Source organism: Pristiophorus japonicus, chromosome 17 (assembly GCF_044704955.1).
Source record: "Pristiophorus japonicus isolate sPriJap1 chromosome 17, sPriJap1.hap1, whole genome shotgun sequence".
NCBI classification, from domain to species: Eukaryota; Metazoa; Chordata; class Chondrichthyes; family Pristiophoridae; genus Pristiophorus; species Pristiophorus japonicus.
The window spans coordinates 122,947,195-123,090,434 of record NC_091993.1 but is presented as its reverse complement, the minus strand read 5'-3'; the positions used below and the strand labels follow the sequence as shown (position 1 = coordinate 123,090,434).

Sequence of the window (143,240 nt, the reverse complement as noted above, 5' to 3'; positions counted from 1 at the left end):
TGTTTGCGCCAGTGAGCAGTGAGCAAGTCTGAAGTCATGTTTTGCACCAAGAAGGTTGGCAAATGAGCAAGCACTCTTTGAAATTCAGCATCAGTTCCTGTTGCTATATTTGACACTAGGTGGGTAAAATCTCCTCTTGCATCTTACTAACAGGACGTGGGACGATTTATTAAGTGGCATGAACACTGATTATGAGCACACAGTACAAATCCAGGTAGATGATAAAACCAAACTATCTCCATGCTGAGGTGATGGTCTTCCTACTAGAGTGGACCTTCCTTGGGTCATGTCTGCATGTTGTATACATGGTTGGTGCTTTAAAAGGTAGAAAAGAGGGAAATGTTTATTTTTCATTGTAAATTTATTAATGGTATGTTATCGACTTAGGTACAGTGTTGGTTTTTGAATCCTAGCCTCATTACAATCCAAGTGATACTGACAGAAGGAATACTTTCCACCTTCAGTAGACAATATCCCAGCATCTCACCAGCCTCAACTCCAAGTGGCTCAACTAATCCGACTAGGTCTTGTGCCCATCAATCCAAATCTTTGAACAATCCTTTGAAGGGCGTTGCTCACTCTTGTTTACAGGGATATTGTCAACGTGCTTTGGAATGAGACGTTAAACATGGGTCCTGTCTGCTTGTTTGGGTTCAAGTGGACATTAAGGATCCCGCTGGTACGACGTGAAGTTGAGCAGAGGAGTTGGTCCGGTCTCCTGGCAAACATTCCTCCCTCAAGGAACAGCAGCTTTTAAAAAAAAAAGCAGATGAACTGGTCGTTCAGCACATTGCCGTTTGTGAGATGTTACTGGTGCAGAATGGATGCCTCATCTGCCTCCAGAACCATTGTGGCTGGATTTCACCAAGGAATTAATCGTGCAAAAAGCACTTTTCAGATGTCTCAAACTATATCCAAAGCGAGGATCGTCAATATTGAAGTCGTTGCCTCGGTCCCAATTCTCAATCAAATCGCCAAAGGTTCCGAGATCAAAGTCGGGCCAGAGGGCAGCTGGGACCTGATGATGTCAGCACAATGGCGATGGCGGCAGTTTGTAACCATTTCCAACTGGGAAAGCTTTCAAACACGAGGAGCACCTTCTGACTGTGTAATGAAGCGGGTCCTAAAAGGGGTGATCGGTTCTTTTCGATCTGAGCTATCCTTCCATCCGTTTATCACTCGCGAATGACGGAATGGGAAGGGGCTGGCCAACTATGAAGCTGCATGGAGTGATGCCATCTGGGCACCCAAGCTGGCCAAGCATAAACCAGCGCCGAGTGAATTCAAGAGCGGCTCGAGCTGGCGGAATACAAATGCACCTGGGAACTTGAAGCGCTTACTCTGAATGCCTGTGAGTTGGGATGGCCGGACACGAGTCCCTCCTCTTTAAAAGAAATGATGCAATGTGCTTTAAACTGACTTCGCTGCTGGCTTGTGGGCCCGCTGTTTCACAGTTCATGGAAGTTGTACAGCAATCAGCCAATCGAGACACTCCCTTCCCAATCCCGTAGACAAGGGACTCAGGTCTTCCCTGATGCTCAAAAAAAAGACAGCAGAAGCAGAGAGAACATTGGAAAGAGCTGTGAAATTGGCCCCGAGGGTTGCTATCTGTACAGGGGTGTAACAGCGGTGAGGTGAACAGGGTGATTACAACACAATTACTTGTCTTACGGTGAAAATTCATCGGCATCCTGGAGAACAAACCCCTCCGCAGCAGATTCAGAAGTAAATGGAATCAAAAAATAGCTTCGCTTTCTAAAAACAAATCAGGCTTCTTTCGTGGATGGATACTTTTCCAAAAATTTCTTAAAAGTAAAAAAAAAATCTCTCTCTCTCACTCACAAACCAGATGTGGAAAACTGGGCCAATGGGGAAAGAAAGAAAATATTGGTGAAGCCAATGTCTGTAATGGAGAGAGAGTTGTGAAATTGGTCACCATCTATTGCCAGGAGCTTTGCGAAGTTCATTTTTTGGATGCGGGGCAAGGTGGGGGAGGTGTGGGAATAACGCCGTGAAACCAATTTATTTTAACCATGGCGCCTATGAGGGGGAGCCCCAACATGTAGGAGAAAGCAATCCACTTGATCGGCACCCCATCCACCACCTTCAACATTCACTCCCTCCACCACCAGCGCACCGTGGCTGCAGTGTGCACCATCTACAAGATGCACTGCAGCAACTCGCCAAGGTTTCTTCAGCAGCACCTCCCAAACCCGTGACCTCTACCACCTAGAAGGACAAGGGCAGCAGGGACATGGGAACACCACCGCCTCCACGTTCCCCTCCCAGTCACACACCATCCTGACTGGGAAATATATCGGCCGTTCCTTCATCGTCGCTGGGTCACAATCCTGGAACTCCCTCCCTAACAGCACTGTGGGAGCACCTTCACCACACGGACTGCAGCGGTTCAAGAAGGCGGCTCACCACCACCTTCTCAAGGGGCAATTAGGGATGGGCAATAAATGCTCACATTCCAGGAACGAATAAAAAAATAGTTCCAGCTTGAGTCGCCATCACTCTGGAATCGACTTGGAGTCTCCAGGAATTAATCTCCTGCATCCTGCTGTCAGCTGCCCAAGAAAAGAAAAAAAATAAGAACGATTTTATTTAAAAATAAATGGTGTCTTACCATTTCATTTTCTTTGAACACTTGAGTTACAAAATTATTGGAGACAGCTTTGAAAAAAAAAGGAATGTTTGACCGGGTGGGGCGATCGGAGGAGGGACTTAAACCTCCAGGAATATGTCCAATCAGAGTTGGTAACTCTACATCCGGGAAGGGTTGCTCTTAAACAACAAAGGACCAATCGACTGCAAGCACTGATGCCACCCCCCTTCCAACAGTCAGTAAGCCTGTGCCGTTGGCAAGATCGGGCATCAGGTATCTTGGGCATCTTCTCGGCCAAAGGCGGGTGGCCGTCAATAGCCTTAAACCGGGGAGGAAAGTATTTTGGATATTTTTGCTTTTGACGTAATTGAGGGGACTGAAGATCGGCTGAAAAGGCTGTGGCATCTACAGCGACATTCTTTAGCGCATTAATGGCGCTTGGGTTTCAAAAGGGAAAAGTCTTAAAAAGTTCATGTTTATCGATATATTTTTAATATGAAAAGTGTAAAGAGCCATGCATTATTACGTCTATGTTACTGAACAGTCAGTTGACAAAAACAGGGCTTACTCATTATGGATTAACCTCGATTTATCGAGAACCTATCTGTGGGCTTTAAGTGATCAGAGCATGTTGGCACTACAGTTATTGATACTTTATACGTTTGGATTTAGTGTTGGCCGCGGCTCAGTGGATAGCACCCTTGCTTCTGAGCCAGATGACTGTGCATTCCAGTCTCACTCCAGGGACTTGAGCACAAAAATCTAGGCTGACACTCCCAATGCGGCACTGGGGGTGTGCTGCACTGTCTGCGGTGCCGTCTTTCAGATGAGACATTAAACCGAGGCCCTGTCTGCTCTCTCAGGTGGATGTAAAAGATCCCACGCATTATTTTGAAGAAGAGCAGGGGAATTATCCCCGGTGTCCTAGGGCCAATATTTATCCCTCAATCAACATCACGAAAACAGATTATCTGGTCAGTTTCACATTGCTGTTTGTGGGAGCTTGCTGTGCACAAATTGGCTGCCGCGTTTCCCACATTACAACAGTGACTACACTTCGAAAAATACTTTATTGGCTGTAAAGTGCTTTGAGATGTCCGGTGGTCGTGAAAGGTGCTATATAAATGCAAGTCTTTCTTTCTTTGGTGATTAGTGGAATTGTGTATATAGGGTGTTGTTTAACTGTAATGTAAAAGGTGTAACGCGTTTGATCTTAAATTTCATTCACATCTCTGCCAGACACAGAACTTAAGGGTTGAAATTATACTGTGTGATATTAGTATTGGATGCATAATTCATTCACATGAAACTCCTTTGTCCTTTTGAAAGGCAGTAGCATATTTGTTTAAGCACATTCGTTGGTTCGAATCATAGACTCATATAGCACAGAAGGAGGCCATTCAGCCCATCGTGCCTGTGCCAGCTCTTTGAAAGAGCTATCCAATTAGTCCCATTCTCCTGCTCGTTCCCCATAGCCCTCCTTTTCAAGTATATATCAATTCCCTTTTGAAAGATAACATTAAATCTGCGTCCAACACCCTTTCAAGCAGTACTTTCCAGATCGTAACAACTCTGCTCAAAAAAAAAAATCTCTTCATCTCTCCCCTGTGTTTTTTGGCCAGTTATCTTAAATCTGTGTCCTCTGATTACCGACCCTCCTGCCACTGCAAACAATTTCTCCCGATCTACTCTCTCAGAACCCCTCGTAATTTTGAACACCCCATAAATCTTCCCTTAACCGTCTCTGCTCCAAGGAGAACAATCCCAGCCTCTATAGTCTCTCCACATAATTGAAGTCCTTGGGGCGGTGGGGAGGGGGGGGCAGATTGCGATCGGAGGCTTCCTCCAGGCAAACCCCTCCGACCTGAATATTTTTTAACGAAAATACCTGATGGTCCGGGAGGAACGTAGACTTGCGGTCGGAGGCCAAGTTCCACAGTCCAGTGTACGGGATCATGTCTCCAGATACAGATGCATATGCTGGGATCACGTGGACCTGGACGTCGAATATTCTCATTGATAGTAATGGGAACTCCGTTTGTAAGAACATAAGAATTAGGAACAGGAGTAGGCCATCTAGCCCCTCGAGCCTGCTCCGCCATTCAAAAAGATCATGGCTGAAAATGATCATAACTTGTAAAAGCTCCCATTACTTTCAATGAGATAAACCCCCAAAAACAAGAAACGCAACACAATAAATTTAAAAAAAAAACACCTCCCATATTTTAAATTAATTGAATTAAATGTTTTAGAAAGAAAATTATTTTTTTGCATTTTTTTTTTAACATGCTTTATTTAATAGGGTTAAAAATAAACTTAACTTAATGGACAGGGTTATTAATATAAAAATGAGTAATTTAAATTAAAATTTTCTATGTTTTAAAATTCTAACGTTGGTAAAAGTAGGCTATGCGCCTGCATTTACCAGGCGTAAGAGTTTGAAGGCCATTCGCTGGGCAAGAGTTGGGCAAATAGACCCGATCTCCGCCCGCAGATGTTCTTCCTGCGCGGATGCGTGGGATCTGTCACAGATCGCAAAAGCCGATTGTCTGTGAATGCGTATTGCGTGCCAAGACCCGGCATTTCCGAGGCCTCTTTGGGTACGTACTCACATCCTAAGCGAGGACCCAATTTTCGGACCCCTGTGTTTTCGTTTGTTACTAATGTCACGTAGAGTTCAACCCCTTTGGTTTAATTGTTTCTGGACTAATTTTTCTGGTTAATGTTTGAGGCAGGGAGAAATCTAAGTGCAACAGAATCAATGGAACTACACTTAACGGAGATTTGGGCTGTGTGATTAACTTCACTTATCTATGATCTGGATGGTATAGTTCGGTGGAACACTAGCTTGGGGCCCAAGGTGTCAGCTGTGGCTCAGTGAGTAGCACCCTCATCCCTGAGTCAGAGGGTTGTGGGTTCAAGTCCCACTCCAGGGACTTGAGTACAAAAATCTAGGCTGTGCTGAGGGAGTGCTGCACTGTTGGAGGTGCCGTCTTTTGGATGCGACATTAAACCCAGGCCCCGTCTTCCCTCTCAGGTGGACGTAAAAGATCCCGTGGCAACTATTTTGAGAAGTGCAGGGGAGTTATCCTCGCTGTTATGGCCAATTTGTATCCCTCAATCAACATCACTAAGAAAAAACAGATGTTCTGGTCATTATCACAGTGCTGTTTGTGGGAGCTTGCTGTGCGCAACTTGGCTGCCATGTTTCGCACATTACAACAATGACTACACTTCAAAAGGTACTTCATTGGCTTTAAGCGCTTTGGGACATCTGGTGGTCATGAAAGGCGCTATATAAATGCAAGTCTTTTGAAGGTATGGATCCAACCTCGACTGATGCAAGGATAGTCAATTCTCCCTGCTGTCTGCCCTGACTAAAATGGATTTGGGACAGTAGAAACCCATTTTCTATTCAGTGAATGCCCACAGAGCACACATGGGCAATCACATACATGGTAATCTCAAGGACTTCTGGTGTGGGGTACATGTCTGGTGTACAGTTGATTACGGAGATGAGGGGGTTGACTTATGAAGATAGGTTGGTCATATACACATAGGAGTTCAGAAGAATGAGGGGTGATCTTATCGAAACATATAAGATAATGAGGGGGCTCGACAAGGTGGATGCAGAGAGGATATTTCCCCTCATAGGGGAAACTAAAACTAGGGGACATAGTCTCAGAATAAGGGGCCGCCCATTTAAAACTGATGAGGAGGAATTTCTTCTCTCAGAGGGTTGTAAATCTGTGGAATTCTCTGCCCCAGAGAGCTGTGGAGGCTGGGTCATTGAATATATTGAAGGCGGAGATAGACAGATTTTTGAGCGATAAGGGAGTAAAGGGTTATGGGGAGCGGGCGGGGAAGTGGAGCTGAGTCCATGATCAGATCAGCCATGATCTTATTAAATGGCGGAGCAGGCTCGAGGGGCCAAATGGCCTACTCCTGCTCCTATTTCTTATCTTATCTTATGTAGAAGAAATGCCGCACTAATTTATTAAGGGTGCTCTGGGGGGGTTAGGTCAAAATGTTAGGGTAGAGCTGTACTCTGCGTCTAACCTGCTTTATACCTGACTCGGGAATGACTGATGCTGCCACAAGTTTGAAAGGGGAACCTCTCCATGACCTGCCTTGATGTATCTGATTGTTGGGGAACACTTTAACAGCAGCAAAGTTTGGTTATGTGAAGTGTAACCTGACCTAATTGGCCAAGAAAGCATGTCGGGTCATGCGACAGATTAGAAAGAAGCAAAACGTTAAAGCCTCCATGTTGCCCTTCCACCGATAACACATACCAAATTGTTGAAGATATTTGTTCCAAAAAAAAATCTGTGTCCTCTTATTTTTCCGTAAGACATCAAAAATATGAATATGATGATGTATAAATGTCCTGTCCCAACTTAACATTGACCATGCATTGACTGCAAAGAATTGACTTTAAAGAAACTCTAGTTCCTAACAATTGCCAATACACATGGCACTATATTAAGTGGCACTAAGTTGGTTATCTGACCCAGGAGTCGAGGATACTAGGCGGTGTGAAGTCCTGTCTGCTCTCTCACGTGGACGTAAAAGATTCCATGACGCCTCTTCGACGAAGAGCAGGGTGGTTCTCCCCAGTGTCCCGGCCAATATTTATCCCTCAATCAACATCACCTAAAAATAAATCCCGAGATAATCTGATCATCTCCTCTAAACCTTCCCCCAATTACTTTAAGTCTACTCCCCCTGGTGCCTTTCTAAATGTTTCCTGCAATTAACACCCTTTCACTGCCATGAACAATTTGCCGAGACATGCATTGTCCATTTCCCTTCATAATCCAGGAATTCTCACTGAGATTGCCTCCGTGGACTCCCCTATTGCACAGAAAACATCCTCATAATTTATATTCCTGACAGCTGTCAGAGCCTTTGTTACTCTGTGACCTCCCCGAGGCATTAATGTCCTTCCTGTGTTTCGGTGCGTTGTCTTACCTGGCTCATCACCCCCAAAATAATTGGGTGTTATTAAAAAAAAATTCACGTGGGCGTCACTGGCAAGGCCAGCATTTATTGGCCCATCCCTAAGTGTCCTGTGTCAGCCGTGGCTCAGTGGGCAGCACCCTCGCCTCTGAGTTAGAAGGTTGTGGGTTCAAGTCCCACTCCAGGAACTTCAGCACAAATAAATTTAGGCTGACACCCCTAGTGCAGTGCTGAGGGAGTGCCGCACTGTCGGAGGTGCCGTCTTTTGGATGAGACGTTAAACCGAGGCCCAGTCTGCCCTCTCGGGTGGACGTAAAATATCCCATGGCACTATTTCGAAGAAGAGCAGGGCCGTTCTCCCCGGTGTCCTGGGGCCAATATTTATCCCTCAATCAACATCACTAAAACAGATTATCCGGTCATTATCACAATGCTGTTTGTGGGAGCTTGCTGTGCTTAGGTTGGCTGCCGCGTTTCCCATATTCCAACAGTGACTACACTCCAAAAGTACTTCATTGGCTGTAAAGCACTTTGAGGTGTCCGGTGGTTGTGAAAGGCGCTATAGAAATGCTGTCTTTTTTCTCTTCCTGTATCTAGGTGCGTTGTCTTATTGGGGGATGAGATGTGTTTCTTTTTAAGTCACGTGCGCTTCGCTGGCAAGGCCGGCATTTATTGCCCATCCCTAATTGCCCCGGAGAAGGTGGTGGTGAGCCGCCGCCTTGAACCGCTGCAGTCCGTGCGGGGAAGGTGCTGCTAGGGAGGGAGTTCCTGGCTGAGCAAGCCACTCCGTGGTGTATCAATGGACGGGCAATAAATGCCAGCCTTGCCAGCGATGCCCACATCCCGAGAATGATGATTAAAATCCGGCAGCAGGCGGAGGCGTTCCCGTCAGCGCAGCGCCAATTCTGGTGGCACCGAGTCGGGAGTCTGGTGAAAATGGTACGGCTGACTCTCTCAGATGAAAATAGCGTGGGAGGATTGTGATTCCTTGCTGGTTCGTCACCCCACTTGTACTAAACGAGCTCAATCCTTGCAAGGTGATTAGTCACTGTTCTCAAATGTCTGAAGGGCACTTCAGCGAAACCAGAGTGTTGCCTTGCGCATCTATTTATTCTCTTTCTCCCCACTCGGTTATTTTTCCCAAGTTATTACTTTTCATTTTCTGGCTCACAGCTTTGCAAATGTTATCACACTGGCTCTGGGACCCCCCCATCCCCACCTCCCCCCGGCCTCCAATCACTCTTGCATAAAGAGACCCTTGCATTCCCCCCACCCCACCATGATGTAGTTTTGGCTCCCTGTCCGGCAACGCCACCATTTAAACATTCTCATCCTTGTTTTCAAACCTCTCCATGATCTCGACCCCCCCCTTTCTCTGTAGCCTCCTCCAGCCCCCACAACACCCCGAGATCTCTGCGCTCCATTAAGTCTGCTTCTTGAGCATCCCTGATTATAATCGCTCTACCATTGGTGGCCGTGCCTTCTGTTGCCAAGGCCCCAAGCTCTGGAACTCCCTCCCTAAACCTCTCCGCCTCTCTACTTTTCTCTCCTCCTTTAAGACTCTCCTTAAAGCCTAACTCTTTGACCAAGCTTTTGGTTGCCTTATGTGGCGCGGTGTCCATTTTTGCCTGCTAACGCTTCTGTGAAGCACCTTGGGACGTTTTACTACATTAAAGGCGCTATAACAATGTAAGTTATTGTTACCATGGAAGCGATTTGGGTCTCGCGCTGCATCTCCCGGTCGGTCAGCGGGCTGTCCGCACCAATTGATGAATTAGCCGTGATCACGTTCGGCCAGAAGTCATGATCTGTGCTGTGTACAAACACTGTACGCAATTGTACCAGATTCTGTGCCGCTTTCACAAGCGCTAACCCGAATGGAGGAGACTCTGAGCTCATTAACCTCTCTGAGGAATTGGTCCGAATGAATTTAGGAACAGGAGGAGGCCACTCAGCCTCCTCGGGCCTGTTCTGCCATTCACTGAGATCGTGGCTGATCAAAGACCTAACTCCTTTTACAAAAGCAAAATACTGCAGATGCTAGAATCTGAAATAAAACAGAAAATTCTGGAAATACTCAGCAGGTCAGGCAGCATCTGTGGAGGGAGACAGAGTTAACGTTTCAGGTCTGTGACCCAGTTCTGACGAAGGGTCATCGACCCAAAACATTAACCCTGTTTCTCACTCCACAGATGCTGCCTGACCCGCTGAGTATTAACAGCATTTTCTGTTTTTATTCCAATCTCCATTTGCGGGCCTTGGCTCCTTTTCACTTGATACTTGAAATCTAACGCTCTCAAATTTAGAATTATTAATTGGGCTAGCATCTACTGCTTTTTGTGGGAGCGATTTCAACACTTTGCGTGAAGAGGTATTCCCTAACTTCTCGCCTGAAGGGCCTGGCACTGATTTTCAGGTAGCTTCCCCCAATCCCAGACTCCCCCGCAACCTGATATGTGGCATCTGCATCTTCCATCTCTGTCTCAATAAGAGAGACTTAGCTGGTGCACATGAGGGAGGGGCCATAACTAACATTAGTAAGAGTAATATTTCTCCAGTTACATCCCAGGTATGTCTATCAGCCCCGAGCCAGTGACACTCAGCATGTTCTCTCTGAGCTGTGTGTTTCTCCAGGCCAATGTGTCAGTCTGTGGCTAGCAAACTTTCTCAACTCTAAAATCATAGAATCAAAGAAATTTACAGCACAGAAGGAGACCATTCGGCCCATCGTGTCCGTGCCGGCCGACAAAGAGCTACCCAGCCTAATCCCACTTTCCAGCTCTCGGTCCGTAGCCCTGTAGGTTACGGCACTTCAAGTGCACATCCAAGTACGTTTTTAAATGTGTTGAGGATTTCTGCCTCTACCAGCCTTTCAGGCAGTGAGTTCCAGACCCCCACCATCCTCTGGGTGACAATATTTTCCTTCAAATCCCCTCTAAACATCTATGCCCCCTGGTTGTTGACCCCTCTGCTAAGAGAAATATGTCCTTCCTATCCACCATATCTGGGCCCATCATAATTTTATACACCTCAATCAGGTCTCCCCTCAGCCTCCTCTGTTCCAAAGAAGACGAACCCAGCCTATCCAATCTTTCCTCAAAGCTAAAGTTCTCCAGTCCTGGCAACATCCTCGGAAATCTCCTCTGTACCCGCTCTGGTGCAAAAGAAAGACTTGCATTTGTATAGCACCTTGCCATGAGCTCAGAAAGTCCCAAAGCGCTTTACAGCCATTGAAGTACTTTTTGAAGTGTAGTCACTGTGGTAATGTGGGAAACACGGCAGCCAATTTGCGCACAGCAAGCTCCCATAAGCAGTAATGTGATAATGACCAGTTAATCTGTTTTTGGTGATGTTGATTGAGGGATAAATATTGGCCTGAACACCGAGGATAACTCCCCTGCTATTCTTCGAAATAGTGCTGCGGGATCTTTTACGTCCACCTGAGCGGGTGGACATGGTCTCGGTTTAGCAGCACTGCACTGGAGTGCTAGCCTGGATTCTGTGCTCAGCTTTCTGGAGTGGGGCTTCAACCCCCCCACCTTCTGACTCTGAGATGACAGTGCTACCCACTGACACCATACCCTGAGTCTGCCCCAGTCCAGGCCTCCCCGTGACAGTCGACAGCCAAGGGCTTGTTATTATTCTGTGTTGAGTATTCACATAAATATGGGCCCGGTTAGTGTCTTTAAAATCAGCCTCGATTGGAAAATCTGGAGACGGGATGGGGGGGAAAGGCACCCTGTGTCCCCCGGGGTAATGGTGTTCCTGAAAGGAGAGAAGTCCCTGTGATTCCTGCTCACATCCCCTGCCCCATCTGTACTGCAGGGCCGAGTTCAGTAAGGGTGGTACAATTGTTGACGCTCTGCATTTGCCCCGTTTACCCCCCACGGAGCATTTGGAGCCAAGTTGAGACAACTAGAACCGTTGTCCAAAGCTCCCGCCTGCAACTCTCGTTGGATTGTGGCGTCAGTATTTCCCAGGCTTCAGGTCAGCAATGAGGCAGCTGGGCTGTAATGGGCAGGGTAAAATGGCGGCCCGCCCGATCCTTGGCAGCAACCATTTAATTCTACCAATGGCTAGCTTTGACCCTCCCACCCTCCCCACAAAGGCAGGAAAATGGAAGCATCTCATAGGTGTCCCATAAGAATTAGGAGCAGGAGTAGGCCCCTCCAGCCTGCTCCGCCATTGAATAAGATCATGGCTGACCTTCGAACTCACCTCCACTTTCCCGCCCTGTCCCCATATCTCTTGATTCCCCTAGAGTCCAAAAATCTATCGATCTCAGCCTTGAATATACTCAACGACCCAGCATCCACAGCCCTCTGGGGCAGAGAATTCCAAAGATTCACCACCTTCTGGGTGAAGAAATTGCTCCTCATTTCAGTCCTAAATGGCCAACCCCTGATCCTGAGACTGTGACCCCTGGTTCTAGACTGTCCAGCCAGAGGAAACAGCCTCTCAGCATCTGTCCCAAAGCAAGTGCACTCCAAGATCGGTGTCGCGGCACTGCCTTTGAGGGCACTGCGGGATAACCAACGTGGACAGGAGGTCACGAGCTGTGCATTGCGCTTACCCCGGGGAGAGCCCTCTTCATCCCCCGCCCTTAAAGCTCACTCGGACCATTCACATTTTCCTCCGAAATCCAGAGTATCAGGGCCATCATTTAAAAACATGTCAAATATTTTTAACGCCTTAGAATTTATTATCAAAAGAATAAAGATGAGTTGCTTCGGTTCGGTGATTTTCTACGCTATTCTGGAATATTCCGCAGGATCATTGGGAAAAAAAAAGGTACCATTTGGCAAAAAACGAAATGTGATAGATTTAATTTTTTCAAATCTTTTGGTTCTATGCTTAACGTCAGTTGATTGAGGATCTGCAGAAGCTGCCTACTGATTGTAAAATGAATATTTTGTACTTTTTCTGGTGAAAAGGTGAAAGTTAACTTCAGCTCAAGTCCAAAAGACACAACTGGGGTGAAGCTCTTCTCTCCCGGTGCCTTGGGCAAGGCCAGGCCTTCAGTGGAGGCTTGTTGGAGAAGCGTGGCTATGTAGCCCATTGATTTGGGTCGATGGGAAATCACGGCCCCTTGTCCTGCCACTTTCTGATGAGCTGTTGAGACCCTGCAGGTAATGTGGGGGTCTCGGGAAATCTCGTCCCAAAGCAGCTCTAATGAAGGGAGTTGAAGAAGGTTGAGATCATAAAGTGACCAATAATAACACATTGCAACCTAAAACTGCAGTTCCCCTCCATGGCTTAGAGGCAGCTACCTAACTTAAGCCTCACTGAGCAGCAGCATCCCACTCAAGATCCTTGGTGCGTGCTGAGCACATAGAAACTGGAGGCGGCCATTCAGCCCCTCGAGTCCGCTCCGCCATTCAATGGGATCCTGGCTGATCTGCGACCCAACTGCACATTCCCGCCTTTGGCCCATATCCCTTAATACCTTTGGTTAACAGACAGCTATCAATCTCCGATTTAAAATTAACAATTGATCTAGCATCAATTGCTGTTTGCGGAAGAGAGTTCCAAACTTCTACCACCCTTTGTGTGTAGAAGTGTTTCCTAATTTCACTCTTGAAAGGTCTGACTCTAATTTTTAGACTATACCCCCTAGTCCCAGACTCCCCAACCAGTGGAAATAATTTCTCTCTATCTACTCTATCCATTGTCCTTAATATCTTGAAAACTTCGATCTGATCACCCCATAACTGTCTAAATTCCAGGGAGTTCAACTCTAGTTTGTGTAATTTGGTCCCAGCTTAGTTGGGTACTACAATTGACCATGGTGCTTGTTTGACCCACGTGTGTGCGACCCTGCTTAGCACATTGACTATAACTGAGGATATATTTAGCAATCTCCTTCGATCTTCTGTGTCCACATCCATTGGTGACATTTAAGTCTCTGGAAGAATCTCAATCTATTGATGAGCCTTTCTCCATTGAACTGGATACCATATCTTGTCTGTGCTCCGTATATTGACAGATGTGGAATCGATGGAACGTGGATATAGTTGCAGGCCTCCACGCACTGGGGGAAAAGGCTGCGGAGGTTCAGTGGGGGAGACGACTGATGGCCGTGTAGGACACGGTCGAGCAGCTCTGGACCTAGAAGGCTGTAGAGACCGCACCACTTAGGCGTAGGCGGCCTGAGCTAGCCGGAGGATGGGCAGCAGCAAGGGCACTGGCAGAATGGCAGTGGTGGGAGTATAAATGCCATCCCCCACCGAGAGGACAGCAGGTTCTTGCTCCACAGAGCCACTGCCACTCCCCCAGGGCGACACCTCCCCATTCCTAGCAACCTAGGAATGGCTGTGACCCCCTGCAAGCCCCCTTCGACACTCGTTGACCCATCCCTGACACCGTATCAATGGATTTGGGACACAGTGTGGGCTGGGAATTCGGTTGGAGGTTTTTAAGACACCAATGTCGGGCGGGGCGCTAAATTTAGCACCGGGGAATGGTTTGCAACGACAGCCAAAAAATTCCGTGGTTGCGCCCTGAGAGTGGAGCAGAGCGCTAAGGGAAGCGTTGCACACCTCTCTCGGGGGCGCTAGGCCGGGTGAGCAACCGAATATCCCGTGCTAAAGAGCCGGCTTCGTAGCGCCCCGAGAGAGGCCTCCCTGCAAAAAAAAAGAATCGGAACAAAAAACACAAAAAACATTCCCGATACATTACTCGCCCCAAATAACGATAAAACGCAAAACAAAATATCAATCACACTTACCTCGTGCAGTCGTTCCTTCGCTTAGCGCCCCAGGACGGCTCTGCACGCCAGCTTTCTATGGCGGGGTCACTAGGGGGCGCTACAGGTGCAGTGCAAACCAAATGTTGCTTCCGTGTCGACACCGGGGACGTTACACACCAGCACGGCGCTCCCAGGGGATACCCCTCAGCGCCGCCGGTACCGGCACAGTCAATTTGCCGAGCAGCGCCAATGCCAGCGCTCGTGGCTGCAAACCCTTTAGCGCCTCTGTTCCGACACGTGTGAGGACCGCTATCCCAGAGAATTTCTCCTCCAGCATGTTTCCAACATGAGGTACCATTGTTGCCAACCTGAGCAGGGAGACAATGTCCGCTCCTGGGGCCAGACTGGGTAGCTCACCGTGGTAGCTCGCAGTTCCAGTCTCATCGCTGACTATCACCCTTCTTCTATTTATATGAAATGATTATTTCCCCCCTTTCCCCATGCAGACGCAACTACTTTTGAAAATCGTGAAATGATCAAATTAATTCTTTATGATGAATACGTTGGATTTGTAGAAATTATAAAAGTGCGGCTGAATAAATCAATATATATATATACAAAACAATATATATATTTTCTGAATTAAAATTGAGCCCAAACGAAAGGGAAACTGATACTATTTGGTTTGGCAAAATATGTATAGACAATCAAAGAAAGTGGCTATTTTTGTTGTATATTTGAATTAAAATATATATATATATGTAAACTACAGGTTCCGCATATTTTATTTCTATATGGATAAGAAATTTCAGACATGAATTTTGCTTTTGGAATTGAAGCAAGTCCCAGCGTTTGCTGTGGCTCAGTGGGCAGCACTCTCGCCTCTAGCGCTGTGGGTTCAAGTCCCACTCCAGGGACTTGAGCACAAAAATCTAGGCTGACACTCCAGTGCAGTGCTGAGGGAGTGCTGCACTGTCGGAGGTGCCGTCTTTCGGATGAGACATTAAACCGAGACCCTGTCTGCTCTCTCAGGTGGACAGAAAAGATCCCACGGCGTTATTTCGAAGAAGAGCAGGAGAGTTATCCCTGGTGTCCTGGGGCCAATAATTATCCCTCAATCAATATAAGAAAAACAGATTATCTGGTCATTATCACATTGTTGTTTGTGGGAGCTTGCTGTGCGCAAATTGGCTGCCGTGTTTCCCACATTACAACAGTGACTACACTTCAAAAGTACTTCATTGGCTGTAAAGCACTTTGGGATGTCAGGTGATGATGAAACATAGAAAATAGATGTAGGCCATTCGGCCCTTCGAGCCTGCACCACCATTCAATAAGATCATGGCTGATCATTCCCTCAGTACCCCTTTCCTGCTTTCTCTCCATACCCCTTGATCCCTTTAGCCGTAAGGGCCATATCTAACTCCCTCTTGAATATATCCAATGAACTGGCATCAACAACTCTCTGCGGTAGGGAATTTCACAGGTTAACAACTCTGAGTGAAGAAGTTTCTCCTCAGCTCGGTCCTAAATGGCCTACCCCTTATCCTAAGACTGTGTTCTGGACTTCCCCATCATTGGGAACATTCTTCCCACATCTAACCTGTCCAGTCCCATCAGAATCTTGTAAGTTTCTATGAGATCCCCTCTCATCCTTCTAAAGGCCCAGTTGATCCATCTCTTCTCATATGTCAGTCCCGCCATCCCGGGAATCAATCTGGTGAATCTTCGCTGCACTCCCTCAATAGCAAGAACATCCTTCCTCAAATTAGGAGACCAAAACTGAGCACAATATTCCAGGTGAGGCCTCACCAAGGCCCTGTACAACTGCAGTAAGACCTCCCTGCTCCTATACTTAAATCATTTGCCTTCTTCACTGCCTGTTATACCTGTATGCCAACTTTCAATTACTGATGAACCATGACACCCAGGTCTCGTTGCACCTCCCCCTTTCCTAATCTGCCGCCATTCAGATAATATTCTGCCTTCGTGTTTTTGCCCCCAAAGTAGATAACCTCACATTTATCCACATTATACTGCATCTGCCATGCATTTTCCCACTCACCTAACCTGTCCAAGTCACTCTGCAGCCTTTTAGCGTCCCCCTCACAGCTCACACCGCCACCCAGTTTAATGTCATCTGCAAACTTGGAGATATTACACTCAATTCCTTCACCTAAATCATTAATGTATATTGTAAATATCTGGGGTCCCAGCACTGAGCCCTGAGGCACCCCACTAGTCACTGCCTGCAATTCTGAAAAGGACCCGTTTATCCCGACTCTCTGCTTCCTGTCTGCCAACCAGTTCTCTATCCACGTCAGTACATTACCCCCAATACCATGTGCTTTGATTTTGCACACCAATCTCTTGTGTGGGACTTTTTCAAAAGCCTTTTGAAAGTCCAAATACACCACATCCACTGGTTCTCCCTTGTCCACTATATTAGTTACATCCTCAAAAAATTCCAGAAGATTTGTCAAGCATGATTTCCCTTTTATAAATCCATGCTGACGTGGACCGATCCTGTCACTACTTTCCAAATGCGCTGCTATTTCATCTTTAATAATTGATTCCAACATTTTCCCCATTACTGATGTCAGGCTAACCGGTCTATAATTACCCGTTTTCTCTCTCCCTCCTTTTTTAAACAGCGGTATTACATTAGCTACCCTCCAGTTCATATGAATTGATCCAGAGTCGACAGACTGTTGGGAAATGATCACCAATGCATCCACTATTTCTATGGCCACTTCCTTAAGTACTCTGGGATGCAGACTATCAGGACCCAGGGATTTATCGACCTTCAATCCCATCAATTTCCCTAACACAATTTCCCGCTTTATAAGGATATCCTTCAGTTCCTCCTTCTCACTAGACCCTCGGTCCCATAGTATTTCTGGAAGGTTATTTATGTCTTCCTTCGTGAAAACAGAACCAAAATATTTGTTTAACAAGTCCGCCATTTCTTTGTTCCCCATTATAAATTCACCTGAATCTAACTGCAAGGGACCTATGTTCGTTTTCACTAATCTTTTTCTCTTCACATATCTATAGAAGCTTTTGCAGTCAGTTTTTATGTTCCCAGCAAGCTGCTTCTCATACTCTTATTTTCCCCCTCCTAATTAAACCCTTTGTCCTCCTCTGCTGTATTACACATTTCTCCCTGTCCTCAGGTTTGCTGCTTTTTCTGGCCAATTTATATGACTCTTCCTTGGATTTAACACTATCCTTAATTTCTCTTGTTAGCCACGGTTGAGCCACCTTCCCCGTTTTATTTTTACTCCAGACTGGGATGTACAATTGTTGAAGTTCATCCATGTGATCTTTAAATGTTTGCCATTGTCTATCCACTGTCAACCCTTTAAGTACCACTTGCCAGTCTATTCTAGCCAATTCACGTCTCATACCATCGAAATTACCTTTCCCCAAGTTCAGGACCCTAGTTTCTGAATTAACTGTGTCACTCTCCATCTTAATAAATAATTCTACCATATTATGTTCACTCTTCCCCAATGGGCCTCGCACAACAAGATTGTTAATTAGTCCTTTCTCATTACACATCACCCACGAAAGGTGCTATATAAATGCAAATCTTTTTATTTAAATCGAAAACTCTTCCGATTTACAGATTTCCTGGTTCCAGCAAGGGAGGTTCAATGTTTGTAACAATTGCGGCTTCTCAGGGAGTTATGTGGAATAATGATCCATCACAACTGACAGTGCAGGCACTTAATAGATTGCACAGGGAGTATAGCAGAATAGCAGCACGCAAGGTCAGACCCACTGACAGGCATGTCCCAAATGGCAGCAGACGCAGGTAGAACAGCAACACTGGGAGCTACAGTAAGGGCTCATCGTCACTCATTACTGACCAAACTGCTTTTGAGCAAAACTGGATGATGGCAGTATATCAATTCAAATATGCAAGTATAATATATATATTGATTTCAAGTGTCAGCTGTGGCTCAGTGAGTAGCACACTTGCCTCTTGAGTCAGAAGGTTGTGGGTTCAAGTCCCACTCCCGGGACTTGAGCCGTAAATCTAGACTGACACTCCCAGTGCAGTGCTGCACTCTCAGAGATGCCGTCTTTCAGATGAGATGTTAAACTGAGGCCCTGTCTTCCCTCAGAGTTGGATGTAAAAATTCCCATGGCACTATTTCAAAGAAGGGCAGGGGAGTTATCCTTGGTGTCCTGACCATTATTTATCCCTCAATCAATGTAACAAAAACAGGTTATCCGGTCATTATTGTTATGTCTTGGATAAAGAGTCAGACTAGATGCTGCAAGCTCAACATAAGTGTGACCATCGTCCTTTGTTGCAGATCTCAGAGTGCCTCTCCAGCCTGTGAGACCTCCTTATGTGCAGGTGCTCCCAAGGAATTGTGGGATCCCTTGGGATGCCAGGGGATAAGCCCTCTGGTGCTTAGACATGGTAATTACAGGTTTACATACATAATTATCACATTGCTGTTTGTGAGAGCTTGCTGTGTGCAATTTGTCTGCCGCGTTTCCCACATTACGACTACTCTCCAAAAAGTATTTTATTGGCTGTAAAGCCCTTTGGGACGTCCGGTGGTCATGAAAGGCGCGACAAAAATGCAAGTCTTTTTTTATTTATTTAAGAGCCTAATCTCTGTGTGCAGTTCAACTGCGGAACACTGCACATACACAAGAGGAGCTGAGGAGCAGAATGTTTACGCGAGAACTCACTCGACCTCATAGCTACGCGCACGGAGGGAGTGGGGTAACAGATGGAAAGGGACAGAGAAGCCTCGGCTTAGCGGTGGGGCAACCAATCTCGGCTTCAGTCGGGACTTCACCCGCGAGCATGAATGGGAAATGTGAGTTCTTTGACTGGATATTCTGGAGAGGAGGATTCCCCTGTTTGCAAATTATCCAAGAAGATCCCGACCAGTTTTGGTCCCCGTATCTAAGGAAGGATATACTTGCCTTGGAGGCGGTGCAAGGAAGGTTCACCAGACTGATTCCTGGGATGAGAGGGTTGTCCTATGAGGAAAGATTGAGTAGATTGGGCCTATTCTCTCTGGAGTTTAGAAAAATGAGAGGTGATCTCTTTGAAACATGGGCAAGTGGCAAGATCATCCAAGGCGGCCAGGTAGTGGAGTTGAGGTCAAAGATCAGCCATGACCTTATTAAATGGCGGAGCAGGCTCGAGGGGCCGAATGGCCTACTCCAACTCCTAATTATTTTGTTCAATGTACTTCTGTGTATCACAGTAACTGCCGATGAAGCAACAACAACAGTTTAAGAGAAGGTTCACTTGGTTGATTCTGGGGATGAGGGGGTTGACTTATGAGGAAAGGTTGAGCCTATACACATTGGAGTACAGAAGAATGAGAGGTGATATTATCAAAACATAAAATAATGAGGGGGCTGCACGAGGTGGATACAGAGAGGATATTTCCACTCATAGGGGAAACTAAAACTAGGGGACATAGTCTCAGAATAAGGGGCCGCCCAATCAAAACTGAGATGAGGAGGAATTTCTTCTCTCAGAAGTTTGTAAATCTGTGGAATTCTCTTCCCCAGAGAGCTGTGGAGGCTGGGTCATTGAATATATTTAAGACAGATTTTTGAGCGATAAGGGAGCGAAAGCTTATGAGGAGCGGGCAGGGAAGTGGAGCTGAGCCCAAGATCAGATCAGCCATGATCTTATTAAATGGCGGAGCAGGCTCGAGGGGCCAAATGGCCTACTCCTGCTCCTATTTCTTATGTAACAGTTTAACCAACGCACTCACTGCACTGTGTGTTTGCCAAACACAATCTACAACCACAGTGGCCCTATGTGGCAACTTGCTGCTCCTATTTCTTATGTTCTTATGAACTCCTTGTGCTGCTGTGCCCCAATGGACCTCCTGACTGTCGCAGACGGAACTGTGGAACTATGATCCTGCCTGCAACCCCAGGAGGCAGGTTGCTCTCGGATAGATTGGGGGCTTTGCAAAGTATACTTTCCATGTGTGACCACGCATAAGGTCACTGATAATGGAAACACTGGTTGGATAGATATATGAACATATGCACACATATGTGCAGGGCGAGAGAGTGAAGTTGGAAGTCACCAATTATCTTATTGAATGGTGGAGCAGGCTCGAATGGCCTACACCTGCACCTATTTCTTATGTTTTTACTTACACATACATGTGCATACAGTATGTATACTCTGCACGCGAGTTGTGAACTGATGATCGTAACAGCTGATGTATGTAAAATGGTGTACAAAAATATCCCTTATTAGCATAATCTGAGAAGATATCGCAGACACGGGCTACTTATTGGGATAGTGAAAGTAAACCCTGGACAGTACTTTGTTAATTCCAGAACAGTAGGACAAATGGCCACAGGCTCAGGGTTGTGAAAGCCAACTGTAGGAAACAGTTGGAAAACATCCAGAAACATTTCAGCTGTGGCTCAGTGGGGTAGCAGACTCAACCTCCGAGTCAGAAGGTTGTGGGTTCAAGTCCTACTCCCGAGACCCGAGCACATAATTCCAGCCCGACACTCCCAGTGGCGTGCTGCGCTGTCGGAGGTGCCGTCTTTCGGATGAGATGTTAAACAGAGGCCCCGTCTGCCCACTTAGGTGACACTATTTTGATAAGGGGAGTTCCCCTCGGTGTCCTGTCCAGGATTTAACCCTCAACCAGCATCACTAAAGCAGATTATCTGGTCGCTATTACATTGCTGTTTGTGGGAGCTTGCTGTGTACAGATTGTCTACTGCATTGCCCATGTTACAACATTGACTACACTCCAAAAGTACTTCATTGGCCGTAAAGCACTTTGAGCCATCCAGTGGGTGTGAAAGGCGCTATATAAATGCAAGTCTTCCTTTCTTTACAGACGGTTGTTAGGGAGGGTAGTTGAGTCTGGGGCAATGGCTGCATTTACAGGACAACTGCATGGTATAATGAGAAGTTGGTTGTGGGAGGGATGGTATGAAGAGAGAGGGGATGAAGCAGTTGGGATTGTGGGAGGATAAGATCAAATAGACCAAGAGGTCTTCTGCACCTAAAACTACACTGTCGGAGGTGCCATCTTTTGGATGAGATGTTAGAGCAGACAGGGCCTCAGTTTCAGGTGGACGTAAAAGGTCCCATGGCATTATTTCAAAGAAGAGAAAGGGAGTTTTCCCCGGTGCTCTGGCCAATATACATACCAAATCAACATACCAAAAAACAGATTATATGGCCATTTATCACACTGCTGTGTGTGGGAGCTTGCTGTGTGCAAGTTCACTGCCATGTTTCTCACATTACAACAGTGACTACACTCCAAAAGTACTTCATTGGCTGTAAAGCTCTTTGAGGCATCCAGTGGTCGTGAAAGGCGCTATATAAATATATTAAACTGATCTTGTGATTAAAGGTCGAGTGCATAAATGTATAACAAAACACCAAAATTAAATGGATTTTCCATAGTATCTTTAATATATATTATCTAACATTTCTTTGGTTGTCAGAACACTGACACATCCTGGTTAATCAGCTGATTGAAGCCTAACCTTCGAAATACATTCGATCAAAACAGGCTTTCATAGAGGACACTTTTAAATAACAAAACACAGAAAGCATCTCGTTTTCAGTCTACAAGGGAACAAAAAAAAACATTGAAATCGCAACTTTCTGCAACACTGCACGGGTTAAAGAATGAAAAGGAAAGAGACATTATTTAGGGCCGCAGTGTCCTGGAAAGTGTTTTTTCGCTGGTCCTTGCACATTACCGAGGACGTAATGAGGTCATCACCAGAGAAAGTGTCAAGCGTCCTCAAGCGTCTAACGGAGCATAGGCTGCGCCCATGCCCAGCTAGAAATCATTACAGCCAGGTGGTAATTCTTCAAGCTAGCTCATTGTGCAGTGAGCGAGGCAGACTACATTTGTGCCGAATACATTCATTGTGGAACCCATCCGTTAGAATTCACATAGCAGCTTCTATATTGATCCAAAAATAAAATAAAACGGCCCTTGACGCCTCTATAAACCAACGTGCACGTGCACCTTTTGGAGCTACTTGGCTGAGAGTGCTCGGGCCAGGAACTGTAGGTAGGATCCCTTTCTCCCTTGGGCACATTTGCACAGGACAAGAGCGGGATTATTGCACAGGGCTGCCATAAAAACCAAAGGCAGCTAGGTCCTCTGGAACTGTGAAGACACAGCCTGCAAAAACACTTTCTCAGACACTGGAGTTTAGAAGAATGAGAGGTGATCTTATTGAAATGTATAAGATTCTGAGGGGCTTGACAGGGTGGATGCAGAGAGGATACTTCCCCTCATGGGGGAATCTAGAACTAGAGGGCATAGTTTCAGAATAAGGGGTCGCCCATTTAAAACGGGATGAGGAAGAATTTTTTCTCTCAGAGGGTCGTGAATCTTTGGAATTCACTGTCCCAGAGGGCTGTGGAGGCTGGGTCATTGAATATATTTAAGGCGGAGATAGACAGACTTTTGAACGATAAGGGAGTCTAAGGTTATGGGGAGCAGGCAGGGAAGTGGAGTTGAGGCCAAGATCAGATCAGCCATGATCTTATTGAAGGGTGGAGCAGGCTTGAGGGGCCAAGTGGCCTACTCCTGCTCCTATTTATGTTCTTATAGCAGCCGGCTCATATCGATGATTGAATCCCATGTTCAATGTTGTATCCTGTCCTCGCCCTTTAGTACGCTACGACGTCAATATGTTGTCTACTGGATTATTTGGTGTTTCCATTCAGAGTTCATTCCTGACATGAGGGAGGTGACAGACCCTGGTTGTTCCGTGAGAGCAACATTCTAAACAAAGCATGGGGACTTCCTCTGACCCCGATTGCCAGCGAGTTGCTTAAAGGATTCTAAAAGAACAGGGTTTGTGATCTCCGTCTATAGGGGGTGAGTAATACAATGGAGGGCCCAGCACATGAGGAGCCTCCTGCCCCATGAACAGCAACCTTGAGTGCATCTCCTGCACTCCCAACACTTCATGCCACAGCTGGAGTACTGCGTGCAGCTCTGGTCACCACATTACAGGAAAGATGTGATTGCACTGGAGAGGGCACAGAGGAAATTTACGAGGATGTTGCCTGGACTGGAGAATTTTAGCTGTGAGGAGAGATTGGATAGGCTGGGGTTGTTCTCTCTGGAACAGAGGAGGCTGAGGGGAGATTTAATTGAGGTGTATAAAATTATGAGGGGCCTAGTTAGAGTGAATAGGAAGGACCTATTTCCCTGAGCAGAGGGGTCAACAACCGGGGGTATAGATTTAAAATAATTGGTAGGAGGTTTAGAGGGGATTTGAGGGGAAATGTCTTCACCAGAGGGTGGTGGGGGTCTGGAACTCACTGCCTGAAAGGGTGGTAGAGACAGAAACCCTCACCACAATTAAAAAATACTTGGATGTGCACGTGAAGTGCCCTAACCTACAGGGCTACGGACCAAGAGCTGGAAAGTGGGATTAGGCTGGATAGCTCTTTGTCGGCCAGCGTGGACATGATGGGCCGAATGGCCTCCTTCCGTGCCGTAAATGTCTGATTCTCTGATGAGGGATGTGACCAGAACATTGCTATGTTTTGCAAATGAGATGACCTCACCCAACCAGCACACAGCAATGTCGGTAACCCATAGCATCTCGAGGAAACCTACTCACCCCCCCCCCCCCTCCCTATCACCGTTGATATTGGTGCCAATGACATTTGGTGGCAGAATGCTCTCCTCTGATCTGCATGTCCCTGAAGGAGATGAGTTTGGGTCGTCCCAACCCAGTCCCTGGTGGACACTGAGCCACAGAGTAGGTAAGCTCAGGGTTGGCTGGTATGGGAAATGGACATGAGACACTAGGATGATCGAGAGTAAGTTTAGAGACAGGGTCCATCAGCATTTGGACAAAATGGAGGAGGGGGGGGGGGGCTTTTACACTGCGGTTAACTGTGCCGTACCTGAACTGGGAGCGCGTGATTCTCCAAACAGGGGCATCTTCAGGAGACAAAATAGTGGGGTAGTTGGGAGAGGGAGGGGGGGGGGGGGGGGGAGGTTAAAAATGATTAATTCTTTATTACCATTTAAATTTAATAATGGATTTTTAAAAATCTTTTGCGTATCAAGTGAAGGGATTCAGTGTCAGAGAAATGACTTTTCAGTTCATCTCCAATCTCAGCATCAAGCTCGCTCACATTTGGTAGAACATTAGTTAAATGTAGAGTTAAGCTCCTTCTAGTCTACCTTAACCCCGAAACACAGTCGAGCCTCTCCTAATGTGCCCATGTGCCTTCTCCATTTTCTTGAGTGAGATTAACTGATTCCTCTGAAGCTGACTATGACTCGATAACATGGATTTGATATGAAATGAATTTGACCAATTTGGAAACTGAATGCTAATATTTGACCCTCAAAAAGAATCCAATCCAATCCTTCAGAAATTGACAAAATATATCTTTGGGAAGAAGGGATGTGGCTGTTCAATTCACCCATAACTAATAATGCTCTGATATTAGGACATATAAAGACTATCGGGATTGACAGGGACTTGTAATGTTCCATTCGCAGGGTGGTGCTCATAAAAAGGCCCGGAAGTCTCCTGTTGTCCAACTCCCCTTAGTCTCTGGTCCTGCCTGACATCGAGCCTCCATTCTCAAACTACTGGTTGTGGGGATGTTGCAAGGCCATTAAATTTAGCACCTTGCACTCTTGCTGTGTCAGCCATGGCTCAGTGGGCAGCACTCTCGCCTCTGAGTCAGGAGGTTGTCCCACTCCAAAATCTAGCACAGAAATCTAGGCTGACACTCCCAGTGCAGTGCTGAGGGAGCGCCGCACTGTTGGAGGTGCTGTGTTTCAAATGAGATGTTAAACCGAGGCCCTATCTACTCTCTCAGGTGGATGTAAAAGATCCCATAGCACTATTTCAAAGAAAAGCAGGGGAGTTATCCCCGGTGTCCTGGGGCCAATATTTATCTCTCAATCACAAAAAAAACCCAGATTATCGGGTCATTATCACATTGTTGTTTGTGGAAGCTTTGTGCACAAATTGGCAGCTGCATTTCCCACATTTGAATAGTGACTGCACTCTGTGGCTGTAAAGTGCTTTAAGATGTCTGGTGGTCGTGAAAGGTGCTATATAAATGTACGTCTTTCAAGACCAGGGCAACCACTCCAGTACGGTACTGAGGGAGTGCTACTCTGTCAGAGATAGAAACATAGAAAATAGGTGCGGGAGTAGGACATTCGGCCCGTCGAGCCTGCACCACCATTCAATGAGTTCATGGCTGAACATGCAACTTCAGTACCCCATTCCTGCTTTCTCGCCATACCCCTTGATCCCCCTAGTAGTAAGGACTACATCTAACTCCTTTTTGAATATATTTAGTGAATTGGCCTCAACAACTTTCTGTGGTAGAGAATTCCACAGGTTCACCACTCTCTGGGTGAAGAAGTTTCTCCTCATCTCGGTCCTAAATGGTTTACCCCTTATCCTTAGACTGTGATGCCATCCTTTGAACAGTCGAAGCAAGTAAAAGATCCTTGGCCACCACTGGATGAAGAGCAAAGAGTTTTCCCAGTGTCTTCTCCAATATTCCTCCCTCAACCAATCCCAGTAAAAAATATAATTCACAAAGTCATTGTCTGCCGCACCTAAAATGTCCGCTGCATTGACTACACAACAACAGTGACGGCACTTCATTGCACATGAAGCACTTTGAGATTGTTCGGAGAAATGTGAGGAGACCCAACGTGCAAGTCCTTCCCTTTACTTTCTTATCTCCAGTGAGAGAATGGAAGGAAACCAACGCACAAATAGTTGATGCACTTGCCAGAAATGTCTCTCTCCGCTGTGGTGTGAGCCCAGAGATTGCAAGTTCAAATCCCAATCAGGGCAAGTTGCGAAACTGAATTTAGTAAATGTTTGGGCTGGCACCAACGAAACAATCAAAGTTGATGCAAAAAAGCCAAATTGGTTCCTTAAGGAGGAAGGGAACTTGCCACTGCTGCCCGGTTAATTCATTCTTGGGATGTGGGCATTTATTGCCCATCCCTAATTGCCCCTTGAGAAGGAGGTGGTGGTGAGCCGCCTTCATCTTGAATGGCGGCAGTCCGTGTGGTGAAGGAACTCCTCCAACGTGGTTGGGTAGAGGAATCTTCTTCTTTGGCAGTGCCTCGGAGTCGAGGATGACTTGCTTCCACACTAATACGAGTTCCCAGGTGACTGATGAGATCAATGCGGGACCTACAGTCTCTGTCACAGGTGGGGAAGGTGGTGTTGGAGAGCCGGGTAGATGGGTTCCGTGGTATTGACCCAACGTCTCAAGTCCCACCTGTAATCTATGCATCCGTGAGTATGCTCACAGGTTTGCAGAGCTGTTGAGTTGGGTGTGGTTTAGCCAGTCACGTGATGTTCACAAGACTCAATAAAACCCCAGCCAGTTGGGTTCGGGGGATCCACGATGAGGCAGGTGGTTGTGAGCCTGGTGGATGAACCGATAATGTGTAGTGTGATTGTTAAACCTTTTGCTAATAAACCAACTAGTTCTTAATAACAATGTGTTGCTATGAATTCTTAAGCAAAGAACCCATGAAGCAAATACATTACCCAGCCTGCCTTGGTCGATTCAGTAAAACTGGGAGGGGCGCTAAGGGCTGTCTTGCCAGTGACATCCACCTGGCATCCCTCCCACTACCAAAAAAACAAAAAGTACAAGTAAACTTTAGTGGAGGTGAAGACCCATTTACTTTCAACGGGTTAAAGTCTGCACTAAAGTAGCACAAGAAGAAATTTCAGGCCAATGCCTTGAATGTTTGTACGCTGGTGTCTCACGGTTAGAACCTTCATTTTTACCACAAGCGAAATTGGAACAAAATGCGCGAATTCTCACGTGGGTCACATTTGTCATTTTTGTTTAAAAAAAAAACAGATTTCAGCGGAAAGAATCATTTACCTGGACGAATCAAACAAAATACAGTTCTACTTAAAAAAAAATACGTGAAGCAAGTTAACTCAGGTCCTACGTGATGGCGATTATTAAGACGATCACTGGTGCATTATACCTTCAAAGTCCATTCTCGGAGGATTATTGCGGCCGCACAAATCAGAGCGACTCCTTGGATCCGCCGGAAATCAAAGCGACCTCACCACTTCTCAAACAGTGCAGGGCAGCTGCGTGCGGATTGAACACAGCAAAGTCCATTGTTAATGCTGCTGCAGGCAATCAGTCTGTTCCGATGTTGCATTCGGAACTAGTGGTGTTTGCAGTGGCCGGCCGCCCCGCCAGACCTCAGCTCTGGTACTGAAACTGTGACTCCTCTATCGTGCCTGTTTTCGTTGGTTCTGCGGGGGGAAAAAAACAACGCAAAGACGTTTGGATTTGAAAACCAGTGGCGTTATTTTCCCCGGGCCGGGCCGCAGACTGAGACGGCAACCAAACAAGTAACGGTCGACGGGATTAAATGGCATCGTTAAGCAGGTGTCAGCCGTGGCTCAGTGAGCAGCGCTCTCTCTCTCGCCTCTGGAATTGGGAAGCCGACGGTATTAAGTCCCACTCCAGGGGCTTGAGCACAAAAATCTAGGCTGGCTCTCAGTGCAGTGCTGAGGGAGCACTGCAATATCAGAGGTGCCGTCTTTCGGATGAGATGTTTAAACCGAACTCTGCTCTCAGGCGGACATAAAAGATCTATTTCGAAGACAAGCAGGGGGGTTATCCCCGGTGACCTTGCAAATATTTATCCCTCGAACAACATCACCAGATTATCTGACCATTATAACATTGCAGTTTGTGGGAGCTTGCTGTGCGGAATTTGGCTGTCGCGTTTCCCACATTACAACAGTGACTGCACTTCAAAAAGTACTTCCTTGGCTGTATAGACGTTTGGTGGTCATGAAAGGCGCTATAGAAATGCAAGTCTTTCTTTTTATGTGTCTCAATGTGACTTCCACGAGGAAGCATTTCTTCACGCAAAGGGTAGTATAAAACTGGACCCCCACCCCCAGGAGGCTGTGACATCAATGTTTGGTCTTCACTGGCAGAGGTCCTCAATTCTGGGAGGGGGCAGGGGAGGATTGGAGTGGGTTATGGAGGGTGGGGGTTGGGGGGGAAAGTGGGAGAACTGACACTACTACTGTGACTTGAGCTCATCCAAAACTTTGCTGCCCGTATCCAGCTCGCACCAAGTCCCGCTCACCCATCACCCCCTGTCCTCGCTGACCTACATTTGCTCATCCTTGTGTTCACATCCCTCCATGGCCTCATCCCTTCCCTGTAATCGCCTCCAGCTCTACAACCTGCAGAGATCTCTGCGCTCCTCCAATTCTGGCCTCTTGCGCATCCCTGATTATAATCGCTCCACCATCGGCGGCCGTGCCTTCAACTACCTGGGCCCCAAGCTCTGGAACTCCCTTCCTAGACCTCTCCACCTCTCTAACTCTCTCTCTTCCTTTAAGATGCTCCTTAAAACCTACCGTTTTGACCTGTCCAGATATCTCATGTGGCTCGGTGTCAAATGTCATTTGATAACCGCTCCTGTGAAGTACCTTGGGATGTGTTTCTATTTTAAAAGGCACTATGTAAATGCAGGTTGTTGTTGAGGAATCATGGGGGATAGGACACTCCTGCTTCTCTGGCTCCAGAAGAACATTTTTGTTTAACTTTTAAAAAGAATCATCTACCTTCCATTGGTGGTCAGGGGCCTCACTGAAAAAGCCTAAAGGAGGTAGGCCTGAAACCCTCCCCGCTCATCAGCAACAACTTTCTTGACAGGGGTCCTGCAACAGGCATTAGCCCCCTCATTTGCATATTTGAGGGGACCAGTAGCATTTTTAGGCACCCACCCAGGGCACTTACAAAATCACAATTTGCGGATGATACCAAATTGGCGGGGCGATAGTCAATACTGAGGAGGACTGCAACAAATTACAGGGGGACATTAATAAACTTGCAGAATGGGCATATAATTGGCAAATGAAGTTCAACACAGATAAATGTGAGGTCTTGTATGTTGGTAGGAAGAATAGGGAGGTCACTTATTATTTGGCGGGTGAGAGTCTGGCTGGGGTAGAGGAACGGAGGGATCTCGGAGTACAAATACACACATCACGAAAAGTTGCGACACAGGCTAACAAGGCCATAAAAAAGCAAACCAAGAACTAAGGTTTATTTCTATAGGTATACAATTGAAAAGTAGGGAAGTTATGCTAAACCTGTATTGAAACTTGGTTAGACCACACTTAGAGTACTGCATACAGTTCTGGTTGCCGTATTATAGAAAGGATATGGAGGTACTGGAGAGGGTGCAGAGAAGATTTACAAGGATGATACCAGAAATGCGAGGGTATATATATATATATATATATCAGGAAAGGATGAACAAGGCTGGGTCTCCTTTCGCTTGAAAAAATAAGGCTGAGGAGTGACCTAATAGAGGTCTTTAAAATGATGAAAGGCTTTGATAGAGTGGATACAGAGAGAATGTTTCCATTTGTGGGGAAGAGCAAAACTAGAGGCCATCAATATAAGATCGTCACCAAGAAATCCAATGGGGAATTCAGAAGAAACTTCTTTACCCAGAGAGTGGTGAGAATGTGGAACTCGCTGCCACAGGGAGTGGCTGAAGTGAATAGTATCGATGCATTTAAAGGGAGGCTAGACAGGCATATGGGGGAGAAGGGAATAGAGGGTTATGCTGATAGAGTTAGATGAGGAAAAACAGAAGGAGGCTCGAGTGGAGCATAAACAGCGGCATGACCTGGTTGGGCCGATTGGCCTGTTTCTGTGCCGTATATCCCGCGTAATCCTAAAATAAAAAGGCGCACGAATTTAGCCATGAGGACCAGACAGAATGCAGGCTGAAATTGGTGTGCGTGCAATGGGCCCATTGCAGCCCAATTTCTACCCCAGCATTGATTATTCCTGAACAAGCCCGGGCCTTTACTCGCACCAAGTCCCGCTCACCCATCACCCCCTGTGTTCGCTGACCTACACTGGCTCCTGGTTAAGCAGCGCCATGATTTCAAAATTCTCATCCTCGTTTTCAAATCCCTCCATGGCCCTCGCCCCTCCCTATCTCTGTAATCTCCTCCAGCCCCACAACCCTCCAGAGATGTCTGCGCTCCTCAAATTCTGCCCTTCTGAGCATCTCTGATTATAACAGCTACCTGGGCCCCAAGCTCTGGAACTCCCTCCCTAAACCTCTCCGCCTCTCTCCCTCTCTTTCCTCCTTATCAGGCGCTCCTCTTTGACCAAGCTTTTGGTCGCCTGCCATAATTTCTTCTTATGTGGGTTGGCATCAAATTTATTGTTTTGTCTTATAACACGGCCGTGAAGCACCTTGGGATGTTTTACTGTGCTAAAGGCACTCTATAAATACAAGTTGTTGTTGTTGTTATTGAAGCAGGCTCTCCCCTCCCCCATTCCGCAGTGACCGACTGCTTACCTGTCGTGGTCAGGTGACTGTGTAATCTGTGGACCAACAAAAGGACCAGGTAGAACAGGAGAGCAAGGCAGCTGAAGGTCAGCCCGCACACAAGGAATAAATCGGTTTCGGACAACTGAATAACCTGCAAGGAGTCACAAGGTGAATTAGTCAAGGCATCGCAGAGATGGTGGTCGCGGATCCGGGAATGGGACCAGAGGGCAACCGTTTTCAAGCTCCGGCGGTTGTGAATCGGCCCCCCATTCTCCTCTCCGTTCACTTGATGGCGGGGTATATAATGGGTCGTCGATCCCCCACCACCAGTTCCCTTCCTCTCTCCCCCCCCCCCCCCCCCCCCCCTCCCCGTGAAGTCGAACATTACCCCCACACAAATTTGACAGCACAGAAGGAGGTCTTTCAGCCCATCACCCCAGCAGCACCCGTCATCGCATTTCCCTGTCCCCTTTTAAATGTTTCTTCTTGTCAGCCATGGCTCAGTGGGCAGCACACTCGCCTCGGAGTCAGAAAGTTGTGGGTTTAAGACCTACTCCCGGCACTGGAGCACAAAATTCTAGACTGTCGCTTCCAGTGCAGTGCTGAGGGAGTGCTGCACTGTTGGAGGTGCTGTCTTTTGGATGAGACGTTAAACCGAGGACCCGTCTGCTCTCTCACGTGGACGTAAAAGATCCTATGGCACTATTTTGAAGAAGAGCAGGGGAGTTATCCCCGGTGTCCCGGCCAATATTTATCCCAAATCAACATAACATAAAAAACAGATTATCTGGGTCATTATCACATTGATGTTTGTGGGAGCTTGCTGTGCGCAAATTGGCTGCCACGTTTCCCACATTACAACAGTGACTTCTAAAGTACTTCATTGGCTGTAAAGTGCTTTGAAACATCCAGTGGTTGTGAAAGGCGCTATATAAATGCAAGTCTATCTTTCTTCAAATATTTATCCACATCCCTTTTACAAGCGATCGCGAATTCTGGTCGGGCTTTCCACGTCCTATAACCTTCTGGGTTAAATACATTTATGCTAACCTCTCCCTTTGGTTTTGGTGATTCTCTTAAGTTCATGAATTACTTCAGTTATGTGCAAGTTCTGCTTTCTTGCACATCCCTGATTTTAACTGGTCCATCATTGGTGGCCGTGCCTTCAACTGCCTGGGCCCTCAACTGTGGAATTCCCTCCCTAAACCTCTCTACTTCTCTTTCGTGCTCTAAGACACTCCTTAAAACCCAGCCCTTATCTGCCCTCATAATTCCTTGTGTGGCTCGGTGTCAAAAATGTTTTCAAATGCTATGGTTAAGCACCTGGGGACGTTGTGCTATATAAATGTATGTTGTTGTTGTTCAGAGACTACAGATGCAGAGCTTGTTCTCTTGAGGGTTAAGGGGAGATTTAATAGAGGAGTTCAAAATAAGAGAGAGAGAAAAACCGTTTCCACTGGTAGGAGGCTCGGTAACCAGAGGACGCAGATTTACGATAATTGGGAAAAGAACCAGAGAGCAGATCAGGAGAATTACTTTTAGGCCGTGACTGGTTATGATTTGGAATGCTATAAGTCGTGGCTCAGTGGGCAGCACTCTCGCCTCTGCCTCAGACGGTGTGGGTTCAAGTCCCACTCCAGAGACTTTGATAAATGTGAAGTTCTCCACTTTGGTAGGAAAAACATAAAGACGAAGTATTATTTAAATAGTGATAGCTTGGGAAATGTCGATGTACAGAGGGACCTGGATGTCCTTGTATACCAGTCATTGAAAGCAAACATGCCGGTGCAGCAAGCAGTTCGGAAGGCAAATGGTATGTTGGCCTTCATTGCAAGAGGATTTGAGTACAGGAGCAAGGATGTCTTACTACAATTATACAGGGCCTTGGTGAGACCACACCTGGAGTATTGTGTGTAGTTTTGGTCTCCTTACCTAAGAAAGGATATACTTTCCATAGAGGGAGTGCAGCGAAGGTTCACCAGACTGATTCCTGGGATGACAGGACTATCGTATGAGGAGAGATTGGGTCGACTAGGCCTGTATTCACCAGAGTTTAGAAGAATGAGAGGGGATCTCATTGAAATGTATAAAATTCTGACGGGGTTGGACAGACTGGATGCGGGGAGGATGTTTCCCCCCCGGGGCTGGGAAGTCTAGAACAAGGGGTCACAGTCTCAGGATACGGGGTAGGAAATTTAGCATTGAGATGGAGAAATTTCTTCACTCAGAGGGCGGTGAACCTGTGGAATTCTCGACCACAGAAGGCTGTGGAGGCCAAGTCACTGAATATATTTAAGAGGGAGATAGTTAGATTTCTAGACACAAAAGGCATCAAGGGGTATGGGGAAAAAGCGTGAATATGGTGTTGAGATAGAGGATCAGCCATGATCATATTGAAGGGCCAGACTCGAAGGGCCGAATGGCCTACTACTGCTCCTATTTTCTATGTTTCTTTCAAACACATGATCTGGAAGGCACTGCCTCAAAGGGCGGTGGTAGCAGATTCAATAGTAACTTTCAAACTTGAAAAAGAAACATTTGCAGTGCTAAGGGGAAAGAGCAGGGGAGTGGGACTCTTTAGATAGCTCATTTAATAAACTGGCACAGGCACGATGGGCTGAATGGCCTCCTTCTGTGCTGTAGGATTTTATGCCCCCTCTAGTTACTGACTGACCAACCTGTGTAAATAATCTTTCCTAATTTGCCTTGTCACAACTCCTCATCATATTGTACACCTTTGCCAGATCTCCTTTTAACCTTCTCTGTTGTGGTGACAACCTTGTCCACCACCAACGATGACCTGTGAAGGTTTAGCATGGTCTCTTTGCTTTCATACTCCACACCCCAATTTATAAAATCAAGGCTTCTATACTTTTCCAAAACACCTTTAGCAACTTGTCCTCCCACTTTAAAGATTTGTGTAAAAGAAAGACTTGCATTTATATAGTGCCTTTCACGACCACCGAAAGTCTCAAAGTGCATTACAGCCAATGAAGTACATTTTGGAGTGTAGTCACTGTTGTAATGTGGGAAACGCAGCAGCCAATTTGCGCACAGCAAGCTCCCACAAACAGCAACGTGACAATGACCAGATAATCTGTTTTTTTTGTTATGTTGATTGAGGGATAAATATTGGCCAGGACACCGGGGATAACTCCCCTGCTCTTCTTCGAAATAGTGCCATGGGATCTTGCTGAGCTCAAATTGGCAGCAGTGTCCGAGATACTAATCTTTCATTGCTGAAGACGCCATGATGAGAGTTGGCACGGCAACCCTATCCCTGGGAACAACATTCCTCGAGTTGAAAAAAATTTCCATTCGCTTCCAACAACTCTTGAATTCAATTTTAACCAAAGTCCCGTCCGTGTTGTTGCATTTCCTTCAATACCAAGTGCCTTAAGGTTCAAGAAGCCTCCTACATGGCACCTTATCAAATCCCTTCTGAAAATCGATGTACAATATCTACTACGTTTCCTTCATCAGCCCGCTCAAAAGAACTCTGCTGAGTTTGTCAGAGGTGATTCTATTTAAAAGGATAAAAGATTTTTGGAAAAGATATACTCACTGATCCAACAAGCATCTGGAGGGCAAACTCCCCGACCCCTGCCCCAGTCACCAGCACAGTTGTTGCACACCCTACCAGAAAAAAAACCACAGCGTTAATTGAAGATCGAGACGATGCGATAGACTGAAATCATGCCGTGTGCAAAATGCTAGGTACCAACGAACACAAGCCATGGTCAAGGTGGTCCCCTGGACTATTTTTGATCGTCCAGAATTTTATTCTACCCTGCAGCCCCCCCGCCCCTACCCCCCCCCCCCAGCCTCACCCCCTCCCATCCCCCTCGCCCCTCAATTTACCTTTTTTTTTCACCTTGCCCAGGAAATTACGTGGCACCTTTAGGGGGTGAGGGGGTAAGAAGTCTCTTGAGGGGAAGGTACCCAGAGTTTATCTCAGCCCGCCCAGTGGTGGGGGGGGGGGGGGAGGGGGGGGCGGTGGAGGGGTTAAAATGGTCGTCGGGCAGAAGTCGCTTCCATTCAAAAGCTATGTTATAACTGTAGAGGACCCGAGTCAGGTTGCTTCAATACCAAGGGGGAGAAATTCGGTCGCGGCTCAGCTGGGGCGGTAACCCAGGCACAGCGGTATTATTAGCGCCTTGAAAATGTTTCCGCCTCCCGCCCAGAAATTTGTTGGAATCGGGCCAAGAGCTGAAGGTGGCGCAAAATCAGCCGTTACACACGTGACCTGTTGGGGGCGCTAATGAAAATGCCGGCGCTAAATTTAACCCACCCATTGCGCATGCGCAGATCTCCGATATAGGGCCCGGGAAAATCCGAGTCTTAAAGGCGCTGCACAGTAATGCACCAGTTAATGTTTTCAAAATCACTTGTTTTCAAGCCGTACGGTTAGGTCTGTCTGCGGCTGCAAACTCGGAGGCTCACGCACCGCGCTCTGTGTGTAAACGTTGCACTGACTGTGACCTTCGAGGGAAGCGCCTCATCGCTTTAAGTAGCTGCCAGTTAACGACTCTGCACGCCTGGACCCACTGTTTTTCCAGACGTTCTTCTTGGCAGGCGCTCAATGAGGCGGCCGCACCGAATTTAGCGACCGGGGCGCAAACGTGGCTGTTCCAGCCGGACTGAGGTCATGATCGGCGTGATCGTCAGCCGCCGGGCGCTAACGGTTTGCACCCCCGCTAAACCCCTAATGAATTTTCCAGCTGGGCGCTAAAAGCTGCACGCCTGGTCGCTAAGCACCAACACTCACATTAACGCCCCCTCTGGGCACTAACTGAGGCGTTAGACAACCGAAAATCTAGTCCTAATTGCCTTAAGTTATCAAAAGGCCTCCTGTATGGCAATTGACAAATGCCATTTGAAAATCGATGTACAACATCTACTGCATTTCCTTTATCAGCGCACTCACTGAACTCTGTTAAAGTTGACAGACATGATTCTATTTAAAAGGATAAAGATTTATGGAAAGCATACTGTACTATGCACAGTGCTGGTCTCCAGACTATAAAAAAAGACATAGAAGCACTGGAGAAAGTGCAGGAAAAGATTTACAAGGATGGTTTCAGAACGGCGAGATCACAGCAATCGGGTAAGATTGAACAGGTTGGAGCTTTTATTCTTCAGGACAGAGAAGACTTCAAGGTGACCCGATAGAGGTCTTTAACATTATGAATGGGTTGGGCAGGGTAGCTGTGGAGAGAATGTTTCCACTTGTGGGAGTACTTAAAACTAGGGGCCATAAATATAAGATAGTCACTGATAAATCCAATAGGGACATAAGGAGAAATTTCTTTACTCAGAGAGTGGTCAGAATGTGGAACTCGCTACCACAGGAACATAACATAAGAATTAGAAGCAAGAGTCGGCCATTCGGCCCCTCAAGCCTGCTCCGCCATTCAATGAGATCATGGCTGATCTTCTAACTCAACTCCACTTTCATGCACTATCCCCATAACCCTCGATTCCCTTAATATCCAAAAATCTATCGATCTCGGTCTTGAATATAGAAACATAGAAAATAGGTGCAGGAGCAGGCCATTCGGCCCTTCGAGCCTGCACCGCCATTCAATGAGTTCATGGCTGAACATGCAACTTCAGTACCCCATTCCTGCTTTCTCGCCATACCCCTTGATCCCCCTAGTAGTAAGGACTACATCTAACTCCTTTTTGAATATATTTAGTGAATTGGCCTCAACAACTTCCTGTGGTAGAGCATTCCACAAGTTCACCACTCTCTGGGTGAAGAAGTTTCTCCTCATCTCGCTCTTAAATGGCTTACCCCTTATCCTTATACTCAACGACTGAGCCTCCACAGCCCTCTAGGGTAGAGAATTCCAAAGATTCACCATTCTCAGAGTGAAACAATTTCTCCTCATCGCAGTCCCAAATCGCTGACCTCTTATTCTGAGACTGTGACTTCTGGTTCTAGACTCCCCAGCCAGGGGAAAACATCCTCCCTGCATCTACCCTGTCAAGCCCTGTAAGAATTTTGTAAGTTTCAATGAGATCACCTCCAATTCTTCTGGACTCGAGAGAAAATAGGCCTAATCTGCTCAATCTCTCCTCACAGGACAATCACCCCTCCCATCCTAGGAAGTGGTTGAGGCAAATAGTTTAGATGCTTTCAAACGGAAAGTAGATGAGTACATGAGAGAAAAGGGAATAGAAAGACTGAGATGAGGCAGATGGAATGGAAGCAGATTTGTGAGGAGCATATTCACCAGCACAGACTAGTTGGGCCGAATGGCCAGGTTATGTGCTGTATATTCTACGTAATTCTATTCAACACTTAACTTATATGATTCACAGGAGGATGTACATTCTATAGCAGAGCTACAGGAATTAATTGCATGACATCTGGCAGAAAGTGCAACAAACCTTGGTAATTTAAGATGTCCTCGGTATAAGCCAACATACTGGGGAAGGTACTGCTCAGGAAAAAGCCCAAAAGTCCTGTTCCCACATAGAGGCAAATAATACTGGCTGGGAAACACAGCATCAGGACGAATGTGCCAATCATACCGCCCTGCAACAAAACACAATACACAAAGGGCAATGGTCAGAACAGTCTCCTGCTGAATACACCTCGTAAAACGACATACAAACCTGGTTTCTTGCTGAAATGATCGAGAGAATTGGATGGTATCGACAACCGAGAGAAAGGGAAAGACTGAGCGGACAAAAGCAAAATACTACGAATACCAGGGGCAGCACGGGCCAGCCCACACTGCGATATGTGTGCACTGGGTCCGTGCAGCAGAGCTGGTCTCCAGTCGTCCTGGTTAACCCTTGCCACTGGACCAAGACCTAGCTCTGTCAAGCCCGTGTGGTGGCAGATGTGCAATGGCCACCCCATGTTAAAAAAATCCACACACAGGCATCTTCCACCCTTTAGGATGTAGTTCAGGACCTAGAATTTTAGGTCCTTCATTGAAACACCTGTGAACTCATCCCTTTTTGGCCTGGAAGCAAGTCATCCTCGTTTCGAGGGACTGCCCTATGATGGTGATAATGACTATGGATGCTGGAATCTGGAGTAAAAACAGAAAATGCTGGGAATCTCAGCGGGTCAGGCAGCGTCTGTGGAGAGGAAGCAGTGTTAACGTTTCGGGTCGATGACCCTTCGTCAGAACTGGAGATCGAAAAGAATATATTCTTAACAAGCACTGAAAGGGGGAGGGGAGGAAAGAACAAAAGGGCCAGGGCGGTCCAAAAACATAAGAACATAAGAATTAGGAACAGGAGTAGGCCATCTAGCCCCTTGAGCCTGCTCCGCCATTCAACAAGATCATGGCTGATCTGGCCGTGGACTCAGTTCCACTTACCCATCCCATCCCTGTAACCCTTAATTCCCTTATTGGTTAAAAATCTATCTATCTGTGATTTGAATACATTCAATGAGCTAGCCTCAACTGCTTCCTTGGGCAGAGAATTCCACAGATTCACAACCCTCTGGGAGAAGAAATTCCTTCTCAACTCGGTTTTAAATTGGCTCCCCCGTATTTTAGTGCCCCCTAGTTCTAGTCTCCCCGACCAGTGGAAACAACCTCTCTGGCTCTATCTTGTCTATCCATTTCATTATTTTAAATGTTTCTATAAGATCACCCCTCATCCTTCTGAACTCCAACGAGTAAAGACCCAGTCTACTCAATCTATCATCATAAGGTAACCCCCTCATCTCCGGAATCAGCCTAGTGAATCGTCTCTGTACCTAGTCCAAGGCTAGTATATCCTTCCTTAAGTAAGATGACCAAAACTGCACGCAGTACACCAGGTGCGGCCTTACCAATACCCTGTACAGTTGCAGCAGGACCTCCCTGCTTTTGTACTCCATCCCTCTCGCAATGAAGGCCAACATTCCATTCGCCTTCCTGATTACCTGCTGCACCTGCAAACTAACTTTTTGGGATTCATGCACAAGGTCCCCCAGGTCCCTCTGCACCGCAGCATGTTGTAATTTCTCCTCATTCAAATAATATTCCCTTTTACTGTTTTCCCCCCCCCCCCCCCCCAAGGTGGATGACCTCACATTTTCCGACATTGTATTCCATCTGCCAAACCTTAGTCCATTCGCTTAACCTATCTAAATCTCTTTGCAGCCTCTGTGTCCTCTACACAACCCGCTTTCCCACTAATCTTTGTGTCATCTGCAAATTTTGTTACACTACACTCTGTCCCCTCTTCCAGGTCATCTATGTATATTGTAAACAGTTGTGGTCCCAGTACCGATCCCTGTGGCACACCACTAACCACCAATTTCCAACCCGAAAAGGACCCATTTATCCCGACTCTCTGCTTTCTGTTAGCGAGCCAATTCTCGATCCATGCTAATACATTTCCTCTGACTCCACGTACCTTTATCTTCTGCAGTAACCTTTTGTGTGGCACCTTATCGAATGCTTTTTGGAAATCTAAATACACCTCATCCATCGGTACACCTCTATCCACCATGCTAGTTATATCCTCAAAGAATTCCAGTAAATTAATTAAACATAATTTCCCCTTCATGAATCCATGTTGCTTCTGCTTGATTGCACTATTCCTATCTAGATATCCCGCTATTTCTTCCTTAATGATAGCTTCAAGCATTTTCCCCACTACAGATGTTAAACTAACCGGCCTATAGTTACCTGCCTTTTGTAAACAGAGGCGTTACATTAGCTGCTTTCCAATCTGTTGGTATCTCCCCAGAGTCCAGAAAATTTTGATAGATTATAACAAATGCATCTGCTATAACTTCCGCCATCTCTTAATACCCTGGGATGCATTTCATCAGGACCAGGGGACTTGTCTACCTCGAGTCCCATTAGCATGTCCAGCACTACCCCCCTAGTAATAGTGATTATCTCAAGATCCTCCCTTCCCACATTCCCGTGACCAGCAATTTTTGACATGGTTTTTGTGTCTTCCACTGTGAAGACCGAAGCAAAATAATTGTTTAAAGTCTCAGCCATTTCCACATTTCCCATTATTAAATCCCCCTTTTCATCTTCTAAGGGAGCAACATTTACTTTAGTCACTCTTTTCCGTTTTATATATCGGTAAAAGCTTTTACTATCTGTTTTATGTTTTGCGCAAGTTTACTTTTGTAATCTATCTTTCCTTTCTTTATTGCTTTCTTCGTCATTCTTTGCTGTCGTTTAAAATTTTTCCAATCTTCTAGTTTCCCACTAACATTGGCCACCTTATACGCATTGGTTTTTAATTTGATATTCTCCTTTATTTCCTTGGTTATCCACGGCTGGTTATCCCTTCTCTTGTTGCTCTTTTTCACTGGAATATATTTTTGTTGAGCACTATGAAAGAGCTCCTTAAAGTCCTCCACTGTTCCTCAATTGTGCCACCGTTTAGTCTGTGTTTCCAGTCTACTTTAGCTAACTCTGCCCTCATCCCACTGTAGTCCCCTTTGTTTAAGCATACTACGCTCGTTTGAGACACTACTTCCTCACCCTCAATCTGTATTACAAATTCAACCATACTGTGATCACTCATTCCGAGAGGATCTTTTACTAGGAGATTGTTTATTATTCCTGTCTCATTACACAGGACCAGATCTAAGATAGCTTGCTCCCTTGTAGGTTCTGTAACATACTGTTCTAAGAAACAATCCCGTATGCATTCTATGAATTCCTCCTCAAGGCTATCCTGTACGATTTGATTTGACCAATCGATATGTAGGTTAAAATCCCCCATGATTACTGCCATTCCTTTTTCACATGCCTCCATTATTCCCTTGATTATTGTCCGCCCCACCGTAAAGTTATTACTTGGGGGCCTATAAACTACGCCCACCAGTGACTTTTTCCCCTTACTATCTCTAATCTCCACCCACAATGATTCAACATTTTGTTCATTAGAGCCAATATCGTCTCTCACAACTGCCTTGATATCATTCTTTATTAACAGAGCTACCCCACCTCCTTTCCCTTCTTGTCTATCCTTCTGAATAATCAGATACCCCTGTATGTTTAATTCCCAGTCTTGGCCACCCTGCAACCACGTTTCTGTAATGGCCACCCATTTGTAATGATTTGTGCCGTCAACTCATTTACTTTATTTCGAATGCTGTGTGCATTTAGATAGAGTGTTTTAATACTGGTTTTTAAACCATGATTTTTAGCTTTGACCCCTCCTGCAGCCCCTTTATATTCATACATATTGTCCCTTCCTATCACCTTGTGGTTTACACTTACCCCAGTGCTACTCTGCTCTGTTGCCTCCTGCCTTTTGCATTCTTTCTTGGGTCCTGTTCATCTGAGTTCTCACCCACTGTAACTAGCTCAGAGCCCTCTCCTGGGTTCCGAATACTCCTTGCATTGAGGCACCGAGCTTTCATGCTTGCCTTTTTATTACACTTTGACCCTTTAGAATTTTGCTGTACAATGGTCCTTTTTGATTTTTGCCTTGGGTTTCTCTGCCCTCCACTTTTACTCATCTCCTTTCTGCCTTTTGCTTCGGTCTCCATTTTGTTTCCCTCTGTTTCCTTGCATTGGTTCCCATCCCCCTGCCATATTAGTTTAACTCCTCCCCAACAGCACAAGCAAACATTCCCCCTCGGACATTGGCTCCGGTCTTGCCCAGGTGCAGACCGTCTGGTTTGTACTGGTCCCACCTCCCCCAGAACCGGTTCCAATGCCCCAGGAATTTGAATCCTCCCTGCTGTACCACTGCTCAAGCCACGTATTCATCTGAGCTATCCTGCGATTCCTACTCTGACTAGCACGTGGAACCAGTAGCAATCCCGAGATTACTACTTTTGAGGTACTACGTTTTAATTTAGCTCCTAGCTCCTTAAATTTGTCTGAGGACCTCATCCCTTTTTTTACCTATATCGTTTTACCTATAATGTGCACCACGACAACTGGCTGTTCACCCTCCCTTTTCAGAATGTCCTGCACCCGCTCCAAGACACCCTTGACCCTTGCACCAGGGAGGCAACATACCATCCTGGAGTCTCGGTTGCGGCCGCAGAAACGTCTATCTATTCCCCTTACAATTGAATCCCCCATCACTATCGCTCTCCCAATCTTTTTCCTGCCCTCCTGTGCAGCAGAGCCAGCCATGGTGCCGTGAACTTGGCTGCTGCTGCCCTCCTCTGATGAGTCATCCCCCTCAACAGTACTCAAAGCGGTGTATCTGTTTTGCAGGGGGATGACCGCAGGGGACCTCTACACTACTTCCTTGCACTGCTCTTCCTGCTGGTCTTCCATTCCCTAGCTGGCTGTGGACCCTTCACCTGCAGTAAGACCAACTCGCTACACGTGCTACTCACATCATTCTCCACATCGTGAATGCTCCAGAGTGAATCCACCCTCAGCTCCAATTCCGCAACGCGGACCGTCAGGAGCTGGAGGCAGATACACTTTCCGCACACTTTCCGGAAGTGTCCCTGAGTTCCCACATGGGGCAGGAGGGATGCGGGATGCACAGATAATGCATGCTCAGCATCCACCTGAGAGGGCAGACAGGGGCCTTGGTTTAACGTCTCATCCGAAGACAGCACCTCCAACAGTGCAGCACTCCCTCAGCACTGCTCTAGTGTCGGCTTGGCATACTTGTGCTGACATCCATGGAGTGGGATGTGAACCCATCACCTTCTGGCTCAGAGGGAAGAGTGCTACCCACTGAGCCACAGCTGACTGAGGGCTATCAGCCCAGAATGACCAAGTTAAATCATTAGTCGGTGTTCGAGTAATAGACGCTCTAATGAGCTTCCTCTCCTGATCACCACCCTTCTGGAGGCTACTGCTTGTGCATAGTCCTCAAGTGAGTCAGGGTTTACGGAGAGCGGGCGGGGAAGTGGAGTTGAGGCCATGATCAGATCAGCGATGATCTTATTGAATGGCGGAGCAGGCTCAAGGGGCTAAATGGCCGACTCCTGCTCCTATTTCTTATGTTCTTAGGTCAACATCAGGCATAGCCTTCATGGTGGAAAATAAAGAGGAAGATAGAAGTCAAGATGAATCAAACAAAATCGACGGCACCTCCCAAACCCGCGACCTAGAAGGACAAGGGCAGCAGGTGCGTGGGAACACCACCACCTCCAGGTTCCCCCTCCAAGTCGCATACCATCCTGACTTGGAAATATATCGGCTGTTCCTTCATCGTCGCTGGGTCACAATCCTGGAACCCCCTCCCTAACAGCACTGTGGGAGCACCTTCACCACACGGACTGCAGCGGTTCAAGAAGGCGGCTCACCACCACCTTCTCAAGGGGCAATTAGGGATGGGCAATAAATGCCAGCCTCGCCAGTGACACCCACATCCCGTGAATGAATTTCAAAAAAAGGAATGATTGAAATACTCACCAAGTTTATAAACACCATAGTTGCAGGTTTTAACTTTCCAGACACGGGTATGGATGCCAGTCTCCCCAAAGTAATGGAAGCCCAGAAGAGACTATTGAGGTAGCCAGCGACCCTGGGCTCCATGGCGAGTGGGTTCTCGACAGCGTAGGTATATACAAATCCAGAGTACTCTCCCTGTCAGAGATCAAACACAGGACAAGTGTGTCAGCAGGAACCTTTTCACTTTTATTTCTTTATGCTATCAGCAACTACTAAAGGCAGACATCAAAGATCTGGCTCTGCAATGGTAACTCATCCCTCCCCGGCCACTCGTGCAGGCACCCCCCTCCAGTCCATTTCAGCCCCTCCCCAGTCCGTACAGGCACCGCCCACCCCCACCCCCTTCCTCCTTGCCCACCCCCAACCCCCGCCACGAGTCCATGCTCTCACCAGTCCCCTCCCCACACACCCCTCCCCCTCCAGTCCATCTCCCCCTCCCTTCAGTCCATGCAGGAAATCTCTTCTACCCCCCACCCCCTCTCCCCCCCCAGTCCACTCAGCCCTTTCAATCCATTGCCAACCACCCCAGTCCATGTTGGTAATCTCCTTCCCTTCTCCCCACTTGGTGATGGCTTCCACCTCAGGTGGTTATTAAAGATCCCATGGTACTATTTCGAAGAAGAGCAGGGGAGTAATCCCCGGTGATCTGGCCAATATTTATCCCTTAATCAACATAACAAAAGGAGATGACCTGGTCATTATCACATTGCTGTTTGTGGGAGCTTGCTATGTTTCCCACATGTGACTGCACTCCAAAAATACTTAATTGGCTGCAAAGCACTTTGAGATATTTGGTGGTTATGAAGGACATGATAAATCCAAGTCTTTCTTTCTAAATTAGATATTGCAGTAAAATTCTTCAGGTTATGGCACCCGCACCGTCAACCCCCTGACCCCCGGTCATAGAAACATAGAAAATAGGTGCAGGAGTAGGCTATTTGGCCCTTCGAGCCTGCACCATCATTCAATATGATCATGGCTGATCATGCATTTCCATACCCCATTCTGCTTTCTCTCCATACCCCTTGATCCCTTTAGCCGTAAGGGCCACATCTAACTCCCTTTTGAATATATCTAACAAACTGGCCTCAACAACTTTCTGTGTTAGAGAATGCCACATACCCACAACTCTGAGTGAAGAAGTTTCTCCTCATCTCAGTCCTAAATGGCTTACCACTTATCCTTAGACTGTGACCCCTGGTTCTGGACTTCAACATCGGGAACATTCTTCCTGCATCTAATCTGTCCAATAATGTCATAATTTTATATGTTTCTATGAGATGCCCTCTCATTCTTCTAAATTCTATTGAATACAAGCCTAGTCGATCCAGTCTTTCTTCATATGTCAGTACTGTCATCCCGGGAATCAGTCTGATGAACCTTCGCTGCACTCGCTCAATAGCAAGAACGTCCTTCCTCAGATTAGGAGACCAAAACTGTACACAATTTTCAAGGTGTGGCCTTACCAAGGCCCTGTACAACTGCTCCTATACTCGAATCCTCTCGCTATGAAGGCCAACATGCCATTTGCCTTCTTCACCGCCTGCTGTACCTATATGCCAACCTTCAATGACGGATGTCCCATGATACCCAGGTCGCGTTGCACCTCTCCCTTTATCAATGTCACCATTCAGATAATAATCAGCCCTCCTGTTTTTACCACCAAAGTGGATAACCTCACATTTATCTACATTATACCGCATCTGCCATGTATTTACCCATTCACCTAACGTGTCCAAGTCACCATGCAGCCTCTTAGCATCCTCCTCACAGCTCACACTGCCACCCAGCTTATTGTCATCTGCAAACTTGGAGATATTACATTCAATTCCTTCGTCTAAATCATTCATGTATATTGTAATAGCTGGGGTCCCAGCACTGAGCCCTGCGGCACCCCACTAGTCACTACCTGCCATTCTGAAAAGGACGTTTATTCCTACTCTCTGCTTCCTGTCTGCCAACCAGTTCTCTATCCATGTCAGTACATTACCCCCAATACCATGTGCTTTAATTTTGCACACTAATCTCTTATATGGGACCTTGTCAAAAGCCTTTTGAAAGTCTAAATATACCACATCCACTGGCACCCCCTTGTCCACTCTATTAGCTGCATCCTCAAAAAATGCTAGAAGATTTGTCAAGCATGATTTCCCTTTCATAAATCCATGCTGACTTGGACCGATCTTGTCACTGCTTTCCAAATGCGCAGCTATTATATCTTTAATAATTGATTCCAACATTTGCCCCACCACCGATGTCAGGCTGACCGGTCTATAATTCCCTGTTTACTCTCTCCCTCTCCTTCCTCTCAAATATTGGGGCCTAAGTGTCGATATTAATAGCAGTTAGCTGCCGCTTGCCAACTGCATGGTGCTTGCTAGCAACTGGCCCAGCTCAGGACAATGCCTTTGACTGGTGCCAAATGCCACGTTTATAAAGAAAATCAATTTACAGGCATGAAACAAAATCTGGCTAAATGTCGCGTGTGTGACTTGGAGACCTGAAATGCTTTCTACTGATTCCAACTCTTAACTCCATTTTCCAGAAAGCTCTCATGCACTCATGTTTGCCCTCGGTTCGACCATGACACTGCAATGGTTCGTCAGTGAAAGAGAATGAGAGGGACCACTCTCGAACCATCGCAGAAGCTGAACCGTAACCTAACGCAAGATCTCAGGGGCAGATTTTCCTCCAACTGCACTTGGCCATGGAGGGAGCCAAGGGATGTGGGAGATAGTGGGGGAATCACTAGCTACACAGAATTGTGCGTTATGTTTTTAACCTGCGTAATTGCGGTGCAACATCATTAAATACTAATCATTGTACTAGTGCAAATTGCACAGTTAATAGTTATGTGGGTGATGGTGCTCCTGGTATCTTCACTCAGAGGGTGGTGAATCTTTGGAATTTTCTATCCCAGAGGGCTGTGGCAGCTCAGTCCTTGAGCGTATTCAAGACAGATCAATAGATTTTTGGATACTAAGGGACTCTGTGGATATGGGGATCGGGCAGGAAAGTGGAGTTGAGGTTGAAGATCAACTATGTTCTTATTGAATGGTGGAGCAGGCTCGAGGGGCCAAATGGCCTACTCCTGCTCCTATTTCTTATGTTCTTATCTTCTGGAGAGCAGGGCAGAGAGGAAAACCAGGCAAGTGTGATAAGCCTCCTTGCCCAATTTCTCTGTGCCCATCCCCAATGACAGAACAATCTACCCACTCATTTTCAATATTGCAATCCAATTGTTTGGCAATTTTTTGGGGGCAGCTGTGAATTGACTTTAACCTTCAGACTATTAAAGGACACTCAACTTACCAAAATCCCATCAGTCATAAAAAGCACGACAGCGCCTATAACATGGACAACAAAGAAGGTACAAGGAGCTTCTTGAAGATGCAGTCCCTTGAGGCAATCAATCAGACCATCGGGCTCTAAATTGTGGGAAAGAAATGAACAGTTGGGTTATTGCACAGAAACCGGCCATGCGGCCTGACAAGTGGGGTTTATGCTCCACACCAGCCTCCTCCGACCCTGCTTCATCTCACCCTATCAGCATATCTAGCCGATGACTCCATCACTCTCCCTGGCAATGGTCTGAGGCTGAACCAGACCCTTCACAACCTTGGTCTCGTGCTTGGCCCCCCCGAGATGAGCTTCCACTCCATTACCCACATCGCCCGTCTCCGCCCCTGCCTCAGCTCATCCGCTGCTGAAACTCTCAACCATGCCTTTGTTACCTCTAGACTTGACTATTCCAAGGCTCCTCTGGTCCGGCCGCCCATCTTCCACCCCCAATAAACTTCAGCTCATCCAAAACTCTGCTGCCCGTATCGTAACTCGCACCAAGTCCCGTTCACCCATCACCTACGTGCTCGCTGACCTTCATTGGCTCCTGGTCCGACAACGCCTCGATTTTAAAATTATTTTCAAATCCCTCCATGGCCTCGCCCCTCTCTATCTTTGTAACCTCCTCCAGCCCTACAAACCCCCGAAATCTCCAATTCTGCCCTCTTGAGCACCCCCAATTTTAATCACTCTCAAGTTCATGTCTCACCCGAAAGACAGCACCTCTAACACTGCAGCACTCCCTCAGTAGTGCATTGACATATCATCCCTGATTTTCATTAGCCCACCATTGGTGGCCGTGCCTTCAATTGCCCAGGCCCTAATCTCTGGAACTCCTTCCCTAAACCTCTCCACCTCTCTACCTCTCTTCCCCCTAACTCTTTAACCAAGCTTTTGGTCATCTGTCCTAATATCTCCTTATGTAGCTCGGTGTCCTATTTTCTTTCACAACGTCCGGTGAAGCACTTTGGGACATTTTACGAGTGAAATGTACGTTGTTGCTGTTATCCTCTACTCCTTTCTCCCACATGTGTTTACCGAACTTCTTCTTCATTGTGCCAGCCGTGGCTCAGTGGGCAGCACACTTGCCTTTGAGTCATGAAGGTTGTAGGTTCAAACCCAACTCCAGGGACTTGAGCACATAAATCTAGGCTGACACTCCCAGTGCAGTGCTGAGGCAGCACTGCATTGTTGGAGGTGCTGTCTTTGTTAATTAGAAGCTCTCATTAAGGAAGAAATAGCAGGACATCTAGATAGGAATAGTGCACTCAAGCAGACGCAACATGGATTCATGAAGGGGAAATCATGTTTAACTAATTTACTGGAATTCTTTGAGGATATAATGATCATGGTGGATAGAGGTGTACCGATGGATGTGGTGTATTTAGATTTCCAAAAGGCATTCGATAAGGTGCCACACAAAAGGTTACTGCAGAAGATAAAGGTACGCAGAGTCAGAGGAAATGTATTAGCATGGATAGAGAATTGGCTGGCTAATAGAAAGCAGAGAGTCGGGATAAATGTGTCCTTTTCGAGTTGGAAATCGGTGGTTAGTGGTGTGCCACAGGGATTGGTGCTGGGACCACAACGGTTTACAATATACATAGATGACCTGGAAGAGGGGACAGAGTGTAATGTAACAAAATTTGCAGATGACACAAAGATTAGTGGGAAAGCGGGTTGTGCAGAGGACACAGAGATTTAGATAGGTTAAGCGAATGGGCTAAGGTTTGGCAGATGGAATACAATGTCGGAAAATGTGAGGTCATCCACCTTGGGGGGAAAAAAAAAAAACAGTAAAAGGGAATATTATTTGAATGGGGAGAAATTACAGCATGCTGCGGTGCAGAGGGACCTGGGGGTCCTTGTGCATGAATCCCAAAAAGTTAGTTTGCAGGTGCAGCAGGTAATCAGGAAGGCGAATGGAATGTTGGCCTTCATTGCGAGAGGGATGGAGTACAAAAGCAGGGAGGTCCTGCTGCAACTGTACAGGGTATTGGTAAGGCCGCACCTGGTGTACTGCGTGCAGTTTTGGTCACCTTACTTAAGGAAGGATATACTAGCCTTGGAGGGGGTAGAGACGATTCACTAGGCTGATTCCAGAGATGAGGGGGTTACCTTATGATGATAGATTGAGTAGACTGGGTCTTTACTCATTGGAGTTCAGAAGGATGAGGGGAGATCTTATAGAAACATTTAAAATAATGAAAGGGATAGACAAGATAGGGGCAGAGAGGTTGTTTCCACTGGTCGGAGAGACTAGAACTAGGGGGCACTAAAATACAGGGGAGCCAATTTAAAACCGAGTTGAGAGGGAATTTCTTCTCCCAGAGGGTTGTGAATCTGTGGAATTCTTGCCCAAGGAAGCAGTTGAGGCTAGCTCATTGAATGTATTCAAATCACAGATAGATAGATTTTTAACCAATAAGGGAATTAAGGGTTACAGGGAGCGGGCGGGTAAGTGGAGCTGAGTCCACGGCCAGATCAGCCATGATCTTATTGAATGGCAGAGCAGGCTCAAGGGGCTAGATGGCCTACTCCTGTTCCATGTCCTTATGTCCTTATGTTCTAAACCGAGGCCCTGTCTGCCCCCTCAGGTGGACGTGAAAAATCCCATGGTACTATTTCAAAGAAGAGCAGGGAAGTTATCCACGGTGTCCTGGCCAATATTTATCGCTCAATCAACATCATAAAAACCATCTGGTCATCAGATTGCTGTTTGTGTGGGCTTGCTGTGTACAAATACAAAAGCAAAATACTGCAGTAGCTGGAATCTGAAATAAAAACAGAGCATGATGGAAATCTCAGCTGGTCAGGTAACATTTGTGGAGAGACAAACAAAGTTAACATTTCGGGTCTGTGACCCTTTGTCAGAACTGGAGTGTTCAGAAAAAACACATCCCTTTCCCTCCCCCCCCCCCCCCCCCCCCCCATCTTATGTTTTTATTTCTTTCTTCTCTTTTTCCATTTTTTCCCCTTCTTTGTCTCGAATAGAATTACTACGCCATTCACACCCCATCCAGATCTAACCTCTATCGTTACCATTTCTATTTGGCCCGTCATCCCTTTTGTCTCTCTAATCTCTCCTGTCTTCCACCCTATCACAGACCTTCCTTTTTGTTCTTTTTTCCCCCTCTTTCAGTGCTGGTTAAGAATCTGTTCTTTACGGACACTCCAGTTCTGACGAAGGGTCACAGACCCAAAACGTTAACTCTGTTTCTCTCTCCCCAGATGCTGCCTGACCCACTGAGATGTCTAGCATTCTCTGTTTTTATTGCTTGCTGTGCACAAATTAGCTGCCGCGTTTCCCACATTACAACAGTGACTAAACTCCAAAAGTACTTCATTGGCTGTAAAGCACCTTGTCAAGTGGTCGTAAAACGTGCTATAGTCGCCCCTTAAATACCTCTATGGATACGGCTTGACTACTCCTTATAGTGAGTTCTACATTCGAACCACTCTGTTACACTCAACAGGTTAAATGAATCCCACAAGGTACCAGTCAGGTAGAAAGTGTTCCGGTATTACAGGACTGTGAAGTATCAAGGAAGAACATTCATTATTGTCAGGGTTTCAGTGAAGCGAATTAAATGTTCATATTGTCTCCATGTCAACTGTGAACAACACCCAGTGCTACAATGATAGATTCTCTTGTTTCAAACTCTGGAACATGAAAGCTAGAGTTTGCATTTATATCGCACCTTTCACACCTTGAATCAATCAAGTACTTCTGACTGGCAGTCGCTATGTAGGCATGCACAGCCATCAATCTTTCATGTCCTCAGGATTTCCCAAAATGCTTCACAGCCAACAAAGTACTTTTTAAGTATTGTCACTGTTGTAATGTAGGAAAACGTGGCAGTCAATTAGCGCACAGCAAGCTCCCACAGACAGCAAGGAGATGAATGACCAGCTAATGTGCTCTTGGTGATGTTGGTGGTTGAGAGAGGAATTTCATCCAGGGAAACTGTCTACTCCTTTTTCGGAAAAGTAGTACGGGATCTTTTCTGCCCATCAAGTTTAATGTCTCACCCGAAAGACAGCACCTCTGACAGTGCAGCACTCCCTCAGTAGTGCACTGACATATCAGCCCTGGATTATGCGCTCAAGTGCTGAAGTGGGGCTTAGGTTTACAACCTTATAACTTAGAGAGGAGCGCGCCACCAACTAAGTCAAAGCTGATACCGCAGCGAGGGGCTTGAACTATACCACAATAAAGACTTGCATTTATATAGCACCTTTCACGACCTCAGGACGTCGCAATGCGCTTCACAGCCAATGAAGTACTTTTGAAGTGTAGTCACTGTTGTAATGTAGTAAACGTGGCATTGTTTTCTTGGATACATTGCTGATAGAGGGAGCTTTTTGATGAGCAAACTCTAGACAGTATGGTGATTTCAGAGTATCGAGCCATCACAAGTTAATGATTGATGAAATGTGATCCGACTAATAAAGACCTTTTGTAAACTGCTTTTAACATTTGATGAATTGGGCGTTTCTCTGGCTGTGATCAGGGCAAGAAAATGTTGACATGTTTGCAGTCGATGTTTTGCAAACACAAGATGAACCGGTTTCAAACAGCTCGGCTAGAAGCCACGTCGACAGATTCGGGGTCCAGCTGCCCATTCATGGACTCGATGGCCAACCAGCCCTTGGTGCTGTGACGGCTCATTGAAAGAGCTGTCCAATTGGTTCCACACTCCACCTGCTCTCTCCCCAGTCCCCAGAGCCCCGTGTCAGCTGTGACTCAGTGGGTAGCACGCTTGCCTTGGAGTCAGAAGGGTGTGGGTTCAAGTCCCACTGCAGGAACTTAAGCACATAAATCTAGGTTGACACCTGCAATGCTGAGGGAGTGCTGCACTGCTGGAGGTGCTGATTTTAGGATGAGACATTAAGCTGAGCTCCTGTGGCACTATTCCAAAGAAGTGCAAGTGGAGCTTTCCCTGGTGTCCTGGAGCCAGTATTTATCTCTCAATCAGCATAACAAAATCCAGATTATCTGCTTATTATCACATTGCTGTTTGTGGGAGCTTGCTGTGCACAAATTGGCTGCCGCGTTTCCCACATTACAACAGTGACTACACTCAAAAAGTATTTCATTGGCTGCAAAGCGCTTTGAGACGTCCGGTGGTCGTGAAAGGCGCTATATAAATACAAGTCTTTTTTTTCTTTAAATGTTTCCCGTCTGATCTGTCTGTCACGTCATTGCTCTCTGGGAGGGGGGGGGGGGCTACATAATTCTAGAGTGAGATATAAATTTTTCCTAGAAGTGGGGGAGTCACATCGGCGTGGTCTGGCATGTTGTTTGTTGCAAAATATTCATGAACCAGAGACAGTAGCACATTATTCCAGACGCTATCACAACTTGTTTACTGTAATCAGGTGTCACTATCTCCACCCTGTCCACTTAATCTCTCTCTCTCTCCCTTAATATTCTCCCCTTCTCCCTCCTCTCCTGAAGGTCACGACCTATTCTGGGGGCAAAAGTTTGGGATATATTTGACAGTACAACTTTGACCACGCTTTGGGTCCCTTCAGGCTAGATCTCATCTGTTGCTGAAACCCTCATCCATGCGTTTGTTACTTCGAGACTTGACTATTGCAACGCCTCCCACATTATACCCATGTAAACTTGAGGTCATCCAAAACTTGGCTGCCCATGTCCTAACTCACACCAAGTCCCGCTCACCCATCACCCCCTGTGCTCGCTGCCCCGTGTCCTAACTCACACCAAGTCCCGCTCACCCATCACCCCCTGTGCTCGCTGACCTGCATCGAAGCAACGCCTCGATTTCAAAATTCTCATCCTTGTTTACAAGTCCCTCGCCCCTCCCTATCTCTGTAATCTCCTTCAGCCTCACAGCTGGCGATACAAAGATGGGTGGGAAAGCAAATTGTGAGGAGGACACAAAAAATCTGCAAAGGAATGTATAGACAGGCTAAGTGAGTGGGCAAACATTTGGTAGATGGAGTATAATGTGGGAAAATGTGAGGTTACCCACTTTGGCAGAAAAAATAGAAAAGCAAAATTATAATTTAAATGGAGAGAAATTGCGAGGTGCTGCAGTACAGAGGGACCTGGGGGTCCTTGTGCATGAAACACAAAAAGTGAGTATGCAGGTACAGCAAGTAATCAGGAAGGCAAATGGAATGTTGGCCTTTACTGCAAGGGGGATAGAGTATAAAAGCAGAGAAGTCCTGCTACAACTATGCAGGGTATTGGTGAGGCTCCACCTGGAGTACTGCATACAGTTTTGGTCTCCGTATTTAAGGAAGGATATACTTGCATTGGAGGCTGTTCAGAGAAGATTCACTAAATTGATTCCAGAGAGGAGGGGGTTGAGTAGGTTGGGCCTCTACTCATTGGAGTTCAGAAGAATGAGAGGTGTTTCTTATCGAAATTTATAAGATAATGAGGGGGCTCGACAAGGTGGATGCAGAGAGGATATTTCCACTCATAGGGGAAACTAAAACTAGGGGACATAGTCTTAGAATAAGGGGCTGCCCATTTAGAACTGAGATGAGGAGGAATTTCTTCTCAGAGGGTTGTAAATCTGTGGAATTCTGTGGAGGCTGGGTAATTGAATATATTTAAGGTGGAGATAGACAGATTTTTGAGCGGTAAGGGAATAAAGGGTTATGGGGAGTGGGCAGGGAAGTGGAGCCGAGTCCATGATCAGATCAGCCATGATCTTATTAAATGGCGGAGCAGGCTCGAGGGGCCAGCTGGCCTAATCCTGCTCCTATTTCCTGTGTTCTAATAACCCCTCCTCAAATTCTGCCCTCTTGAGCATCCCTGATTATAATCGCTCAACCATCGGTGGCCGTGCCTTCAGCTGCCTAGGCCCCAAGCTCTGGAACTCCCTCCCTAAACCTCTCCGCCTCTCTCCTCCTTTAAGACGCTCCTTAAAATCTACCTCTTTGACCAAGCTTTTGGTCTTCTGACGTAATTTGTTATGTGGCTCGGTGCCAAATGTATTTTTTTTTGTCTTAAAACACTCCCGTGAAGCGCCTTGGGATGTTTTGCTACGTTAAAGGCGCTATATAAATACAAGCTGTTGTTGTAGATCCACCCTGACAGCCCCCTGATATCTCATCCGAGTAGCCATTTGTTTTTCACGTGAGCCGCGACTATGTCAGCACACCAGTTAGCACCAAGAAAGAAAGAACTTGCATTTGTACGGCGTCTGTAACTTAGGACATCCCAAAACTCATCACAGTCAACGGCATAATCTCGAGGTGCAGTCACTGTTATAATGTGCAGCCGATTCACGCACAGCAAGCTCCCACAAACAGCGATCTGATACCCGAGCAGATAATCTGCTTTGATGATGTTGGTTGAGCCAGGACGACATTCTCGTTCTTTGTAAAGTAGTGTCACGCTGGATCTTAGCGGGCAGTTAAGGCTTCGGTTTAATGTCTGAGGCAGATGACGGCGCAGTGACCCCCGGCCCAGTACTGCACTGAACTGGATGATGTGCTCAAGACCCTGGAGTTGATCCTCCACCCACAACCTTCTGACCCAGAGCCGAGTGATCTGTCGACTGGCATAGAATATAATGGCAGGGAGGGTGATGCTTGAACTGTATAAAACACAAGTTAGGCCACAGCTGGAGTACTGCGTGCAGTTCTGGTCACTGCCTTACAGGAAGGGTATTATTGCACCATTTCTAGTACAGAGGAGATTTACGAGGATGTTGCCTGGACTGGAGAATTTTAGCTTTCGGGATAGATTGGAAAGAATGGTGTTGTTTACTTTGGAACAGAGGAGGCTGAGGGGAGACCTTATTGAGGTGTATAAAATTATGAGGGGCCTCGTTAGAGTGGATAGGAAGGACCTATTTCCGTTAGCAGAGGGGTCAACTACCAGGGGGCATTTGAGTTAAATTGAGAGTTTAGAGGAGATATTTTTTCACCCAGAGGGTGGTGGGGGTCTGGAACTCACGGCCTGAAAGGGTGGTAGAGGCAGAAACCCTCACCACATATAAAAAGTACCAGGAAGTGCAGTTGAAGTGCCGTAACCTACAGGGCTACAGACCAAGAGCTGGAAAGTGGGATTAGGCTGGGTAGCTCTTTGTCGGCCGGCGCGGACACGATGGGCCGAATGGTCCCCTTTCGCGCTGTCAATTTCTATGATTCTATGAGCCAAGATTGTTACTCCAAAAAGTCGCATCATGCTGCTGCACATTTATACATTTAGACCAGATCTTTTATGCAGTTACAGTTTCGACATTCCCGCAGGTGTCAGAGCAGTTGAAATAAAAGTTTGTATTTAGCTGCCGGGGAAATTTACTCACCTGGTGCTATGGGCAACGCCCACTCTTTAAATTAAAAGTTGGGCCAAAAAGTTGCAAGTCTACACAGGTTCACCTGGCCACTTAAACCTCACACCTGTCGGCACCGAACAGCATGGACGGCATTGCACAATGGCCCTTCGGTCTTTCTTATACCTGATACATGACCAAAATGACTTTTACATTGTTATAGAGCCCTATATGCCTCTTCCCTTCATTTTAAAGAAAGAATGAGCTTGCATTTATATAGCACCTTTCCAGACCGGAGGATGTTTCACAGCCAATGAAGTACTTTTGAAGTGGAGTCAATGTTGTAATGTAAAATCAACTGTGGGATTGTACACCCATTAGCTGTGTCTCTGCGAATGTATGCAGAATATCCAGTCCATCATCTACTCTCTACCCACCTTTCCCTTTCCCACCCCTTCATTTTAGGACATTGGCCCGAAAATTGCGGACGGAGGTTTCCTGCGGGCAGACGCTTCCGACCAAAATTTTTTTCCCCCCCAAAAGTACCTGGTGGTCTCGGAGGAAGGTATATCTACTGTCCGGGGCCTAGCTGCGCAGCCCAGCGTATGGGCTCACACATCGCAGGAATGTAAGCGCAACCTGGGATCACGTGGGCCTGGACCACCAATGAAGTGCCGTAACCTGCAGAGTTACGGACCTAGAGCTGGTAAGTGGGATTAGACTGGATAACCTCTTGTTGGCCGGTGAAGATACGATGGTAAGTACTGCAGGGAATTGAATATGGCCCGGGTGATCTCCTGGACTAGTTTCAATCGCCTGGATGGGTCAGAGAGGAATTTTCCTAGATTTTCTTTTCCTCAATTGGCCTGGGTTTTTATGTTTTTTTGACTCTCCCAGGAGATCGCATGGCTCTGGTTGGGATGGAGTGTAGAATGTTTCGGCGTAAGGGGTGTCACAGTTGTGTGGGACGGACTGGTTGGGCTGGGTGCTCTTTACTTTCCGCCATTGTTCATAGTTCACAGGTTTATATGTAACCTCCAGGGCTGCTGACCGAGGGCCGTGGGGCTGTTTGTCGGCCGGCTTGGACACGATGGGCCGAAATGGCCTCCTTCTGCGCTGTAAATTTCTATGTTTCTCTGAACCTGGAGTATTCTCATTGATAATAATGCGAGCTCCGTTTGTACGAGCTCCCATTACAATCAATGAGAATACGCCCCAAAACACAGAAACACTACACAATAAATTTAAAAAAAAAACACCTCACATATTTAAAATTAATTGAAATTGAATGTAATTAAATGTCTTAGAAAAAAAAAATGTGTTCAAATTTTTACAAAATGTTTTAATAGGGTTAAAAATAATCTTACCTTAATGGACAGGATTTTTAATATAAAAATTAGTGATAACATTTACATTTTTCTATGTTTTAAAACTCTTATGCTGGTTAAAAGTAAGCTATACACCAGCTTTTACCAGCCGTAGGAGTTTGAATGACATTCGCTGGGCAAGAGTTGGCCAAATAGCCCAAATCTCCGCCCGCGAAGGCCCTCCTGATCACAAATGCAGGTTCTCTGTGCATGCGCATTGCATGCCGAGAACCGGCTTTTCCGAGGCCTCTCTGGGTGCGTGTGCACACTGTACAGACCCGGCGAGGCCACAATTCTCGGGTCACTACTTCAGATTCCAGGAGAGTGTCATCTGTGAGCTGCCTCCCGAGTTCAGGCTATTCATATCAGGATTTTTGCTCGACGATGGTATGAAGCGAGCCAAGGTGGGTGGATTGGCTACAGATCGACCAGAATCTCACTGAATGGCGGAACAAGCTCAACATAAGAAATAGGAGCAGCAGTTGGCCATTTAGCCCCTCGAGCCTGCTCCGCCATTCAACAGATCATGGTTGATCTGATCATGGACTCAGCTCCACTTCCCTGCCCACTCCCCATAACCCTTTATCGCTCAAAAATCTGTCTATCACCGTCATAAATATATTCAATGACCCAGCCTCCACAGTTCTTTGGGGCAGAGAATTCCACAGAATTACAACCCTCTGAAAGAAGAAATGTCTCCTCATCTCAGTTTTAAATGGGTGCCCCTTATTCTAAGACTATATCCCCTAGTTTTAGTTTCCCCTATGAGTGGGGATATCTTCTCTGCATCCACCTTGTCAAGCCCCTTCATTATCTTATATGTTTCGATAAGATCACCTCTCATTCTTCTGAAATCCAATGTGTATAGGCCCAACCTACTCAACCTATCCTCATAAGTCAACCCCCTCATCTCCGGAATCAACCTAGTGAACCTTCTTTGAACAGCCTCCAATGCAAGTATATCCTTCCTTAAATACGGTAACCAAAACTGTACGCAGTACTCCAGGTGTGGCCTCACCAATACCTTGTACAGTTGTAACAAGACTTCTCTGCTTTTATACTCTATCCCCCTTGTAATAAAGGCCAACATTTCATTTGCCTTCCTGATCACTTGCTGTACCTGCATACTCACTTTTTGTGTTTCATGCACAAGGCCCCCAGGTCCCGCTGTACTGCAGCACTTTGCAATTTTTTTTCCATTTAAATTATAATTTTGCTTTTCTATTATTTCTGCCAAGGGGCTGAATGGCCTGCTCCTCATCCTGAGGGGCAACAGCGAGCCCTACTGCAGGGAAGAAGCAAGGGCAGCAGAATTCATTCCTTCTCACGCGTCTGGTTACGAATTCCCCTCTTCTTTCCTGACCAGTTTCCTCACCGCCCCCCCCCCCCCCCTTCACCCTCCTGAATGTGTTGACCTCTTGCTGAGGCACGGGTTGCAGGAGACACAGCTGTCCACAGGCACCTTGCCCCAGTCCCCATTGTCCACGCTGCCGACCAGCGCACAGCCAGGACCCCGAGCCCGTCCTCGGAGCGAGGAGGAAGGGAGGAATATCCCCGGGAGTAACTCTGTCGGTCTAGCTCTCTACTTTGTGATGCCGACAGGAATGAGCCTCCGGGCTGCTCAATGCACGAACAAGGTCAGCCGCTGACTGTTTGAGGAGGATCTTGGCCACAAATCACGGTTGCAAACTCAGCCTCCTGTACCGCATTTACTAGTGCTGCTATTTAAACATAGCAGGCTCTCGGTGGCTATTTACGCAACACAGCTGTGGTGTTTTGCAAACAAATTTCAAGATCATCAACCTCCTTCACCCTCCCTGATGTATCGAAGAGGTGCATTCACTGTCTGACTCCAGCCTCGCCAGTTTTCACTTGCTGCAACGCTGGAGTTGGGGCAGAAATCCCGATACAGATCGGCGGGGGCGGGTGGGGGCAGATGGAGGAAGCTGGTGCAGTGCTGAACAGGACTGCCATACAAGTGTTAGCTGTGGCTCAGCAGGCAGCACTCCTGTCTCTGGGTCGTGGGTTCCAATCTCACTCCACAGCTTTGAGCATGTAATCCGGGCTGACTACTGAAAGAGTGCTGCACTGTCAGAGGGGTTATCTTTCTGGATGAGACGTTAACCTGAGGTCCCCATCTGCTCTCAGGTGGGCGTGAAAGATCTTGTGTCCACTATTTCAAAGAAGAGCAGAGGCCTTGCCCATTATTTATCCCTCAATCATCACTAAAAAGATTATCTGGTTGTTATTATAATTTAAATGGAGAAAACATTGCTGTCTGTGGGAGCTTGCTGTACGCAAATTACCTGCCGTGTTTCCTACATTACAACAGTGACTGCGCTCCAAATAATATTTCATTGGCTGCAGAGCGCTTTGGAACATCCTGAGGTGGTGAAAGGCGCTATAGAAATGCAAGTCTTTCTTTGTGAGGAATGAATTCAGCAAGGGTCCCAGCTCCTGATCGCTACTTTGATGTTTGGTGCTGTACGGTGAAAATGTGCAGGCACTGACTGAGAGCAGGGCCGGGTTTGGCAGCAATAGAGGCTCACGGTTGAATGGCCTGCTGACAAGACACTGTGCAGGCACTGCAGGTGAAGAGAAGGCACTTGTGCAAGGTACTGAAGGGTGCCCCAGTCTCACGATCCCACATTCCAGCAATCCCCAGTGCGTTAAGAAAAAAAACATGAGTGTGGGAGGGGATGAGATTTTTTTAAAGTTCAATACCTTGGGAACAGTTAACATCTAGTACTTTACTCGCAGACATTTCATAGATTATAGGGTTAAAATTTATCTAAAACTGCATTGTACTTTGGGCTGGTAATAGGCCAATAATTGTAGCATTGAACAAGATGACAGCCTAATAGAAACTTGCAGTTCAGCCCGTTCACTTAACCGGCAATATTAGTGTGTTATAGATAACTGGTTCACAGCGTTTGTTGACACAGATGGTCGATTCTAACTGCAAAGAGCATTATCTAACCTCTCATCTTAAAGCGTCAGCCACAGCTCAAAGGGGAGCACTCTCTCGCCTGTGAGTCAGAAGGTTTTCGTTTCAAGCCCCACTCCAGGGACTTGAGCACAAAATCTAGGCTGACACTCCAGTGCAGTGCTGAGGGAGTGCTGCACTGTTGGGCGGGGGGAGGGGGCAGTTTTATGGATGAGACGTTAAACCGAGGTCCCGTCTGCCCTCAGGTGGATGTAAAAGATCCCATGGCACTACTTGTCCTGGGCCAATATTTATCCCCCAACCAACATAACAAACAGATGATCCGGTCATTATCACATTGCTGTTTGTGGGAGCTTGCTGTGCGCAAATTGGCTGCCATGTTTCCTACATTGCAACAGTGACTGCACTCCAAAAGTACTTCATTGGCTGTAAAGCGCTTTGGGACATCCGGTGGTTGTGAAAGGTGCTATATAAATGCAAGTCTGTGTATATTGAAGAAGAGCCAAGGGAGTTATCCCTGGTGTTCTGGCCAATATTTATCCCTCAATCAACATCACTAAAGAAACAGATTATCTGGTCGTTAGTACATTGCTGTTTTTGGGTGCTTGCTGTGTGCAAATTGGCTGGTGGAGGGAGTGGTCAGGACACTGGGGAAAACTCTCCTGCTCTTTTGAAATAGTGCCAGGGGCACGTTAGAGAGCAGACGAGCAGACCGGAGCCCTTGGCTTAAAATCTCATCCGAAGGACGGCACCTCCGACAGCACATACGCACGTGTTGACATTGTTTCACATCGCAATGTATTTGCTCCATAGGTTCTTTGCTTAAGAATTCATAGCAACACGTTGCTATGAAGAACTAGTTGGTTTGTTAGCAATAGGTTTAACAATCAGGTGACACATTACCGGTTCATCCACCAGGCTCACAACCACCTGCCTCATCATGGATTCCCCGAATCCAACTGGCTGGGGTTTTATTGAGTCTTGTGAATATCATGTGACTGGCTAAGCCACTCCCAACTGAACAGCTCTACAACTATTTTGAGTAGAACTTTAAAACAAGTGCCCCCTTATTAAAGGGGCACTAGAACCGATAAATTAACAAATAAAACTTTTAAAGCAATAAATGGTCAAATTAAAATTTGGTTGCCGGGGGTGACCCTCCAGTGCCCACCTCTTGCGGAAGGCCGTGAGTGTACCGGTGGACACCGCATGCGCCGTCTCCAGGGACATCCTGGTGCGAAGAGAGGCAGGCAGTCGGGCTGAATGACCCCCTCAACCACCCGCTGCCTTGACTGGTTAATGGCCACTTTGGCCAGGCCCAGGAGCAGCCCAACGAGGAGGCCCTCCGACCTCCCGGCTCCCCTCCGTAAAGATCAGCAGCGTGGGACTGAAGCGCAGCCAGAAATGGAGGAGCCGCCCCTTCAAACAACAGCTCTACAAACCTGTGAGCATACTCACCGGTGCATACATTACACACTTGTGCACTTCGCCTACCTTTAGCACGCAGCGCCTTCTCCTGCCCTGGCGATAATCTGTCCATCTGCACATCCCGGGGAAGCTCCTCGGCCGGGAGGAGCGGTGTGCTCTTCTTACCACAGCAGCCCCCGAATCCCTGCTTACACATCAGGAAAAGTACGGCCACGGGCACCGGCAACTACCGAGAAAGAACAGCATGGGTTAACGGCTGCAGCGGAATAGTGATTATGTTACTGGGCAGGCCACGTCGTTCGCATGCCAGACACAAGACTCCCAAAGCAAGCGCTCGACTCGGAACTCCTTCATGGCAAACGAGCCCAAGGTGGGCAGAGGAAACGCTACAAGGACACCCTCGGAGCCCCCCCTGATAAAGTGCAACATCCCCACCGACACCAGGGAGAACCTGGCCAAAGACCGCCCTAAGTGGAGGAAGTGCATCCGGGAGGGCGCTGAGCACCTCGAGTCTCATCGCCGAGAGCGTGCAGAAAACAAGCGCAGGCAGCGGAAAGAGCGTGCGTCAAACCTGTCCCACCCACCCTTTCCCTCAACGACTATCTGTCCCACCTGTGACAGGGACTGTGGTTCTCATAATGAACTGTGCAGCCACCGAAGGACTCATTCTTAGAGTGGAAGCAAGTCTTCCTCGATTCCGAGGGACTGCCGATGATGATGATGTTATCCAGAAGCCTGGATTTGTGACACCAGTTCACAAGCACACCATGGCAGCTGGGCAATTTAGAGTCAGTTAATTAAATAAACCTGCAATAAAAGAACTAGCGCCATGAAACTACCGGATCGTCGGAAAAACCCAACTGGTTCACTAATGGGCTTTAGGGAAGGAAATCTGCTGCTCTTACCCAGTCTGGCCTATGTGACTCCAGACCCGCAGAGATGTGATTGACTCTTAACTGCCCTCCAAAATGGCCTAGCAAACCATTCATTCAAGGCGGCAGCTCACCATCGCCTTCAAGGGCAATTAGTGAAAGGCGCTATAGAAATGCAAGTCTTTCTTTTTTTTTTAGCAGCAACTAGTAATGATTCTGCCGTTCCCATTTACACCTCCTCGAGTTCCGTCTTTTGTTTCTTTACATGTCCTGTTACCACCCTCTTTCGTCTCACACCATCGTCCCTTTTGTCGTTTAATCTCTCCTGCCTTCCACCCGATCACAGACCTTCCCTTTTGTTCTTTCCTACCCCCTCTCCTTCACTTTCCCTGCTTAAAACCTGTTACATCTCCAACTTTTTCCAGTTCTGACGAAAGGCCGTCGACCTGAAACGTCAACTCTGTTTCTCTCTCCCCACAGACGCTGCCTGACCTGCTTTCTCTGTTTCACATTACCAGCGTCCGCAGTACTTTGCTTTTGAGAAAGTTGTTATCAGTAAACAAAGCGAAGCCAGGTCGGACTCAAGTGAGGCAGCACGGAACAGAAGGAGCTGCACTGAGAAAACGCAAATTAACTCCAGGTACAGTTCTGACAGGCAGGAGAGAGTGGATAATTGACAGTGAAATAAATAAACTCCTTTCAGTTGGGAGATTAAGGTGTACCTTGGTGAACAGTCCAGGAATGTCCCAATCCTTTTTTGTAAACAAAGACATCCGGGACAGTTCTTAGCTTTTATTTTTTGTTATAGCTTCGCACCGACAGGATTAAAGTATTTAATAAAAAGAAGTTGGATGCTCCGATCCCTCTTGCTGTACAGAGAAGAGGAGGCCATTCAGCCCCTCGAGCCTGTTCCGCCATTCAAACTGGACCCTGGCTGATCTGTACCTCTGTAAATGATTGCACCATCATTTCTGCACCTGTAAGTAAGAAGAAGTGACCATTTCCACTGATGGGAGGGGCGGTAACCAGAGGACACAGATTTATGATGTTTTTTTTATTTGTTCACGGGATTGCCCATCCCTTGAGAAGGTGGTGGTGAGCCGCCTTCTTGAACCGCTGCAGTCCGTGTGGTGAAGGTGCTCCCACAGTGCTGTTAGGGAGGGAGTTCCAGGATTGTGACCCAGCGACGATGAAGGAACAGCCGATATATTTCCGAGTCAGGATGGTGTGAGACTCGGAGGGGAACGTGGAGGTGGTGGTGTTCCCATGCGCCTGCTGCCCTTGTCCTTCTACGGTAATTGGCAAAAGAACCAGAGGTGGGGGGAAACATAGAAAATAGGTGCAGGAGTAGGCCATTCGGCCCTTCAAGCCTGCACCACCATTCAATATGATCATGGCTGATCATGCAACTTCAGTACCCCACTCTTGCCTTCTCTCCATACCCACTCTTCCCTTTAGCCGTAAGAGCCACATCTAACTCCCTTTTGAATATATCTAACGAATTGACCTCAACAACTTTCTGTGGTAGAGAATGCCTCAGGTTCACAATTCTGAGTGAAGAAGTTTCTCCTCATCTCGGTCCTACATGGCTTACCCCTTATCCCTAGACTGTGACCCCTGGTTCCGGACTTCCCCAACATCAGGAACATTCTTCCTGCATCTAACCTGTGCAATCCCGCCAGAATTTTATATGCTTCTATGAGATCCCCTCTCATTCTTCTAAATTCCAATGAATATAAGCCTAGTCGATCCAGTCTTTCTTCATATGTCAGTCCTACTATCCCGGGAATCAGTCTGGTGAACCTTCGCTGCACTCCATAAATAGCAAGAAAGTCCTTCCTCAGATTAGGAGACCAAAACTGCACACAATACTCAAGGTGTCGTCTCACCAGGTACAACTGTAGTAACACCTCCCTGCTTCTATACTCAAATCCTCTCGCTATGAAGGCCAACATGCCATTTGCTTTCTTTACTGTCTGCTGTACCTGCATGCCTACTTTCAATGACTGATGTACCATGATACCCAGGTCTCGTTGCACCTCCCCTTTTACTAATGTCAGAATTCAGAAAATAATATGCCGTCCTGTTTTTGCCACCAAAGTGGATAACCTCACATTTATCTACATTATACTGCACCTGCCATGCATTTGTCCACGCACTTAACCTGTCCAAGTCACCCTGTAGCCTCTTAGCATCCTCCTCACAGCTCACACTGCCACTCAGCTTAGTGTCATCTGCAAACTTGGAGATATTACATTCAATTCCTTCGTCTAAATCATTGATCTTTATTGTAAATAGCTGGGGTCCCAGCACTGAGCCCTGCGGCATCCCACTAGTCACTGCCTGCCATTCTGAAAAGGACCCGTTTATTCCCACTCTTTGCTTCCTGTCTGCCAACCAATTCTCTATCCACGTCATGAGAAGAATTAAAAAAAAATGTTATGCTATTATCTGGAGCAGACTGCCTGTAAGGAAGCTGGAAGTAGATTCAATAAAGAAAGGCTTACATTTATTCTGGGCATATGTTCTTTTCTTTGCTAGTCAGTTTCAAATCAGACTTACTGCAAATCAAAATCCACAATCCTCCCGTGCGGTTGCAAAAACCACAAAGGGTCCAGTTATGCCTTTTTTTCGGGTGGGTGGGCTGTTAAAATCACGGTGGCGATTCACGCCCTCCGATCCCGCTGCCTTCCTGCGCAATGTCGTTTATACCCCCGGATGCAATAATACGGGGTGCAGTTTTAAATAGGCAGTTCGGGCTCCGATGATGTCACTGGGGCCCGACTGCAATTTTAACCCAGGCCGATGCTGCACAAACTGGGGCCCCGATTTGCCATTTTGGATTGGAGCCAATGATCCCGCCAACTTTGATTCTAGGCGTGGGCCCCTTTAAATTTGCCGTACGGTCGTTTTTCCAGCGTTGCAGCCGGTGAGCAGGCATGCGCGGGACCTCCTGGTCGCTGTACTGCCGCATAGCTTATGGGGAACGGTGGTTGGAGCGAGCTGGGACGGTCTCAGACCCGTTCCACAGGCCAATAACTCTCCGGAAAGGGCGAGTTGGAAACTATTGTTGCGGGGGCTTGGAAGTGCAGGAGTGTTTCTCCGAACACCCCACTGTAATGTATTTGCTTCGTGGGTTCTGTGCTTAAGAATTCACAGCAACACATTGCTATTAAGAACTCGTTGGTTTATTAGCAAAAGCTTAACAAACACACTACACATTACCAGTTCATCCACTAGGTTCACAACTGCATACCTCATCGTGGATGACCTGGACCCAACTGACAGGGGTTTTATTGAGTCTTGTGAACATCACATGACTGGCTAAGCCACTCACAATGCAACAGCTCTACAAACCTGTGAGCATACTCACTGGTGCATACATTATAGTATGGAGCATTGTACTTGAAGGGGACAAAATTGCAGTGGATCCCACGAACCAAACTGGCTGGGGTTTTATTGAGTCTTGTGAACATCATCAAATAATGAAAGGGCTGCATAGAGCATTGCAGCAGATAGATTAACCTATTTTAACAGATTGGGAAGGACCAGGGGCATGAGTTTAAACTGTGCAAGAGCAGGAATACACAGGGTATTGGGCTGTTCCTCTTTAAGCAAGGAGGTGTTCACAGATGGAATGTGTTGCCAGCTGTTGCATCACCTTCAAGTTCCTGACTGGGGCAGAGCTGGTATCACATAAAAAGGTCTTTATAGAGAACACTCGGGCTGTGAGATCTCCCACACTGGTTTCGATCACCTGAAGGAGTCGGAGAGGAATTTTTCAGAATACCTTTCTCCTTATTGGAGTGGTTTGTTTTTTCCTTCCCCCAGGAGATTGTATGGGCTGCAAGGTTGGTTGCTGTAATGTATTTGCTTCATGGGTTCTTTGCTTAAGAATTTATAGCAACACATTGCTATTAAGAACTAGTTGGTTTATCAACAAAGGTTTAACAATCATACTACACATTACCAGTTCATCCACTAGGTTCACAACTGCGTACCTCATCGTGGATGACCTAGACCCAACTGACTGGGGTTTTATTGAGTCTTGTGAACATCACGTGACTGGCTATGCCACTCACAGTGCAGCAGCTCCACAAACCTTGAGCATACTCGCAAGTACATACATTACAGCTATCGTGCCATGCCAAGAGCTCCCATCAATCAATTAACAACAATGCAACAACTCTACAAACGTGCGAGCATACTCATGGGTGCATACATTTTAGGTGATGTATGCCAGGGGCCCAGGGGCGGCATGGGCCAGGCCACACTGCAATATGTGTGCGCACTAGGTCCGTGCAGCAGAGCTGGTCTCCAGTCGTCTTGGTTAACCCTTGCCACAGGACCAAGACCTAGCTCTGTCAAGCCCGTGTGGTGGCTGGTGTGCAATGGCCATCACACGTTAAAAAAATCCACGCACAGGCATCTTCCACCCCTCAGGATGTAGTTCAGAACCTTGAATATTAGGTCCTTCATTGAAACACCTGAGAACTCATCCTTTTTTGGCTTGCAAGCAAATCATCCTCGTTTCGAGGGACTGCCTATGATGATGATGGCATTATAGATGTGAGTGGGGGGAGGGGTTGAGAATTGTTTAGCCAATATTGTGTTGAGTTTTGGTCTCCTAATCTGAGGAAGGACATTCTTGCTATTGGGAGTGCAGGGAAGGTTCACCAGACTGATTCCAGGGATGGCTGGACTGACATATGAGGAGAGACTGGATCAACTGGGCCTTTATACACTGGAGTTTAGAAGGATGAGAGGGGATCTCATAGAAATGTATAAGATTCTGATGGGACTGGACAGGTTAGATGCAGGAAGAATGTTCCCGATGCTGGGGAAGTCCAGAACCAGGGGACATAGTCTTAGGATAAGGGGTAGGCCATTTAGGACTGAGATGGAGAAACTTTTTCACTCAGAGTTGTTAACCTGTGGAATTCCCTGCCGCAGAGAGTTGATACCAGTTCATTGGATATATTCAAGAGGGAGTTAGATATGGCCCTTACGGCTAAAGAGATCAAGGGGTATGGAGAGAAAGCAGGAAAGGGGTACTGAGGGAATGATCAGGCATGATCTTATTGAATGGCGGTGCAGGCTCGAAGGGCTGAATGGCCTACTCCTGCACCTATTTTCTATGTTTCTATGTTTCATTGATGCTCCAGCGTCTCAGTGTGGGACGGGCTTGATGGACTTCGCCTACCCATCATTTCCGCCTTTCGGTGAAACCTTACTTCATGCTATTGTACTTACATTGATCAGGGCCATGATCCAGAAGGCGTAGGACACTTGTGAGATGACGAGCCCATCGGTCGGCAAATCAAACTGAGTCTCGTTCACCATGTGGTGGGGCACCAAGGAATTCCGGATGTGTGTCAAGTCAGAAGCCGTCCCGTTGGCAGTCAGGTTGTTCTTTATACAGTTCGTTTCTGAAAGGAAGGGATCTGCGATCATGGGGCTGAGGAATGCTCCAAAACCGACAGAGAAATGGAGGACCTGTTGGCGAAAAGAGACCACTGTAATATATTTGCTTCATGGGTTCTTTACTTAAGAATTCATAGCAACACATTACTATGAAGAACTAGTTGGTTGATTAACAAAGGTTTAACAATCACACTACACACTACACATTACCAGTTCATCCACCAGGCTCACAACTGCACACCTCATCGTGGATGACCTAGACTCAACTGGCACGGGTTTTAAGGAGTCTTTTTGAATGTCACATGACTGGCTAAGCCATTCACAATGCAACAGCTCTACAAACCCGTGAGCATACTCATGGCTACATACATTACAGCCATCACACCACGCTTAGAGCGCCCATCAATCAATTAACAATAACAACACAAAGATTAGTGGGAAAGACACAAAGATCAGTGGGAAAGCGGGTTGTGTAGAGGACACAGAGAGGCTGCAAAGAGATTTAGATAGGTTAAGCGAATGGACTAAGGTTTGGCAGATGGAATACAATGTCGGAAAATGTGAGGTCATCCACCTTGGGGGGGAAAAAAAACAGTAAAAGGGAATATTATTTGAATGAGGAGAAATTACAACATGCTGCGGTGCAGAGGGACCTGGGGGTCCTTGTGCATGAATCCCAAAAAGTTAGTTTGCAGGTGCAGCAGGTAATCAGGAAGGCGAATGGAATGTTGGCCTTCATTGCGAGAGGGATGGAGTACAAAAGCAGGGAGGTCCTGCTGCAACTGTACAGGGTATTGGTGAGGCCGCACCTGTGTACTGCGTGCAGTTTTGGTCATCTTACTTAAGGAAGGATATACTAGCCTTGGACTAGGTACAGAGACGATTCACTAGGCTGATTCCAGAGATGAGGGGGTTACCTTATGGTGATAGATTGAGTAGACTGGGTCTTTACTCGTTGGAGTTCAGAAGGATGAGAGGTGATCTTATAGAAACATTTAAAATAATGAAAGGGATAGACAAGATAGAGGCAGAGAGGTTGTTTCCACTGGTCAGGGAGACTAGAACTAGGGGGCACAGCCTCAAAATACGGGGGAGCCAATTTAAAACAGAGTTGAGAAGGAATTTCTTCTCCCAGAGGGTTGTGAATCTGTGGAATTCTCTGCCCAAGGAAGCAGTTGAGGCTAGCTCATTGAATGTATTCAAGTCACAGATAGATAGATTTTTAACCAATAAGGGAATTAAGGGTTATGGGGAGCAGGCGGGTAAGTGGAGCTGAGTCCACGGCCAGATCAGCCATGATCTTGTTGAATGGCGGAGCAGGCTCGAGGGGCTAGATGGCCTATTCCTGTTCCTAATTCTTATGTTCTTACTCGTATTTATGTAGCGCCTTTAATGTAGTGAAACGTACCAACGCTTAACAGGAGTATTATGCGCTAAAAATTTGACACCGAGCCGCATAAGTAGAAATTAGCGCAAGTGACCAAAAGCTTGGTCAAAGAGGTAGGTTTTGAGGAGCGTCTTGAAGCAGGAAAAAGAGGTGGAGAGATGGAGGGGTTTAGGCAGGGAGCTTGGGGCTTAGGCAACAGAAGGCACGGCCAGCAATGGTTGAGCGATTATAATTAAGAAAGAAAGAAAGCATTTTTAGATCACCAGGACATCGCAAAGCTTCAATCAATACATCCCAATTGTGCCTTGGTCCAGACAGTAACTCTGTGGCAATGATTTGTTAAAGACCAGGAACTCAAGAGAATGGATATAAATTGAGTAGATTGAGCCTATACTCTCTGGAGTTAAGAAGAATGAGAGGCGATCTCATTGAAACAGGTAAGATTCTGAAGTGGATTGACAGGGTAGATGCTGAGAGGTTGTTTCCCCCGGGCTGGAGAGTCTAGAACCAGGGGACACAGTCTCAGGATAAGGGGCCGGCCATTTAGGACTGAGATGGGGAGGAATTTCTTCACTCAGAGGGTTGTGAATCTTTGGAATTCTCTGCCCCAGAGGGCTGTGAATGCTTAGTCGTTGAGTATATTCAAAGCTGAGATCGATAGATCTTTGGAGTCTCAGGGAATCAAGGGATATGGGGATCGGGTGGGAAAGTGGAGTTGAGTTTGAAGATCAGCCATGATCTTATTGAATATCGAGCAGGCTCGAGGGGCCATATGGTCTACTCCAGCTCCTAATTTTTATGTTCTTAAACTATATATAAATCCATCTACCAGCACTCTGCAGCTCAGCTTGCTTAAATTCCCAGTAGAGGGTTAACTTTAAAAAAAGATCTGATTAGAAAATCGGATGCACATGTTAGCCATTGAGAACTTTTCTACAAGGTGTGGTGTTATGTATCTGCTTACTATACACAAATAGAGAGGGTTGGTTGGGCAGTTTGATTTTTATTCAAAATGTCAAGACCTTTGAATTGAGATCTGCTTTGCTTGGAGTCAAGCATACCAATCATTGGCCTTCAGCAGAATGGATTCCTGATGGAAGAGCCCCACAGTACAACCTGAAGGATCAAACCTTCCTCACAAACAGTGGACAACCATCAAACGCCTCAGAACCGGTCCCGGTCGATGCTGCCACCTTCTCTATGGGTGGAAGATTAAAGCCTCCCCATCATGTGACTGTGGAGCTCCTAATCAGACCCTGGAGCACATCTTCGAGCACTGCCCTCAGAGGGAATTCGCAGGCAGCCTACAGGATATCCACGCTGTTACACCGGGAGCTTTGGCCCTGGATGTCTGACTTAGATAAAGAAGCAGAGAGGATGTTTCCCCTTGTGGGGGAATCTAGAACAAGAGGGCATCATTTCAGAATAAGGGGAGGTCACCCATTTAAAATGGAGATGGAGGAATTTCTTCTCTGAGGGTCATGAATCTTTGGAATTCTCTGCCCCAGAGAGCTGTGGAGGCTGGGTCATTGAATATATTTAAGGTGGAGATATACAGATTATTGAACGATAAGGGAGTCAAGGGTTATGGGGAGCGGGTGGGAAGTGGCGTTCAGGCCAAGATCAGATCAGCCATGATGTTATTGAATGGCGGAGCAGGCTCGAGGGGCCGAATGGCTGACTCCTGCTCCTATTTCTTATGTTCTTATTTGATTTGCTTTGCGAAAGAGGAAGAAGCAGAATTTCAAAAGCACAGAGCAAGGGAGAGAGCAGCACAAGTTCAGGTCTGTGCACTTGGGTTTTTTTCCATTGTAGCTTAAATCAGCTACAGAGTTTGTCCTTGGCTGGGGGTGGTCAAAGTGAAATTCAGATTCATTACTTTCCCCAGGCTATTTCTTTCAAAATAGCCCATTCACAATTACTATTATTAGCTCCGAGTAAACGACCAGCTCAGAAGGATTTGACGTGGAAGAGAAGGCAGGTTTGAGTTAATTTGTGTGTCCTCTGGAACATGTAACCTCCACAGCAAAAGTCAAATGCATCTGCTCTCCCTAAACCTCTCCGCCTCTCTTTGCTCCTTTAAGATGCTCCTTAAAACCTACCTCTTTCATCTGCCCCTATATCTCCTTATGTGGCTCGGTGTCAAATTCTGTTTGATAACGCTCCTGTGGAGAGCCTCAAGTCGCTGGAGAAATACCACCAACGATGCCTCCGCAAGATCCTACAAATCCCCTGGGAGGACAGACGCACAAACATTAACGTCCTCGACCAGGCCAACATCCCCAGCATTGAAGCACTGATCACACTTGATCAGCTCCGCTGGGCAGGCCACATCGTCCGCATGCCAGACACGAGACTCCAAAAGTAAGCGCTCTACTCGGAACTCCTTCATGGCAAACGAGCCAAAGGTGGGCAGAGGAAACGTTACAAAGGACACCCTCAAAGCCCTCCCTGCTAAAGTGCAACATCCCCACTGACACTTGGGAGTCCCTGGCCAAGGACCGCCATAAATAGAGGAAGTGCATCTGGGAGGGCGCTGAGCACCTCGAGTCTCGTCGCCGAGAGCATGCAGAAAGCAAGCGCAGGCAGCGGAAAGAGCGTGCGGCAAACCAGTCCCACCCTCCCTTTCCCTCAACGACTATCTGTCCCACCTGTGACAGGGACTGCGGTTCTCGTATTGGACTGTTCAGCCACCTTAGGACTCATTTTACGAGTGGAAGCAAGTCTTCCCCGACTCCGAGGGACTGTCTATGATGAAAACCTACCTCTTTCACCTGCCCCTATATCTCCTTATCCGGCTCGGTGTCAAAGTCTGTTTGATAATCGCTCCTGTGAAGTACCTTGGGATCTTTTGCTACGTTAAAGGCGCTATATGAATGATAGTTGCTGTTGTTGTTGCTCCACTTCTATCCTGAGTGCCCCGGGCTTGTGCACAAACTATAATTTACTGCCGTTCTTTCTCGGCTGAGGGCAATGCCCAGAGAGGTTCAGCTCGCTCGCCATCATTCAAAAGAGCTGAGGAAACTGTGATGGGCTTTATTGTTCAACCTGAGCAGTCGCGACTTTCACAAGATTGGAAAGCACTCAACGGGGACGGAGCTAATGCTTGAAGAGCACCCGCTCAGATCCTGGCTGGCCACCCACCCTCTGGCAACTTGAGCTGATCCAAAAGTCATCAGAGGCAGGCCCTCGTATCAAGGATGAATTGCTTCCACGCCAAAAAGGGATGAGTTCACAGGTGTTTCAATGAAGGACCTGATATTCCAGGTCCCGAACTACATCCCGAAGGGTGGAAGATGCCTGTGTGTGGATTTTTTTTTTTTAACGTGGGGTGGCCGTTGCACACCAGCCACCACACGGGCTTGACGGAGCGAGGTTTTGGTCCAGTGGCAAGGATTAACCAGGACGACTGGAGACCAGCTCTGCTGCACGGACCTAGTGTGCACACATATCGCAGTGCTGCCCCATAAACCCCTGTGCTCGCTGACCTACATTGGCTCCCGCTCCGGCACCACCTCGATTTTATAATTCTCATCCTTCTTTTCAAATCCATCCACGGCCTCGCCCCTCCCTATCAACATAATATCTTCCAGCCCCACAACACTCCGAGATCAGCCATGGCCTTATTGAATGGCGGAGCAGGCTCGAGGGGCCAAATGGCCTACTCCTGCTCCTATTTCTTATGTTCTTATGTCTGCGCTCCTCCAATTTTGGCCTCTTGCACATCCCCTAGTTTCATCGCCCCCACCATCGGTGGCCGTACCTTCAGCTGCCTGGGCCCCAACCTCTGGAAATCCCTCCCTAAACCTCCCCACCTCTCTACCTCTTTCTGCTCCTTTAAGATGTTCCTATAAACCTACATGCCCCATTCCAGGGACTTGAGCACACAAATCTAGGCTGACACTCCCAGTGCAGTGCTGAGGGAGCGCTGCACTGTCGGTGTCATGTATCTTACATTATTATATATAACTGTATCCTAACATGCTATACATGACTATAATAAGATATGACCTGTAACCACCAGCATACCTTACCACCAAGGGTGCACTTGCAAGAGACAGGTATATAAGGACAGGTCTCAGGCAAGTGCAGCATTCCAGAGCTGTGAAATAAAGGTGCAAGTCCAGAGTGACCTTGACTTCACTACATGCCTCGTGTGAATCTGTACTGAGGGGACAGGACTTTACAGTCTTTTGGATGAAACATTAAACTGAGGCCCCGTCTGCTCTCTCAGGTTGACATTAAAGATCCCATGGCACTATTTTGAAGAAGAGCAAGGGAGTTCTCCCTGGTGTCCTGGCCAATATTTATCCCTCGATCAAAATAACAAAAAAAAACAGATTACCCGATCATTATCACAGTGCTGTTTGTGGGAGCTTGCTGTGCGCAAATTAGCTGCCGCATTTCCCACATTACAACAGTGACTACATTCCAAAACTATTTCATTGGCTGTAAAGCGCTTTGAGACGTCCAGTGGTCGTGAAGGCGCTATGTAAATGCAAGTCTTTCTCTCTAGTCAATGAAAACAGCTCAAGATTGGCACTGCCCAACTAGCGTTTGCCCACCTGCAGGAAGATGGGCGAGTCCTTCTGGTAGATGCGGACCAGCTGAAGGTTGGCGATGGTGTCTATACAGCCCATGGCCAGCCCGGCCACAGCCAGCACGAAGGCGAGGATGACCACGTTGTTGCAGAAGGGGATGATGGAGAACACGGCTGATATCAGCAGGGTGGAGACGAACAGAGCACTCAGGGAGCAGGAGAACCTGGTGTCGAGAATAAAGAGGAAAATCATTATTAAAGCACATGGGGCCACTGGGCGAGAGGAGAGTAATGGTGTGGTGCTCTGGGTGTTACTGGAGCGATACACAAACACCCCTCTCCTTTCCCTTCCTGCCTGAAAACTCCCAATCTCATGTAGGAGTTCAGATGAACCTATACTCTCTGAAGTTTGGAAGAATGAGACGCGATCTCATTGAAACATACAAGATTCTAAAGGAGATTGACAAGGTAGATGCTGAGAGGCTGTATCCCCTGGCTGGAACTAGGGGGTACAGTCTCAGGATAAGGGGTCGGCCATTTAGGACTGATGAGGAGAGGATTGTGAATCTTTGGAATTCTCTGCCCCAGAGAGCTGTGGATGCTGAGTCTCTGGGGCTCGCCTGCCGTGTTGAAGCTCTGAGTAGAGCGCTTGCTTTGGGAGTCTTGTGTCTGGCATGCGAACAATGTGGCCAGCCCATATCAAACATCTGAATAAGTATAGTAGATAAAGGGTGATCTAAAAGGACTGGAGCTGCCTCCTCCACCTTTCAGGCAGTACATTCCATAATCGTAATAAATCGCTGCATCGAAAATTCTCCTCATCTCCCTTCTGGTTCTTTTGCCGATTACCTCAAGTCTGTGTCCGCCGGTTACTGACCTGCCAGTGGAAACAGTTTCTTCCTAGCTACTCCATCAAACCCCTCAGAACTTTAAATGCCTCTATTAAATGGAATGTGTGCAACCAAGGTTCACCAGACTGATTCCTGGGACGGGGGGGATTGTCCTATGAGGAGAGATTGAGTAGACTAGGCCTATATTCTCTCGAGTTTAGAAGAATGAGAGGTGATCTCATTAAAACATACAAATTTCTGACAGGGCTTGACAGGGTAGATGCCAGGAGGCTGTTCCCCCCAGGCTGGGGATTCTAGAACCAGGGGTCACAGTCTCAGAATAAGGGGTCGGCCATTTAGAACTAGATGAGGAGAAACTTCTTCACTCAGAGGGTGGTGAATCTTTGGAATTTTCTACCCCAGAGGGCTGTGGAGGCTCAGTCGTTGAGTACGGGCAACTCTCAATTATCCGCACACGGATGCAACGGGAAACCGTTGTCACGGCATTTAAAACTCCGTGTGTGTGCGCGCTGCTGCAGCCGCTGTCTCTCGCGGCCGCCGCTGACGGAGGAGTCCTTTCGGCCCGGGAAGGCAGCGCGCTCCGGAAACCCGGAGCTAGACAATCTCCTCCGCGAGGCCACCTGCATACATGCTGGTAATGTCCATACTTAACTGCCTTGCACAGTATTTATTCATTGAAGTTTTAACTTTATAATGTCAACTCGCTCTAGAAACATAGACATAGAAACATAGAAAATAGGTGCAGGAGTAGGCCATTCAGCCCTTCTAGCCTGCACCGCCATTCAATGAGTTCATGGCTGAACATGAAACTTCAGTACCCCCTTCCTGCTTTCTCGCCATAACCCTTGATCCCCCGAGTAGTAAGGACTTCATCTAACTCCCTTTTGAATATATTTAGTGAATTGGCCTCAACTACTTTGTGGTAGAGAATTCCACAGGTTCACCACTCTCTGGGTGAAGAAGTTTCTCCTCATCTCGGTCCTAAATGGCTTACCCCTTATCCTCAGACTGTGACCCCTGGTTCTGGACTTCCCCAACATTGGGAACATTCTTCCTGCATCTAACCTGTCTAAACCCGTCAGAATTTTAAACGTTTCTATGAGGTCTCCTCTCATTCTTCTGAACTCCAGTGAATACAAGCCCAGTTGATCCAGTCTTTCTTGATAGGTCAGTGCTGCCATCCCAGGAATCAGTCTGGTGAATCTTCGCTGCACTCCCTCAATAGCAAGAATGTCCTTCCTCAAGTTAGGAGACCAAAACTGTACACAATACTCCAGGTGTGGCCTCACCAAGGCCCTGTACAACTGTAGCAACACCTCCCTGCCCCTGTACTTAAATCCCCTCGCTATGAAGGCCAACATGCCATTTGCTTTCTTAACCGCCTGCTGTACCTGCATGCTAACCTTCAATGACTGATGTACCATGACACCCAGGTCTCGTTGCACCTTCCCTTTTCCTAATCTGTCACCATTCAGATAATAGTCTGTCTCTCTGTTTTTATCACCAAAGTGGATAACCTCACATTTATCCACATTATACTTCATCTGCCATGCATTTGCCCACTCACCTAACCTATCCAAGTCACTCTGCAGCCTAATAGCATCCTCCTCGCAGCTCACACTGCCACCCAACTTAGTGTCATCCGCAAATTTGGAGATACTGCATTTAATCCCCTCGTCTAAATCATTAATGTACAATGTAAACAGCTGGGGCCCCAGCACAGAACCTTGCGGCACCCCACTAGTCACTGCCTGCCATTCTGAAAAGTACCCGTTTACTCCTACTCTTTGCTTCCTGTCTGACAACCAGTTCTCAATCCACGTCAGCACACTACCCCCAATCCCATGTGCTTTAACTTTGCATATTAATCTCTTGTGTGGGACCTTGTCGAAAGCCTTCTGAAAGTCCAAATATACCACATCAACTGGTTCTCCTTTGTCCACTTTACTGGAAACATCCTCAAAAAATTCCAGAAGATTTGTCAAGCATGATTTCCCTTTCACAAATCCATGCTGACTTGGACCTATCATGTCACCATGTTCCAGATGCACTGCTATGACATCCTTAATAATTGATTCCATAATTTTACCCACTACTGAGGTCAGACTGACCGGTCTATAATTCCCTGTTTTCTCTCCCTCCTTTTTTAAAAAGTGGGGTTACATTGGCTACCCTCCACTCCATAGGAACTGATCCAGAGTCAATGGAATGTTGGAAAATGACTGTCAATGCATCCGCTATTTAAGTACTCTGGGATGCAGTCCATAAGGCCCTGGGGATTTATCGGCCTTCAATCCCATCAATTTCCCCAACACAATTTCCCGATTAATAAAGATTTCCCTCAGTTCCCCCTCCTTACTAGACCCTCTGACCCCTTTTATATCCGGAAGGTTGTTTGTATCCTCCTTAGTGAATACCGAACCAAAGTACTTGTTCAATTGGTCCGCCATTTCTTTGTTCCCCGTTATGACTTCCCCTGATTCTGACTGCAGGGGACCTACGTTTGTCTTTACTAACCTTTTTCTCTTTACATACCTATAGAAACTTTTTCAATCCACCTTAATGTTCCCTGCAAGCTTCTTCTCGTACTCCATTTTCCCTGCCCTAATCAAACCCTTTGTCCTCGTCTGCTGAGTTCTAAATTTCTCCCAGTCCCCAGGTTCGCTGCTATTTCTGGCCAATTTGTATGCCACTTCCTTGGCTTTAATACTATCCCTGATTTCCCTAGATAGCCACGGTTGAGCCACCTTCCCTTTTTTATTTTTACGCCAGACAGGAGAAATCGTTTACCCGGCATAGCCCAATCCCCGAGGGAGCCGGATAATCGAGATTTGCCTGTATATTCAAGACAGAGATCGATTGATTTTTGAATATTAAGGGAATCGAGGGATATGGGGAGAGTACAGGAAAGTGGAGTGGAGGTAGAAGATCAGCCAGGATCTCATTGAATGGCAGAGCAGGCTCGAGGGGCCACATGATCTACTCCTGCCCCGAATTCTTATGTTCGTATGTTAAATCACTCCTTAACCATCTCTTCTCTAAGAAGGACAATCCCAGCTTCTCTAGTCCCTCTTCACAATCTTGAATTTTTTGCGAGCAGCAGGTGAATCCGTCCCCTTTTGTACCTCTCCCAGGTGCCATCACCCAACAGCCTGTTTCGTTTGAGGCCTGGGACTAGTGATTCAACACCATAGGTTGGGATGGCATGCAGTACAGGAGGACAATGAAATAAATATTTCACCCACTTCTGTCCCCTCTGATATAATTACTCTTCAGTCAATCAGATACAGACAGCTCAAGGAGTAGGAATGTAATTATGACTCCCTGTCTGGCTCCCGGTTAAGCAATGCCTCGATTTGACAATTCTCATCCTTGTTTTGCCCCTCCCTATCTCTGTAGCCTCCTCCAGCCTCACAACCCCTCGAGATATCTGTGCTCCGTTAATTCTGCTTCTTGAGCATCCCTGATTTTAATCGCTCCACCATTTCTGGTCGTGCCTTCAGTTGCATAGACCCTAAGCTCTGGAATTCCCTCCCTAAACCTCTCCACCTCTCCTCCTTTAAGACGCAATTAAAACCTACATCTTTGACCTAGCTTTTGGTCACCTGCCCTAATATCTCCTTATGTGTCTCGGTGCCATATTTTATCTGATTACGCTCCTGTAAAGCGCCTTGGGACGTTTTACCATGTTAAAGGCGCCATATATAAGCAACCTAGTGTTGTTGTGGTATTGCATACTATGAGAGATCGAGTTGCAACAGCTCAGAAGATAACTTTTTTTCCCCCTTGTGCTATTGAAGCACAAACCAGTTTGAAACCTGTGCATGCTTCAGGCTGTGCATTTAGATGAAACATCCAGCAGTACAACGCTGCAGCAGTAAAGGTTCCTTTCCCTATCGAGGCGAAGAGACAAACCTTTTTTGCAGGCTGCAACCTAGAGCTAAGTGGGCAAAACAACAGCCAGTTTTAGACACTTTCGACAGGGTTGATTCTCTTCCTTGACCGCACCACTTGCACAGGGAGGCTGGGGGAGGGAAGAATCCCGGCGGGGTTCTCCTGATCTGCTGCCGTAACTTAGGCGGGAAATTGATGGAATCGCTGGAGAAACGGCAGTAGGTTGTGACACACACCCATGGAATTTCCAGACAACAGAATTTGTTAAAATTGGGCGATCGGATCATAGGCATGCTTGAACAGAAAGAACTTGCATTTCTATCGCGCTGTTCACAACCTCACGACATCCCAAAGTGCTTTACCGCCAATGAAGTACTTTTGGAGTGTAGTCACTGTTGTAATGTTGGAAACGCAGCAGCCAATATGTGCACAGCAAGCTCCCACAAACAGCAATGCAATAATGACCAGATCATTATCTGACATAAGAACATAAGAAATAGGAGCAGGAGTAGGCCATACGGCCCCTCGAGCCTGCTCCGCCATTTAATACGATCATGGCTGATCTGATCATGGACTCGAGTCCACTTCTCTGCCTGCTCCCCATAACCCATAATTGTCAGTTAAGAAACTGTCTATCTCTGTCTTAAATTTATTCAATGTCCCGAAACATTAACCCTGCTTCCCCTCCACAGATGCTGTCTGACCTGCTGAGATTTCCAGCATTGTCTGTTTTTTATTCCAGATTCCAGCATTTGCAGAATTTTGCTTTTGTACCAGATTATCTGTTTCAGTGATGTTCGTTGGGGGATAAATATTGGGCCACGAAACTGGGGATAACTCCCCTGCTCTTCTTCGAAAAAGTGCCGTGGGATCTTTTACATCCACCTGAGGGCAGACGGAGCCTCGGTTTAACGTCTCATCCGAAAGATGCTACCTCCGACAGTGCGGCACTCTCTCAGTACTGCCCCTCCGACAATGCGGCGCTCCCTCAGCACTGTCCCTCCGACAATGCGGCGCTCCCTCAGCACTGCCCCTCCGACAATGCGGCGCTCCCTCAGCACTGTCCCTCCGACAATGCGGCGCTCCCTCAGCACTGCCCCTCCGACAATGCGGCGCTCCCTCAGCACTGCCCCTCCGACAATGCGGCGCTCCCTCAGCACTGCCCCTCCGACAGTGCAGCGCTCCCTCAGTACTGGCACAAGGGAGTGTCGGCTTGGATTATGTGCTCAAGTCTCTGCAGTGGGACCTGAACCCACGACCTTCTGACTCTATTGTCTGTTCGCCCACTGTTCCCCTTCTCCCACGAAAGCCCAGCTGTACTAAATCGTAATTTCACAAGGGATTCCCGAGTTGGAAGAATTCGCAAAGTACAGAAATACTTTAAAACCTGCTATTGTTAAAAACCTTCATTGAAATTCCACAACAGTGAGTCAATACAGTGAACAATGACTTCATTCAACATGATTTATCCAGATTTTAAAAAATAAATCTGGATTCACGGTTTGAAGTGACATTTGTACGTCAAGAACCTTTAACAGCAACACTAGTTATGAGCAATACAATAGAAAGCCCATTATTACTTGATTTGTTAAGTCATGTGTAGTTAAGTCAACAAATGAAAACAAGCAATTATCAGCTGGGAACTACGCAAACAGCACCTAAAGCACAATTGAAGGATATGTTATATTTAGTCGGGTTTTTATGATGGGGCGGGGGTAGTGGGGAGGCGAGATACAGTCTGACTATGGATAAGACAAACAAATATAATTTAGAATCTGCATCTATTCTGTTCCCTGAACAGATTGAATAGCTCTTGCTTTTGCACAGAATTGGGCCAGTTTTGGACATCGTGACATTAGCATTGTTTGGAAGAGAGGAACTTGGCGCAGGGCAGCACGAGGACTTGTTACAGGATGCACCTGGCAACGGGAGACATTCTACAGCAATCCCCATCAGGCCAGCCAGGGTTCGACGAGGGACTGAGCAGAAATAGTTAATCGACTGCCTGATCTTCGGGTCAATCTTAAATACAACAGCAACAACTTTCCTTTATACAGCGCCATTAACTCCTTCACGGCAAGCAAGCCAAAGGTGGGCAGAGGAAACGTTACAAGGACACCCTCAAAGCCTCCCTGATAAAGTGCAACATCCCCACCGACACCTGGGAACCCCTGGCCAAAGACCACCCTAAGTGGAGGAAGAGCATCCGGGAGGGCGTTGAGCACCTCGAATCTCATCGCCGAGAGCATGTAGGAAACAAGCGCAGGCAGCGGAAGGAGTGTGCGGCAAACCAGTCCCACCCACCCTTTCCTCCAACGACTATCTGTCCCACCTGTGCATTGGACTGTTCAGCCACCTAAGAACTCATTTTAAGAGTGGAAGCAAGTCTTCCTCGATTCCGAGGGACTGCCTATGATGATGATGACTTAGTAAAACTTCCCAACGCGCTTCACAGGAAATTTGATTTCACACGAAATCAAACAAAAATTCACACCGAGTCAAAGCAGGAGTCATTAGGACAGGTGAACAAAAGCTTGGTGCAAGAAGTAGGTTTTAAGGAGCGTCTTAAAGAAGGAGAGAGGTAGAGAGGCGGAGAGGTTTAGGGAGGGAATTCCAGAGCTCGGGGCCCAGGCAGCTGAAGGCACGGCCGCCAATGGTGGAGCGATGGAAGTGGGAGATGTGCAAGAGTTGGAGGAGAGCAGGGTTCTCGGAAAGATGTGGGGCTGGAGAAGGTCACAGAAGTAGGGAGGGGTGAGGTTGTGGAGGGATTTGAAAGTGAGGAGAAGGCGGAAACGATGTCGACGTTCGAGGTTGGTTTGGAGAGGTGGACAGTGGAGAATGGGGTTGAAGTGATGCAGGAATACGGAAGGCAATTTGCTTCGAACTATTGGCTCGCAAGGAGCGGTAACACTGTCATGGACTGGTTGGGCCAAATGATCAGTTTGTGTGTGATACCTTCTCTGTATTTTGATGCAGTTCCCAGTGTGTATGAATCGACAGGACAAAGTTGCCCGTAAAACAGCAGTAACATGCAATAAATTGTCAGGCACACTGACAGACCACGAGCATTGGTAGGGAATGGAACTAGCACATTGGCGCTCTTCTGCAAGTGGATCTGATGTTGAATGTGTGTTGGAGGAGGAGGTTGAGGCACAGCAACAACCCTCTACAGCCCCCCGCGATCTCTGCGCTCCTCCAATTCTGACCTCTTGCGCATCCCCATTTTCCATCGCTCCACCATTGGCGGCCGTGCCTTTAGCTGCCTAGACCTCAAGCTCTGGAAATCCCTCCCTAAACCTCTCCGCCTCTCTACCTCTTTCTCCTCCGTTAAGACGTCCTTAAAACCTTCCTCTTTGACCAAATGTCCTAATATCTTCTTACGTGGCTCGGTGTCAAATTTTAAAGAAAGAAAGATTTATATAGCGCCTTTCACAACCACCGGATGTCTCAAAGCGCTTTACAGCCAATGAAGTACTCTTGGAGTGTAGTCTCTGTTATTTTGTTTGATAACACTCCTGGGATGTTTTACTACATTAAAACCACTTTATAAATGGAAATTACATTGGATTACATCAGATATATGGCACACAAACAGGCCAATCGGCCCAACCAGTCTATGCCGCCGTTTATGCTCCACTCGAGTCTCCTCCAGTCTTTCCTCATCTAAACCTATCACCATAACTCTCTATTCCCTTCTCCCCCATATGCTTGTCCAGCCTCCCCTTAAATGCATCGATACTATTCGCCTCAACCACTCCCTGTGGCAGCAAGTTCCACATTCTCACCGCTCTCTGGGTAAAGAAGTTTCTTCTGAATTTCCAATTGGATTGTTGTTGTTGGGATCATCATCGTAGGCAGTCCCTCGAAACGAGGATGATTTGCTTCCGCGCCAAAAAGGGATGAGTTCACGGGTGTTTCAATGAAGGACCTGATATTCCAGATCCCGAACTACATCCTGAAGGGTGGAAGATGCCTGTGCGTGGATTTTTTTAACGTGGGGTGGCCGTTGCACACCAGCTTGACAGAGCTAGGTCTTGGTCCAGTGGCAAGGATTAACCAGCTCTGCTGCACGGACCTAGTGCACGCACATATCGCAGTGTGGGCTGGCCCGTGCTGTCCCTATATTGTTGGGATCGTGTAGGGAGAATTACCTTGATTCTAACTTAGTGTCAGCCAAGTGATCTGGGAGTTATACATTAAAAAGGAAAAGGAACATATTTCTCTTTCATCATTTATGACATTATAGTTGGAATGAGTCACCAGCTAATAAACTGAGTCAAGTTCCAGTTTGATTAAATCAAAGTGCCATGTTTTGAATACAACGCAAATCTGGCCAGCTAGATCATGCTACACATGCCAGGATTTCTTCACAAGGAACATTATCGTCATAAATAAAAACACTGCTTAGACCAAATGCCAAGCGAACTATCCACTGTGGAATCCTGCCATGCAAACCAGGATCCACCCAGCTTCCACCCTCCACCTGTGGCGAACAAGCTGGTCTCAGCTGGGATGGCAGTAATGATGCTGGAACCCGGGGCACCAGGGAGCGGGGGTGCCACGCGATCAGCCCGACACTGAAGCAGAGTACCGGGTGGAGCGATCTCGGCCAGGATCCCGCGAAGAAACCAGATCAGCAGCGGGAAAACAAAACCTCAGCATCTACATCGGAGCATTGCATTCAAAGTGCGGCGGGAGATCGTGGCGGAGGTGCGGTGAATGAGGGTACGGGGCCCAAAAGAGCCGAGGGCCCAGGGGCAGCACGGCCCAGCCCACACTGCGATATGTGCGCACACTAGGTCTGTGCAACAGAGCAGGTCTTCAGTCGTCCTGGTTAACCCTTGCCACTGGATAAAGGCCTAGCTCTGTCGAGCCCGTGTGGTGGCTGGTGTGCAACGGTCACCCCACGTTAAAATAATCTACGCACAGGCATCTTCCACCTCCTCAATTGGAGTTCAGGACTGGAACATCGGGTCCTTGAAACATCTGTGAACTCATGTGGAAGCAAGTCATCCTCGTTCGAGGGACCGCCGATGATGAATGACATTGGAATTGGTCTCAGGAGATGGCTGGAGGGGAAAATCATCCAGACCTCCTGCTCCTTATTGTGATACAGGGACCCTGTGGTGTGTGAGCTTTGGATGGCCACAGAGTGGGGTCCAACTCCAATTCTGGTCCCTTGTGCAATGCCTAAACTCTGGAATTCCCTCCCTAAACTTCTCCGCCTCTCTCTCCTCCTTTCCAAACACTCCTTAAAACCTACCTCTTTGACTGGGCCCTGAGCCAATGTTGGCTCGGTGTCAAATTTTGTTTGAGAACGCTGCTGTGAAGTGTTACATACAGTGCCAGTACTATATGGACAACCTGCTCCAAGCTCAAGGTGCTCACCCACACTGCGATCCCTGAAAACCCAGGAGTGGGGACCCGAGGGAGAAAGGAAGGGAGGGAGGGAGAAAGGGAGGGAGGGGGTCAGTGGGAACGTGTGTGTGTGTGTGTGTGTGTGTGTGCGTGCGCTAGGCCTATGCAACAGAGCCTGGTCTCCAATCATCTTGGATCCCCTTGCCACTGGACCAAGACTTCGCTCTGTCGAGCCCATGTGGTGGCTGGTGTGCAACGGCCACCCCACGTTAAAAGAACTCACGCACAGACATCTTCCACCCTCTAGAATGACGTTCAGGACCTGGAACATCAGGCAGCTGAGAACTCATTAGTGTGGATGCAAGTCATCCTCGACTCTGAGGGTTTTACTATGTTAAAGGAGTTACATTCATTCAAAGTTGTGGTGGTTGCTGTTAGCTGTGATGGCTCCACCATGAATTAGCCTACCCAGGCTTGTATGTAGTGAATAGCTCTTTGGGGCGGCACACATTGTCGGACCCCACAGAACGGGTTTAGAATAGAGGAGGAAATTAGAGGTGAGTGGTGAGGGGGTGGTGGGGTTGGGAATAAAACAAAAGGCTGCTCACTTTACAGAATCAAGCGCCCTTTCATTGTGTCGCCAATTTTATTGGCATCTGTTAGTCTCGCTGATGAGGAAATCATATTGATTACGTTAAGCCTAGATCTATGATGGATTTAGGAGCATCTGCTATTAAGCACCAAATCCGGGATTAGTTTAAAACCAAATATACCCTTGTTCGATCTGCTCAACAAAACAGCAATTAAACCATCGCAGGCTATTGACCAGTTGATGTCTGATCAGCAGCTGATAGATAATTGTTTCCCTCTGGCTATGTGTCACTTGTTGCATCAGCGGGATGTTTAGTCTGGGTAGATAAGCAAATAAATCCAACACTATTCCCAGAAACTGTGGAACAATCAATTTCTATTAAGAGAAAATTCACACAGGCGTGGGTAGAAAAAAAATCATACAATATTACAGCACAGAAGGAGGCCATTCGGCCCATCGAGTCTGTGCCGGCTCTCTCGAAGAGCAATCCAGTCAGTCCCTCTCCCCCACTCTTTCCCCATATCCATGCAATTTTTTATCCTTCAAGTATTTATCCAATTCCCTTTTGAAGGCTACTATTGAATCTGTACCCACCTCCCTATCAGGCCGTGCTTTCCAAATCCTAACCAACAAATTCCTCATGTCGTCTCTGGTTCTTTTGCCAATCACCTTAAATCTGGGTCCTTTGTTTATCGACCGTACAGCCATTGGAAACCATTTCTCTTTATTTAATCTGTCTAACCCAGTCATGATTTTGACCACTTCTATCAAATCTCCTCTTAGCCTTCTCTGCTCCAAGGAGAACAACCCCAGCTTCTCCAGTCTATCCACATAACTGTAAACCCACATCCCTAGAACCATTGGAGTAAATCTCTTCTGCACCCTCTCCAAAGCCTTCACGTCCTTCCGACAGTGCGGTGCCCAGAATTGGACGCAATACTCCAGCTGGAGCCGAACTCGTATTTTATACAGGCTCATCATAACTTCCTGGCTTTTGTACTCTATGCCTCTATTTATAAAGCCCAGGATCCCGTATGCTTTATAAACTGCTTTGTTAACATAAATAACATCCGTCAAGGACTCAACCTTTCGGGGACTAGGTTAGTTCAGTGGGTGAGAGAGAACGGCTTTTTACTTCTGGGATCTGGGCCAGGGGTGACAGAGTCTCCTGGCTGTGCAGGTCTTTGTGAAATGCATTTGCCCGGTTCCAGCTGACACAATGCAGCTCCTCGTTTCCCCAACCAAAGAAAAAGTGCCATTTGATTCAGCGCTAGGATACAATCTTACTCCGAGAGGCGACAAAAAATAGAACAAAAACTGGTACAGTCAGGTGTAATGTACTTGCTTCATAGGTTCTTAGCTTAAGAATTCATAGCAGCACATTGCTATCAAGAACTAGTTGGTTTATTAACAAAGGTTTAACAATCACACTACACATTACCAGTTCATCCACTAGGTCACAACTGCATACCTCATGGATGACCTAGGCCCAACTGGCTGGGGTTTTATTGAGTCTTGTGAACATCACGTGACTGGCTAAGCCACTCACAATGCAACAGCTCTACAAACTTGTGAGCATACTCACGATTGCATATACAGGCAACTCTCGATTATCCAGGTCCCTCGGGGATTGGGCTATGCCGGGTAAACAGTTTCTCCATTAGAGCGAGTTGACATTACAGTTCTGCAGGTGTGCCCTAACCAATAGCTGTAGTGTATCTTCTAATCCTTAAATTCTAGTCCTCTAGATCTGAAGGCCATTAGGCTTGTTGATTACTTCCTATAACTGTTCGAGGCATTTTAATGAATTATGAGAGGCAATGGACCTGTGTGCGAGCAGCAACGGGAGCTGAGGCAAGGCAGAGCGCTTAAAAGCAAGTCTCAACAGCAACATTCAAAAGGAACATCAGAGTTTCAAAGTGACGTCACACACGGAATTTCAAATGCCGTTACAACCGTTCCCCGTTGCATCCGTGTGCGGATAATCGAGAATTGCCTGTATTACAGTATGGAGCACTATTCTGAGATTGTACCTGAAGGGGAAAAATTGCAGGGCTATGGGGGAAGAGCGGGGGGAGTGGGACTAACTGGATTGCTCTTCGAAAGAGCCGGCACAGACTGCATGGGTCAAGTGGTCTCCTCCTGTGCTGAACTAGTCTGTGATTCTATTATGGCCTAGAAATCGGCTTCCTTTGTGCCTCCCATTATCGCCTCCGAGGGCAATCACGGGGTGCTAACGACTTATAGACCGGGCGCGACGAAGTAAACGACTTCCGCTAAATTGGCCGAGAGGTTTGCGGTAGCGGTAATACCTTGCGCCGCGATCTCCTGCGCCCGGAGATCGTGACATCATTGCTGCATGTGTCGCCCCAGACCCGAACTTCGGTTCCGCCCCCTGCAGCATCGCCAGGCGCCAACACCAACGGCTGCAGGAGGCGCTGTTTAGGGAGGCCGGGCGTTGCACCGGCACAAGTTAAAGGGGAGGTTGTTGCAGGAACTACAAAAATTGTTTCAATGCATAAGTTCAATTGTCCCCATTAGTCTACGGCCGTGATCGATCGGCCTGGCATTCTGCTGGACCGCATGGGCCTGCTCGGGCCGTATCGCGGCTGCTGAGGGAGACCAGCTCACCGGTCCCAATGCAGAGCCTGCAGCGATGGCCTGTCCCTTTAAGGGAGGGAAGGAGACTCGGAACGGGGCAGCGCTGCACCACTCCCGCCCCGCCTGCGTCCTTTAGCACTCCAGGAAGGAAGTGGAGCGCTTGATTTAGTGCGCCACTTCCTTCCTGGAGCGCTAACACCGTATTTAAAGAACGCTGAGAATCTGTAGCGCCTGGCGCTAATATATCCAGCTTTCTGAAGTTAGCACCCGAAACGGGGCGCTACGAATTTCTCTCCCTATGATTGTATGGTTGTGGCTGAGGCAAACTGCTGAGGCAGCTAATGGAGGCCTTTACCGTGAGTCCAACTGGATGATTTCCTCCATTACAACAGTGACTACATTTCAAAGTACTTCATTGTCTGTAAAGCGCTTTGGGACATCCCGAGGTCATAAAAGGTACTGTAGAAATCTAAGTCCTTTTTTCTTTCTTTTGTTTTTTTCCTCGTTTTTACTCCTGCCCTGGTGGCGCTTGCTGCCGACACGGAGTTAAAGTAAACTACGAGGAGAGATTACACAAACTAGGGTTGGAGTCAGTCATTTAGAAGCTTAAAGGGGTGATTAAGAGCAACGGATAGGGTAGATAGAGAGAAACTATTTTTGTTGGTTGGAGTCTAGGACTAGGAGGCACAGCCTCAAAATTAGAGCCAGACCTTTCAGGGGTGAAGTTAGGAAACACTTCTACACACATTTGGAACTCTCTTCCACAAACAGCAATTGATGCTAGGTCAATTGTTAATTTTAAATCGGAGCTTGATAGATTTTTGTTAACCAAAGGTATTAAGGGATATGGGGCAAAAGCGGGTTTATGGAGTTAGGTCGCAGATCAGCCACGATCTCATTGAATGGCGGAACAGGCTCGAGGGGGCTGAATGGCCTCTTCCTGTTCCTATGGTCCTATGAGTGGCTGAGATTAACGAGAGTTCCATTCCCCAGCGCGGACATCCCTTGATGACTTGATGAGCGCCAATGTGTGCAAAAAAAGATGGCAGCATAAATTCACCAAGCCGCTGTTCGTTTATCCTAGAACAGAAACACAGAACCTGATTCCTCACCCATGTGTGGATACACCAGAGAGGCATGGCACCGAAAGCGGCCTGAAAGCCATGGCTACCAGTTAGACTTCATAGCCTGACAATCCCCAAACTTCCTTGCTGTTGTGTATCTGTAAAGCATGCACTCCCATGTTTTTGCCACCAGGGAGCGCATCCCCTGAAGTCCCAAGGGATCCCAGCATCCCTTGGGAGCACTGTATATAAGCCGGCCCCTAAGGCCTGTTCCTCACTCTGGAGCGTCTTGTTAAAGACTGAGGTCACTGTTACTTTAACCTCCCTGTGTGCAGCCTCATCTGTGTTAGGAACACAGTACTTACCATAACACTATGTGCAGCAGATTCAGACAACGTTAGGAACAGCTCCCCTGCATCAGAAACTTATGCGGAGGGCGAATCTAAAGCTGGAACAAACACACTCTTATCAGGCCTTCTTGTGTTCAAAGAAAGAAAGCAGACCTAGCTTTAAGAGGAGGAGGTACTGTCTGTGTAAGCTAGATGTTTGCACTTGTCGGGGAGAGTTCATAAATATAAGATGGTCACTAATAAATCCAGTACGGAATTCAGGAGAAACCTCTTTACCCAGGGAGTGGTGAGAATGTGGAACTCAGTGCCACAGGGAGTGGTTAAAGTGAATAGTAACGATGCATTTAAGGGGAGGCCAGACAAGCATATGAGGGGAAAGGGAATGGAGTTAGATGACGAGGGGTAGGAGAAAGTTCGAGTGGAGCATAAACACCGGCATGGACCATTTGGAATGAATGTCCTGTTCCTGTGCTGTAAATCCCTCCGTGGCCTCACCCCCTCCCTATCTCTGTAACCGCCCCCCCCCCCGCCCCGAGATATCTGCGCTCCTCTAATTCTGCCGTCATGAGCATCCCTGATTATCATTACTCCACCATTGGTGGCCGTGCCTTCTGTTGCCAAGGCCCTATGCTCTGGAACTCCCTCCATAAACCTCTCCGCCTCTCTTTCCTCCTTCAAGATGCTCCTTAAAACCTACCTCTTTGACCAAGCTTTTGGTCACCTGCGCTAATTTCTCCTTATGCGGCTCGGTGTCAAATTTTTTGTCTTATAACACGTCTGTGGAGCGCCCTGGGACGTTTTACTATGTTAAAGGCGCTATAAGTTGTTGTTGTTGTCGTCAATTCTATGCAATGTAACATTCGCTTACTCAACTCCCCTCCCACTCCAACCCCCCCAATAAAGTACCTTTGATCATTTTTATAAAGACTGAAAAACTAATTCTTAACGTAACACAAGCCTCAGCCTTGTTTATGGCTCTGCTCTACACTGCCTTGAGCAACTGAGTGTCTCTCGTTGCTTGGCAACTAGACGCAGAGGTACTTTGAGAAACAGTCTGACTAGAGCCCTATAATGTTTGATAATTAGCTTTGCTCACTTACTGGTTTGGCCACGTAGTTGAACATCCTGTTGATCTTATTGATCTTGTGGATTGCTGCACTGGCTTGGTTGGACACCTTTAGCGTCAAGCTTAACAAGGTTCATTGAATCGTAGATTCCTAAAGCACATTGTGCCTATACCGGCTCTTTGAATGAGCAATCCCGTTAGTTCCGCTCCCCTGCTCTTTCCCCACAGCCCAACAAATTTATCCTTTTCACATATACCTGTATATCCAATTACCCTTTTTGAAAGTTGCTATTGAATCTGCTTCCCTTTCAGGCAGTGCAATCCAGAGCATAACAACTGTTCCATGTCCTAACTCACACCAATTCCCACTCACCCATCAGCCCTGTGCTGGCTGACCTACATTGGCTTCCAGTTAAGCAACGCATCCATATTTTCAAATCCCTCCATGGCCTCGCCCCCTCCCTCGCTCTGTAATCTCCTCCAGTCCCACAACTCCCCGGGATGTCTGCGTTCATCTAATATCTAATTCTGCCCTGTTGAGCAACCCTGATTATAATCGCTCAACCATTGGTGGCCGTGCCTTCTGTTGCCTAGGCCCCAAGCTCTGGAATTCCCTCCCTAAACCTCTCCACCTCTCTTTCCTCCTTCAAGACACTCTTTAAAACTTACCTCTGACCAAGCGACTGCGCTAATTTCTATTTACGGTGTCAAATTTTTTTATCTCATAATACTATTGCGAAGCGTCTTGGGACGTTTTGTTAAAGGCGCTATATAAATACAACTTTCACGTCTTGTTCAACTCATGCTACAGTTTCTGAGTTGTCTCTTCTGACACCAATACCCCATCTATTTTAGTATCATCTGCAAATGTATTGTCTTCTAAATGCCCCTCTTGGTTCCAGACCATATGAGGAGAGAGGCATTCACTTCTCGGCACCAGACCTCAGCAAAAAGATGGTGCAGGTCAGATTCACGAGATCGATACTGGGGCTGAAAGGGTAAAATATATGAGCACGGGTTGCTTACACTATGCTTCTAGTCCCTTGAGTATCGAAGATTAAGGGGTGATCTAATTGAGGTGTTTAATTTGATTGCAGTATCAGCTCAGTAGGCAGCACCCTCGCCTCTGAGTCAGAAGGTTGTAGGTTCAAGTCCCACGCCAGGGACTAGAGCACATAAATCCAGGCCAATACTCCAGTGCAATGCTCAGGGAGTACTGCACTTCGGAGGGGTTGTCTTTCTCAGGTGGACATAAATGATCCCATGACACTATTTTGAAGAAGAGCAGTGGAGTTATTCCTGGAGCCAATATTTATCTCTCAAGAAACAGATTATCTGGGTTATCATCACATTGCTGTTTGTGGGAGCTTGCTGTGTGCAAATTGGCTGCTGTGTTTCCCACATTATAGCAGTGACTGCACTCCAAAAAAATGTACTTCATTGGCTGTAAAGCGTTTGAGACGTCCGGTGGTCATGAAAGGCGCTATAGAAATGTGTCTTTTTTAAAGAATGCGATTGGTTAGTTTGAAGAAAACTATTTCCTCTGGTGGGAGAGAGTCCGGAACAAGAGGGAGTAACCTTAAAATTAGAGCGAGTCCGTTCAGGGATGATGTCAGGAAGCATTTCTTCACACAAAAGGGTGGTGGGAATCTGGAACTCTCTTCCCCAAAAAGCTGTTGAGGCTGGGGGGATCAATTGAAAATTTCAAAACTGAAATTGACAGAATTTTGTTATGCAAGGTTCATGGGACCAAAGCGGGTAGATGGAGTTCAGATGCCGATCAGCCATGATCCAATTGAATGGCAGCAGGCTCAAGGGGCTGAATGGCCTCCTCCTGTTCCTTTATTTCCAGTGCTAAAGCCAGCCTGCTGATCAGCAATGGCACAGATGCTACAATTCTTTCAAAGGTCACCTTGTCCAGCAAGTTGTCACATAGGGACACTGTGGTAGTAGATTGTATTTGCCAAACACACAGTGCAGTAAGTGCGTTGGTCAAACTGTTGTTGCTTCATTGGCAGTTACGTGATACACAGAAATACATCGAACAAAAGAATTAGGAGCAGGAGTCGGCCATACGGCCCCTCGAGCCTGCTCCGCCATTCAAGAAGATCATGGCTGATCTTTGATAACTCCCCTTTCCCGCCCGATTTCCATATCCCTTTATTCCTCTAGAGCCCAAAAGTCTATCGATCTCAATCTTGAATATACTCAATGACTAAGCAGGCACAGCCCTCTGGGATAGAGGATTTTTAAGATTCACAACCCTCTGAGTGAAGAAATTCCTCCTCATCTCAGTCCTAACTGGCCGACCCCTTAACCTGAGACTGTGACCCCTGGTTCTAGACTCTCTAGCCTAGGGAACAACCTCTCAGCATCTACCCTGTCAATCCCCCTCAGAATGTTGAATGGGTCAATGAGGTCACCTCTCCTTCTAAACTCCAGTTTAGAAGGAGTGTATAGGCCCAATCTACTCAATCTCTCCTCGTAGGAGAACCCTCACATCCTGGGGACCAGTCTAGTGAAACTTTGTTGTACCGCCTCAAAGGCAACGATGTCCTTCCTCAGTTAAGGATAAACTGTGCACAGTACTCCAGGTGTGGTCTCACCAGACCCCTGTAGAATTATAGTAAAACCTCCTTACTCTTGTGCTCCAACCTCCTGGCAATAAAGGACAACATGCCTTTGAAGTTGCATCACGGAGTCAGGCCATTCGGCCCAACTAGTCTGTCAGCGTTTACCTTCCATCATCATCATCATAGGCAGTCCCTTGATTTTGAGGAAGACTTGCTTCCACTCTAAAAGTGAGTTCTCAGGTGGCTGAACAGTCCAATGTGGGAATTACAGTCTCTGTCACAGGTGGGACAGACAGTGGTTGAAGGAAAGGGTGGGTGGGGAGTCTGGTTTGCCGCACGCTCCTTCCGCTGCCTGCGCTTGTTTTCTGCATGCGCTGGCGATGAGACTAGAGGTGCTCAGCACCCTCCCTGATGCTCTTCCTCCACTTAGGGCGGTCTTTGGCCAGGGACTCCCAGATGTTAGTGGGGATGTTGCACTTTATCAGGGAGGCTTTGAGGGTGTCCTTGAAACGTTTCCTCTGCCCACCTGCGGATGGCTTGCTGTGTAGGCGTTCTGAGTAGAGCGCTTGCTTTGGGAGTCTTGTGTCGGGCATGCGGACAATGTGGCCCGCCCAGCGGAGCTGGTCGAGTGTAGTCAGTGCTTCAACGCTGGGGATGTTGGCCTGATCGAGAACACGGACCCTCCACCCAAAAAAATAACTCCTTCCCTATATATCTATCCTATTCCTCACCTTGTCCAATTACCACAGACTTGTCCATGCCAGCAGGCGTGTTAGCGGGCAGAGACCGGGACTGAACCAGCAGGTCCCTGATCTGGATGGCTCATGCCCAGTGTAATCATCCACAGAGGCATTAAAGGAAGCCCGGGGTATATTCCTCCTCCCTGTGGAGATCCTCCATGTTAGCCAAGAACTTCATTGGCTGCAAAGTGGTTTGGGACATCCCAAGACCATTAAAAGTGCTGCATCAATACTAGTGGAACCGCACAGCCTGAGAGGGTAATGGAAGCAGATTCAATATAGAAAGACTTGCATTTCTATAGCACCTTTCGCAACCTCAGGACGTCCCAAAGCACTTTACAGCCAGTGCTTGAAGTGTAGTAATGTAGGAAACGCGGCAACCAATATGCGCACAGCAAGCTCCCAGAAACAGCAATGTGACAATGATCAGATAATCTCTTTGTGGTGTTTGCTCAGGGATAAATATTGGTCAGGACACCGAGGATAACTCCCCCTGCTCTCCTTCGAAATAGTGTCTTGGAGTCTTTTACGTCCACCCGACAAGACAGACAGCATCTCAGTTTAACATCTCATCTGAAAACGGCACCTCTGACAGTGCAGCACTCCCTCAGCACTGTACTGGAGCGTCAGCCTAGATTACATGCTCAACTCCCTGGAGTGGGACTGTCAAAAGGGATTTTGATATAGACTTGAAAAGGAAAGGTTTGCAGGGCTATGGGGAAAGAGCATGGAAGTGGGACTAATTGGATAGCTCTTTTCAAAAGTGAAATATTTGCACGGCAGGGTGATATCTCGTGGCTTGTATCCTTCATACAGCTCACACTCGAGGTGCAGCATGGAAAGAATCCAACCCTGCCTCAGCTCAGCTGAAATCCTCACCCGTATTTTTGCTGCCTCCAAACTCGATTATTCTCATGCTCTCCTGGCCAGCCTCCCATCTTCCACCCTCCATAAACTTGAACTTACTCAAATCTCAGCTGCCCGTGTCCTAACTCGCACCCAAGTCCCGTTCACTCATCACCCACTGAGCTCGCTGACCTACATTAGCTCCACATCCGGCAACTGCTCAAATTTAAAATCATCATCTTCGTACTCAAAACCCTCCATGACCTCGCCCCTCCCTATCGCTTTTAACCTCCTCCAGCCCTACAACCCCCGAGATCTCTGCGTTCCTCTAATTCTGCCCTCTTGAGCATCCCTGATTATCACTCAACCATCGGTGGCCGTGCCTTCTGTTGCCTCGGCCCCAAGCTCTGGAATTACCTCCCTCAAACTCTGTGCCTCTCTACCTCTCTCTCTCTCCTCATTTAAGATGCTCCTTAAAACCTATCGCTTTGACCAAGCTTTGGGTAACCTGTCCTAATATCTCCTTATGTGGCTCGAAGTCGAATATTAGTCTGATAACGCTGCTGTAAAATGCCCAGAGATGTTTTACTATGTTAAAGGCGCTATATAAATACAAGTTTTTGTTGTGGTAGCTGCAGTTAGCATAATCTACCAGAGAGAACAGTTTGAGCGGTCTTTAGAAGCGAATAAACAAGAAAGAAACAAGATACTTTATGGAATCGCACAGCGAGCTGGAATAGCAGAAAGAAGCGACAATGGTCGATGGTCCAGATCATAGAAACATAGAAAATAGGAGCAGTAGTAGGCTATTCGGCCCTTCGAGCCTGCACCGCCATTCTATATGATCATGGCTGATCCTCTATCTCAACACCATATTCCCGCTTTCTCCCCATACCCCTTGAGGCCTTTTGTTTCTAGAAATATATCCATCTCCCTCTTAAATATATTCAGTGACTTGGCCTCCACAGCCTTCTGTGGTAGAAAATTCCACAGGTTCACCACCCTCTGAGTGAATTCATTTCTCCTCCTCAGTCCTAAATTTCCTAGTCCATATCCTGAGACTATGACCTTGTTCTAGTCTTCCCAGCCAGGGAAAACATTCTCCCCGCATCCAGTATCTCCAACCCAGTCAGAATTTTATATTTCCAATGAGATCCCCTCTCATTCTTCTAAACTTTAGTGAATACTTTAGTCGACCCAATCTCTCCTCATATGACAGTCTTGCCATCCCAGGAATCAGTCTGGTGAACTTTCGCTGCACTCCCTCTATGGCAAGTATATCCTTTCTTAGGTAAGGAGACCAAAACTGCACACAATACTCCAGGTGTGGTCTCACCAAGGCCCTGTATAACTGTAATAAGACATCCTTGATCGGCAGTGCAAGAGCTGGAAGGTGAAGAGACCAGCTCGACAGGTTCTTGCCTTTCACCATAAATAAAGACCACGGCTGAATTGGGTGGGCCCTGTTGAGTTTTTCCCCAACCTACCATAAGCTTTCCCAGTGGTCTCCAGTGATTGCTGCCATTTCCCGGACGGTTTTGGACATTTTCGGTGAGCTGGCAGCGCTGGGGGCCCTCTGCGCGCACTGGGCCGGCTTATCGGCAAATCGCTGTCACGGTGCCGGTGACTTTCAAGTGTCGGTGGACAGAAAATTGCCGGCACATAAAAACTGATGGTTTTCAGACAGGTCAAACAAGGCCTCAGCCTGGAGCTTTATACAAAGTTCCGCCCTTTGCCCGTATTCTGTACCATTGAATCCTCGCTCACCCATCACTCACGTGGCGGATGGCCTACACTGACCGGCTCCCTCTCCCACAGTTCATTGGCTTTCAAATGCTTGTCTTCAGCTTCAAGTCCATCCAATGGCCTTGGCCCACCTTAGCACTGCAATTTCCACCAGGCTAACATTCGCTCCCAAACTCTTCAGTCTGCTGACTCCACCCTGTCCTAACTCTACTTCTTAAAACCTACCTCTTTAACTAAGCTTTTGGCCATCTGCTGTAATTTCTTCTTATGCGGCTCGGTGTCAAATGTATCTGTTTTGTCTTATAACACCGCTGTGAAGCGCCTTGGGATGTTTTACTACGTTAAAGGCGCTATATAAATACAAGTTGTTGTTGTTGTTGTTGTCGTGCTGCCCCTCACTCATTGCCCCAGCACTGATGGTGAAGGATTCACCTTCAGCCCTGCCCTCCAGAGCCCCCTCCGTAAACTTCTTCCTCGTTGCTGCTCTCCGCCTTTGAAAACTTCCTCAAAACCATGCCCTAACCGTGGCTCAGCACACATTCCTTTCGAAAGGCCCCTTGGGGGACATTTCTCTGTATTTGAGAGCCTCCTTTACAGAAATGAAAATGTTTTCATTGTTCCTGTGACACTTACACCAACAGATTGAATTTACTGCCGCTCAGGAGTCACAGTCTCACCGGGGTGGTCACGGCCTCTCCGGGGGTGGGGAGGGGATCACGGCCTCTCTGGGAGTCATAGTTGCGCTTCCAGTCTCAAACTGTTGGGTTAACTGTAAACCTAAAGTGGCTAACACCCTTCTGTTGACAGAATCACAGCCAACTCGTAAATACAATTGACACTACACAGTTACTTTACTGGTTTTGTACTACACCTATGCAAAGAGTACTTCTTTGAAACAGTTCAAATTTCCTAGAAACAAGGGCATTACTTCTTCAATAGCCCAAAGAAAATCATATCCAAGAGGTTAGAAAACCCAGCACAGTTGTGATCTGGCCTTAGATCTCTCGTGTGTAAACGGTGGAGCAGACCCGAGGGGCTGTATGACCCACTTCTGTTCCTATGCTGATAAGTAAATTACAACTCTAAAGTAAATGTTGCTCTCTTTAACATGGACCCATTATGTACACACAAGTCATTGTTCTGAATTGGCCAGTTCTTCCGAGTCCTATAGCAATCAAAGTTTTTTTTTCTGCTGGGACATAAGAACATAAGGAATATGAGCAGGAGTAGGCCATTTGGCCCCTCGAGCCTGCTCCGCCATTCAGTAAGATCATGGCTGATCTGATCTTGGCTTCAACTCCACTTTCCTGCCTGTTCACCATAACCCTTGACTCCCCTGTAGTTCAATAATCTCTCTATCTCAGCCTTGAATGTATTCATGACCCAGCCTCCACAGGTCTCTGGGGTAGAGAATTTAGGATTCCAAAGATTCACGACCCTCAGAGAAGAAATTCCTCCTCTTCTCCCTTTTAAATGGGCGACCCCTTATTCTGAAGCTATGCCCCCTAGTTCTAGATTCCCCCATGAGGGGAAACATCCTCTCTGCATCCACCCTGTCAAGACCCCTCAGAATGTTGTTTCAATATGATCACCTCTCATTCTTCAATGAGTATAGGCCCAACCTGCTTAACCTTTCCTCAGAAGACAGCCCCTTCATCCCAGGAATCAACCTCGTGAACCTTCTTTGAACATAAGAACATAAGAAATAGAAGCAGGAGTAGGCCATACGGCCCCTCGAGCCTGCTCCACCATTTAATACAATCATGGCTGATCCGATCATGGACTCAGCTCCACTTCCCTGCCCGCTCCCCATAACCTCTTATCCCCTTATTGGTTATGAAACTGTCTATCTCTGTCTTAAATTTATTCAATGACCCAGCCTCCACAGCTCTCCGAGACAGATTTACAACCCTCTGAGAGAAGAAATTCCTCCTCATCTCAGTTTCAAATGAACGGCCTCTACTTTGCAGCTCTACTTTACCTAAACGTTTCCTATAAATTTTGTGACATTTTCTTTGCAAATCTCGGGGTTCCAAAACCTGCCGGCATTCAGGAGCAATGAATACAGAGTACCAAAAACCCAGTGGGATAAATGTCTTTCTCTTTCTGTTTTGGACCGTGCCCAGTCAGGCCACGATTTAAATCTCATTGTTTGGGTTTATCGTCATTCACTGTTCGCCTGAACAGACTAATCAACCCACCCAACATCCCCAAACTGCCACCATTCTTAGTGAGAGCAAAGTTTCAGGAAATGTGGGTTACATTTCGCACTTGTCTAGACAGGTTGAAGGAACAGTTTTAGCAAAAGTCTAGAGAAACCTGGACTTAACGGCCTAGAACAGAGGTGCCTGGGAGGCGAACGTCTAGAACTATAAAACATAGTTATGGGAATGGATAAGATACATTGAATTGTGACAAGGCTGGGGGCGGCGGGGGGGTGGGTGCTGGGGTTACAGGTTCACGCCAGTAAAAGTTAAATTCTGGATTGATATCAGGAAGCTTTTCCTCACATTGGAAGGTATTAAATGCATGAGCTGAGTTGTAAGTTCAAGTCCCACTCCAGAGTCTTGAGCACAAAATCCAGGCTGATACTCCCAGTGCAGAACTGAGAGAATGCCTCACTGTCGAAGGTGCTGTCTTTTCGGATGCGATGTTAAACCGAGGCCTCATTTGCCCTCGCAGGTGGACGTAAAAGATCCCACGGCACTATTGGAAGAAGAGCAGGTGAGTTCTCCCCTGTGTCCTGGCCAATATTTATCCCTCAATCTACAACAGTGAAAAAAAGATTATCTGGCCACTATCACGTTGCTGTTTGTGAGATCTTGCTATGCACAAATTGGCTGCCGTGTTTCCCACATTACAACAGTGACTACACTTCAAAAGTATTTAATCAGCTTTGGGACATCCTGAGATCATGAAAGACATTATAGAAATCCAAGTCTTTTTCCAGATAGAATGGTGCTGTAAACCCTGGAACCAATTAAGAAAGAGTGAGATGTTGCAATGGACTGTCTGGATGAATAATTTAGATGGGCCGAACGGCCTTCCTTAGCCATAACTATCTTATCTAAAGAAAACTTTCTTGGCAAAAGATGAGGAGCATTTATTTTATGCAGCGATCTGGAATAAACTCCATGAAAGGGCAGCGGCAACAGATTCAATAATGACTTTCAAAAGGGTATTGGATATACACTTGAAAAGGAAAAATTTGCACGGCTAAGGGGAAAGAGCAGGGGGAGTGGAACCAACAGGATTGCTCTTTCAAAGAGCCAGCACAGGCACGATGGGCCGATGGCCACATTCCTTGCTGTATGATTCTATGAACTTTATACGAGCATCTTGTTACTAGAGATGAGGAGGAATTTCTTCTGAGGGTTGTAAATCTGTGGATTTCACTGCCTCAGAGAGCTGTGGAAGCTGGGACATTGAATAAATTTAAGGCAGAGATAGACAGTTTCTTAAACGATAAGGGATAAGGGGTTTATGGGGAGCTGGCAGGGAAGTGGACCCGAGTCCATGATCGGATCAGCCATGATTGTATTGAATGGCGGAGCAGGCTGGAGGGGCCTGCTTCTATTTCATGTTCTTATGTTCTGTGCCCCAGCATAATGTGGAGATAACATCTGTCAACATTTCTAGAACTTTTCTTCGCTCGTTTCCAGCCCCGCATCAAACAGTGTGAAACTCTATGCCACTTAAATAAAATAAAACCTGAAAGCTCAAGCTGAAAGAAAGTTGATATTTAATTGGCAAAAGAGATTAAGGTGCAAACTGTTTTGTTAAAGTTTTTGACCTAGTGAGCTTTTTACACCCGATATTCTCATCGATAAATTAAGACATTCTGCCTCTGTCCTTTGCGAAATTAACTTTTTTTTAAAAAAAAGATTGAAACTTAGAGGACTCCCAGAAAATGTAATGGAATCAAATCTTTGTCTCATAACACTCCTGTGAAGCACCTTGGGATGTTTTAAACTTTAAAGGCGCTATATAAATTCAAGATGGTGTTGTTGTTGAAATAATACTGAAAATTGAAGCATGCACAGTCAAGTATTAAACCAGATAAAGTGGGGATCAGTTTACTGAGAATTAAACTGTTGGCAAACCAGGTGCAGAATGCTCCTGTCCCCACATTTCTACAGCAACAACGCTTCAAATATACTTCATTGGCTGTAAAGCACTGAGGTCGTGAGAGGCACTATATAAATGCAAGTCTTTCTTTATGTTGACCCAAAATGACTGAATGTTGTATTGGTTGAGTCGGAGTATGCAGTCTAGCTGTACTGACAATAACTAGATAATTTGTTTTAGTGATGTTGATTGAGGGATAAATATTGGCCCCAGGACACCGGGGATAACTCCCTTGCTCTTCTTCGAAATAAATGCCGTGGGATATTTTACATCTACCTGAAAGAGCAGAGGGGGCCTCCATTTAATGTCTCACCTGAAAGACAGCCCCTCCGAACAGTGCGGCACTCCCTCAGTACTGCACTGGGTGTGTCAGCCTAGATTTTTGTGCTCAAATCTCTGAGAATTGGGACTTGAACATATAAAATTCTGACGGATTGGACAGGTTAGATGCAGGAAGAATGTTCCCGATTTTGGGGAAATCCAGAACCAAGGGTCACAGACTAAGGATAAGGGGTAAGCCATTTAGGACCGAGATGAGGAGAAACTTCTTCACTCAGAATTGTGAACCTGTGGAATTCTCTACCGCAGAAAGTTGTTGAGGCCAGTTCGTTAGATATATTCAAAAGGGAGTTAGATGTAGCTCTTATGGCTAAAGGGATCAAGGGGTATGGAGAGAAGACAGGAATGGGGTACTGCTGAAGTTGCATGATCAGTCATGATCATATTGAATGGTGGTGCAGGCTCGAAGGGCCGAATGGCCTGCTCCTGCACCTACTTTCTATGTTTCTATATCTATGTTAACCCACAACCTTCTGACTCAGAGTGAGTTCTACCCACTGAGCCACAGTCGATACTTGTATGGCTTAAAACCACATCCAGCCTTGTACCTTTCATTCCATCATTCTCACAGTATCACTGGGTCAGGGATAGAGAAAAAAAAACATACTGTATTGCAGAGTTCGATCCCAAATAGAAACATTGGTGAAAAAATGTTGCAAACGGTGTTTGACTTATTCAGACGCTGCAAATCCCCAAGCCCTTACTGTAACCAGACTGTACAACAGAAATGACAATCCCACCACGCTGGTCACATCCAGTGAGATCGGAATCCCGTGTAACAGGAACTGAACTTGATTTATTCAAGCATTGCACTTCAGTGGCCGCCCACGGTTGCTTGAATGAGCAGCCCAAACATAATTCTCATGCACACAAGCTGGGAAAACGCCAATTCCACGGAGAGCTAGGGAGAGGAAAGTGAAACGCAACGGATGGTAAAATGCATTAGAGCGAGAGAGAGAGACGCAGGAATTAAACAGAGCATTCAAGCCCATGGGTAATGTGAAATCAGTCGATGCCTCACGTTTTCTTGAAGGCCCCGCCAATGATGGTTCCGACCAGGACGCAGAAGTTCTGTGCGAAGAACACCCAGGTGATCTGTTGCAGGCTGGAGTGGGTCTGGCAGCGGAGGTCGAGCAAGGTGGGACCGAGAAAAGCCATGCAGAGCCCGAAGGAACAGAAAGCGCTCCAGAGAGTCAGGGTGGGCTGCAAGTTTCGCTTGAAGAGTCCCCATCGGCGGTCGTCGAACATCTCGGGGCCAAAGAGAGAGGCAGAGGGCAGGTAAAGGCAATTCGACTCAACTAAACTCAACTGAAGCTAACTCAAACTCAAGTGAAGTCAACTCAAACTCAACTAAAACTAACTCAAACTCAACTGAAGTCAACCCAAACTCAACTGGTCAACTCAAACTCAACTAAAACTCAACTGAAGTCAACTCAAACTCAACTATAACTAACTCAAACTCAACTAAAACAACTGAAGTCAACTCAAACTCAATTAAAACTCAACTAAAGTTAACTCAAACTCAACTAAAACTCAACTGAAGTCAACTCAAACTCAACTAAAACAACTGAAGTCAACTCAAACTCAACTAAAACTCAACTAAAGTTAACTCAAACTCAACTAAAACTCAACTGAAGGCAACTCAAACTCAACTAAAACTAACTCAAACTCAACTAAAACAACTAAAGTTAACTCAAACTCAACTAAATTCAACTGAAGGTAACTAAAACGTAACTAAACTCAACCGAAGTCAACTGAGACTCAAATAAAGTTAATTCAAACTCAACTAAAGTTAACTCAACTAAATTCAACTGAAGCTAACTAAAACGTACCTAAACTCGACTGAAGTTAAATAAAACTCATTTCAACGGCAAGTTGAAACGGCAAGAGCCTGGCAGGATCTGCAGTGCCCGCTTGGCACAGAATGCTGGGCAAAGCCAGGAGAGTGCAGCCCCGTCCTAGGAGGCGTTGCTGAGAGATCGAGGCTCCACCTCTGGAAACACACAAGAGAGATTCCGACTGCACGAATCCTCCCGTCTTTTATACGTTCCCTCGAGCAGGTAATTAATTAACTCTTTCCACACCGCCACACCGCACCCTTCCGGGTGAACTTTGCGCCGTTTCACCGCAAGCTACCCCCACCCTGGGAGAGATGTTGGCATTAATGATATACCCGCCGCGGAGGAGCGAGTGAGCGGGCGGCGTTTGTCGGTGAGGGATTGATTGGGCAAGAGTTCGAAGTTTTCTCGCAAAGTTTTCTCTAAATTATTAGCGAGTTGGGTTAAAGACAAGAGCCATAGTTAATGTTTCTTCATGCTGTACATCAGACCAGTGGTAAAAGGGCAAGTTATGGATTGATGCCCGGGTGAGCTTATTTCGAACACAGAGTGGGAATGAGTTCTCGGTAGAGGCGTGGAGTCATTCAAGGGCCAGGGACTACCGTCAGAAATCAGCCTCTGAATCAGAAGGCTGTGGGTTCAAGTCCCACTCCAGGAACCAGAGCACAAAAATTTAGGCTGACCCTCCCAGTGAAGTGCTGAGGGAGTGCTGTGCTGTCTTTCGGATGCTACGATAAACTGATGTCCCGTCTGCCCTCTCAGCTAAGTTAAGGATCCCATGGTGCTATTTTGAAGACGAGTTATCCCCTGGTGTCCTGGCCCAATATGTATCTCTCAACCAACAGCATTAAAACATTACAACAGTGACTAAACTCCAGAAGTACTTCATTGGCTGTAAAGCGCTTTGAGATGTCCGGTGGTCGTGAAAGGCGCTATATCAAATGCAAGTCTTTCAGAATAACTGGTCATTATTACATTGGTGTTTGTGGGAGCTTGCTGTGCAGAAATTGATGGCTACATTGCAACAGTGATCACGCCTCATTGGCAGTAAATGGGATGCCCAGAGGTAGTGAAAGGCGCTACGAAAATGGAAATCCTTTCTTATTATGAAAGGATGAACATGATGGAGCGGAGTTTTTTGTCCTTACGCCTTTGTCAAGCACCTTGCGACATTTATCCTATATTAAAGGCGCTTGATAGTTGTTGTTTAATGTCCTCCCTCATCGGCACTTATCCCCAGCTTGTGTGTTGTAAATAAGATGCCAACGACACAAACAGTTGCAAATATAATCTTCACCTGTGACAATCGGGTTCCTTCGAACCCTCCGGGGTCCTCCTCTCGGCCCCTAGTCCTGCGAAGGTGCAGTCACATGCTGGGTCTTGGCTCAACAGGCAAACCCATGGCCTCCAGTATCCCACCCAAGAGGCCCATGCTCCATGCAATATTCTCGGCCACAAACCGTCGTTCAACACAGAATCCATAAATTCCGCTTTTACAAAAAACAGAAAAGAAAGACTTAAATAGCGCCTTTCACGGCCACTGGATGTCTCAAAGCGCTTTACAGCCAATGAAGTACTTTTGGAGTGTAGTCACTGTTGTAATATACGAAATGCAGCAGCCATTTACACACAGCAAGCTCCCATGAATAGAAATGTGATAATGACCAGATAATCTGTTTTTGTCATGTTGATTGAGGGATAAATATTGGCCAAGACACTGGGGATAACTCCTCTGCTCTTCTTCCAAATAGTGCTGTGGGATCTTTTACATCCACCTGAGAGAGCAGACGGTTTAACGTCTCATCCAAAAGACAGCACCTCTGACAGTGCAGCACTCCTTCAGCACTGCACTGTGAATGTCAGCCTAGATTTATGTGCTCAAGTTTCTGGAGTGGGACTATGAACCTACAGCCTTCTGACTCAGAGGCAAGTGTGCTACTCACTGAGCCACAGCTGACACTGCATAAAACAAAATAGATAGATGCTTGAAAAGGCAGAATATTAAAGTATAGGTGGAGCAGGTGGGATCGTGGGATTCAGAGCAGTGTCGGCTCGATCGACTGTGCTGTGTGAGCATAGGCAGGATATTCTACTGTGGGGGCATCTCCATCCAGAATGCTCCAGTTCTCGCCTGATGTTCACATGAGCAGGCTTCCCATTAAAGGACACTGTATAGTGATCTCGATGGGGAACTCCGGCTGGTTTTACTCCTTAGTAAATAATAAATACAATACAATTCTGCTGTCAGTATTGCATCTGATTGTTTCCTGTTTCCTCCAGAATGGGAACAGTGCAGAAGAATAGAACTCACTTCATTGTGTCTGTAGCTTGGTGCAAATTCACACTGGAAAAAACAACCATAAAACACCGGCAGAAATACAGGAAATGTTATGTTACATACAGGAAAGGGTATGGATGCAATAGCCTACAACAACACCAACGTGTATTTATATAGTGCCTTTAACATAGTGAAACGTCCCAAGTCACTTCATAAGAGTATTATGAGATTAAAAATTCGAAACCGAGCTGCATAAGGAGAAATTAGCGCAGGTGACCAAAAGCTTGGTCAAAGAGATAGGGTTTAAGGAGCGTCTTGAAGGAGGAAAGAGAGGTAGAGAGGCGGAGAGGTTTAGGAAGGGAGTTCCAGAGCTTGGGGCCCAGGCAACAGAAGACACGGCCACCAATGGTTGAGCGATTATAATCAGGGACGCTCAAGAGGGCAGAATTAGAGGAGTGCAGATATCTCGGGAGGTTGTGGGGCTGGAGGAGATTACAGAGTTGGGAAGGGGCAAGGCAATGGAGGGATTTGAAAACAAGGATGAGGAATTTGAAATCAAGGCATTGCTTAACCAGAAGGCAATATAGGTCAGCGAGCACAGGGGGTGATGGGTGAGCGGGACTTTGTGCGAGTTAGGACACAGGCAGCCAAGTTTTGGATCAATTCTACTTTACGTAGGGTAGGATGTGGGAGGCCAGCCAGGAGTGCGTTGGAATAATAAAGTCTAGAGGTAACAAAGGCATGGATGAGGGCTTCAGCAGCAGATGAGCTGAGGCAAGGGCGGAGACGGACAACGCCTAGGCAATAGAATCTTGACTGGTGGCACTGAGTGCTAAAGTGGGTGCTGTTCCTGGTGCTGGTCCCAGGAGATGTAGTTGGGACTTGTCACTCACCATGCAAAAGGCCAATCATTAGATACGCCCTGGGCAGGGTGTGGCGGCAGGTGTTCAACCACGGTGAGAGCACCACACCAAGACCTGAAACATAGAAACATAGAAACATAGAAAATAGGTGCAGGAGTAGGCCATTCAGCCCTTCTAGCCTGCACCGCCATTCAATGAGTTCATGGCTGAACATGAAACTTCAGTACCCCCTTCCTGCTTTCTCGCCATAACCCTTGATCCCCCGAGTAGTAAGGACTTCATCTAACTCCCTTTTGAATATATTTAGTGAATTGGCCTCAACTACTTTCTGTGGTAGAGAATTCCACAGGTTCACCACTCTCTGGGTGAAGAAGTTTCTCCTCATCTCGGTCCTAAATGGCTTACCCCTTATCCTCAGACTGTGACCCCTGGTTCTGGACTTCCCCAACATTGGGAACATTCTTTCTGCATCTAACCTGTCTAAACCCGTCAGAATTTTAAACGTTTCTATGAGATCCCCTCTCATTCTTCTGAACTCCAGTGAATACAAGCCCAGTTGATCCAATCTTTCTTGATAGGTCAGTCCCGCCATCCCGGGAATCAGTCTGGTGAACCTTCGCTGCACTCCCTCAATAGCAAGAATGTCCTTCCTCAAGTTAGGAGACCAAAACTGTACACAATACTCCAGGTGTGGCCTCACCAAGGCCCTGTACAACTGTAGCAACACCTCCCTGCCCCTGTATTCAAATCCCCTCGCTATGAAGGCCAACATGCCATTTGCTTTCTTAACCGCCTGCTGTACCTGCATGCCAACCTTCAATGACTGATGTACCATGACACCCAGGTCTCGTTGCACCTTCCCTTTTCCTAATCTGTCACCATTCAGATAATAGTCTGTCTCTCTGTTTTTACCACCAAAGTGGATAACCTCACATTTATCCACATTATACTTCATCTGCCATGCATTTGCCCACTCACCTAACCTATCCAAGTCACTCTGCAGCCTAATAGCATCCTCCTCGCAGCTCACACTGCCACCCAACTTAGTATCATCTGCAAATTTGGAGATACTGCATTTAATCCCCTCGTCTAAATCATTAATGTACAATGTAAACAGCTGGGGCCCCAGCACAGAACCTTGCGGCACTCCACTAGTCACTGCCTGCCATTCTGAAAAGTACCCGTTTACTCCTACTCTTTGCTTCCTGTCTGACAACCAGTTCTCAATCCACATCAGCACACTACCCCCAATCCCATGTGCTTTAACTTTGCACATTAATCTCTTGTGTGGGACCTTGTCAAAAGCCTTCTGAAAGTCCAAATATACCACATCAACTGGTTCTCCTTTGTCCACTTTACTGGAAACATCCTCAAAAAATTCCAGAAGATTTGTCAAGCATGATTTCCCTTTCACAAATCCATGCTGACTTGGACCTATCATGTCACCATTTTCCAGATGCACTGCTATGACATCCTTGATAATTGATTCCATCATTTTACCCACTACTGAGGTCAGGCTGACCGGTCTATAATTCCCTGTTTTCTCTCTCCCTCCTTTTTTAAAAAGTGGGGTTACATTGGCTACCCTCCACTCCATAGGAACTGATCCAGAGTCAATGGAATGTTGGAAAATGACTGTCAATGCATCCGCTATTTCCAAGGCCACCTCCTTAAGTACTCTAGGATGCAATCCATCAGGCCCTGGGGATTTATCGGCCTTCAATCCCATCAATTTCCCCAAAACAATTTCCCGACTAATAAAGATTTCCCTCAGTTCCCCCTCCTTACTAGACCCTCTGACCCCTTTTATATCCGGAAGGTTGTTTGTATCCTCCTTAGTGAATACCGAACCAAAGTACTTGTTCAATTGGTCCGCCATTTCTTTGTTCCCCGTTATGACTTCCCCTGATTCTGACTGCAGTGGACCTACGTTTGTCTTCACCAACCTTTTTCTCTTTACATACCTATAGAAACTTTTGCAATCCGCCTTAATGTTCCCTGCAAGCTTCTTCTCGTACTCCATTTTCCCTGTCCTAATCAAACCCTTTGTCCTCCTCTGCTGAGTTCTAAATTTCTCCCAGTCCCCAGGTTCGCTGCTATTTCTGGCCAATTTGTATGCCACTTCCTTGGCTTTAATACTATCCCTGATTTCCCTAGATAGCCACGGTTGAGCCACCTTCCCCTTTTTATTTTTACGCCAGACAGGAATGTACAATTGTTGTACTTCATCCATGCGGTCTCTAAATGTCTGCCATTGCCCATCCACAGTCAACCCCCTAAGTATCATTCGCCAATCTATCCTAGCCAATTCTCGCCTCATACCTTCAAAGTTACCCTTCTTTAAGTTCTGGACCATGGTCTCTGAAATTACTGTTTCATTCTCCATCCTAATGCAGAATTCCACCATATTATGGTCACTCTTCCCCAAGGGGCCTCGCACAATGAGATTGCTAATTAATCCTCTCTCATTACACAACACCCAGTCTAAGATGGCCTCCCCCCTAGTTGGTTCCTCAACATATTGGTCTAGAAAACCATCCCTTATGCACTCCAGGAAATCCTCCTCCACCGTATTGCTTCCAGTTTGGCTAGCCCAATCTGTGTGCATATTAAAGTCACCCATTATAACTGCTACACCTTTATTGCATGCACCCCTAATTTCCTGTTTGATGCCCTCCCCAACATCCCTATTACTGTTTGGAGGTCTGTACACAACTCCTACTAACGTTTTTTGCCCTTTGGTGTTCTGCAGCTCTACCCATATAGATTCCACATCATCCAAGCTAATGTCTTTCCTAACTATTGCATTAATCTCCTCTTTAACCAGCAATGCTACCCCACCTCCTTTTCCTTTTATTCTATCCTTCCTGAATGTTGAATACCCCTGAATGTTGAGTTCCCAGCCCTGATCATCCTGGAGCCACGTCTCCGTAATCCCAATCACATCATATTTGTTAACATCTATTTGCACAATTAATTCATCCACCTTATTGCGGATACTCCTTGCATTCAGACACAAAGCCTTCAGGCTTGTTTTATTAACACCCTTTGTCCTTTTAGAATTTTGCTGTACAGTGGCCCTTTTTGTTTTTTGCCTTGGGTTTCTCTGCCCTCCACCTTTCCTCATCTCCTTTCTGTCTTTTGCTTTTGTCTCCTTTTTGTTTCCCTCTGTCTCCCTGCATTGGTTCCCATCCCCCTGCCATATTAGTTTAAATCCTCCCCAACAGCACTAGCAAACACTCCCCCTAGGACATTGGTTCCAGTCCTGCCCAGGTGCAGACCGTCCGGCTTGTACTGGTCCCACCTCCCCCAGAACCGGTCCCAATGCCCCAGGAATTTGAATCCCTCCCTGCTGCACCACTGCTCAAGCCACGTATTCATCTGCGCTATCCTGCGATTCCTACTCTGACTATCACGTGGCACTGGTAGCAATCCCGAGATTACTACTTTTGAGGTCCTACTTTTTAATTTAGCTCCTAGCTCCTTAAATTCGTTTCGTAGGACCTCATCCCTTTTTTTGCCTATGTCGTTGGTACCAATGTGCACCACGACAACTGGCTGTTCTCCCTCCCATTTCAGAATGTCCTGTACCCGCTCCGAGACATCCTTGACCCTTGCACCAGGGAGGCAACATACCATCCTGGAGTCTCGGTTGCGGCCGCAGAAACGCCTATCTATTCCCCTCACAATTGAATCCCCTATCACTATTGCTCTCCCACTCTTTTTCTTGCCCTCCTGTGCAGCAGAGCCAGCCACGGTGCCATGAACTTGGCTGCTGCTGCCCTCCCCTGATGAGTCATTCCCCTCAACAGCACCCAAAGCAGTGTATCTGTTTTGCAGGGGGATGACCACAGGGGACTCCTGCACTACCTTCCTTGCTCTACTCTTCCTGCTGGTCTTCCATTCCCTATCTGGCTGTGGACCCTTTCCCTGCGGTAAGACCAACTCACTACACGTGATACTCACGTCATTCTCAGCATCGTGGATGCTCCAGAGTGAATCCACCCTCAGCTCCAACTCCGCAACGCGGTCGGTCAGGAGCTGGAGGTGGACACACTTCCCGCACACGTAGTCGTCAGGGACACCGGAAGCGTCCCTGAGTTCCCACATGGTACAGGAGGAGCATAACACCCGACTGAGCTCTCCTGCCATGTCTTAACCCTTAGATACACTTAAACTGGTAATAACAATGTTAAAAATTACTGACCAATATAAGAAGAAAAAGAAAAACTACTCACCAATCACCAGCCAATCACTTACCCCCTAGGCTGTGACGTCACCTTTGTATCTTTGCCTTCTCCCTGCAGCTGCACCGGTACGCCTCTCGCCGACCCCGGACTCGCGCTGCTCCGAGCTCCCGCCTCCTCGACTGACTGCTCCGAGCTCCCGCTGGCCTTTATAGGCCTCTCGCCGACCCCGGACTCGCGCTGCTCCGAGCTCCCGCCTCCTCGACTGACTGCTCCGAGCTCCCGCTGGCCTTTATAGGCCTCTCGCCGACCCCGGACTCGCGCTGCTCCGAGCTCCCGCCTCCTCGACTGACTGCTCCGAGCTCCCGCTGGCCTTTATAGGCCTCTCGCCGACCCCGGACTCGCGCTGCTCCGAGCTCCCGCCTCCTCGACTGACTGCTCCGAGCTCCCGCTGGCCTTTATAGGCCTCTCGCCGACCCCGGACTCGCGCTGCTCCGAGCTCCCGCCTCCTCGACTGACTGCTCCGAGCTCCCGCTGGCCTTTATAGGCCTCTCGCCGACCCCGGACTCGCGCTGCTCCGAGCTCCCGCCTCCTCGACTGACTGCTCCGAGCTCCCGCTGGCCTTTATAGGCCTCTCGCCGACCCCGGACTCGCGCTGCTCCGAGCTCCCGCCTCCTCGACTGACTGCTCCGAGCTCCCGCTGGCCTTTATAGGCCTCTCGCCGACCCCGGACTCGCGCTGCTCCGAGCTCCCGCCTCCTCGACTGACTGCTCCGAGCTCCCGCTGGCCTTTATAGGCCTCTCGCCGACCCCGGACTCGCGCTGCTCCGAGCTCCCGCCTCCTCGACTGACTGCTCCGAGCTCCCGCTGGCCTTTATAGGCCTCTCGCCGACCCCGGACTCGCGCTGCTCCGAGCTCCCGCCTCCTCGACTCTACCCAATGTGCACATACACACGCTATTCCAACAGAGGAATGTAAAGTAACAAAGGGATCTTGGAGTGCATTTTCACAGATCCCTGAAGTTAGCAGGCCAGACAGATAAGGAGGTTAAGAAGGCATATGGAATACTTGTCTTTATTAGCTGAGGCTTAGAATACAAGAGCAGGGAGGTTATGCTTGAATTGTATAAAACACTGGTTAGGCCACAGCTGAAGTACTGCGTGCATTTCTGGTCACCATATTAAAGGAAAGATGTGATTGCACTAGAGAGGGTACAGAGGAGATTTGTGAGGATGCTGCCTGGACTGGAGAATTTTAGATATGAGGAAAGATTAGATAGGCTGGGTTTGTTTTCTTTGGAACAGAGGAGGCTGAGGGGAGAGCTTATTGAGGTGTATAAAACTATGAGGGGCCTGGATAGAGTGGATAGGAAGGACCTGTTTCCCTTGGCAGAGAGATCAAAAACCAGGGGGCATAGATTTAAAGTAATTGGTAGAAGATTTAGAGGGGATTTGAGGAGAAATATTTTCACCCAGAGAGTGGTGGGAGTCTGCAGCCCACTGCCTGAAAGGGTGGGAGAGGCAGAAACCCTCACCACATCACAAAGGAAAGAGATAATGCAGATATTGCTATAGAGGAGGAGTGTGATATTCTGGATGAAATAAATATAGTGAGAGAGGAAGTATTAAGGGTTTAGCAGCTTTGAAAGTAGATAGGTCCCCAGGCCCAGGAAATGCATCCCAGGCTGTTGAGCGAAGTAAAAGAGAAAATAGCAGAGGCCTTGACCATCGTTTTCCAGTCCTCTTTGGACATGGGCATGGTGCCTGAGGATTGGAGGACTGCTAATGTAGTACCCTTGTTTAAGAAGGGAGAAAGGGATAGGCCGAGTAATTACAGGCCTGTTAGCCTAACCTCAGTGGTGGGAAAATTATTGGAAAAAATCCTGAAAGACAAGATAAATCTGCATTTGGATAGGCAAGGATTAATTAGGGACAGTCAGCACGGATTTGTTAAGGGAAGATCGTGTTTGACTAACCTGATTTAATTTTTTGAGGAGGTAACCAAGAGGGTCGATGAGGGTAGTGCATACAATGTAGTATATATGGACTTTAGCAAGGCTTTTGATAAGGACCCGTATGGTATACTGGTCATGAAGATTAAAGCCCATGGGATCCAGGGCAAAGTGGCAAGTTAGATCCAAAATTGGCTTGGAGGTAGGAAGCAAAGGGTAATGATTGATGGATGGTTTTGTGACTGGAAGGATGTTTCCAGTGGGGTTCCGCAGGGCTCAGTACTGGGTCCCTTGCTTTTTGTGGTATATATCAACGATTTAGATTTGAATATCGGGAGTATGATTAAGAAGTTTGAAGACGACACTAACCTTGATTGTGTGGTTGATAATGAAGAGGAAAGTCATGGACTGCAGGAGGATATCAATCTACTGGTCAGGTGGGCAGAGCAGTGGCAAATGGAATTTAATTCAGAGAAGTGTGAGGTGATGCACTTTGGGAGGGCTAATAAGGAAAGGGTATAAACATTAAGCGGTAGGCCACTTAATAGTGTAGATGAACAAAGGGACCTTGGAGTGCTGGTCCACAGATCACTGAAAGTAGCAGGCCAGGTGGATAAGGTCGTTAAGAAGACATACGGAATGCTTGCCTTTATTGGCTGAGACACAGAATACAAGAGCAGGGAGGTTATGCTTAAATTGTATACTACTTTGGTTAGGCCACAGTTGGAGTATTGCGTGCAGTTCTGACCACCGTATTATAGGAAGAACGTGATTACACTAGAGAGGGTGCAGAGGAGATTTACTAGGATGCTGCCTGGAGTGGAGAATGTTAGTTATGAGGACAGATTGGATAGGCTGGGTTTGTTCTCATTGGAACAGAGGAGGTTGAGAGGAGACCTCATTGAGGTGAACAAAATATTGAGGGGCCTGGACATAGTGGATAGTAAGGGTCTATTTCCATTGGTGGAGGGGTCTATTACGAGGGGGCATACTTTTATCATCATCATAGGCAGTCCCTCGAAATCAAGGAGGACTTGCTTCCACTCCCAAAGTGAGTTCTTTGATGGCTGAACATTCCGATACGAGAGCCACAGACCCTGTTACAGGTGGGACAGACATTTGTTGGGGGAAGGGGTCAGTAGGGCTGGTTTGCCGCATGCTCCTTCTGCTGCCTGCGCCAGGCCTCTTCATGCTCCTTGCGTCGAGCCTCAAAGAGCTAGTTTTAAGGTGGTTGGTGGAAGATTTAGAGGGGATTTGAGGGGGGCTTCTTTACGCAGAGAGTTGTGGGGATCTGGAACTCGTTGCCTGGAAGAATGGTGGATGCAGAAACCCTCACCACTTTTAAGAGATGGTTGGATGGGCACTTAAAGTGCAGGGTTACGGACCTAGAGCTGGTAATTGGGATTAGACTAGATGACCTTTCGTTGGACGGCGCAGATATAATGGTAAGTACTGCAGGGAATAGAATACGGCCAGGGTGATCTCCTGGACTAGTTTCGATCGTCTGGATGGGTCGGAGAGGAATTTTCCCAGATTTTTTTCTCCCTAAATTGGCCTGGGTTTTACTCTGGTTTTTGCCTCTCCCAGGAGATCACATGGCTCTGGTTGGGATGGAGTGTAGAAAGTTTCAGTATAAGGGGTGTCGCAGTTGCGTGAGGCGGGCTGGTTGGGCTGGGTGCTCTTTGCCTTTCCTTCATTGTTAATAGGTTTAGATGTAGCCTTTAGGGCTGTTGACCGAGGGATGTGCGACTCTTTGTCGGCCAGCACGGACACGGTGGGCCAAAATGGCCTCCTTCTGCGCTGTAAATTTCTATGTTTCTATGTTTCTATGTTACTAAAAAGCACTTGGAAATGTACTTGAAGAGCCGTAACCTACAGGGCTACGGACCAAGAGCTGGGAAGTGGGATTAGGCTGGATAGCACTTTGTCGGCCGGCGCAGAAATGATAGGCAGCATGGCCTCCTTCTGCGCTGTAAATTTCTATGATTCTATGGATTCTAACAGTAATTGGTCAGTAGCGATCAGGAGCAGGAACCCTGGGCGATTTTGCCCTCATTTATCCAGGAATGCCGAGGTTAATTGTGGCACTCGAACCACTGACCCGCTTAGATCGGCCAACTTCACTGTCAGCCGTGGCTCAGTGGGTAGCACTCTCTGCAGTGGGAGGGGCTAGGAGAGAGCAGGTGCTGCTGATTACTGCAGGAGTTGGAGTCAGTGTGTAAATATTTGGTGGTGTTTTTTTTTTCAAATTTTAGGGCCTTTTTGGCCCATAAACATCAGCCAGATGGCTGCTGAGGAGCCTTGAGTGCCGGGCCCCTCTCAGGACAATGCTCCCAGTGTGAATTTAACCAGGGGAGAGAATGTCTTGAGAAGGGAGAATAAAAGGCCCAAAGATTTGGGCCGGGACCCCAGGAGGTTTGGAAAAGAAAACACGGTGGTGGTTCACTGCCAGGATAAGGAGATGTGAGCTTGGGATATTATCCAGGCAGTACACGAGGACTGCGGTGAGGGAAGTTGCTTTGCTTGCCGACCAAAGCCGAATGTTGGGCTCGAAGTGACGGTCAGTGGGCGAGAGGAGGTGGATAGACTTTTACTGAGCCTGAAGGTTGGTGAGAAGGACTTGGATGTATCTTTGCTGTATTCCGAAGATGGTAGTTTCATTCTTAAACCTGACGGTTTATGTTGAGGACGATGTGCTGATCAAAAAGTTGGAGTCGTGGACATTAAAGTTTGCTCAGTAATAAAGAGGAGATACTATCCTGGAACACGGGCAGCTGATGGAACCCGTTATGTAAAGGTGCAGTTCCCAGAGGGGGTGAAGTCATTACCCTACAGCATGAAATTCGAGACAATGAAAGGAGTGCAGTACTTCCGGGTTCTGCATGATAACCAGGTGAAGGTTTGCTATTACTAACTTGAATATGACCATTTAGTAATAATCTGTCCAGACCCGTACTGTTATAACCGTGGCAAGTCTGGACACATCGCTCGGAACTGCAAGGCAGAGAGCTGTGCGGTTTGTCGCAAAGGCCCCACCCGCTGTGAGTGTGAGGCAGAAGGAAGCTCCTTGAGTGACGAGGAGATGGGAGAAGGAGCAGGAGGTGTGAGTGGAGTGGCCGGAGGAGCGGAGCAGGAGGAGGACACAGCCGCCGAACGGAGTGAGGAAAGAGCACAAGAAGAGGCAGAAAATTACGGAGCAGAGAACAGGACAAACACAGTGAAAGGCATCACGGGTCAGGGTCAGAGTCGAGCTATAATATGGCTCGCCTTCAGGTGTCCGTGGGGGGAATCAGAGGAGGGTGCGGGGTAAATACTCCAAAGAGAGACGGGGAGTAGTACATTTTGGGGAGCAGAAGGGGGAAAGACCAGGAGAGGGTGCAAGAGGCAGGAGCCTTAAAGGGGTAGCAGGATGGGAGCAGGGAGACAAAGATGCCAAAAGGGAGCAAGATGGATGGAGACGCGCCATTGTCCCAGAGAGAGGAGAAACGGGGAGCAAGGGTCAGTGGTGGAGGTGAGGCCGAAGGGAGTGACACTGTTGAATAAAACGGGTTACTAGGAGGACTGTCGAAGGGAGATTCTGTATCTGATGGGGAACAGGGATGGAAGATTACAGAAGAACTCGTGAGTGAGGACTCAGAGGGGGTTGGAGACATGGAATTGAGGGGTGGGGGATATCATGTGGAAAGGGAAAGGTTAATGAGGGGCAGAAGGAGGGAGAAGGGGCAGTTCCGTGGCCTAAATCTAATGTAAGGAAGAGGCTGAAACTGCCGGGGAAGTTCAAACAGGAGGTGAAAAAGAGCCGGAGGCTGCAGGAGAAAGCAACAGCTGCCCAAAAAGTTGGGAATGAGCATGAGAGGAGGGAAGGGCCAGAGAGTAAATGATGATAGGGGGATTATCAGACACACTGCTTTTATTAGGAGCAATGATTACATTGGTCTCGATTAATGTGAACGGACTGAGGGGGGAGATGAAATTGCAGCAGTTGTTGCAGTGTTTTAAAGGCCTGTTGTGTCTGCAAGAAACCTTTTGGGATGAGGATATCCTAGAAAGAGTTCGGAAGGTTTGGAAGGGAGAAGTGTTTGCAAGTTACGCAAATAATAACCGTAGAGGGGTGGCTGTTTTAGTGAGTTTGTCCATAAAGGAGAACGCTGCATTGGTGGACAAGGACACTGAGGGGAGATTTTTTACAGCTAAAGGTACAAATGGATGAATTGAATTGTGACCTCTTTAATATCTATACACCGAATGACCATTGCAAGCGTCGTGAGTTTTTTCGGTGGTTATTCACAGAAGTGGCAGAGGCAGTAAACCCTTGTACAGTGGAGGATTTTCATGTATTTTTATCGTGGATGGACATTTCAGCCCAGGTGACCTTTAAGGATGATAACTCCAGAGAAATGATTGTAAAAGCGATGACAGATTTAAATTTGAGAGACTTATGGAGGGATCGGAACCCCATAAAAAGGTTCTCCAGAAGAGATTGTGTGAGTGATATTTTAAAACAGAGCCGAATAGATTTTGTGTGAATGCGGGAAGAGTTAAGTTCTGAGGTGATGGAGATTTATTATAAAAATGTATTTTTTAGTGACCACTCAGCTTTGGTTCTTAAAATTAGGAACAGCAGAGTTAAGATCGGTCCAGGGCTGTGGATTTTAAACAATCAGTACTTGAAAGAAATTGCTTTTAAAGAAGGGATTTTAAATATAATAAAGAATGCTTGAAGGAACCTTTATTCTTGAAAAAAAGAGTTTGGTGGGACAATTTCAAAGATGAGGTAAAAGTTTTTTCGGTATGTTATGGGAAAGAATGAACAACAGCTAATTGGCGTCAAGGAGAGAATATAAACAGAAGGTTTACAGATATCTGTAAAGCAGTTGACGGAGGGGATAAGGGAGCAGAGACTAAGTGAAAGGTTTTAACGGAAGAGTGGGAATTATTGCAAGCTGGAAAATGCAAGGGGGCCATTCTCCGTGCAAAGGCAAAAGATGCAGTGGCGGGAGAAAGATGCACTCGATATTTTCCAGAGCAAGAGAAGTTGCGACAAAGGTTATCATTAATTGGAGAGTTGAAGGTTGTGGAAAAGACCATTAATGAAAGTGGGGAGATTAAGGAGGCGGCTCGTAGCTTTTATCAAGTTATATACAAAGGAAGACATTTCCAAATTGGCGATGGAGAAGGTTAGTGCTTTTATTGAAGAGGGTTTAAAGGAGGATGACAGAAGCATGTGTGACAAAGAAATAGGATTAGCGGAAATAAAAGTAGCAATAAGTGGAATGAGGCGGGGGAACGCCAGGGTCCGATGGACTAAGTGCAGAATTTTATAAAGAATTTTCAGAGATTTTAAGTCCGTTGGTCTTAGAGGATTTTAAGGAGATTAAAACTGAGGGAAGCCTGGCCCCATCTATGAGGAGAGGTATCATAAGCTTAGCTTATAAAAATAAAGGGGATAGAAGGGATCTGAAGAATTGGAGGCCCATCACATTATTAAATGTGGATTATAAGATCTTGGCGAGGGTTATGGCAAATCGTATGAAGGAGGTGATGCCGCAGATAGTCTCGCCCTCTAAGTCCCATGGAGTCATAGGCCGGGACATCAAAGACTCTGTGGTCTCAATCCGAGATGTGATAGAACTCATGGAAGAGAGTGGGAGGGAAGCTTATGTGCTAAAGATGGATCAAGAGAAAGCCTTTGATAGAGTCTCATGAGTTTTTATTGGGTTTTGGAAGCATTTGGTTTTGGGAAAAGCTTCATTGAGTGGATAAGGATTTTTTATTCAAACACATATAGCTGTGTTAATGTAATGGATTTTTATCCAAGAGATAAAACTGACCCATGGAACAAACATTTCAGAGAGGAGCTTGGAATAGACCGAACTGAGCAACGACAACCGTACATGGATCAGGAAATTCTGGCTGTCCACTTTTCACTGATCCTGGTTTTCACAATACAGAGATCAGTGAGACAGGGCTGTCCCCTGTCCCCATTGCTGTACACATTGGTAGCAGAACCATTAGGTTACACGATGCGAAAGGAACAAAGCACAGTCGGGATTGCGGTTCCCAGTTCCGGGCAGGTGTCGGTGATGTTGTGTATGGAGAAAGAGTCAGACTGAACACTGAGCTCAAAGTAAAATGTGAACTTAGTCTTTTATTACAGGTCTCCAGAGTGCCTCTCCAACCTGTGAAGCCTCCTTAAATACCTGTGCTCCCAAAGGATTATGGGATCCTTGGGACTCCAGGGGAAGAGCCCACTGGTGGCTCTACAGAGTAAATACAAGTCCACATATATAACAACACTCCCCCCCCCCCCCCAAAGTCAATAGTGTAACTACAATGTGAGTCGATCTGGGGCCCTTCTTGCCCTGGTTGATCATCTTGGTGTGAAAGCTGGTGTTGTTGAATCATTTGTTGGGCCCTGCTGGGCTGCTGTGGATGATGGGTTCTGCTTCGTGGTCAGCCGTGGTGCCGGTTGCCACTGGTGTGTGTGTTGGGGGATCAAAAAAGGTAGGGTCCAAGGTGGGTTGCTCAGGATAGTCCGTGAATCTGAGTTTAATTTGGTCCAAGTGTTTCCGGTGAATGAGTCCATTTAAAAGTTTGACCCGAAACACCCTGCTCCCCTCTTTGGCCACGACAGTGCCGGGAAGCCACTTGGGACCTTGTCCATAATTTAATACAAATACAGGATCATTGATTTCAATCTTGTGTGAAACATTTGCGCTATCATGGTATGCACTTTGTTGAAGCCACCTGCTCTCTACCTGTTCATGTAGATCAGGGTGAACTAACAAGAGCTTTGTCTTAAGTGCTCTTTTCATAAGCAGTTCAGCAGGTGGGATCCCAATGAGTGAGTGGGGTCTCGTGCGGTAGCTAAGCAGGACTCGGGATAGGCAAGTCTGCAGTGAGCCCTCAGTTACCCTCTTCAAGCCTTGCTTGATGGTTTGCCCTGCTCTCTCTGCCTGACCATTGGACATTGGCTTAAACGGGGCATATGTGACATGTTTGATCCTGTTACGGGTCATGAATTCTTTGAACTCAGCACTGGTAAAAAACGGCCTGTTGTCGCTCACCAGGACATCGGGTAAGCCGTGAGTGGCAAACATGGCCCGCACACTTTCAGTAGTGGCAGCGGACGTGCTAGCCGACATTATCTCACATTATATCCACTTGGAGTACGCGTCTACAACCACAAGGAACATTTTACCCAAGAATGGGCCTGCATAGTCAACGTGTACCCTAGACCACGGTTTGGAGGGCCAAGACCATAAACATAGCGACGCCTCCCTAGCTACATTACTTAACTGCGAGCATGTATTACATCTGTGAACGCAGGACTCTAAGTCCGCATTGATACCGGGCCACCACATGTGGGATCTGGCTATTGCTTTCATCATTACGATACCTGGGTGGGTACTGTGGAGGTCATTGATGAAGGTGTCTCTGCCCTTCTTGGGGACCACTACTCGATTGCCCGACAGAAGGCAGTCTGCCTGTATAGACATTTTATCTTTGCGCACTGGAACGGCTTTATCTCTTCCTGCATTTCCACTGGACACTGGACCAGCTCCCGTGAAGCACACAGCTTTTGACGAGAGATAATAAGGGGTCCTGGCTTGTCCAGGTTTTGATCTGCCGGGCAGTGACGGGTGATTGCTCACTCTCAAATGCTTCCATATCCATGGCTAGATTTGCGGGCTGCACCATTTCCACCCCCGTGGTGGGTAATGGCAGCCTACTGAGAGCATCGGCGCAGTTTTCTGGCCTGTGGCAGATGGCGTAATTGTATGCGGACAGCGTGAGCACCCATCTCTGGATGCGGGCCGATGCGTTGGTATTTAGCCCTTTACTCTCGGAAAACAGGGATATAGTGGCTTATGGTCAGTTTCCAATTTGAATTTTGCATTTGATTGCATTTTCTTTACCCCATAGACACACGCTATCGCTTCTTTTTCAATCATGCTGTAGGCTCTCTCAGCCTTAGACAGACTCCTGGATGCATAAGCAATCGGTTGCAGTTTCCTGAAATCATTAGCTTGTTGCAATACACACCCGACGCCATATGACAACGCATCACATGCGAATACCAAATGCTTACATGGATCATACAACACAAGCAACTTGTTTGAGCATAACAATTTTCTCGCTTTTACAAAGACATTTTCTTGGCTTTTGCCCCAAACCCATTCGCCCCCTTTTCGTAGTAAGACATGCAATGGTTCTAACAGGGTGCTGAGACCCGGTAAGAAGTTACCAAAGTAGTTCAAGAGTCCCAGAAACGACCGCAGCTCCGTCACATTCTGTGGCCTCTTGCGCTCTTGATTGCCTCTGTCTTCACGTTGGTGGGCCTGATGCCATCCGCCGCAATCCTCCTTCCCAAGAACTCCACTTCAGGCGCTTTAACCTGAGCCCCACGCGGTTGAGTCGACTAAGAACCTCCTCCAGGTTCTGCAGGTGCTCGACTGTGTCCCGACCTGTGACCAAGATGTCGCCCTGAAAAACCACGGTGTGCAGGACTGACTTCAGTAAACTTTCCATGTTTCTCTGGAATATCGCCGCTGCTGATCGGATTCTAAACGGACATCTGTTATAAACAAAAAGACCTTTGTGCGTGTTGACACAGGTGAGGGCCTTCGATGATTCCTCCTGTTCCTGCATCATGTAAGCTGAAGTCAGATCCAGCTTTGTGAACGTCTTTCCTCCAGCCAGTGTTGCAAAGAGGTAGTCGGCCTTTGGTAGTGGGTATTGGTCCTGCAGGGAGAAACGATTGATAGTTACTTTGTAATCGCCACAGATTCTACGGTGCCATCTCCCTTGAGGACTGGGACAATAGGACTGGCCCACTCGCTGAACTCGATCGGTGAAATGATGCCCTCTCTTTGCAGCCGGTCTAGCTCGACCTCTGCCCTTTCTCTCATCATGTACGGTACTGCTCTCGCCTTGTGATGCATGGGTCGTGCCCCCGGAATTAGGTGGATCTGCACTTTTGCTCCTTGTAATTTCCTGATGCCTCGTTCAAACAGCGAAGGAAATTTGTTTAAGACCTGTGTCATCAGCGGGCGATAGCGCTCGGACGTCATCCCAGTTCCAGCATATCTTTCTCAGCCAGCTCCTACCGAGCAGTGTGGGACCATCGCCCGGTACCACCCAGAGTGGTAGCTTGTGCACCGCTCCATCGTACGAGACCTTTACAGTAACACTGCCGATTACAGGAATCAGTTCTTTTGTGTAAGTTCTTAGTTTCTTGCGAACTGGAGTTAAGACTGGCCTTGAGGCCTTGTTGCACCACAACACTTTGAAAGTCTTTTTGCCCATGATGGACTGGCTCGCGCCCGTGTCCAGCTCCATTGACACCGGGAGTCCATTTAGTTTAACATTCAGCATTAGCGGGGGGCAATTCGTGGTGAATGTGTGCACCCAATGTACCTCTGCCTCCTTGATCCAAGGCTCTGGTTCATAGTGATCCTCCGTGGATCTGTCCTCCTCTGTAACATGGTGGTTTGCAGGTTTAACAGGCTTTTCAGCTCACCTGCACACTCGTTGGAGGTGTCCCATTGTTCCACAGCCCTTGCAAACATATTTGTTGAATCGGCATGAATGGAAACAATGATCACCACCACACCAACAAGGTGTTAATGGCCTTGCATTCATCACCCTTGATGGTGGACTCTGAGTCATCTGCGGACGTGCAGCTGCAGGCATGTGTGACCTGCCCTGTACGTTACGATTCGAAAACAACATCACTTTGTTCACAGTACTTGTAGCAGCAATTGTGTGCTGAGAGATTTGCTTCATATTGTCACTGGTGGCAATGTACGCCTGGGCTATCGCTATGGCCTTACTCAAGGTTGGGGTCTCTACAGTCAAAAGTTTGTGAAGTATGGTTTTGTGGCCATTGCCAAGTATGAAAAGGTCTTTGAGCATGTGCTCCAAATGTCCTTCAAATTCGCAATGTCCTGCAAGGCGTCTTAGCTCGGCGACATAACTCATCACTTCCTGGCCTTCAGACCTTTTGTAGGTGTAGAACCGGTACCTCGCCATCAGAACACTTTCCTTCGGGTTCAAATGCTCTTGGACCAGTGTGCACAAATCATAGTGCGATTTCTCTGTGGGCTTTGCTGGAGTGGGCAGATTCTTTATGAGGCCATACGTTGGTGCCCAAAGATGGTGAGGAGGATCGCCCTTCGTTTGGCAGCGCTCTCTTCCCCATCTAGCTCGTTGGCCACGAAGTATTGGTCGAGCCACTCCACAAAAGTTTCCCAATCATCTCCCTCTGAAAATTTCTCCAGGATGCCCACTGCTCTCTGCATCTTTGGGTTCGCTATCTGTATCTCGTCGCCAGTTGTTGTGTATGGAGAAAGAGTCAGACTGAACACTGTGAGCTCAAAATAAAGTGTGCCTCTCCAACCTGTGAAGCCTCCTTACATACCTATGCTCCCAAGGGATTATGGGATCCCTTGGGACTCCAGGGGACGAGCCCTCTGGTGGCTGTACAGAGTAAATACAAGTCCACATATATAACAGGTAATACACCAATACGCAGATGACACGACCTTAACGTTGAGAGATGGGGAGTCAGTGAGGAAAGCTATGGGAGTGGTGGAGGAGTATTGTAGAGCTTCAGGAACCAGAGTAAATGATAGTAAGTCCCAATGCCGGTTGTGGGAAGGAGTAGGCTGGAGTGGTTGGAGGAAAGCCCTTTTAAGGTGGTGGAGGTTTTGGTAGTTCTGGAGGTGCATATGGGGTGTAAGAAGGATAGGGATGATGTGGCTTGACTAAATTGGGAACCGAAGGTTATGGAAATTAAAAAGATTTTGGGAAGATGGGAAAATAGGTGCTTGGAAGTGCAAGGAAGAGCGACAGTGGTATCAGCTCTCCTGCTATCTAAACTATGGTACTTATTGATGGTGGAGGATATTCCTGAGTGGGCATAAAAGTCTATCTGAGAGGCTTGTGTTAAGTTTTTAATGGAAGGGAAACCAACTTTGGTTGCTTACAATACCTTCATTGGACAGCAAAATCAGGGAGGACTCAATTTCCAAGGTATTGATTTGAAGAAAAAACCATATTGGCTCAAATGATAAAGGTGTTGAAACAGCTTGCGTGGAGATAAGGAACAATAAGGGGAAAAAGTCACTGGTGGGTGTAGTCTATAGGCCCCCGAACAGTAGCAACTCTGTTGGTCAGAGTATAATCCATGAAATAGTGGGGGGCTTGTAAAAAGGGAACAGCAATAATCATGGATGATTTTAACCTCCATATTGATTGGACAAGTCAAATTGGTCAGGGTAGCCTTGAGGAGCAGTTCATAAAGTGCATAAGGGACGGGTTCTGTTATGTCCTAGGATGCTCTAATAATGACTCCACGGGGCAATGTGTTGTACTTGAACTGTAGTGACCTTAGTCCTTTATTGATAATTCCAGAGTGAGGATCACAACTGGTGGCCTGCCTTTTATACTAGGCCAGCCACACCTGTACAGGTAACCTGCAAGTCTCCCACTGCTGTGCCCTCTGGTGTCATACCTTGTGATAGTGCAAACAGTAGCCATGTAGGATACATGACATCACTCTCCCCCAAGCCTTTAGTGCAAATCAGCTCTGCATTGACTGTGCTCTGGGCTTAGCTCTATCTGGTTGACCCTTTGCGGGTCGTTTCAACCTTGGGTGAGTGGTTGGTGTTTTGTTGGCGGTAGAGTACTGGTGGTTGCTGTTTGTCTGTGTCCCTGACCACTCCATTCACCCCCCCCCCCCCACCCCCCACATATAGATTATGCCGGAGGCTCATTACATTCATATACATTCAAGTCCAGAAAAACAAATTTGCATTACATTTGTGTTTCAGTTGTGAGACAAGTACATTAGGCTGGTGAGATATATTATCGATACGTACTGGGGATGGGTAACCGGTGCGTAGGGACAAGTTAGTTCCAGAACTGCTGGATGGTGTCCAGTCTGGTTGTGGTGCGGTGCCCAGTGCTGGCAGTGGGAACCCGGTTGGCTCCAGTTGCCTGCTCTCAGGGCTGTTGCCGTGGTTCCTAGCGTCGGGCAGGTTCACAGATGCCTGTGACCTCCCTGTCCTTTCTTTGTGCCCTGGGTCGCTGCTGCTCGCTGAGGAGCTGTCGTCCAGCAGTGCACAGGGAACTGCTGACTCGCTAGCCTGGGCGATTTTTAGTTTGGGATCCTGGCTGGTCCCGGTCCCCTTTGGGAGAACTGTTGGGGGTGACCTTTCGTTCCCGGGTATGGCCTTGGTGGCGATGGGGTCTGGGGGTTGTGCCTTAGCACAGTTTGCTCTTTCAGGCCCGTGGCGGTTAGTGCCATCGGGTGCCTGAGAGGTGGAGCCGATCAGGGGCAGGGTATCGATACCAGTGCCGTTGCCCTCCTGAGATCGCATGCTCTGCAGCTCATGTATATTGGCTGCTTGTGGCCGCACTCCATGGTGCATAACTCTGGTCCCAGGGATGCAGGCCACAGTGCTGGGTAGCTCGCTAGACCTGTGTGCTGACGATGAGTGTTTGCCCACTGCATTGGCAGAATGCAGTTGAAATCCTACATCGCACAACGTTTCATAACTTATTGTGAATACCCTGTCGCTCCGATCGCAATCGCGCGACTTTTCCTTGCTTGTTGCATGTACACAACTCTGATCATCAGTTGCACATTTTACTTCTAACTCACAGTTGCCATTAAATCGCTTGAGTGTGTAGAACTGTCCCTTTAAGTGTGGTGGGTTGCCGGCCTCCTTTAAGAGAGCCTTGCTTTCTTTACCCCAATCCTCTTCTCCGTTTGGTGCCACGTGTAGCTCCATCAGCGCTGCACCTCGTGGTCTGGCTGCCGCCATCTTTTTCTTCAGCGCATCACCTCATGGTTCAGGCGCCATCTTTCCTCCATCCACGATGTCGACTGCAGCGATCCTCTTCTCCCCAGGTTCTGCCTCCGAAGCTGGGGAGTCACCTTTGGATCCAATTTTCTTCCTCCGGAGTCCTGCCACTTGAGCCTGGAAGGTGCCCTCTGGCCATCCCAGCTGGATCATCTCCACACAGTCATGCTGGGCGGTCTGTGCCTTGCGTGCTGGTCTGCTCTCTGGTGCCGGATCCAACCTCGGGTGAGGGCTTGCTTTGCCTCCGAGCACAGAGGACGTCGATCACTGGAGGGGTGAAGTCTTCCCACTTCCAACGGATCTTCTCCATCCACCTTCTTCCGAGTAGCACTGGTCCATCACCTGCAACAATCCACAGGGGTAACTTGTGCACCATGCCATCATGGAGTACCTTTACATCCGCACTACCAACAACTGGGATAAGTTCATCGGTGTAGGAGCGCAGCTTTGTCTGAACCGGGACCAACTTGGGTCATTCAGCTTGATTGTCCCAAAGCCTCTCAAAGGCTTCTTAAATCATCACTGACTGGCTCGCCCCCGTGTCCACTTCCATGAAGACTGGAACTCCCTCTATCTCGACTTCCATCCTCAAAGGGGAACACTCGGTGGTGCAGGTAAACATGCTATATACCTCGTCGTGGGGCTGAGCTGCCTCTCTGCCCATCCCGCGCTGGATTCATGGCCATTTGCAGACTCTTCATCGACACAGTGAGTCATATTTCTCTTACACATTCGCTGAAAGTGGCCCTTTGTGCCTTTGCATACATAGTCTTTAAAGCGGCACTGGTGAGCCCTGTGATTTCCTCCACAACGCCAGCATGGGGCTACTTACTCGGCGGACTCTGAGTTAAGGGACTCGAGGGTCTGTTCTCTCTTCCATGAGAAGGTTCACGTTCTACAGTCCAGCCTCTAAAAGGCGCCACTCTGTGCGCAGTACTGGCAGGGTTTGAGTCCTGAGGATGTCATCTGCCTAGAGCCGCAGGTCGAGGTCATGAATGCCTGGCTCACAGAGGTGGCCTTCTAGAGTGTGACTGTGGTATCCGCCAACAGTAGCTTATGAAGAAGACCCTCATGGCCGATTCCAATGACAAAAATGTCCCGCAGCGCTTCAGTGAGGTGGTCGCCGAAATCTCACGGTGCCACCAGCCTCCTGAGATCTGCAGCGTATTCTGTGATTTCCTGGCCTTCGGGCCGTCAGTGGGTATAGAACCGGTGTCTGGCTGTGAGGATGCTCTCCTTGGGCTTGAGTTGTTCATAGATCAGTGTTACGAGCTCCTCATACGTCTTGGTTGTTGTCTTTGCTGGTGCCAGCAAGTCCCTGACGAGGCCATAGACGGTGGGCCCACAACTGTTTAGCAGGATAGCTCTGCGCTTATCAGCCAATGTGGCCGGGTTGTCTCCTGCCAAGTCGTTTGCTGTGAAGAAATGGTCGAGCCTCTCCACAAAGGCATCCCAATCATCCCCATCGGCGAACTGCTGCAACGTACCAAGGGTAGGCATTTTTGCGTGAAAGTCCGTAATCTCGTCGCCAATTGTTATCTCCGAGGATGCTCTGATAATGACTCCACGAGGCAATGTGTTGTACTTGAACCGTAGTGACCTTAGTCCTTTATTGATAACTCCAGAGTGAGATCACACCTGGCGGCCTGCCTTTTATACTAGGCCAGGCACACCTGTACAGGTAACCTGCAAGTCTCCCACTGCTGTGCCCTCTGGTGGTACACTTTGTGATAGTGCAAACAGTAGCCATGTAGGATACATGACAGGTTCCTTGAGCAAATGGAACCAACCAGGGGGCAGGCTATCTTAGATCAGGTCTTGTGTAATGAGACAGGATTAATAAACAATCTCCTAGTAAAGGATCCCCTCGGAATGAGTGATCATAGCATGATTGAATTTGAGGGTGAGAAAGTTGGATCTCTAACCAGCGTACTAAGCTTAAATAAAGGAGACTATAAAGGTATGAGGCCCCGAGTTGGGTAAAGTGGACTGGGAACATAGATTAAAGTGTAGGACGGTTGATGAACAGTGGTGTACATTTAAGGAGATATTTCACAACTCTTAAGAAAAATATATTCCAGTGAGGAGGAAAGGATGTAAGAGAAAAGATAGCCATCCGTGGCTAACTAAAGAAATAAAGGACGGTATCCAATTAAAAACAAGGTCATACAAAGTGGCCAAAACTAGTGGGAGGACAGAAGACTGGGGTAGCTTATAAAAGCCTGCAAAGAACAACTAAAAAAATGATGAAGAAAGGGAAGATAGACTATGAAAGTAAACTAGCACAAAATATAAAAACAGATAGCAAGAGTTTCTATAGGTATATAAAAAGGAAAATAGTGGCTCAAGTAAATGTTGGTCCCCTAGAGGACGAGACCAGGGAATTAGTAATGGGGAACATGGAGATGGCAGAAACTCTGAACAAATATTTTATATCAGTCTTTACGATAGAGGACATTAACAATATTCCGACAGTGGATAGCCAAGGGGCTATGGGGGTGGGGGGGAGGGGGGAGGAACTTAACACAATCACAATCATTAACGAGGTGGTACTCAGTAAGATAATGGGACTAAAGGCAGAAAAATCCCCTGGACCTGATGGCTTGCATCCTCGGGTCTTAAGAGAAATAGCAGCAGAGATTGTGGATGCATTGGTTGTAATTTACCAAAATTCCCTGGATTCTTGGGAGGTCCCAGCAGATTGGAAAACTGCAAATGTAATGCCCCTATTTAAAAAAGGAGGCAGACAAAAAGCAGGAAATTATAGACCAGTTAGCCTAACATCTGTGGTTGGGAAAATGTTTCTTTAATAATGGAGTCCATTATTAAAGAAGCAGTAGTAGGACATTTGGAAAAGCAGAGTCAGCATGGATTTATGGGGGTGAAGTCATGTTTGACAAATTTGCTGGAATTCTTTGAGGATGTAACGAACAGGGTGGATAAAGGGGAACCAGTGGTTGTGGTGTATTTGGACTTCCAGAAGGCATTTGACAAGGTGCCACATAAAAGGTTACTGCACAAGATAAAAGTTCACGGGATTGGGGGTAATATATTAGCATGGAGAGAAGATTGGCTAACTAACAGAAAACAGAGAGTCGGGATAAATGGTTCATTCTCTGGTTGGCAACCAGTAACTAGTGGGGTGCCTCAGGGATCAGTGCTGGGACCGTAACTATTTACAATCTATATAAACGACTTGGAAGAAGGAACTGAGTGTAATGCAGCCAAGTTTGTTGATGATACAAAAATGGGAGGAAAAGCAATGTGTGATGAGGACCACAAAAAATCTGCAAAAGGACATAGACAGGCTGTAAGTGGGCAAAAATTTGGCAGATGGAGTATAATGTTGGAAAGTGTGAGGTCATGCACTTTGGCAGAAAAAATCAAAGAGCAAGTTATTATTTAAATGGAGAAAGATTGCAAAGTGCCGCAGTACAGCGAGACCTGGGGGTAATTGTGCATGAGACACAAAAGGATAGTATGCAGGTACAGCAAGTGATCAAGAAGGCCAATGGTATCTTGGCCTTTATTGCAAAGGGGATGGAGTATAAAAACAGGGAAGTCTTGCAACAGCTATATAAGGTATTGGTGAGACCACACCTGGAATACTGCGTGCAGTTTTGGTTTCCATATTTACGAAAGGATATACTTGCTTTGGAGGCAGTTCAGAGAAGGTTCATTAGGTTGATTCCGGGGATGAGGGGGTTGACTTATGAGGAAAGGTTGAGTAGGTTGGGCCTATACTCTTTGGAATTCAGAAGAATGAGAGATGATCTTATCGAAACGTATAAGATTATGAGATGGCTTGACAAGGTGGATGCAGAAAGAATGTTTCCACTGATGGGGGAGACAAGAACTACAGGGCATGTTCTTAGAATAAGTGGCCGCCCATTTAAAACTGAGATGAGGAGCAATTTCTTCTCTCAGAGGGTTGTAAATCTGTGGAATTCGCTGCCTCAGAGAGCTGTGGAAGCTGGGACATTGAATAAATTTAAGACAGAAATAGAGTTTCTTAAACAATAAGGGGGTATGGGAAGCGGGCGGGGAAGTGGAGCTGAGTCCATGATCAGATCAGCCATGATTTTATTAAATGGCGGAGCAGGCTCGAGAGGCCATATGGCCTACTCCTGCTCCTATTTCTTACGTTCTTATGTTCTTATGTAATTAACTGGATGAAGAGATTGCTTCAGAAGTCAAATACAAGTTTTTGGAAGAGTTGTTTCCAGCATTTTTTTAAATTAAGTGGGAAAGGAGGACAGGGAATATTTTATATAGAATACAACAATATGTTTTTGAAATCGATTAAACCTCTCCCTAGGTTTTATAAGGGGTGGGGGGGTTGTAGACACTTGGGCCCAATTGTTAAAAAGTGTGCAGTTTATGCTCAAAGATGATGCAACCAGTGGTTGAAGGAACAGGTGGGTGGGGAGCTTGCTCTCGGCGAATAGACTCGAGGTGTTCAGTGGCCTCCCGGATGCTTTTCCTCCACTTTGAGCGGTCTTGAGCCAGGGATTCCCAGGAGACTTTGAGGGTGTCCGTGAAGCATTTCCTCTGCACACCTGGGACTCTCTTGCCGTGTCGGAATTCCGAGTAGAGCACTTGTTTTGGGAGTCTCATGTCAGGCACGGGGACAATATTGCCCGTCCAATGGAGCTGGTCATAGAAAATAGAAACATAGAAACATAGAAAATAGGTGCAGGAGTAGGCCATTCAGCCCTTCTAGCCTGCACCGCCATTCAATGAGTTCATGGCTGAACATGCAACTTCAGTACCCCATTCCTGCTTTCTCGCCATACCCCTTGATCCCCCGAGTAGTAAGGACTTCATCTAACTCCTTTTTGAATATATTTAGTGAATTGGCCTCAACAACTTTCTGTGGTAGAGAATTCCACAGGTTCACCACTCTCTGGGTGAAGAAGTTTCTCCTCATCTCGGTCCTAAATGGCTTACCCCTTATCCTTAGACTGTGACCCCTGGTTCTGGACTTCCCCAGCATTGGGAACATTCTTCCTGCATCTAACCTGTCTAAACCCATCAGAATTTTAAACGTTTCTATGAGGTCCCCTCTCATTCTTCTGAACTCCAGTGAATACAAGCCCAGTTGATCCAGTCTTTCTTGATAGGTCAGTCCCACCATCCCGGGAATCAGTCTGGTGAATCTTCGCTGCACTCCCTCAATATCAAGAATGTCCTTCCTCAAGTTAGGAGACCAAAACTGTACACAATACTCCAGGTGTGGCCTCACCAAGGCCCTGTACAACTGTAGCAACACCTCCCTGCCCCTGTACTCAAATCCCCTCGCTATGAAGGCCAACATGCCATTTGCTTTCTTAACCGCCTGCTGTACCTGCATGCCAACCTTCAATGACTGATGTACCATGACACCCAGGTCTCGTTGCACCTCCCCTTTTCCTAATCTGTCACCATTCAGATAATAGTCTGTCTCTCTGTTTTTACCACCAAAGTGGATAACCTCACATTTATCCACATTATACTTCATCTGCCATGCATTTGCCCACTCACCTAACCTATCCAAGTCACTCTGCAGCCTCATAGCATCCTCCTCGCAGCTCACACTGCCACCCAACTTAGTGTCATCTGCAAATTTGGAGATACTACATTTAATCCCCTCGTCTAAATCATTAATGTACAATGTAAACAGCTGGGGCCCCAGCACAGAATCTTGCGGTACCCCACTAGTCACTGCCTGCCATTCTGAAAAGTCCCCATTCACTCCTACTCTTTGCTTCCTGTCTGACAACCAGTTCTCAATCCACGTCAGCACACTACCTTCAATCCCATGTGCTTTAACTGGTTGAGTGTGATCAGTGCTTCGATGCTGGGGATGTTAGCCTGACAGTAATGTGATAATGACCAGATATCTGTTTTTCTGTTATGTTGATTGAGGGATAAATATTTTCCAGGATACTGGGGATAACTCTGCTGCTCTCCTTCAAAATATTGCCACGGGATCTTTTACATCCACCTGAGAGGGAAGACAGGGGTCACGATTTAATGTCTCATCCGAAAGACGGCACCTCCGACAGTGCAGCACTCCCTCAGCACTGCACTGGGAGAGTCAGCCTAGATTTTTGTGCTCAAGTCCCGGGAGTGGACCTTGAACCCACAACCTTCTGACCAAGAAGTGAAAGTGCTACCCACTGAGCCACAGCTGACACTGAGGGGAGACCTTTACATTGGCACTGAGTCAAGATTTTCTTTCAACACCAAGCTGAATGATGACAGCCTTTATTCAGATCAGATCAGACCCGGATCTGGTTCAGTAGACTCAACATCAGTTGACATCAGTCATGCATCCTCTGAGAACCAAACATGCCACAGGCTGGCACAACTGAAGGTTAAAAAACTACTTCTTTGGTTTCTGCTCTCAATGGATTGCAAAAGTGACTTGTGCAGCAGTTTGTGTGCACAGTCATGAGAAGCAGCAGATTACCGTAGAAGTGAATGCCAAAAGGAAAATAGAGACTGCCTTGCAAGGCCAATGCTGGGAACTTGCCCAATGTTCAAGGTAAGCGAACCAAGTAATGGATATTTGTGCTTTGCCCTTCGAATATTTGCCAATCACAAGCCCACAAACATAGAAACATAGGGCTAGATTTTCCACTTTTTTTGCATGCATAATGCCCACTTAACGTCCAGATTAACGCTGAAATGAGGTGCAACGCCCAGATATCGCCCCTTTAGCCACAAAATGGAAACTGACGCCCATTTCTCGGTCACTTATCGGCGAGCGTTACTTTCCACATGTGCGTAACGCCGAGAAAAAATAATTCCGCCCACCCACTTTTTTGGGGCGGAATCATCTGAATGGGCGATCCCAACGCCCATAATATCGGCCAGCTTTACTTTCGGCACGTAATTAACGCCGAGATTTAATAATACCATCCGCCCACTGTTTTTTGTCGTAAAGATCACATTTGCCGAAACTAACATCCAGCATATCGCCAGTCCTTGCTTTCGGCACCTCGCACACATCACATCCGAAAAAAGCGCCAGGAAAAATTGCAACTAACCGGAAATACGCACAGCGGTATGGACGCCATGTTCTAAATCACACGTCGCATCATTTAAAAGGCTGCTCTGCTTCAACCTCGGGGGAGGTCGGATGTACTCTGGAGGCCTTTGGAGGTGATGTGAACATCTGAACAAATATCTTATCATAATGTGGATGATTGGAATTTAATAGTTGTCTTTGTCGGGACATTCATTCTTTGTGAACAATCGGTGGGAATCAGATAGTTATTGGAATGGGGCCTGTCATTTCTCACCCTCTGTTGATGACCACTTACATGCTGCAGACTCGAGATTGCAGAAGGTACGCTCGACAGCCCAATATAAGATGTGACAGACTGATGAGGAGGACCAGACCTTACACCCCCTGCAAGCACAGGGAGAAGATGTCTCACCTCAACTTGTCCGACACTACCTGCTTTCGGAGACTGCATTCCACAAAGTGAGATATGCCAGCTGATCAGGGGAGATCTGCCTGCCAGCACTATCAGGACCGCACTGTCCGTCGAGGTCAAGGTCACCGCGGCACTGTCGTTCTATGCATCGGGTTCTTTTCAGGCCTCAGCTGGCAACATTTGCGGTATGTCTCAGCATGCCACACATTGCAAACTTCCCCAAGGTGCAGGGAGCAATAGACTGTACGCACATTGCGATGCGGGCATCTTTTCAGGATGCAGAGGTTTTCAGGAACCGCAAGGGATTCCACTCCCTGAATGTGCAATTCATTGTCGACCACCCCAGAAAATTATTATGGCAGTGAATGCTAAATTTCCGGGCAGCATCCATGATGCTCACATCCTGCGTGAGAGCACTGTATCTGACTTGTTTAACAATCAGCTACAAGGTCAATGCTGGATGGTTGGTGACAAAGGATATGGCCTCGCCAGCTGGCTGATGACCCCCCTGCATGACACCCACACCGAAGCCGAGAGGCGATTCAATGAGAGCCACAGAGTCACTCGCAATATCGTCGAGAAAACCATTGGAGTGCTTAACATAAGAACATAAGAACATAAGAAATAGCAGGAGTAGGCCATACGGCCCCTCGAACCTGCTCCGCCATTCAATAAGATCATGGCTGATCTGATCATGGACTCAGCTCCACTTCCCTGCCCGCTCCCCATAACCCTTCACTCCCCTATCGCTCAAAGATCCATCTATCTCTGCCTTAAATTTATTCAATGACCCAGCCTCCACTGCTCTCTGGGGAAGAGAATTCCACAGATTTACAACCCTCTGAGAGAAGAAATTCCTCTTCATCTCAGTTTTAAATGGGCGGCCCCTTATTCTGAGACTATGCTCTCTAGTTTTAGTTTCCCCTATGAGTGGAAATATCCTCTCTGCATCCACCTTGTCGAGTCCCCTCATTATCTTATGTTTTGATAATATCACCTCTCATTCTTTTGAACTCCAATGAGTATAGGCCCAACCTACTCAACCTTTCCTCATAAGTCAAACCCCTCATCTCCGGAATCAACTTAGTGAATCTTCTCTGAACTGCCTCCAAAGCAAGTATATCCGTTCGTAAATATGGAAACCATAAACTGCACGCAGTACTCCAGGTGTGGCCTCACCAATACCCTGTATAACTGTAGCAAGACTTCCCTGCTTTATTACTCCATCCCCTTTGCAATAAAGGCCAAGATACCATTCGCCTTCCTGATCACTTGCTATACCTGCATACTATCCTTTTGTGCTTCATGCACAATGACCCCCAGGTCCTGCTGCACTGCAGCACTTTGCAATTTTTTCTCCATTTAAATAATAACTTGCTCTTTGATTTTTTTTCTGCCGAAGTGTATGACCTCACACTTTTGAACATTATACTCCATCTGCCAAATTTTTGCCCACTCACTTAGCCTGTCTATGCCCTTTTGCAGATTTTTTGTGTCCTCCTCACACATTGTTTTTCCTCCCATCTTTGTATCGACAGCAAACTTGGCTACGTTACACTCAGCTAAGAACCCTTGACCACTCAGGAGGTGAGCTCCAATACCACCCTGAGCAGGTAGCTCAATTCGTGGTGGTGGTGTGCTCCATGCTGCACAACTTGGCTATCAGGAGGGGACAAGAATTGCCAGAAGGGTGTGACAGTCTACCTCAGGAGAGAGAGGAAGAGGAGGACGAGGAGCTGGACGCTGACCTCGGGCCACACAATCAGGCTGATGCTGAAGCCATGCCCCCGCCCCCCTGTAGATCGCAGGAAAGATGCCCGTGGTGGTATCATGACTGCAAGACTCTTATGTCAGGAGCTCATAAATAGGTGCTTTGCCTGAAAGAACGTTGGTGGTATTTACAAGGCTAACACACTGCTGGGTGTGCAGGTCATACATCAGTGGTGTGCATCACCTTGGTGACAGTTAAAGTTTAAGTTGATTGAAGTTAAGTGTAATTATACCCTTTGATGTTAAGGAATCACCAGCATGTAATGGTGCAGCTATCTGAGCCAATGCGCAACAAGGTTATGTTAAATAAAACACATTTAAACTGACCATTTGTCTGAAATCATCAGTATTTCTGTAAAAACCAACCCTTCCTCCCTCTGCTTCTCATCCCCATCTCTACCCCTTCCCCTTCCCCTCCTGACTCTAAGCCGCTTGGCCGAGGAGCTCCTCAGGCGATGCTTCATTGGGGGTGGAGAAATGACGGCAGAACCGTTGCTTGGACGGAGACGGGAGAGGACAGTCCCGAGGTGGGAACGTGCTCCGAGCCAGAAGCAAGATGTTGCTGCTGGCTCTCATGTGGTTGGCAATGGAGGTGTAGCACCTTGGGGTGCAGTGCCATGCTCCGGGACCACTGGAAGCCCTCTGCCACCAGTGTTCCTGGCTACCAGCTCCAGGGCCTCCACATCCCTTCCATGTTATATAGTATTTGTTGGACAAAAACTATGTTCTTGATGTTTCGTAGGCTTTTTGTTGCTGGTGAATCTCCCTCATGCCTCCCACAACAGCCAAACAAGCACACACCATAGCCACACTCGCTTTCAGTCCCTCTCTGCTACCTCTCTCATCTGTCTCCTCTTCTGCGCATGTAATGATGACCCCTGACCTCCTGAATCGCGGGAAACGAGAGTTGCCATGCTAAGGACGGTGACACTTTATGGAAGTAGGTCAGAGAGATTTAACAGTCCCGCCCATTTCATATCGCTCACGGTAATGCCCAATTTCAATAATGGAGACTAGGGGCTTTGAGAATGGGCAACAAGCCAGCGATCTGAAAACCCATTTTTACTACCCACGCCCAAAATAACGCCCATTTTTGGGCAATCTTCACAAAGATGTAAAATCTAGCCCATAGAAACATAGACACCTACAGCGCAGAAGGAGGCCATTTCAGCCCATCGTGTCCTCGCCGGCTGACAAAGAGCCACACGGCCCTCGGTCAGCAGCCCTGAAGGTTACATAAATCCTACCTATTTGTGCAAACTTTTGGTCACCTGTGAACAATGAACAATGGCGGAAAGGTAAAGAGCACCCAGCCCAACCAGTCCGCCTCACACAACTGCGACACCCCTTACACCGAAACATTCTACACTCCACCCCAACCGGAGCCATGTGATCTCCTGGGAGAGGCAAAAACCAGATCAAATTCCAGGCCAATTGGGGGGAAATAAATATGGGAAAATTCCTTTCTGACCCATCCAGGTTATCGAAACCAAGTCCAGGAGCTCACCCTGGCCGTATTCAATTCCCTGCAGTACTTACCATCGTATCTGCACCAGCCAACAAGAGGTTATCCAGTCTAATCCTACTTACCAGCTCTAGGTCCATGACCGTGCAGGTGGGTGAAAACAGAATTTAGTTATCGAAGTATGTTATCCCAATCTCACTGCAAGGATGTAAGCATTGGTCAAGAAGTAAAAGAATGTTGTCTCATCTCTGGAGCTGCTGTTTTCTATTGATATTTCTGTCTCTTCTGTCCTGAAGATGCTGACTCATATTAGAATCATCTCTGCCTTTATTATCTCTAAACTCGACTATTCCAATGCTCTCCTGGCCGGCCTCCCACCTTCCCCACTTTATAGACTTGAGCCGATCCAAAGCACTGTTGCCAGTGTCCTAACTCGCAAGAAGTCCCGCTTACCCATCAACCCTGTGCTTGCTGACCTACATTGGCTCCCGGTCCAGCAACGCCTCGATTTTAAAATTCTCATCCTTGTTTTCAAATCCCTCCATGGCCCTCGCCTCCCCTTCCCTATCTCTATAATCTCCTCCACCCTCACAACCCTCCGAGATTTCTATTCTCCAATTCTGGCCCCTTGCAGATCCCTGAGTTTACTCACTCCACCAGTGGTGGCCGTGCCTTCAACTGCTTAGGACCCCAAGCTTTGGAATTCCCTCAGTAAACCTCTCTGCCTCTCGACCTCTCTCTCTTCCTTTAAGGCGCTCCTTAAATCCTACCTATTTGAACAAACTTTTGGTCACCTGTCGTAATGCCTCCTTTTGTGGCTCGGTGCCAAATTTTGTTTGATAACGCTCCTGTGAAGCGCCTTAGAATGTTTTACTACGTTAAAGGTGCTATATAAATGCAATTGTTTTTCATGTTGTAGGGTACAGTTCTGATACCGCAACAAAGTAAGGAGGAATGTGTTATGTATGCATTTTAATGGTGTACTGTAACACTAGACCTGAATGTATCTTCACCCTGTATATACCATACCGGTACACCAGAGGGTGCTGCTGTTGGAAACCTAAGGGTCACCTGTACACTGCAGGTAACCCAGTATAAAAGGGAGCTCACCTCTTGGTGTCCTCACTCTAGCTGCAATAAAGGACTGGTCTGTACAGTTCAAGTGCCATACCCCTGCCTCGTGGAGTCATTAACAGAGTCCTTGCATATACAATAGAAAAGGCTTACATTTATATAGCTCTTTCCACCACCTCAGTACGTGCCAAAGCGCTTAAGAACCAAAGTAAGCTCGCTTAATGTCTGCACCTTTACAAGAGTGTCCACAATAAATTCATAGTTGAGCCCGATTCTGTCCTGATGCAATGTCCATAAATTCACATTATCTCTTCCAGAGGAAGGAAATCTGCCGTCCTTACCCGGTCTGGCCTATACGTGACTCCAGACCCACAGCAACGTGATTGACTCTTAACTGCCCTCTGAAATGGCCCAGCGAGACACTCAGTTGTACCAAATTACTGCGATAAAGACAGCACTGTGGGAGCACCTTCACCACACGGACTGCAGCGGTTCAAGAAGGCGGCTCACCACCACCTTCTCAAGGGGCAATTAGGAATGGGCAATAAATGCTGGTCTTGCCAGCGACGACCACATCCCAGGAACAAATAAATGTTGTAAATAATTATGAGGGCAGGATGCGTAAACTTGGCTGGCATTCCTTTGAGTATAGAAGATTGAAGGGTGATCTGCTCGAGGTGTTTAAAATGTTGAAAGGATCGATAGGCGAGACAGAAACAATTTCCTGTTGTGGGGAATGAGGAACAAGGGAGCATAACCTGAGGATGAGAGCCAGGCCGTTCAGGACGGAAATCAGGAGACACTTCTTATCCACACAAAGGGCAGTAAAAATCTAGAACACGCTTCCCCAGAAAGGTTGTGGATGCTGGGAGGCAATTGGAGCGTTCAAGTCTGAGATCGTTAGATTTTTGTTGGGTCAGGAGATCAAGGGATCTGGAGCATTGGCTAGCCAATGGAGTTGAGGCACAGATCAGCCATAGTCTCACTGAATGGCAGAACAGGCTCAAGAGGTTGAATGGTCTACTCCAGTTCCTATGTAAAGAAAAAACTTTATTTATGTAGCGCCTTTCACGACCTCAGGAGGTAACACACCATCAGGTGAGCAGCGGGAGGTTTTGACTTTATGAACACAGTAGGTGGAAGTCATGGTGAAATCGGGGCCATAGATAAAAGATCAAGGGGTTGGAATTCATCAGTCTCCGCCCGCTGCCATCGACATTGCTCAACTTGATCCGCCCAGTGCCACTTTCCATTTGGTCTGGAGCGGGCGGGAGGAAAGAGCCGCCGGGAAGCAGCGGGCGGCCGAGTGGCGCAACGGATCTCCCGCCCGCCGAGCTCCCAGATTCCTGCGGGCGGGAGTCAGCGGGAGCCGGCGACAGAACACTGGCTGGAGGCTGGTCTGCCCCCGACGGTGAGTATGAAAGACCCGTAAAAAGGTAAGTGAACATTTAAAAAAAACATTTTCCCCAGAGCGACTTACCTGGATGGGGTCCCCCGAAGGTCGTCGGATAGGATTTTAAATTTTTTTTGTGTTGATTTTTTTTTCCCAGCTCTTCGCCCCTCGGTGGGCCCGACTCCATCCTCGGCGGCACTTGGGCGGCAAGCGCCTCTGCCGCCGAGAACGAGAGCTCCCGCCCGCTGCCGCCCAGATTGGCGGCCTATGTCGTCCATTTGCCGCCCGCCGACCTTCGAGGGACTTCAGGGATGAATATCCCGCCCAAAGTACCGTCCGGTACCTCAGCGGCCATCGGCGGTACTTTGGGTGGGTGGAGGCCTTGATGAAAATCGGCGCCCAATTTTATGCTGGGGAGCTGACAATGTGTGATCATGAAATTGGCTGTGTAAAGCTCAAACCTATTCCCATTATTTTTGCAAAGATCTCAGATTGCTAGTGTAACAGACCTGGTTTGGTTCAGGGTTTATCCACCAATGAGGCAAAAGGACCCCAAAGCAGCCCTTCCCAAACCTCCAGCCCACTAAATTCAAACCAGTGAATGAGAAACAAAAGGGTTCGATTTTCCGACCTGACGTTCCTCGCTCGTGGCCAGCAGCACCGACTGGAACTATCCAGTTTGAAGCAGAAGCTAAACAGGATGAAGCGACTTCAGTTCTGTGAGTAAATATTCCGATTATTTTCTTGCTGTTTCTACGTGAGTTTTCCAGTAAACCAGTGGAGTTGGGAGGGCGAGCAGTAGACCATCGACCTTCAGGACGCACTGCCGCAGTCGCCAAGGCGTTATCGGCAGCACCCCCCAAACCTCCACCACCTAGAAGGACAAGGGCAGCAGGCGCATGGGAACACCACCACCTCCACGGTCCCCTCCGACACACACACCATCCCGACTTGGAAATATATCGGCCGTTCCTTCATCGTCTCTGGGTCACAATCCTGGAACTCCCTCCCTAACAGCACTGTGGGAGCACCTTCACCACACGGACTGCAGCGGTTCAAGAAGGCGGCTCACCACCACCTGCTCAAGGGGCAATTAGGGATGGGCAATAAATGCCGGCCTTGCCAGCGATGCCCACATCCTGGGAATGGATTAAGAAGAAAGATAATTCCAAAGGAGATTGGGCAATTGTAATTTATGCTGTGAACCCAAGACAAGGTAGAAATCTGAGTAGCATTTAGTTTGTATCTTTGTGTATGAAAGCGTTAAATGTAAATGAGAGCTGAGAGAAAATGCCACAGGGGATTGCTAATCTATGCACAGACTCATTCTCTTGGTTCACATAGAAACTCCGAGAGCAAGTGCGTCCTACTCTGATTGCCAACTTCCTGTGTCGTTTCCTTCCATTTTTTTATTCATATTTCTGCGGCAAATTGTTGCTGGATGTCACAGAAAGCTGGATGTGATGGATGGTGCCTGGGTTATGGTGCAGCGAACAGGTCCGTGCATTAACACGCCATGCAAAGGCTCGGGAGGATTCTGCAATGCCCTGATGGTGTGACTCTCCTTACTGTCCAGGGCAACACCTGAGTTTCATAACAATCACGTGATCAAACTCATATTGTTACCTGAGGCACAACAGAGTGCGATGACAGCGTGTGAATGGATGCGGCAAGGTGTTTGTTTAGAAACGCAGGTGTCAGCTGCTGAATGAGTACAGATTATCAAACTCCAACACATGCACACGCATACAGACACACATACACATACACAGACACACGCATACAGACAGACATACACATACACAGACACATATACACAGAAACACGCATACACACAGACACACACATACAGACACACACACACATACACAGACACACGCATACAGACAGACATACACATACGCATAGACACACACAGACACACACACACACACACAGACACACACATACACATAGACACAGACACAGACACAGACACACAGATACACACTCAGAGACACAGACATACACATTCACAGACACACACTCAGACATACACACACACACACAGGCACACACACACAGACACACACACACAGACAGACACACACACATGCTCACACACATAGACACAGGCGCACACACACACTCACACTCATGCACACACAGGCACACACACCCGCACAAGCACGCACACACTCACACACACAGACACACACACTCACACGTACACATAGAAACACAGGCACAGGCACACACACACAGATAGACACACACACAGACACACAGGCACACATACATACATAGACACAGGCACACATACACACACACATGCACACACACTCACACAGGTACACATACACACAGACACACACACACACACATATGCACATAGGCACACACAGGAACACACACACACACACACATATAGGCACACACACACACACAGATGGAAACATATGCACACAGTGACACGCACTCCCGCACATGCACTCACACACACAGTTACACACAAGTGTGACTGAGGTTTCTGAGGTTTCTGACTTCAGGAAATATTCTTGAGGAAAGAGCAGCATCGAGTGCGGCTCACAGCGGGGTGCGAAACTCCTTGGGCATGTCAGTCCTTGGGACCTTGTTTTACCCGCAGGTTGTGAAGGATCACAGAGAGCGAGTTACCTGGCTAGCCTATTATTATGGAATAGAAACATAGAAACATAGAAAATAGGTGCAGGAGCAGGCCATTCAGCCCTTCTAGCCTGCACCGCCATTCAATGAGTTCATGGCTGAACATGAAACTTCAGTACCCCCTTCCTGCTTTCTCACCATACCCCTTGATCCCCCGAGTAGTAAGGACTTCATCTAACTCCTTTTTGAATATATTTAGTGAATTGGCCTCAACTACTTTCTGTGGTAGAGAATTCCACAGGTTCACCACTCTCTGGGTGAAGAAGTTTCTCCTCATCTCGGTCCTAAATGGCTTACCCCTTATCCTTAGACTGTGACCCCTGGTTCTGGACTTCCCCAACATTGGAAACATTCTTCTTGCATCTAACCTGTCTAAACCCGTCAGAATTTTAAACGTTTCTATGAGGTCCCCTCTCATTCTTCTGAACTCCAGTGAATACAAGCCCAGTTGATCCAGTCTTTCTTGATAGGTCAGTCCCACCATCCTGGGAATCAGTCTGGTGAATCTTCGCTGCACTCCCTCAATAGCAAGAATGTCCTTCCTCAAGTTAGGAGACCAAAACTGTACACAATACTCCAGGTGTGGCCTCACCAAGGCCCTGTACAACTGTAGAAACACCTCCCTGCCCCTGTACTCAAATCCCCTCGCTATGAAGGCCAACATGCCATTTGCTTTCTTAACCGCCTGCTGTACCTGCATGCCAACCTTCAATGACTGATGTACCATGACACCCAGGTCTCGTTGCACCTTCCCTTTTCCTAATCTGTCACCATTCAGATCATAGTCTGTCTCTCTGTTTTTACCACCAAAGTGGATAACCTCACATTTATCCACATTATACTTCATCTGCCATTCATTTGCCCACTCACCTAACCTATCCAAGTCACTCTGCAGTCTCATAGCATCCTCCTCACAGCTCACACTGCCACCCAACTTAGTGTCATCCGCAAATTTGGAGATACTACATTTAATCCCCTCGTCTAAATCATTAATGTACAATGTAAACAGCTGGGGCCCCAGCACAGAACCTTGCGGTACCCCACTAGTCACTGCCTGCCATTCTGAAAAGTACCCATTTACTCCTACTCTTTGCTTCCTGTCTGACAACCAGTTCTCAATCCATGTCAGCACACTACCCCCAATCCCATGTGCTTTAACTTTGCACATTAATCTCTTGTGTGGGACCTTGTCGAAAGCCTTCTGAAAGTCCAAATATACCACATCAACTGGTTCTCCTTTGTCCACTTTACTGGAAACATCCTCAAAAAATTCCAGAAGATTTGTCAAGCATGATTTCCCTTTCACAAATCCATGCTGACTTGGACCTATCATGTCACCATTTTCCAAATGCGCTGCTATGACATCCTTAATAATTGATTCCATCATTTTACCCACTACTGAGGTCAGGCTGATAATTCCCTGTTGTGGGAATGACTCAAAGAGGGAGAAAAGGAAAAGCTGGAAAGCAAGGGATGGAAATTTTGGCCTGACGTCCTTTTGAACTTTTGCAAACATTCTGGTCTCAGCTCCTTTAATTAGTCTTTTCCGTATTTATATACAGCGGGTGCTCGAGAGAAAGACAGAAGAAAGACTTGCATTCATATAGCGCCTTTCACGAGCACCGGATGTCTCAAACGATAAGGGGATAAGGGGTTATGGGGAGCAGACGGGGAAGTGGAGCTGAGTCCATGATCAGATCAGCCATGATCTTATTGAATGGCGGAGCAGGCTCGAGGGGCCATATGGCCTACTCCTGCTCCTATTTCTTATGTTCTTATGTTCTTAAAGCACTTTACAGCCAATGAAGTACTTGTGGAGTGCAGTCACTGTTGTAATGTGGAAAACATGTAGGAGAGACGAATAAACTGAAAGAGAAAGAGAAATGGCTGAGAGATATTCATCAGCCCCATTGACATTCGTAAAGGCAGAGCCAACAGGCTAATGTTTTGGGCATAACTCGCTGTCAGAATTAGAAAACAAACCAGCTGGTTTGTTTGCATCACAACTGCTTACTTTATCCTCAGATCTGAGAAAAAAGAAAGGACTTGCATTTATATAGCGCCTTTCTTGACCTCAGGATGTCCCAAGTTGCTTTACAGCCAATGAAGTACTTTTTTCTTGAAGCGTAATGCGGCAGTGAATTAGCGCACAGCACGCTCCCACAAATAATGGCCAGATAATCTGTTTTTTTTAGTGATGTTGATTGAGGAGTAAATATTGGCCGAGGACACCGGGGATAACTCCCCTGCTCTTCTTCGAAATTAGGATCTTTTACAGCCACCTGAGAGAGTAGATGGGGCCTCGGTTTAACGTCTCATCTGAAAGACGGCACCTCTGACAGTGCAGCACTGCACTGGAGGGTCAGCCTAGATTCTGTGCGTTATGGGCACCATACTATAGGCACTATAGAAATGCAAGTTCTTTCTCCAAACTGATAATGTCACAATAATACCAGGAGCAAATAGAGAAATGGCAGGGTCACTTTCAATTGAAAGCATTGCTCTTTTGATACAACAGAACTGTATAAGGTAACCAATAGTCCAACAACAGCAGCTTACGCAAAATAGATCAGTAACTGGATTACCGATTGGCATTTGCTGCACCCAAGTTAAAATTAACGCAGCAATTGGGTTCAACAGATTGTGAAACCAGCACCTAACAGTGTTGGTCAATTTTTGATTATGATTAACCATTCCCAATTAAACACCGTATCATGACGCAACTTGTAACACTGTAACAGGAGATCACATGGCTCCGGCTGGGGTGGAGTGTAGGATGTTTCAGTGTAAGGGGTGTCACAGTTGTGAGGGACGGACTGGTTGGGCTGGGTGCTCTTTACCTTTCCGCCACCGTTCATAGGTTTATGTGTAACCTTCAGGGCTGCTGACCGAGGGCCGTGTGGCTCTTTGTCGGCCGGCGCGGACCCAATGAGCCGAAATGGCCTCCTTCTGCGCTGTAAATTTCTATGTTTCTATGATGTGCCTTCAAAAAAATAGTTTTGTTGAGGTATTCTTGGTTATCCAGCTCTCTGTTGTCCAGACCACAGGAATTATTGTAGTAGACCACCATATCATGTCAACGCAGTCATAAACCTCTCCGCCTCACTCACGTGCACACGTACACATGCACACACACCAGACACAATGACACAACAGCAACAGCTTACATCTATATAGTGCCTTTAACATAGCAATGTCCCAAGGTGCTTAACAAGAGCAATATCAGTAAAAGCATTTTTGACACCGAGCCACAGAAGGAGATAGCAGAACCGATGGCCAAAAGCTGGGCTAAAAAGGTCGGTTTTAAGAAGCGTCTTAAAGGAGAGAGAGGTAGAGAGGCAGAGAGATTTAGGGAAGAAACTCCAGAGCTTGGGGCCCAGGCAGCTGCAAGCATGGGCCCCAATGGTGGAGCGATTATAATCAGGAATGCTCAAGAGAAAAAAATTAGAGGAGCGCAGAGATCTCGAAGGCTTGTCGGGCTGGAGGAGGTTACAAGATAGGGAGGGGCGAGGGCCATGGAGGGATTTGAAAACAAGGATGATAGTTTTAAAATTGAGGTGTTGTCAGACCAGGAGCCAATGTCAGTCAGTGAGCACAGGGGGTGATGGGTGAGCGGGACTTGGTGCGAGTTAGGACGCAGGCTGCCGAGTTTGGGATGAACACAAGTTTGTGGAGGGTGGAAGATGGAAGGCCGGAGAGGAGTGCGTTGGAATAGTCAAATCCAGAGGTAACAAAGGCATGGATGAGGGTTTCAGCAGCAGATGAGCTGAATCAGGGGTGGAGTCGGACGATGTTACGCAGGTGGGAGTAGGTTGTCTTGGTTAGGGAGGCGATACGGGGTCGGAAGCTCAGCTCAGGGTCAAATAGGACGCCGAGGTTGTGCACGGTCTGGTTCAGCTTCAGTCTTGTGGTGCCATAAATCACCCCCTCAGATGGGATTAGTTATATATTGGGACTCTTCTTGGATCGTGGATCACCCATATTTGGCATTAATATTAACCACTCGGTCACTGAGGAAAGTGCTTGGATTCTTGAGGTGCTAGTGTTATTTGTGACTATGTGTGTGTGTAAGTGTGTGCGTGATGTGTGTATGTGTGTGCGCGTGGTGTGTGGTGTGCACCTGTTGTGTGGGTGAGGTGTGTGTGTGAGGTGTGTGCGCATGTGTGAGATGTGTATGTGTATGTATGTGTGTGCGTCATGTGTGTCTGTTGTATGTGTAAGGTGCGTGTGCGAGGAGTGTGCGTGTGTGTGTGTGAAGTGTGTGTGAGGTGTGGTGCATGGGAGGTGTGCATGTATATGTGTGCATCATGTGTGTCTGAGGTGTATGCGAGGTGTGTGCCTGTATTTGTGTGTGTGAGTGTGTGTGCGTGTGAGTGTGTGTGAGTGTGTGTGCGTGTGAGTGTGTGTGTGTGTGTGAGTGTGTATATGTGTGTGTGTATGAGTGTGTATATGTGTGTGTGTATATGTGTGTGTGTATGTGTGTGTGTGAGGGGTGTGTGTGTGTGTGTGTGAGGTGTGTGAGTGTGTGTGTGTGTGTGTGTGTGTGTGTGTGTGTGAGTGTGTATATGTGTGTGTGTATGAGTGTGTATATGTGTGTGTGTATGTGTGTGTGTGTGTGAGGTGTGTGAGTGTGTGTGTGTGTGAGTGTGTATATGTGTGTGTGTATGAGTGTGTGTATGTGTGTGTGTGTGTGTGAGTGTGTATATGTGTGTGTGTATGAGTGTGTATATGTGTG

At 47.2% G+C, this 143,240-nt stretch overlaps 1 protein-coding gene across 1 annotated transcript; it reads right to left on the bottom strand.

The window, feature by feature from the left end:
- Nucleotides 1-27,488: 27,488 nt before the first annotated feature.
- mfsd4aa (major facilitator superfamily domain containing 4Aa) lies at nucleotides 27,489-100,178 on the bottom strand. The gene is made up of 10 exons (XM_070859487.1): nucleotides 99,746-100,178; nucleotides 72,602-72,800; nucleotides 66,479-66,721; nucleotides 60,420-60,579; nucleotides 46,318-46,433; nucleotides 42,967-43,140; nucleotides 37,037-37,184; nucleotides 34,206-34,276; nucleotides 30,668-30,791; nucleotides 27,489-27,569 (listed from the first exon to the last, which is right to left on the bottom strand). The coding sequence occupies exons 1-10, from the start codon at nucleotides 99,970-99,972 to the stop codon at nucleotides 27,517-27,519; spliced, it is 1,515 nt and encodes a 504-aa protein (XP_070715588.1). The 5' UTR covers nucleotides 99,973-100,178; the 3' UTR covers nucleotides 27,489-27,516.
- Between the last annotated feature and the right edge of the window lie 43,062 nt (nucleotides 100,179-143,240).

Coding starts and splice junctions, on each gene's coding strand:
- mfsd4aa (XM_070859487.1), bottom strand. CDS start 99,972: ATGTTCGACGACCGCCGATGGGGACTCTTCAAGCGAAACTTGCAGCCC. Junction 37,185..42,966: donor CTATGGTGTTTATAAACTTG/GTGAGTATTTCA, acceptor GTTTTGTTGCAG/GGCGGTATGATTGGCACATT. Junction 30,792..34,205: donor TCCAGATGCTTGTTGGATCA/GTGAGTATATCT, acceptor GACTCCTTGCAG/GTTATTCAGTTGTCCGAAAC.